This window comes from Salvia splendens, chromosome 8 (genome assembly GCF_004379255.2).
Source record: "Salvia splendens isolate huo1 chromosome 8, SspV2, whole genome shotgun sequence".
Lineage (NCBI taxonomy): Eukaryota > Viridiplantae > Streptophyta > Magnoliopsida > Lamiales > Lamiaceae > Salvia > Salvia splendens.
Genome location: NC_056039.1, coordinates 7,277,594 through 7,420,353, shown reverse-complemented (window position 1 = coordinate 7,420,353; position 142,760 = coordinate 7,277,594). Strand labels below are relative to the sequence as shown.

Below are 142,760 nucleotides of genomic sequence, written 5' to 3'. Positions count from 1 at the left end.
ATGTATGAGTATGACCCCATCTCGTTATTGCAACAACCAGTCACTCCAATTATTAGCCGATCAAAATCTCCATTTTATCCATGATTCTTCATTTTTGAAGTTTCGTGTTATAGAGAACGTATGCCTCATCAACTATTTACCAACAAGATTGATTAATAATGATTCCCCATATTTTCGACTCAAACACCTAATTATTTAATTAATGGATGAAGGAGATTCATCTTGCCTTGCCAACTAAATTAAGAAAGAATAAAATTCTAAGAAAAAGTTACACACTCTAATGCGTGTAATTAGAGTTTTAATCTGTTTAATTGAAAAAGGATTATATGAGAGAGTTAAAGGCCAGATAAAAACATATTGTTGAGAAATACAAAGTTTAAACACTTAAATAATTAACTAATGCACAATTAAAGTCCTACAATTAGTTGAACCGATGCTCGTACCCGTCAGTAACAACGAGTAGCATAACTCGTCTTTAGCTTTTGCATTATCTGAGCAAAACATAACTCGGTAATTCATCTTTAGCTTTTGCATAACTTCTCTTTAGCTTTTGGAGTCTACAATTGGTGTCGTTTTAAAATGTTATGTTTATAATGATTTCAAGATTAGATAAATAATAAAGTTTGTAAATATGGAACACCCCAAAAAAATACTATTATATAGTAGTGGAGGCATTTCTTTTTGGCACGAGATTTAAGAAAAAAATGTGTTAAGTGAGTTAAGTAAAAGAAGAATATAGTAGAGAATGAAAAAGATAGAGAGATAAAGAGAGAATAAAGTAAGTATGAAGAAATGTGTTAACTTTTACTAAAAAAATAAATTACTACATTACTATGGAACGTACCAAGATAATTAAATATGGAAAATAAAACTATAGTACAATATTTTTTAAACAAACCAAGTCATTTTCTTGACTTGATCGCAATGGGATTAGAAATGGAAATCAAACAATTTGAAAAAAAAAATCTAAAATTTACATCAGAAATAATTACTACAACAAACATGTCGAATAAACATGATAAAATCAAGCTCATGTTCCCAAGATATGTGGACACATGTACTTAAAGTGGGTTGGACTGGCCCAGACTCTTTATACATATATCTGGGTCTAGTCCAAATCCAGTTGATAAGTTAGCGTAAGTTGAGTTTATATTGTTTCTATATAAATTGATATAACTCAACAAAATTAAAATCACTTCTCTAGGTCAGTTGATAATGTTTATAAATGTGATTTTAATATTTTAAAGTGAAGAAAATCGAATGCCAAAAATGGTTGTAGTCTAACTTGAAAACCTATATTCGGCCATGCTAGAACAAGAAGCCCACCCCAATTTAAATATGCATCAAACAAGAATGCAAGAGTTTGATATTTATATGCATGCCTTGACTTAGACCAAGACCACTTTGAACAAATTTAAAAGAAAATTAGAAAAACTAATCTAAGCATGGGTACACTTCTGAATTCTCTTAGCCCATTGATAATTAGTAGTACTACTTATTTTCGTGAAAAGGGTCGGGCCATCCAGTTTCATACAGCCCACCAGATAATATTGGGCTACGTCGAAATAAATATTGGGCTGTGTCGAATACATATATATATATATATATATATATATATATATATATATATATATATATATATATTGTCAACCCAGTACTGAATAGTAGTAGTATAATATTTGGCTTAACAAGCACTCATAGAACTGCATCAACCAATATTAGTACAAATGAATGAACTAGTTAGGAATGAAATTATTTTAGAAATATGAAATGAACATCGGAATTGAATATAAATTTTTGGATCTTATGAATTTAAATTTAAATAAAATACAATAACTAATAAGATACAATATTTCTAATTTATTCATAGGTAAAAGAATCAAGTTTAAGTAATTGTTATAGTGGATCTTCTTTAATTAATGAATCAACGTTTCTCCAACCACAAAAGTCATCGAAAGAAGATAAAAATGAAGTTAAATTAGAGCAACAATATTATTTTTCTCGCTTTATCATTGTCCACAACATCATACATTTTGCCCTACCTAAAATATGTCTTTCTTCCTCACCACCCAAGTTCTAAAGGCCTAAAATATATATCTTTTTCGCCTTTTTACATTTATTTTTATTGTTTTTTTGGTTTTTGCTATTAAATTTTTATTTATTTTCATTCCCTTTTAATTAATGTAATTGATTTTTTTAAAAATTTGTATTGGTTTCAAATGGAGCAAAATATTAACTAATTAAAAAAGTAAAGTAAAAAATGCGACTCATAAATAATGATAAAACACGAAAAAATTAAAGACATGTTGTACACGATGTCCCACTCCTCATCTTGTAGTTGTAGTTTGTAGTTAAGGTGTATTTGATTTTTTTATCCTCCCATTATAGTTGAATTATTTATATGTTTTGAGAAAAATTAATATTTAATATCTACTTTATTCTTTCTTACATTTAATTATTTATGTTATTCTCTTCATTTATCTACTTTAACTATCTTTTTTATAATATTTATTTATTCTCTGTTTGATACATTAAATATCAGTAATATCTTAATTTACATGTCTAAAACCGAAACGAGAGATTTTGGAATATGAGTCTCAATTCGCTGACCTTTCGAAATTAGAGATTAAATTCATTAACATATCGGAATATAGGATCAACATATGCGAATTTTTCGAAATAAGGGTTTTTTACTTTTTTATATTCTTGTTTTCTTTTTTCTCATTATTTTCATCACAATATTTATTTATTGACCATATTACCCATCTGAAATTTACACTCAAATTCTCTTTTCATGTCTGCTACACTCAACCATTATTAGCTTGAAAAGATCCTTCACTCCCAGAAAGTGTGAAGCCAAAACCAAATTTATTAATCGATTATCAAACGCAGGCAATGGTAATGAACCAAAATCAAAACGAAAATAAGTACAATAACCAAACACAACAGATGATAAAATTCGTTTTAAGTGTGCATCTAGACAAATTAGATGCACTAATTACAATAAGTTGAAAAGGGGTAAACAATAATTATAATGAGACGGTGAAATTTTCAGAAAAAGTTATATGATTGGATTCTATTTCCCTAAGTCGAACACAACAATCATGCAAATAATGCTCCGACATCACTGGTTGGTCAATTGTGGACTTTTATTCCAAAATTTCCAACTATACACACAAGTTTTTGATAAATAATGTCATTTAATCACTATGCAAATCACAACTGATCGAATGAACACATCAATTGCAATTACGAAGACGGGAGTAAAATGAACTACGAGGAGATCAAGTAGGGTTTTCTCGTCGACATTAATGAAGTGTCTGAATAAGGCACTGAATTTCCGCATCACGCAAATGATTAAGCTTGTGATCAATTTTATTTTCAAATGTGTAAATTTGAGATGAGTAATTTGGTCAATTAATAAATGGTGGGATGGAAATAATTAGAAAAAAGAAGAGAAAAACATAAAAAAAAAAAACGAAAAACCCAACATGCATGCTCCAATCCCATATTCCAAAAGGTCAACAAATTTAATGCTAAATTTTGAAAAGTCAACCAAGTGAGATCCATATATTGAAATCTCTAAAAAGAAACAGCTTAATTAATTACAGTGGGATGAATGAAATAAAGGTAAAGATTGAGAGTGTCGTGGACGTTCCAAGAACATAAATCCTAGAAAAAGTGAAACGTGAAACAGGAGTGATTTTATCATTTGTTGTCATTGTCTAAGCTTAGCTGTTTCTCTTGCCATTTAGTAACACTCACGATTAAAGCAATCCCAACAACCATAATTTTAAAGGATTTTATGGGGATTTCAATATCAATGTGGTCCTAATTATGTGTTGAAATTTAGAACATTTTACTTATTACGACTACTAGTTTTTTGTTATCAAGAAACATACAACTGTGTGCGTTCTCTTTCCTTTTCTTTTTTTTTAATTTTTTTTTCATTTCACTAGATTCATATTGCACCCCAATCCCCAAAGCCCTTATAATTTTATATGGATTCCACGTCAAATAATATTTTAATCGAATATGATTAATGCATGATCGTAGTATAATTGGATCACAAATATGTGAATAATTACTAAAGTCTCGAGATTTGGTCTAAAATTATACTAGTATTAATTTTTCAAGAAAAAATGTATACGAATTTTTTTAATTATGTTTTGCAAATTAATTTGAAAAATTGTGGATTGGCTCAGTAAGCATATCAATAAAGCATTTAGAACCCACTAAAAATGTATTGAAATTAAAGAATTTACTACAACTATGATTTAGTGATATCTTAAGGCAAAAAGATAACAATGAAAAATGGGATTGTGATTTGTTAGCAACGAAAGGGGGCAAAATCATGTAGAAGAAACCATCAAGAATTAATCAAATCAGGGGCTGATGATTGTGAGATCCCATTATTTGGACTAATGTCCAATCAAACTTTATTTAATTTTCCATTTAAAATTTATTTATCATTTTTGTTTTTGGCATGAATCAAGATGGTGATATGTTCTCTTCTTTGGTGGACGGGGTTCGTTGCTTTTAGTTGTGGGGGTTCCTTGGTCCACCACTTCTTTATTACGCTGTTGTGAATTTTATAGCAGCCGCCCATTTATACAAACAAACAAACAAACAAACAAACAAACAAAATACATATATATCTATACGTCTTCATTTGTTGGTTTTAAGGTAGTGCGTTGAGGTTATTAATCCATCATGGGATACACTAATAACGAATAAGAAAGGCATGGTTGAATTCACATAAATCTTCTACAAATTCTCTTTCTATCTCTGTGAAAAACAGTTTATATATTCAGGAGAGATGATACCTTGACAGTTCTGAGAGTTGGGAAATTTTGTAATAAACAGACACAGTTACACAACATACGAATGAAACATAAGATATTCTACTTTTATGGCAAGCTTGGTCCCATACAAATTGGAACTACAATTTTTATAGATTCATCGTATATACTAAGGCCTACATATTACATAGTCAGATGTAGATCAAAAATAAAACATGCCTTTCTAAATTACTCCATATTTACTGACATACAAGTGGAAACCAAAGTAGGCTTACTAGTTACATAAAGGCAAAAAATACTAGTATAGATTTCTATAGTACACAAGATTATAACACCATGGATTTGCCTAATCCATGTTGCCCAATTAGCTTTCTCCCCCATCGATAAATCGCCACGGATTTCGACTAGTTTAATAGAGTGACGATCTCATGACTTTGGTTATCCACCAAAAAAGTGGGGAATGATGTAAACTAGACACCAATGTATTAACAATAGTAGTTAGGCTTAGGAGTGGAGAAAGGCCTTCATCTCCTCCATCAAGCAATGGAAATGGTCATTGTTTGGCAAGAAGTAGAATCCAATGGTGGCCTTTTCAAGATACAGCAATTTCACCTCATGCCCCGACTCCTCCAATCCTTTAACATACCCTAATTGCCAGTCTTGGACGAGATCGAGCCCGGCCACAACGACGAGGCTCTTCGGGAAGCTCAGCCCCTCGATGCTCCGGCTGCGCCCCCCGAACACGTTGCACGCCGGGTGATCCCGATCCTCCCCCTCGGGCAAATACGCCCGCCAATACCAATCCCGATCCTGAATCCGAACAAAGTACTTCCCATCCAATCGCATCTCCGACTCTGTCCGCTCTTGCCCCCCGAAGAGCGGGTGGAGGAGGATGTTCCCGAGCACCTCGACGCCCTCCTCGGCCGCGCGGACGGCCACATGGTGGGTGATGTTCCCGCCCGAGCTGTCCCCGGCTAGGTACACGTGGACCCTCGCGTCGTCGTCGCCGGCTCCGCTCCGGAGCCAGGACCGCGAGTGGACCCACTTGAGGGCCGCCCACCCATCGTCGTAAGCGCACGGGTAGCGGTGCTCGGGGGATCGGCGGTAGTTGACGGAGACCACGGCGGCGCCGCACGTCCGAACGAGGCGGCGGCAGAAGGTGTCGTAGATGGCGCTGTTGGCGGAGGAGTGGACGAAGCTGCCGCCGTGGAAGAAGACGATCACAGGCACGATCGCAGTGGTGCTCAGGGGCTTCTCGAGCTCGGCGATCCCCCAGGGGGCGTCGGTGTCGCCGGCGGCGAGGTAGACGCGGTTGATGAGGCTGGTGGCGCGATCGACGACGTCGAAGGAGTAGACGCCGTCGACGGGGACGGCGTTGGCGGGGACTTTCCGGTCGAGGAATTCGTTAAGGTCGCGATTGAATGTGCCGTCCGATCGCCGGAGCATGTTGTAGGCGAGCTTGAAATTGGAAATCAAGATCCATGTATTCAGGGGAACCACTCGCTGCAGCGGGAATTAAACGGTTTTTACTGTGAGATTGATTGATTGACAAACATAAATTCAAACAGAGCAAAGCTAATCACAATCATCAATTTGGGAAAAGGGCTAAAAGAAAAACTGGAAACAGAGGAGATTAAATTGGATGTACATAAAAAGAAACGACCACCCGAAAAAACCCAACACGCGAGCGTAAAATCGAGTTATGGGGGCTGCTAAATCGGTACAAATAAGCAAGAGAGAGAAAGCACAGCGGCCCAAAACCCTCAAAATCAAAGGTAAAAATCGAATCTTTACAACACAAATCAGAGCCCTCAAAAAATCAATTCTTCACCACAAACACAAACCCTTGTGATTAATCGCAGATTACAGGAACCCCATGTGAAATTACCTTTGATTCATTAGCATTTACTTCATTACTGCCCGCCATCAGAGGAATTACGCTCGCTGATGATCTCCTAAACAAATAATTTTATGATATTTTGACGACCTCGCTGCTATTTCTTCGCCCGAGCGTATACAGTTAGTTGGTGTTCCGCTGTAGTTGAAGACAGGTGTGAAGACAGAAAGAGAGATTGAGCAGCTCGGCCACCCAGAGAGAACTAGAAAAGATCCAGAACAGAAAACATAACAACAAGGAGAGAGAGACGAGCGTTATAAAGGGTAGCATTTACCAATTAAACAAATACATGTGGAGGATAAAGAAGAGAGGAAAATTGAAGGTAGCGTGCGAAATTACCATAATAGAGCAGTGAGAGGGTCAAAGGCAAAAGAACGACGGAGCCAAAGGAGGAGCCGAGAGAGACGACAAATTGGGGCGGCCGAAATAAACTGTGTAGGTGGGGCCCTTTTTTAAATATTTATTCCCAATTATGCTCATCATTTCTTTTTATTCTTCTTCTTATTATTAATAGTATATTAAGGTAAATTGTTTCTACAAAAGTTGTGAAATTAGGATCATATTTTAATTATCTAATTATGAAAAAATTATGTTTGGGTATATATAGGGAGTAATAGTATTACTTATACAGTATCATTTTCTTTTTAAATAGACACTTTTATTATTGGATAATTAAAAATAAATCTAAACTTTATGGAGCACTAGTTTTTATTTTCAAAGTTATGGGACAATCCGAATTCGATCAAATTTAATATTTTCAACAGTTTGTCATTATTACTAGTATTATAATGCTGAGTTTTCTAGTCGTAATTCGTAACCACTAAATTACCATACAAAACTATAGTTATGTAGTACTGGTATGTGAAAATAAGGGCGAAAATAAGAACGATTGCCTAATATTTGATTAAGAGAAATCATAGCTTAATTTTGCAGTTGCAATGAGTTCTTATTAGATTTGATTTGTAAAACATAATTCAATAATAGAAGGTCTGAAGATACAAATTTTATGCATTTGTCCACAAATTAATTTTTCAATACCTAGATTTTAGTAGTAAAATGCTGCAGTGTGATTTGTGAAAACTCTAAAGAGCCTCTATTCGTTGAGTGATTGTGATACTGGATTCATATTTATCATACGGAATATTTTTTTTATATATGCTTAAGATATTTATTTTTGTAAGATAAGTTAAGCTTTTTATTTTATTACATGATAAATTAGGGTCCTAACATTACAAATAAAAGATATTGTTATTCTTTTCAAATTAATGAATACAATTATCTGTTAATTATCTATTTGTCTTGTAAACAATTCTAACAATTGCCTCCATGTGCTCTACGGGTTTCTCGCGATTGAGAAAATTATCTCCTCGATCGTCAATCTTCAAACACCGATCACTCTATAAGTGTCATACTCTTATCAAATTATGCATTGTAGATTACTACTAGTACTATGTAAACTTTTTAACTAAAACATTATTTGTCTTTATGTTTCTTAATTTCGTCAGTGCTTTTGTTTGAATTGTGGCCTATACTTTTTTGAATAAAAACCAAGTCCTTTGTTTAAAGTTGTTATGTCAAAAATTCATCTTTAGTGTTAGAAAATATGACATAATTTTGATATAAGTCAAAGTGTAAAGATTAAATTTATTATCGTGAATCTAATTTCTGCACAATATCTAACACGACTATATAATTTAGCAAAAAAAGGTACATGATAATATATTAAAAAAATATTAGGAAGTACAGAAGTTAAATATGGTTTTAGGCAGAAAAAATAACAATAATAGTAGTACCTGTGACCTCACTTTCTATGAAATAATAGTGGCAAATTGTAGTAAAATATAATGTAAAATATAATGTAAAATATTAGTAAAGCTATCTTTGCCGCAAGAAAAAAGTTAATAAAAAGTAATTTAAAAAGGACTAATGCCAAACTAACTTTTGGCAAGTCCATGGTATTTTTGCACTTATTACGACAACTACATTTATCGCTTTTGTTTTTAGTGTGTTACTACTTGCACCCATTTTTGTTTCATTTTTGTATATTTTCTCAACTTCTTCTAGTTTTCTTAGCCATTTCAATAGAAAAGACAACTCAATAGAATAGAGTATCAATTTCGAAGACAAATTGTTTTCCACCATGTAATAGATTGCTATGACTAGTCAAAAGAATGTAATATTGTTCGTGAAGTTCAATAAAAATACATTTCCCCCATTGTCGATTATGAATTATGGATATAGAATTTTCTAATAAGTACTAGTAATTCATTAATAATTTAATTACTCCATATTTCCTTGTGTACCTATCTATTTGTCTAATTTGCAAAGTTGGTTTATAGTACATAGACGATGTCGAATGTTGATGTCTTAACGCCACATAATAGGCATTGTCTTTTCGTAGATTCTAAATATGGAAAATTAAAAAATAGTACTAAGAAATCTAAAAATAAAATCTCATGCCTCCTAATAAATAATAGTAATACAGTTGAAAAAGATGATAGAAATATAAACATGCCCTATTCTAGCCAAAGGTGAATTGTAAAAGGAAAGTATATAAATCCAAAACACCCTATTTTACCATAAAATGGTGCAATAATGCAAAATATACCGAATATTTGGAGAAATCTCTACACATAAAATGATGCTACATCCATCAACAAAAGGTAGGCTTAAAAGTGCGAGACGATTTTTAATATATTTGTTTAATATATTTGATTTAAATAGTGTGAGTGGTGAAAGAGTCTGGTCTTCATGTTAATGTTAATAGAAATCTATGGGTCTATCATAAAATCAATTGATGATATGGAATAGTCATTTCAGTTCTCTCTTTATATGACGTGGAATAGTTACATTTTCACTTTTTAGTTTCAATTGCCAACATTCTTCCTCTCAAACCTTCAAAGTAAACTTTAGAGTGATTGGACCTTTTTATCTATTAGACCACTTGCTTAAATTTAAGTCCAGATATACTACTGGGGTAGTCATTTTTTTCAGTTTTAGTTCAGATATACTATTTGATTGGTTGAATTTAGTCCATAGTCGGGGATCTACTCTTGATGCCATCTTGAATGGTATAGACATCATTAGGTTAAGGAATAATGCAATTTACGGTAATAGCTTGATGACTTTATTTAATGATGTGTCGCCATATATATAGGGCATTACAAAGCATGTATACATGGTAAGACTTCCTGCGTTGAACAAATTTAATTCTAGTATGTAATCAACCTATTATTGGACTCGACCAATCTAATACCTTTGCCTTTTCCAACAAATGTTATAAATGATTAATTTCTATGAATTTACCAATATAAAAAGAAAAAAAATATTTTATGAATGGTTGAAATATTATTTTTATCTTTGTTGCTAATACGAAGTATTATCTTTTTGAGAATGAGCCATGCTATCCCCCTAAACTCATAACGAAAAAATAAACTACAATGTCAAATTAATTGGAGACACTGATAACGAAATATCCAATCCTTCCGAATTTGCAATACTATATCTACACAAAAATAATAACTCTACAGTTCCTAATATCGTGACACCACCACATAACATTTTAATTCGTTATCGCGTGATAAATAAAATATCATTTCCATTTAGTTGGCCTAGCCTATATATTTCTAAGACGTGGTCTATCGTTTTCCATCTCAATTAAATCAATTGAATTTATACATATAGCATGTGGTTTTCAATGAATTTATGTCCTAAACCCTAAACTTATGTAGTGGTAAAAAGTATTGATATTGGATCTTCGTATTTATTTTCAATCTACAGGTGGAAAACCAATTAATATTGTAGACTTCTCTAACATGTATGATAAGGCTCCTGCACTCCTATGGTCTAGGAAATTTAAGGTGTCGGAGTAGATTCACTTAAACCATGACCAAAAATAAAATTTGGTCTCTTGTCGTACCAAATTTAAAAATTGATATATTATGAAATTCATGATATTATTTTTTCCTTTACATGCTAATAACCCTGAATAAAAATATTAGACTAGCTAACTTATATATTTTCCATGTACATTATTTAGGAAAGTAAAACTAATGATGGCCTAATTTTGAATCCAAACGCTCCAAATTGTCACATGGTAACCACGAGGAATTTCCCCGAATAACTCCAAAAGGTAAAAGAAAAAGATGTTTTGGAAGTAGCCAAAAGGGCCTGTGCATTCACACAGAAAAATACGTATAATTTAAAAAAAATACGTAAATAAAAGCGAAATTTCCACCCCTCGGACGCACATCGTTTTGCCACGTGGCAGCAAGGCGGAGCTCCTCGTCTGTACTGACCATTATGCCCTTCCCTATCGCCCGCGACACGTCTTTTGTCGCGTAGCGCCAAACGCGTGACGGCATGTTTTTTGTCAGAACCCCGGACGTGGGGCCCACGGCCTTTATTTTCGCTCCTCTCTCGCCGCCCCCATTCACACCCCCCAGCTTCTATTTTCTTTACTCATTTGTTTTTTTTCTTTTTCATTGTTTTTTCCTGAGAGGTGCTTTGAATTTTGTCGTGCTCTCCGATCGGATTGGATTGGATTGGATTGTTAAAAATGAAAATTGAAAAAAAAAACAAAAAAAAAAAAAAAACGACTGACACGTGCTGGACGCACGTGGGTCCCGTGTGAGGGGGGAAGGGACGGCGGGGCCCGCTTTCGTATTTTTAGGGGATTATACGGAGTTAAGTAGTGTTTGTAGGCCAGAGCCCCTCATAGTTCGAAACGTGGCTTCCTTTTTTGTAATTTAGACATTTTGCAGGGAAGTCCAAGATTTCTGCTTAGATCGCCTCAATCCTTGATAACCCTAAATTAAGTCCTAAATTGCACCCATCTATATAAAGCTAGTTCACTTATTGCATAAATTGTTAAAAAAACTCGACACAAATTTTGAATTCTTTCAATTCGTGACAATCATCTTCTACATGCAATAAAATATTTTTTATAAATCATACCATATTCAATTATATTTATATATGGTTCTTACAAATTTAATTTAAGCTCCTGCATGTTTTTGTGATTTTTTAGATGTCCTTTCCATCTTGTTTATTAGTAATTATTTAGATTTTCCTTTATGATCCGTGAGAGTTTTTCCACTTTAAATATTGAGTCACATTATTTTTCGCATTTATGGTTTGAAATCATACTTTATTTTATCGATCACAGACGCAACTTTATTCCTAACTCTTAACATGGTCTCAATTATGAATTATCAAACTTAAGATTTGAACTTTGAAAAATATATTAATGTTGATTGATTACAACCGCATAGAGATACAGAGAAAATAGACACTAAATAAAAGTGTTAAAACCAAAGTTGTAATTAATACCAATAAAGTAGTAAATATTTAAAAAGATGCGTTATGTAAAGTCAAGTCTTAGTGGGAATCGAAAAAGAAAGAAGAAAAATAAAATAAAATAAGAAATGAGATATAGATGTTGTAATAAAAAAGGGCATAGTTGAATATAGTAATCCTAAGATTCTATTCCTTTAGACGTGCTGTCTTTTGGGATAATGCCTTCCAAGTCCACGACTCCACGCAGCTATGTTTTCCACCTTTCTATCCCAAACATAGGTGATATCATCATATTTCTTATTTACAAAAAATAAAAAAATAAAAATAATGTTTGTGCCCAAAATGCATTCAAATTCAATGGTTGAGCCAACTCACTTAACACACACCTAACAGCAACATTAATTTGGGCACTTTGAATTATTCTAGACAAGTGTCCAATAAAGATTGGCGACTTGTTAAGACAGCTAAGTTCACTTCCGCTTGATTTCGTATAATTATAATTTTAGGTTATTTAGTCAGCGACAAGACACATTTGAAATTATTAATTTTGCTATTTTAGTTGATCGAAATAAAATCACTGGATTGTCGGATTAAAATGCCAAAATTACAGTATTTTGTTCGAGACATTTCGAATTGTGTATGAAGGGGAGTGCCAAAAAATGCGACAAGCTTGATTATAGTAGAGTATATATGAAATGTGTATGAAGGGGAGTGCCAAAAAAAGAGAGAAATGTAATTAGTGTAAATTACAATAATAGTTGTAATTAAGAAAGTGGAGGGACAGTGGTCGGAAATTTGTAGTGATTGGTTGTCGTATATGGAGGTGTGGTGGCTAAGCATGTGCCACACACACTCACACACCAAACGTTTAGCCGTGATAGCTCCACCTCTCCCCACTCCTTCTCTTTTACCTCCACGACACTTGTCATTATGTTATTTGTCGTAAATTCCTATTTTCTCCACTCCATAAAATAGTATTGTTAAATATTTTATCTAAGTTCAAATAAAAAACGGATTTTATTTTGAAATATTAAAACCCAACTCCTCTCGTAATTAAAAATTTTAAAGTAATAAGATTGAGTAATTTGGCATGGACATAAATTAAAATATAATTAGTGTGATGGATAATTGAAATTTGTTAGAGAGTTAATAAATGAGAGGTGGGGGCTCACAAAGAATTTGGCCTCTAGTGTGTTAGGTCAACAACTGGGAACAGCGTTTTGGCTTGTTCTGCAATTTGGGGTCAATTTCACCTACTGCCAATAAAGCCTCTCTTATTTAAGCATATGTTCATTTTTAGATCAAATCATTCTCTTCTCACTATTTCCCTTTTCTCTTTTACCAATTAATCCTCTTCTACCATTTTTCTTGCTCACTACATAAACCTTTGTTTCTCTACATTAATTTACTTATGCTGCTGGTGTACATTTATTCTACACTCATACAAAAAAAATCTTATTTTATAACCATGGACCAAATAGTACTACTGTAATATACTTATAAAAAAGTACAATTATAATATAAAAACATTACTTCATGTGAAATAATCTGATTATCTGTACATTACTCTCTATCTTTATTTCGTGTGTCTGAAATGATCCAATGAATCCACTAAATTCAGTGTACCAAAATACTAGTACAAAGCAATCTAAAACTCTTCAATCACTCAAATTTAATCGTTGCTATTTTCAAAGTTTGACCTACAACACTTCTTGCGTAAGTTAAAATTTTAAAATTGATATCTATGCCAACTGACAAATTCGTTAATAATTGGTCACTTTTATATCAAGGATTAGTTTACTTATATCAATATGTCAAGAATAATTTACACAAAACAGAAAACTAATTGATGTCTTAATTATAACACTGAACTATATATGAAAAGAATTAACACACCAATTAGTAAAACAAATACAATAACAATTTGACTTTGTGCAATGTGTATGCCAAGAAATCGGCCAAAACGTGAACAAGGGTATTCTATATGTACGAGAATTTCTTTTATTGTAACTGAGTAATGTACGGCTGATAAAATGTTGGCAAAAATCATGAAAGTGAACCTTTTACAGATTCATGGAAATGCTAATGTAATGATATACTACTACTTCAAATGAACCACAAGAACAAAGTTACGCTTTATTTCAAGCATTAGATTATCAAAGAAAACATCACACTCTATTTTTGTACTTTCAGTTTTAAAGTTAGACCCCAAATGTATGTATACATATATAGGGTGGTGATCTGCTAATATCAAAACTTGATCTAAAAACTAAGCATCAAGCTAGATTATTCAAGTGTAGGTATGTAGGATGTTCATATTTCTTCAAAAAATGACATATAATTAGTATTTTTTAACTGATATTGATATTAAATACTACAGTAAAGTATTTGTATGTTTTGAATTCGAAAAATTATGTCATTAGTGTAAAATATGATAAAGTTATTACTAAAATATGTTAAAGTTTTAACTGATGTTAAAGAGAATTGATATTTTTTTTGTAAACTAATACTATGTCCCAATACGATGACATTGTTCCTAAAACATGTTTAATGTTTTATTGCTATTGATATTACATAGGTCTGATATGTTTTTTACTGTAAACTGATACTCCATTTGAATAATGTCAATTTCATTTTTCAGGTGTAAAAAGGCAATGACATTTTGACAATATTACCCATTTGAATAAAATTAAGAGAAAAATGAAAATGCTCAGCAGCATGTGATACAAGCAAAATCCACTTGAACTTCATATCTTATAGTATATGCAATTGTTCTTAATTCTTGTTTTAGATATGGTTCTCATTTGATTATACTCATATACATACCATATTTATAACAAATTATAAATGGATTTGTCATCACATTCTAATAATTAACTTATTTAATCTCCATCAAATTATAAAGTTAACATATTGTGTAAAACTATTCTATATTTTACAAACTTTTTCCCCTCATAGTATATTTTAAAATTCTTATCAGATGGAACATATTATAGCAGACAAAGGATATAGTATAATACTATTATAGTTGCATCCAAATATGGAAATTTTTAAGCAAATTACATATAGTAATAAAAAGATATTTTTATTTTAGCCAAACTTAATATTTTAAAATTGTGAAGCTTAGTTTTAACATACTAATATGAAGCACTATTTTAAATGTAATGAATACCCGTAGTAAAAGTTTCAACCAAAATAGGTACTGTATATTTTTAAATTAAATTATGCACAGGAAGCAAGATTAATTTTCAACTGTTCATACACAAGGTAACATATATAATTAATTAATTAATTAATTATACTATTATAATTAATTAATTAATTAATTAATTATATGAGTCAAGGATATACACGTAATTTGGCCAATAAATAATTCCAACCGTCCCTTTATTCAACTCTGGTATCGATATGCACATGGCTTGAAATGTTAAGACTACTTTATTACACTAAACTAAACACCATTACAACATGATGCACCCTTTAGTAATTACTATGAGTTAAGTCGCATCGAGATTAACTTGAAAATTCTAGATTGTTGCAACTTGCAAGATCTGAGTGGCAATATGGTATTTTAGGTGTTATTTATTTATTTTGCCTTGCTTTTAACTCTATATAATTCCGTCGCAATTGGCTTGTTTTTTGTGGTATTATTATAGTAATAAATGATTAAATGGTGGCCATAAAATGAGGTCATCACTACGCACATAATTGTTTGAAAAAAAATACTAGAAAAGTGTGTGAAGACAAAAACTTAGTCCAAGTGCATGAACAATGCTCAATTATGTTCTGTATAGTTTCATAGTTTGGTGTGTGGATTTTTGTTGCGTTGTGAATACAAAGAAAAGCAACAAAAGGGATAATCTCATGTCTTATTCTAACATTGCGTTTTACACATTTAGTCAGAGATTAATTAAAAACTACGTCTCACTGTCCTATTTTGTGTTTTTCTTGTTGCTTTATGTTTTTTTCCCTGCCGATTAATCCATAATCACACACGACCACGTTGTTACCACTTTCAAATTTATGTTCAGTCCACATTTAAATTTATTTAATGAAGTTTTTCTCTCTTTTTTTTTGTATATATTTTCTTAATATATATGGATGTGGGGATTTATGCAATGTACCAATATTAGCATAAAGTGTTGCTTTCTTCCTCCAATAGTCATCTTTCACATTTCTAGAAGTAGATGTATTGTCATGTCTTTGATTTTTATATGACAAGCAAATGCTTGAACCTTTAGTTATTGAGCTACAATTCTAACAACTAAACAAAAGTAGGAGCAAAAGTCAAAAGCAACAAACTAACAACCAAAATCTATGAATTTTAGTATAAATTATTTCGAACAACAAAGACACTTATGCACAGTTGCACACTAAGACAAAGACTCAATAACCAAAAAAGTCCCACCAAAAAACTAAACATGCAATAGGAAAAACCGCAGACTTGTGATTTGTGTTCTTGATATCTTCAAGTTGAGGGTCCACCTAACTTCGTTCATATAAGATGTTTTTAGGGAAAAGGTGTTAATTACTACTTTCTTATTAGGTTTGGACATAAATTGAATAATTGCAGTATTTAGTTTAATAGTACGAATTATTATGATTTAAACGTTACACTTAGATTTTCGATATTTGGAACTATAATAATTAGGCTTAATTTTGGACTTATTAGATAAATAGATCTTAATTAGGCTGAATCTTATCCTATACTTAGTATTTTTTAAGATTGAGATTATAACTACTAATCAGAAGGTATTATTTAGAGGTAAGCCCAACTAATTTGTTTATAAGTATTTAATTCCGAAAGCACGTACTGTATAGTATGGGTTAAGAAAAGATTAAGCCCATGGTCTTATAATACAGCAACCAAATCGAGTAATTATTTATGAGTGAAAGTTATATTGAGATTTCAGTATCACGAGGTGCGCCATTGTGCTAATGGAGTATAACAGTTATGATAGGTAAAATCACAAATTTTGGTTGAAATTTGTATATTTTTACAAACTTAAAACTTGATTTAAAAAAATCATGAATTTATGCTGTGTAGCGAATTTTTTACTACTATTCAGAATTTCGGCAAATTTTTTGGAGAGAATTTTAAACTAAAGTAACGCACAAAATAACGTCGTTTACGTCCATTAAAAGCGACACAATACCATTTTGCTCAACTACATAATATGACATGTGATGGGGTACGAACTAAACCCTAATGGCAAGCCCAATAACAGTGACGGCCCATCAGCCCAGAGCCCAAGAAAGAGTATCTGTTCGGCACCAAAGAGTTCGGCACGACCAAAGAGTTCGGACTCAGCCTACAGCTCGGTAAAAGCCGACCAGTCAAGCTCTCCTCTCAGATCGGCAAGAGCTGATCGGTAAAGTCCAGCAGTTCGGTCTCAGCATTCGACCGAACTAGGAGTTAGTGGACTCATGAAAGGCCTCCACGACCTCCGCTATACCCACGATCTATTTAGTGGTACGAAGCAGTTATTGAGCAGTTATTGCTCACCCACGATCTTGTTAGTGGGGCTGCAAACCACGACCTTAGTTCAATGTATAAATAGAACTTAGATCAGATAGAAAGGGGTTAAGCTCTCTAGAGATAAAATACCATATAGCAAGTCTGTGTTGTAAGCTGTAATCCCAGATCAAGCAATACAATCTTGCCCTCCCTTCTTCCCGTGGATGTAGATTTACTTCAGTAAATCGAACCACGTAAATTCTTTGTGTCGTAGTTTTCATTCTCTACCAGCATTTACTAACATCAGAAATTCGCGGATCCATCACTGGCGCCGTCTGTGGGAACCAGAGAACAAAATTTGTGATAAAGCGAATTTTTGATCCATTTTTTCCACCCAAAAAATGCATACCAGATCGCAGAGTACCCGTATTCCTGCCCGTGAGAACCAGGAGGAAGCCAATCCATCCCATAGGTCTGGAAAGCAGCCTAGGGATAAATCCACCACCAGTTCTCATGGCGAAGGAACAAGCCGCTCCAAAAATCGTCCCACTGAGTCTTCCCAGCAGCCCGATTTGAATGAGGCTGTCAAGCAGTTTTTGGCGGCGAAGCAGGAGGAATTCTTAACCTTCCTGCGAAAAAGCCAAAAGCAGCCGGAGACGAAGACGACGGATTCTCCTTCTCCCTCCGCACAAGAAAGTCACTACCGCAGTAGTGTCGCATCTCCCAGGAGAAAGAATCCCCGTCCCCAACATGTTCCAGTTCCTCCTCGGTACCGGAATCACAGGAGAACTCAATCTCCTCCATACCGACGAGATATCGGATTCGCCGTGTACGGAGCACTGAAGACTCCGTTCTCGGACGACATCACCCGAACTCCCCTACCACAGAACTACCGAACTCCGTCGATGACTTACGACGGGCTCGTGGACCCTCACGATTTCTTGGGGCGCTATCAAAATAACATGGCGAACCAGGGTCTCAACGAGGTCCACATGTGCAAGCTGTTTCCCGAGCTGCTCATCGGGAACGCGAGAAGGTGGTTCGATAGCCTCCCCCAGGGCAGCATCAGATCTTACCGAGATCTAATGGATGCCTTCCACAGGAGGTTCTTTCAGAAAGCGGAAGCCCGAATCACTTCGGCTCAGCTGCTTTCCATTCGTCAAGGTCGCGACGAAAAAATCAGCGACTTTATGACAAGATTCCACAAGGAATGCCTGCAAGTAGACGATCTCAACGATCTGCTTGTCATCTCGGCATTCCAAAATGGAATCCTGCCCGGAGCTCTCTACAGGAAGCTCGTTGAGTGCGGTCCGCAGACAGCTCAGGAAATGTGGGACATTGCGGACCAGTACTCCCGGGCCGATGAGGCAGACCGTCGCAAACGGTCGTTAGACAGCTCATCGTCCCGAGGAGACAGAAGGAAGCCCGATCATAGCGATCAGGGGCATCCTCGCCGGACTCCATTTGAAAGAATTCAAAGGGCTCCGGTGCAAGACAGATTGGGACCTCGTCTCAATCCCGAGAAGTCGCCCGCTCAGTTCGTACCGCTGAACAAGCCGAGAGCGGAAATTTTCGAACTGCACTCTGACCTATTCGAAAAGCCAAAGCGGATGACGAAATCAGCCGCGCGCCGACCACAGGATAGCTATTGCTCCTACCATCAAGACCACGGTCACGATACTGAGGAGTGCAGAAACTTGGCTGCAGGTATCGATGTTCTTGTGAGGGCAGGGACATTGAAAAAATACCAAAGCAAGCAGCCAAAGAAGAATAAAAAGCAGAGTGGTGCGAACTGCGCTCCTCAGGATCCGAAAAGGCAGCCGGATCCCGAAGACGATGACGAGCCGCAATATGATGGAGTAATCCAGACTATTGACGCGCTCCCTGCCGGGAAGACCAAGTCGTCCCTAAAGTCAGAACGCAGAGGCTCCAATCGAGAGGAGCCAACGCATAAAAGGCTGAAGCAGGACGAAGTGATTACGTTCTCGGCTGCTGATCCCGTCCCGGCCATCTCTCCTCACCAAGACGCCATTGTCATCCAAGCCGGAGTGGCAAACAAACTGATCCACAGGGTGTTTGTGGATACAGGAGCGTCGGTTAGCATTCTTTTTAAAGAGTGCTTCGACAAACTAGAAGTGGACCCAGCTCGGCTCAGTCCGGCTCCGCTTCCCCTGAAGAGCTTCACCCAGGAGGACACCCGCCCTGAAGGTATTATCAGCCTTCCGATCACGGTGGGGAAAGCGCCTACTAGCTCCAGTACGATGATTGAGTTTTTCGTGGTGAAAGCTCGGTCCCCGTACAACGTCATCCTGGGAAGAGACTGGCTCAACACAGTTCGGGCCGTTTGCTCCACCTATCACCTCACCATCAAGATCCCTACTAAAGGAGGGATAGCGGTCATCCGAGGTGACCAAAAGAGAGCAAAGGAATGTCTGCAAATTGCGCTTAGAAGTGCCGAGCAGTCAGATCGGCACCACCAAGCATAGCAATCACAGCAGCCGGAGTCAGAGGCGATGACCGAAGTCATACCGGAGCCGAACTCGATGACAGTTCAGCTGTACGAAGACGATCCATCCAGAACGGTTAAGATCGGCTTCGCGGGAACGCCCCTACTTCGGGAAAAAACCATCCAGCTCCTCAAGGAGTATAAAGACGTCTTTGCATGGTCTCCGTTGGACATGACCGGAGTGCCCCCCGAGGTAATCACTCATCGGTTAAATATTGATCCTTCAGTCCGGCCGATAAAACAGAAGCAAAGACTCTTTGCGGCAGAACGAAGTCAAGTCATCCATGACGAAGTCCGTCAATTATTGAAGGCGGATGTGTTATTCGAAGTGAAGTATCCTTCGTGGGTGGCCAATCCTGTCATGATCAAGAAAAAGGAAGGAGGATGGCGGATGTGCATAGATTTCACCGATCTAAATAAGCACTGTCCCAAAGATTGCTATCCCCTTCCGAACATAGATAAAAAAGTAGAAGCTTTGATAGGCTTTGAAATTTTTTGTTTTCTTGATCTGTACAAAGGATACCATCAAGTTTTAATGGATGAGATTGACGCTTAAAAAACGGCCTTCATTACTGATTTCGGCATTTTCGCTTATAAAAAGATGCCATTCGGTTTAAAGAATGCCGGAGCCACTTATCAAAGGATGGTAGACAAGCTTTTTCGGCACCTGATTGGAAAGGAGGTCGAAGTGTATGTTGACGATATAGTCGTCAAAAGCAAAAGCACTTCGGAGTACGAGCACAACCTCAAGTCCACTCTCGACGTGCTCAAGAAAGCCAACCTCAAACTTAATCCCCAAAAGTGTACCTTTTTGGTAGATTCGGGAAAGTTTCTGGGTTGTTGGGTTTCAAAGGACGGACTCAAGGCAAACCCCTCAAAAGTTCAAGTCGTTCAGAACATGGCAATGCCGAAGTCCATACATGACGTGCAAAGGCTAACCGGATGTCTAGCCGCACTGAATCGATTCCTTTCCCAAGCAGCCGAAAAGCAACTGCCGTTCTTCAAGGTGTTGAAAAAGGCACCAAAGTTCGAGTGGGGAGCCGAGCAGAAAAAGGCCTTTGACGAACTCAAAAGTTATCTAGCCGAGCTTCCTATTCTCTCTGCTCCAACCGAAGCCGAAGTAATATTCTTATACTTAGCGGCATCGGATCAAACCATCAGCGCGGTGCTTGTACGAGAAGAAGGCCTAAAGCAGCTTCCCATCTACTTTACAAGCCGAGCATTAAGAGGTCCAGAAACAAGGTATCAACCTCTGGAAAAAATTGCTCTGGCATTAGTAAATGCAGCAAGGAGACTGCGGCCATACTTCTATGCTCACAAGGTATGCGTCTTAACTGATCTGCCACTTCGGCAAGTGTTGACCAAACCAGAAGCATCAGGCAGAATCGCCAAGTGGGCTATAGAGTTGGGAGAGCACACAATTGAATATCTACCTCGGAAAGCCATCAAGGGACAAGCCTTGGCAGATTTTCTTGCAGAAGCAAAGTTCGATCAAGCAATTCCTGTTATTGCCGAACAGAAGAATTCTGCCAATGCCGAACTAGCACAGCCCTTGGAATCCGAAATAGAGCCGCCGGACTGCTGGAGCGGATTCGTAGATGGAGCTTCAAACAAGATGGGAAGTGGAGCTGGTATTTTACTTGTCGCTCCCGACGGACACGAGGTAACCTACTCACTTCGGTTCCTATTCCCCACTACTAATAATGAAGCCGAGTACGAAGCCCTCCTGGCCGGACTCCAGTTAGCGCAAAGTCTGCTCGTCAAATCTCTCAAAGTCCATTGTGATTCACAAGTCATAGTAAATCACATGTTGGGTACAAGTGAAGCTCGTGACGAGAGAATGAAGAAGTATTTGGACAAAGCGCAAAGCATCAGCCGAAGTTTCTCCTATTTTCGGATAATCCGCATTCCCAGAGCGGAAAATAGCCGAGCAGATACCTTAAGTAAGTTGGCCTCAGATCCGAGCTCAAAGGCGGAAGAATTAATGCATCGAAGCATTGATGAAGCCGAGGTACATTCAGTATCTAGCTCGCCGAACTGGATGACGCCGATCTTGCAGTATCTGGATCAAGGACAATTGCCCGAGGATAAGAGAGAAGCTCGGAAGATCACGTGCCGAGCACTTCGGTACGAACTTCATGAAGGAGTCCTCTTTAGAAAGTCTTACCTCTAGCCGTTATTGCGGTGCGTAGGACCAGAAGAGACGGACTACATCCTCAGAGAAGTTCATGAAGGATCGTGCGGTAGCCACATCGGAGCCAGAGCTTTAGCTAAAAAAGTTCTGAGATGGGGATATTATTGGCCAACCATGGTACAAGAGGCAGTGCAGCTCGTCAAGAAGTGTACGAAGTGCCAAATTCATGCAAATGTCCCAAGGATGCCGCAGACCGATCTATACACTATGCAAAGCCCTTGGCCTTTCATGCAATGGGGCATAGACATAGTGGGACCACTTCCTCAAGCTCCTCGGCAAATGAAATTCCTTATCGTTGCCGTGGACTACTTCACGAAGTGGGTGGAGGCTGAACCATTAGCTACGATAACGAGCTCAAAGGCATTGGACTTCGTCTGGAAGAACATAGTGTGCCGATTTGGCATACCCCACATCCTCATCTCGGATAATGGGACTCAGTTCACCGACAAGACGTTCAAGAATTGGTGCCAAGAGCTGAACATTCAACAGCGGTTCACTTCGGTCTCCCATCCCCAAGCAAACGGACAAACGGAAGTAACGAACCGGATTCTGGTGAAAGGGTTAAAAGCTCGGTTAGAACAAGCCAAAGGACAATGGGTAGAAAATCTCCCTCAAGTCCTATGGTCCTACCGAACTACGCCCAAAACCTCCAACGGTGAAACTCCGTATAGTCTGGTGTACGGCACTGAAGCCGTAATTCCGGTGGAGATCGGCGTACCCAGTCCCCGAACTCTAAATTTCTCCTCAGAAATGAATGACGACGGACTGAGAGCAGAACTAGATCTCGCCGAAGAAAGAAGAGAATTGGCGTGCATAAAAGCAGCCAAGTATAAGGAGCAAGTAGCCCGGTATTATAACCAAAGGGTGAAAAAGCTTCAATTTCAAGTGGGAGATCTCGTCTTGAGAAACAACGAAGTAAGCCGAGCAGAAAAGCTGGGCAAACTCGAGCCCACATGGGAGGGTCCGTATCGGGTGTCAGAAGTCCTCGGCAAAGGGTCTTATAAATTGACTCACATGTCAGGAGAACAAGTACCCCGAACATGGCACGTCTCCAACCTCAAGAAGTTCCACTTGTAAGAGACAAGGTCCGGTCAGTCTGTCTTGTGTCTAGTTCGGTCATAGGGGTACATGTTTTTATTTGTTTGTTTTTTACTTGTACCTTTTACTTGTCGTTTTATAAAAGGTTTAAAGTTTTTTTTTCATCTTTTTTCTCTATGTGTTTTGTCTCTATGTGCTTGTCGTCTCTTACAAATGGTACCAAGGTATATCGTTCTTTAAAGACTGATCCCCTTTTTAGATCGATTATTAAAGACTATTGTGAGTCCAAGCTTCCAAGGAGGATACAAGACCACAATTCAGCTTAACAAGCAGTCCGTCTGAAACGAACTGCAATAAGCCAACGATTGTGAGTCCAAGCTTCCAAGGAGGATACAAGACCGCAATTCAGCTTAACAAGCACTTCGTCTGAAACGAACTGCAATAAGCCAACGATTGTGAGTCCAAGCTTCTCAGGAAGATACAAGACCACAATTCGGCTGAAGAAATAAGCACTTCGTCTGAAACGGACTGCAATAAGGGAAAGTCCGATCCACGCGATAAACCTCGCCGAATTAGGACGACCAAGTTCGGTCAAAGAAGTTTACCTCATAAGACCGGGGACGACCATGTCTAGTCAAAGAGGTTTACTGCATAAGACCACTTCGGTTAACTGGGAAAGTCCGATCCACGCGATAAAACTCGCCGAATTAGGACAAGGGAAAGTTCGATCCCGGCGACAAAAATCGCCAAATTAGAACACAAACCAAGTCCGGTCAAAGATGTTTATTTCATCAGACCAAAGACGAGTCCGGTCAAAGATGTTTATTTCATCAGACCAAAGACGAGTCCGGTCAAAGATGTTTATTTCATCAGACCAAAGACGAGTTCGGTCAAAGATGTTTATTTCATCAGACCAAAGACGAGTCCGGTCAAAGATGTTTATTTCATCAGACCAAAGACGAGTCCGGTCAAAGATGTTTATTTCATCAGACCAAAGACGAGTCCGGTCAAAGAAGTTTACTTCATAAGACCAAGGACAAGTACGATGAAATTTTTTCGCTAAGCTGTAAATACAGTGTTAGAAGCGAAAACAAAATTTCATTTTTCAAATCTTGTTCGGCATACAACTCCGCTACCCTACAAAATGGCGTTACGCTATTACAAAGGACTATTCTACTGTCCAGGGTTGCTGAAGTTAAGCCACCTATCTGCAAAATCCTCTGGAAGCCGAGTTCGGTTGTTCCGAGCAGATGAAGAATAAGCAGGTCGACGAGATGCTATCCTCGACCCAACGCCTCTTCCCCGAGCCCGAGAAGTCCTAACACCTCGGCGATGAAGAGTCTCTGCAATAAGCATCTGCTGATCTTGCTCGCTCATAGTCACAACTCCTCGGCGAATTTCAGTCCGTCCCTGTCTTGACGATTCCGGTTGCTCCTGAGCCCGTTCTCGTCTTGACGTTTCCGGCTGTTCCGGAGTTCGTTGTTGACTGGGAGTAGGATTTTGAACAAGGGAACCAGAGGTTTGATCTGGAGTGCGAGCATCTGTTGGCACGATATGCCGAAGGAATCTTTCTATGGAGGGGCGCCGAGAAAGAACAATGTTGTACCGAGAAGCCCAGCGCCGCAATGATTTCATAACTTGTTGGCAAGCCGAGCTCTCCAGCGCATTGTTCCTCCGGAGTACATGATATTCCTCCCACAGTTCGTCAACTCGACTCTGAACATCTGATATGGTCACTCCCCCGCGCACACGGATGTAATCCTCGTACGCAGTCCTCTCAGCAATGGTCGTATTCAGCTCGGCCTCCAGATCCTTCTTATCGGACTCTAAGTCCTTATTATCGGCCTCCAGCTTCACTAAACGAGCCAGAAGCTCGTCATTCTTCGTCTGATCGGCTACAGCTCTTTTCTCAGCTTCGTCTAAAGCCGAAGAGTACAGCCGTTTCCAGTGAAGTATCTCCATCTCCTTGAGTACAAAGCAGCTATATTAGTTCGGCAGCTGTACCGAGCAGATAGTAAAGTACAACAGGAATAAAGGCGAGTACGAAAAGCTATACGAAGACAAGTGTGGAGAATTTTTCATTCACAAGGAAAATTTTTACACTAGGAGGGCTTCAAGGCCATTTTACAAGGAAGAAACTAGACTAAGAGAAGGGAGACGAAATCATACTCCGCCAGCTTCGTCTCCGGCTCCTTGGTCTGGTTCAGCTTCTTTCTCCTGAGCTACCTCAGCCTCGGCCTCGCATCCTGCCGGCCTCGCCTCCGCCTCCTGATCGGCTTCCTTCTCCGGATGCCCGGCCCGCTCGACTTCGGCCTCCAGCTCCAGCGGCTCGGCCTCACCCTCTCCGTTGTAAGTCGAAGCGGGTGAAACGGGTCCCACGGAGGCAAAGATAGCCTCCAGGTTCTCGTCCCGATCAGCTCGACAACTCCGGACTCGGTCTGCAGAAAGCAGGACCGAGGATGAAGCGAGCTCCTCAAGGAGCGGCAGATTCTGAAGCCGAGCTGCTATCTCTCGGCTGTACAGAGGCAGCACGACGTCGGCCCCCTGCTCGCCCTTATCGGCAATTAGCCTTACCAGACTACCGACAAAGGCCGAGAACTGGCTGCTCAAAAAGAGTTTCTCCGTGTAAACACGGAGAGCCTCCCCTTGGGCAACCACGGCAGCAGCATCCCTCCGTTTCGTCTGCTCCCGCTGGATGACGAGCTGGTTTTTGGCAAACTGAGCTTCATCCTGGGCCGAAATCCTAGCAGCTCTGGCCTTCTCAAAGTTAGCCTCAGCCTGTTCGGCCCGATGACAAGCAGCCGCCAACTTCCTCTGCATCTCAGCATAGTCATTGGACGCTTTGGAGAGTTCGACGGCGACAAGCTTGGAGAGCATATCGTTCCTCTGAAAATGAATAAAGAAAAAAGTCAACAAAGGGGCCACAAAAAATACAAGAAAAAAGCAAGGCCAGAAAATCAAGAAGAGAATTCACCTCGGCGAAGTCCGTGGGCCATAAAAACGGCTCACAGATATGTTCCGAAGGAGGCGCCAAGACCACGTCTTTCTCTGGCGCTCTCGGGGGCTTCTGGGCCTTCCCCTTCCCCTTTGCCGAAGTCGACTCCGGCTTCTTCGGATCCGAAGAGGTTTTTTGCCTTTTCGGAGTCCTCTCGGCATCAGACGCCGAGCTGGTGGTTTTCGGCCTCTCCGGCTCCTTGGACTCCGAAGATTTGCGGCTAGCCTTGTTCAGCATGTACACTGCCAAAAAGCAAGAAAGCAAGGTTAGTTTTCTTCGTTAAAGCAGTAGAGCATAAAGATAAAGAGAAATCCTCACCCTCGGCCTCTTCGTCCGAAGACGAGATGTCGAACACGACGTCGCCCTTGACGAGCTCAGACTCCGTGTATTGTTTCCTAACTATGGGAATCTTGTTGAGCTCGCCATCGAGCTCGTCCAACGGTTCAGGCCGAGGATGACGGATAACGGACTTCAGCCCTCTCCAGGGAAAACTAGGAGCCGCGGTCCTATCATAATAGAAGAAGCGGTTTTGCCACTTCGGCCACTTCGTTTTACAAAAGGCCCTAAAGGGCTGTACGGGGATCAAGTAAAACCAAGACCCCTTCCTCTTAAATTGAAAGAATTTAAGGATCGCCTTCAAAGACAAATCCCTTCCTAACCTACGGAGTTCGGCAGCGAAGGCCGACAAGTGCCTCCAAGAGTTCGGAGTCACCTGGCCTAAAGGAAGCTGAAAAAAATCTAGTAAATCTATAAAGGCAGAAGGGAGGGGGAAACGAAGCCCGCATTCTAAGCAGGCCTCGTACACGGTGGCGTAACCCTCCGGCGGGGAGTCAGCTCTATGATCACCGTCAGGTACCACCGCCCTCCCCCCAGGAAAAAAGTATTTTTCAGGTAGGGATATCACAGTATCCTTACTCAAAATACTATGGAAATACTCTACAGTCTTCTCCCCGGACTCTTTCCGGCTAGAAGACCCCTTGCCCCCTTTCCTACCGCTACCCGACTCCGAAGAAGAAATAGAAGCCATTTTTCTTACTTTTTGAAGGTGAAGAAAGTCTGAAGAAGCTCTTGAAAGCGGAAGAAAATTTCTCGAGAAAGAGAGAGTATAGAAGACGCAACAGCAAAAGTGTTCAAATGAGGAAGAAAGAGCATATTTATCAGATTCGGGAAAGATTTCGAAATCGTTGCGCCGTTTCGAATCCCACCTTTTCAGGATTCAACGGCCGGATTTTACTGTCGCATTTAATGCGGGCACGCGCAAGGCACGTCCCCTGACATCAGCCTCCCCCTTGCCTTTATCCAGAATGCCGAAGTGACTCACTTCGCCGAAGTGATTCACTTCGCCCTTCGGGGGGGTAGTGATGGGGTACGAACTAAACCCTAATGGCAAGCCCAATAACAGTGACGGCCCATCAGCCCAGAGCCCAAGAAAGAGTATCTGTTCGGCACCAAAGAGTTCGGCACGACCAAAGAGTTCGGACTCAGCCTACAGCTCGGTAAAAGCCGACCAGTCAAGCTCTCCTCTCAGATCGGCAAGAGCTGATCGGTAAAGTCCAGCAGTTCGGTCTCAGCATTCGACCGAACTAGGAGTTAGTGGACTCATGAAAGGCCTCCACGACCTCCGCTATACCCACGATCTATTTAGTGGTACGAAGCAGTTATTGAGCAGTTATTGCTCACCCACGATCTTGTTAGTGGGGCTGCAAACCACGACCTTAGTTCAATGTATAAATAGAACTTAGATCAGATAGAAAGGGGTTAAGCTCTCTAGAGATAAAATACCATATAGCAAGTCTGTGTTGTAAGCTGTAATCCCAGATCAAGCAATACAATCTTGCCCTCCCTTCTTCCCGTGGACGTAGATTTACTTCAGTAAATCGAACCACGTAAATTCTTTGTGTCGTAGTTTTCATTCTCTACCAGCATTTACTAACATCAGAAATTCGCGGATCCATCACCATGCCACATCAAATTTACTGTAGAAAAAATTCAACTCTAAGGAAAATTTGATTTTTTAGAGTTGGTTTTCTCCTACTAGTTTTTTACGGCATAGTGTGATAATGGCTTTGTTAGCTTTTGGGACTTCGGGTGTTCTTTAGCTGCTTGTTGTTACCAGTGAGGGAGTTTTGTTAGTTTGGATAGTTAGTGTACTTTGCTTTGTTGTTTTGTATCTTATGGCTTCAGCTTTACCTCATAAAATAATAATAATATTACCAAATTCCGACTATGATTTATGGTTTTAGAGGCCATTACCCCTAATTATAACGTAATATCCTTTTTATTTACTTTTAAAATTTGTTGTATCCTTCTTTGTATAGAATTTACAAACAGGTAATCCCTCCGTCACAACTAAGTTGAGTCATTTTATTTTATTTAACATATAAATAAAATATTCAATGACTCTTACTTTATCTCATCATTTACTTTATTTTCTTTATCTCTCCTACTTTTTAACACAAATTTTTAATTTTTGCATCTAAATTTTTTAACTCAACTTAGTTGAGACGGAGAGAGTAACACATTCTTCTTTTAAAGTATGCCTAAATATCATGATAGTATATCTTATAAATTGTTTTAATACTATCGGAAATGATTAAATGTATGACTAGACTGAAAATTATTAGACTAAGAAAAGAGAGATAAAGGTCTAATGGATAAAACGTAGTAGTATTGTTTTTCAACTGAAATTTCTGTAGCAGTGGATGAAAAGTTAGTATATGTCAGAACTTTATTAAATTTATCTAATTTTTCACATTATTTAATATTTTTTTTTAGGAATCCGCCATTTATATTGTGACAACACAACATATCTTTCGATTTCGTTTGACGTTATAAATGTTGTTTCTGATGAAACGTAACACAATACACTGAGCCAACCGCATTGTTTATTGCATGCTTGATTTTAAATTATTGAAATCAAGCCTACATGACACGTATGCATGAATAAAAGAGACATGTATTATTGGCGGCCAAAAGAAAAAAAGATTTTTTCTAAATTATTTTTCTATAGATAAAGAACAAGAAAATTGTGTAAGATTGCAATATCGAAGTGATGACAGTGACTGAAGGAGGATTTCCACAATGAATTGCGAAATGACGAAAGATTGGAAAATGGTTTCTGGTTTTCGGTTATTGCTATAATTGAATCGAATTTTCGGAATTTGGTTCAACTCAATTATAGAAATTTTGGATCATTGATTGCTCTAACGGAAGAAGCAAGATAATTTATTTTTGTTTGTTAGTAAATGTGAGAAAAATATTAATTTTCATAATGGAATAATAGTTTTCTTTACTATTCAAATTGGGAGTGGGTTTTAATAATCGGCTGAAATTTTGAAATTCAAACAGTGAACTTGTTGTCTCGAAGAATATTATTTTTTCCTTAATTAGTAAGCAGAGTTACACTCACATAATTCGGCCCAATGGATTCATAATTCCTAATTTGTTTTAATTGCTTTGATTGGTAGCTAGCAATTAATAACATACACTCACATAATTCGGCCCAATGGAGTAGTTAGACATAACTAATTAAACTAATAAGTAGCCGGGAAATTGGTCTCTAAAACCATAAACTTTGCCTAAAATTTGGTATTTCCTATTAACTTTAAAATTAGTACTATATAATATCATAAATTTTGCACTTTATTTGGTATTCCCAACGGCATATCTATTACTATATTTGACTAACTTACGAGACTTTTTTTATCATACTTGACACAATTAAATCAACGTGGTTTTCAACGTGACTTTTTATTCTACATGTTATGAACTTAAAAAGTAGTTTAAAATATCATAAAAGGTATCACGGTTGCCTACGTAAAATAAAATTTTGATGACAAATATCTTATTTGAGTGAGTTTGGGAAATACCAAACAAAATGTAAAGTTTGTGATATTATAGACCAATTTTAAAGTTCATGGGAAATACCAAAATTTTGGCAAAGTTCATGGTTTTAGAGACCAATATCCCTAAGTAGCCAGTTTAGTTTAAACAGAATAATTGTTATTGGTAGATTCACATGTAAGCAAGCAAAAGGAGAAGAGTCCTAACTCCTAACCATGCTTATTAATGGGATTAAGGAATTATACCTTTGAAGACTCAACGATGGCTCGCTCCTTCGAACTTCTATCATATTACAAGCTTAACACTCGAATATTGTGCATTTGTGTGGATAAGGAAAGATGTAGAAAAAGCTTGCAAAGATGAATATTGAACAGAAAAATGCAGATTTTTTCAAAAAATTCAAAGCAAATTTTCAAGTGAAAATGATCATTCTTTTATACTGTGAAAACCAAGGCATATTTGTAATCCTCGTGGTGGAGGAAATTGAATCATTTTAAATGCAATATTATGTCTCCATAATTGTTCAATGTGTCTGCATGCTGATTTGGAGATGTTGATTTGAAGCTTGTAGGAATCTAACCAATGTGAGGGAGGGGTTGTTGAAGATACTAAACCCAAATATATTTGTTAGCTTGTCCTTCGGATTTTCAAATCCACAGTTTTATGGTTGAATTATGGTCAAGATCGTCCAATCCTCTCCCCTTTGAGCCTATACATAGGGTAGATTCTGGAGTATTAGGCACTTTCTCTTGAACTCTCTAGTGTCATTGTGCATATAATTTTTGTATATACATAAATTTGTTTTGCTCGAATCTCGGAAATTCATCAAATTCACTGATACTCCCTACGTTCGCCATTAAGAGTCCCATTTTTTTGCGGCACGACTTTTAAGAAATGTTAAGAAAAATGGATGAAAAAATTAGTGGAATAAGGGTCACATTTGTATATATTAGTTTTAAATGAAATGTGGGTGAAATGAGTTAGTAGAAGGCAGCGGCGGATGGAGACCCCACCGCCGTCCCTGGAAAATAGCCAGAAAAATCCTCTTATTGGTTCCCGACCCCACGGTGATCGGAATTCTGCCCTTGATTTCGTGAATCTGTGTCTGGAATTCTGCCATTGACTGTAAATTTGTAATACGAGTATGAGAAGGGGATAATTGGGGAAGAAGACTACAGTTGGGCTTGGGCCTTGTGTTCTACTTAATATAATTAGACTTTCGTTAAAAATAGGGGAAGAGGAGCATTTATCAAAAGAGATCAAATAAATTACGACTCTTGAATATCTTATAAATATAATGCTATGCGACGCCCTAAAAAGGAGTACATACAGTATGAGATTATATTTTATGTGAGCATTATTTATAATAATTTCTTATAAATTTCAGATTAAAGTAAAATTTTTGAAATTTTGTTCCACTGTTTTATTTTGTGAAATTGGAATTTTAAAAACTGAACACAACAATATATCAAATTATATTTGGTAATATTTTTTCCATGATTTTAATTAATATGATCATTATTTTTATTTTTTTATTATTTGATTTGAATTACCTTTCCATTTAGATTGATGGATAAACTTTCTTGAAAAGACGTCAAATTATTGTTAGTTGTTCTAGGTAATGTTGAACAAGAATTGCGACTAGAAGATCGTGAGATAGTTGACAATAATTCAAACAAGATTGAAATGATGAAAAAGAAAGTAATTGTTATCTCAAATTACGAAAGTTTATTGATGTAAATATTCTGAATTGTTCATAAGAGCCAAATATTGCGTTTAACCTAAGATAAATATATTTCATTTATAATATATTTTATTAAAAAAACATATTTCATTTATAATGTATTTATATTTAAAAAAATTTATTTAAATATTATATTTATTATCTCGTTCGACCCCATGATTTTTTATTCCAGGATCCGCCATTGGTGGAAGGTGGGACCCTATTACCATTTATGATAAAGTGAATCGGGACTTCTATTCACGGACGGAATAAAATGAAAAAACGTAACTCTTATTAGCGGACGGAGGGAGTATCTTGAAATGCTTTTACATGCTAGAGGAGAATAGTTTTATTCCACTTTTATTAAAGTACTACCTACATGTACGCAGCTTGGGTTTCATCCTATGCTTTTAACATTTTATAATACGTATGAAATTGATATTCTTTGTTATCATCTTCAATTTTGTATATTAATTTTTTTCTATCAACCAAACCACATGTTTCTTGGGGGAAAAGAAAGAAAATATGAAAAGGAAAAAGAAAAGAAATAAGAAAGATCTAGAGTGTAGGAGAAATCTGATAGATTGAGTGGAAATCTTGCATGCTATCAAACTAAATAGTTTTCTAGCTTTTGTAATTAACTGATGTAAATGTCGTTTAAATTTTAAATTGTGGACTTGTGTTGAAACTGATAATGATTGCTAATGCCGACAACTTCAGAAACCAAAATTGACTTTTTACTAAGCGCAAGTCAACAGCAGCTGGAGAAAAATCATAGCAGAATTTACTTGTGGATTACACCAGCAGCAAAACTATTCTCCATGCTATACCATCAAGCCGCAGCAGCAATTCACAATAGATACGGATTCTACATTTGCTTGCCTGCAAATTCTCAACTTGACGAGCAAAGGGAACCTTAACATCGAGCCCGAGCTCGAGCCTGTGTGAATCACCGAGGTGGCAACCGCAAGAGTTTGTCTGAATCCCACAGAACTCTCATCACACCAAGCCTTTTCCCAGCCTCATAAAACTTGTTACCCGTGGCTTCCACTGGATGCGGAAGGTCAGCAAATGCCTCAATTGATAGTTCCGTGATGTCAACTACGCACATACCAGATTGCTCCAAATCCTCCCCGCACCATTTCCCACGTACTTGAAAAACCTTGCCCATCCCAATCTCCTCTGCTTTGTCTCCTACAAGCATCACGTGTTCCCCGGACTCAAAGTAGAGAAAGAGTTTGTTTATATCCCACAAGACTCGCATCAAACCAAATCTTTTCTCAGCCTGAGAAAATGTGTTGCTGTGCCCTCCACCGGGTGTAGAACATTGGAAAATATATCGACAGAGAGGTTCTTGATGTCCACAACACACGTGCCAGATTGGTCCAAGTCATTCCCACACCAATGTCCACCAACTTGAAACACTGCACCCTTCCCAACCTCCTCCCTTCTCTCGTCCACAAGCATTACATATTGTCCTGGTTCAAAGGACGGGCTTGGTGTTGCAATATCCCTAGGTGCAGCATGTGATGTGCCCACGTCTTCGTCAGCATTAGCTGACACTGCAACGTCTGTAACCTCATCACCATTGCTCCCACTTGCAGAAAATGAGACACGGGCATCATCCATAGAGCTCCGTGGTGAGCCAAGATGCCCAGAGCCACCTAGTCTGTCAGCAGTGTCTCCATCATATGATACACGGATATCTTTGGCTGCACGTGCCAGCTTAGCTTTACGGTTATTAAGCCTGAAGATTTAACACACTATATAATTATTATCGTAATTTATAGCATCCAATTATTAAATGAAAATGAACTTGTGCACACAATTTACGTGTACATGCAAACCCAATTTATGGCAGGTAAGAATGTCAAACATTTAACCAGAAATAATATTAATAAAACATGAAAAACTCACAGAACAGAGTATGAGCGCCTACCAATTTGAGTCTTGAAGTAGTAACCTCAGCTCCCTGAGAAAGATATATTAATAATGAACTTAATAGAGAATAAAACCCATAGATGCATTGTAAATATTTTTTTAGACAAATGATATGATGAGTATATCACAATATAAAACACTATTCACTCACATGGATACTCAATTTATCAGCCCACAACCGTAGAGCTGTTGCATTACAGTGCATATCAGGGTCATCTATAAGTGCAGATTCAATAAGAGCTATCTGTTTATCATTCATTATAGTTCTCTTGCGTTTCCTTTGCTGCTTCTCTTCAGAATGTAGAGGATCAGTCTTTTCTTCTTCAGCAGTTTCATCAAAGCTACTTCCCTTGATATGATCAACATCCATGCGATCAATGTGGGTCTTTCCTCGAGTAGGGCTGGAATCCGACCCACTACTATCAAAAGCTGGACCATCTTTCTCATTTTCTCGCGAATTTATAGAGGGCCCATTGGATTTTTCCTGCTCCATCATCCCAGAGTTCTTCCTATCAAAAAATTGCTCTCCTCTCCTGTTGGCATCAAACTGAACCACTTCTTGGAAACCAAAATCCAGTGTACCCTCTCCCATGTTGACAACATTATTGCCATGACCTGAACTCATTTCTCGGTGCAAGGGTGAAGAACGCACCACTGCATGTTTCTCATCCTAGACCAAACAAGAAAATAAAAAATTCCAGAAAGAAGTTACAATAGTTGCAAGAGAACTAGAAATCCTGATCTAGCTGGACCATGTGCTAGAAATTATGTAAATGTCCAAAAATGAAAATAAGAAGTATATATGATCATTTTGTACCAACATCCCTCAGTATTCAGCTTTAGGTAAACTATTGCAGGAAACAACTAGTTTACAAGCAAAATAAAAAACCAAATGACCAAAATGATATGAAAAATGGTTAGTGATAAAAATATATACTGCTAAGGTAAGATCATTTCTATTAAGACCCCAAAAACAGATGCACTTAACATTTTATGGAAAAAGATGAATGATATCCGTAGGTTAAGCCAGAGAGGTTTTACATGGACTAAATGATCTTCAGATGCAGCACGAACGATCCGGGACTCAAACTGACTTATAAATAACCTACCAAAAAAATGCAACTATGAGAAGCAGCAAAGTGACCATCTGCCAGAATGTTTCATTATCTAAATAGCAAACTAAGAAAGATAGGACATGAACAAATAACTAATGCCCGATTTCAGCTTGGAAGGAAGGCATATATTTAAATTACCTCAGCAGTTGTACATCATCTTCATTCAAAAATCCTGGAACCAAAGACTCTGCATGACTTAACAGTGAACCTACATGCAATAGAGTATTAGAATATAGGCATGTACTTGATTAACCAAGGGAAGAGTTAGAAGCAGGCATACATAAGTTCTTGCTAACTGTGGACACTTTGTCAGCTTCTGAAGTAGAGAAGAATCCATCTGACAGTTTCTGATAGTCCTTCTGTATGAACTGAATGAACTTGTTGAGAAACAGATCCTTCTCATCTGGGGTTGAAATAAATGTTATTAGTCAAATAATATCTAGCAGCATACCCTGATTGAAACCGGAAATTATTAAATTATTTACCCTGGCATACATCAGGAACAAAACAATGAAGGTTTGCAACCACTTTAATCAAAGACGTTCTCTGATGAGCATAAGATGAACGAGGTACACTGCAAGGGGTAAATTCAAATAGAATGTGTCGATATACATTGACAACTTAGGGTATTTCAGACCATGCAATAGTTGTAACTGACTAATATGGTGAAATAAGAATTATTGAGGTGATGTAGATAATACATACTCTAATTGTGCATCCTCTTCACAAACTAGAAGGTCAGACGAGCACCAGCCAGATACAAACTCCCCGTGAGGGAGTAGAAAGATTGCTGCTAAAGCTTCCCTCTAAAGCAACACATTTGTAGGGTCAGGAAAAAAAAGAAAAATACGCAATTTCCTTGAGAAAAGATTATAACAATTGATAAATTATAAGAATTGCTCTATAAGATTTTAAAATTAGTTGAACTGATGGAAAGCTTACAAAGTTTATCATGATGAATGACCGAAAATTTGAATCATCTGAAAAGACATCTGCCAAGCGCATTGCATTAAGTTCCAGTTGCCCCTTCGGGTAGCTTGCCTCAGAGGGAGCATTTAACTGTCTTAAATCTATACCAAACATTTTTTTCAGCAAAGCAAGAACCTATACAAAACAAATGCCCATGATACCACCAAGTAAGGCAAAATGACAAATTGACAACTGCATATGTATAGAAGGAAAAATCTTCCCAAAGTGCAGATATTACAATGCTTATTTTACAGTAAATACTACTATAAACTTTGTTATAGATTCATATGCGACTGGGCAATACTACAAACTAGGATTACAATAGACAGTTAAAAAGAAAAAGTTTGAAATATGTTGTATTTGGGTTTTCTCGATGTGCAAAATTTCTGCAGCACATTTTAAGATTTTTTCAGTTTCATTTTCAGAGTACAAAACTAGCTGTTTTTCATTGTAGTAGCAATAGATCTAAAGGGTCTGGGAAATCTTTTTCTATTATGAATGCAATGAAACATGTATCTCTCTGAGAGTTATGACAGAAACTGCATGATGCTTTGATTCTAGAAACCAATACCTCGAGTCCAACAGACTTTGCCATATCCTGAGTTGCTGTGTTGCTGGCCACCTCATCAAGGTAGGATACACTTTCAGCTTCACAAAGGTGCAAAAGCTGCAGTGCAAAAAAATCACATTTACTTAAAAGAAATAAGGGCCTGTTCACACAGCCATACCAAGCACAAGCACAAGCACATAAAAATTTTAAGGTGTGCTAACTTTACCAGCAATTGTAATATTCAAAGACATATATCCACTTATCTTAATGGGAAAGTGCACTCACAATAGATAAAGCTTTAGATTTTAGGCGGGAAATAGCAGCCATGTAGGAGGAAATATTTTCCGAGCCCGATAACTTTAAGTTCATGACGGCCTGAACCAGAATAAGAACGCCACCATTGCCGCACAACTCCTGAATTAATAAACCGGTCACAGGTAAGAAAACAAATAATAAAGAAACAAAAGGGGAAAAGGAAAAGGAGAAAGTAATTAGGAAAGAAGAAAGAATTCAGAAGTGTGAGATTTTAGTAATCGAGTGAGATAAAGTTCTAAGTGCTATTAATAGAACTTGTAAATACTACTTAATACACAGTACTAATCTAGCTAAGTTAACAAGAAATAATTTGACTTCCCAACAATGTAAAATCATTTGGTTCCACTGATACTAGTAACAATTACTCCATCAGTCCCCCAATAGTATAGCACAGCTACTATGTTTGTGTCCCCCAAAAGTAATCGCTTTCCATTTTGGTTCATGAACCCACATTTATCAAAAAACCAAAATTTTTTTCTACTTAATGGGACCCTCAGTAATAACCTTTATCCACTCAAACCACATCGACCAACCATTTTCTTAAAATCCATGCAAGCCAAATGTGCTTACTATTTGGAGACAAGGGAGTACATTCCTTCGTAGCTAACAGCAACTTTTTCACCCAAGCTCAAATGTAACAAACAAATCCTAGGACATACAGGACACCAACATTCATCATATAAAGCCGCAGTCAGATAAGCATATCAAGCTGATTATGGAATCTCTTACTATCTCACTTGGAAATAAATAAAAGAAGTCCTAGGTGAGTGAATTGAGATGTATAAAAAATAGAAATTCCAGCTAAAGTTTCCTGGAGTAGCAAGCATGTATTCACCACATTTGACGTTATAAAGAAATGCCAATGCTTTCAGGCAGTGAAAACTCTAATCAGATGAAAGGATAGAATCTAGAAAAACCTTGTTCTTAACAACACATTCCCGGAACAACTTTTGCTGACACAGGGACTGTACAAATTGAAGAGAAGAATTGCACTGCTGGCAGAGGTGATTCAAGGTCTCTTCAGCAGTAGGGGAAGCACTTCCAGATGAATCGTCCTGTTGAGCAGACAGTTTGATCTGCAGAAACTTGACATCTACACAAACAGCAGCATATGCGGCCTCTGTGAATATGTCCACCTGCCACCAACTCCACTTACTCAGCCACAACACAATTTGATAACACTTTTGAAATAACAGCAATCAAGAAGATGAAGTAGGAATATTTATAACATTAAACATGTAATTTAATGTTCTCAGTTTTCACCAAATGCTGAATTGCTACCTTGTAATATGCAGTCAATGCTTGAGCAACCTCTTGGTACTGTGGAGAAACAATGACTGTCAACAATTTTAGACTGCAAGCTACCAGAGCCGAATGAAGAAGAACCATGTCACTGGGAATGGCGTGAGATTCCTGGATACGAAGTAGTAAGTACATATCTACAAACAACAAAGGAAAGATCTAAAAATTGCAAGGAAATGAATATTGACCTGTCTGTATGCACCAAGTAGAACTAGCAGATAAAATACCAGGTCAATCAGTTGTTCTGATATCTTCACATCATCAAGCAATATCTGAAGAAAACATATGATGATATATGAATAAAGGGGCATACAGAGAATGTATACGTATAAAACCACATCATAACACACGTAATAAGTACATTGCCAGAAGTTGAGAATGACAATAATTTCCAAGTACAAAAAACAGGGAAGATAATTAAGAAAGAGCTAGGATCAATGTGAACATAAGGTGCTGTGAATCATAGTAGTTATTAAAGGTTAAAGAGTAAAGACCAAAAGGGCACTGGAGAGGTGGAACTAAATACCTATAAAGCATTAAGTAGCTCATATCATAGAAATGATTGATGAGTTTATGAGCTTAAGAAGTTGTGGTTTATGCAAAATCATTAGCAACTGCAATGACCTAAAACTAGAGGAAATTAAGCAGAAAGGTGGTCAGGATAACTAGAAATAACTTGCTAAAATACTTTTAAACTTCCATCTATTACAATAGTTTCCTGACTGCAAATCTCATAATATTGGGAGTTAAAAATGCGAAGCAACCAAAAGCAAAAAAGAGGAAAGCCAAAACAAACAGACTGTGCATGATGCTGTGGAAAAAAACACTCTAAGAGAATACAAGTCACTAGTAAAGCAACCAAGTCAAATAAAGATTTTCTTTCCATCAGTTAATGTTTGTCACCTTGCATCAATCAGCACAAAAATACAATTATAAGTGTAATACAGGGCTTTTGAAAATTAACAAAACGTTAGACCAGTGCCATGTGCTTGATATGATGATAGATAAATACAGTTTGACTTCTGATAACCTGTTCAATTTTGGGCACCCGAGAGGCAAGATCACACATGGAATGCAAGAGAAGAATTCCATACAGCAAATATTTGAATGTGGATTTGTCCCTTTCCCAAGCCATAATCACTGCAATTAGGTGAAGAGGAAGATTCCTTGCCAATTTTTCCAAGTCAACCTGCAATATACATGTGATTCCAACATGTGTATTCCAAAGTTTAAATAGCAATAACAATATAGCTATTTATTTCTTCCTAATAACCTGTATGCACGATCCATCTTCGACAATGTGCCTAACCACATTGTTCCCAGAATCTCTGATTAGCTTACCAAGCTGTTGAGGACTAAGCTCATGCAGTCCCTTGACCGCAGCTATTAAATCCAGTGCCTTTATTAAAAACAGAACAAAGTCATTAAGAACCTTATGGTTTCCAAACGTATAGTCTAACTAATTCAATGGCCTAAAAGGTAGAGTAAAGGAATTTTTTGGTTGGTTATAAAATGTAGTTGATTGGTTATATACTTTCCACATAATTACTAAGTCCAGAGAATTTTTTGGTCCCAATCCAATCCTTTTTTTTTGCAATACATACTCCACCACTTTATTATGAAGATGTTGTGTGTAAAATCACCCCCGAGGAATCCAAGCAAAACACCTTAAAAAGATTCTTCGTTAAAGTATTAACAAAGTTACAAAATATTATTCAATTCAAAGTAAACAGGAGTTAAATTAACTCTCTAGTGCTCTTGCATAAGGCCTAATTCCTTAATTAATCATTGAGTTTCATTTAATAACTATTGCAAAAAAGCTAAAGGATCGAACTGAGTCTCTTTTACTCAACTTACCACCTCAGGCCGGCCTCGAAATAAAGTGCTCGCAAGCTCAGTGCTGGTAGACGCTTCGTTTGATGCCCTCATTCTTCAGGATCTATAACCACATAGTTAATTTAGGGGAAATAAGACAATTAACAACTCCTTCAAAATAAAACACATTTCAAGATTGTAAACACGCAGCAGCATATCAGAGCATATATTTCCACTTCAAGGACAACTATGCATGACTGCCAGGCCCGTCCCTTGGCCCGTGCGGCCTGTGCGACCGCACAGGGTCCCCAATTTTCAGGGGCCTCTGAAATATTTCAGCCCATATACATGTATTCCTATTTTTTCAGCCCAACAAAGCTATTTCTCTTGTATAGCAACGCCCAGGCCTTTTTCTAGCACCGTGACTCCAATTCTGATCAGTTTCTTTTCCCGATCGTAGACCTGGGAGCCGCCTGTTCGTGTTCGGTGTTCCTCATCGACAAACGCCGCAACAGGGACCAGCTCACCAGAGCCATCGTTGATCGCTTCTGCAGCGCCTGCCATCGTCGGCCATTGCGATTGGGAGCAACGCAAACGCATCAATTTGTCTTTTTTTCTATAGTATATTTCTTTAAAATGCATTGTCTTTTTTTCTTTAATTATCATATAGCTTTAAAATGCATTGTCTTTTTTTCTATAGTGGTAGACCTCATTTTAGATTTTTGCACAGGGCCTCTGATTTTGTCGGGACGGCCCTGATGACTGCTCTATGCAAAACAAGCGCGACTGCAGGCAAGTTCTCGTTATGTACGAAGCGAAACCGGCAGAATTGACATAAGGATTTTCTGATAAAGAAGAGACAAAATTTAAACCCTAAATACACAACATACCTCAAAATTTGAAAGAGATAGCAGCCGAAGTTACTATTTCGAGTAACGAATTGCATATAGCAGAAAAATGGAGCGAATTTAAGTAAGATAAATAGTCTTTGTGCGTAAACCTTATTCAATTTTCTTTCGTTTTCATGAAATTTTGGTTTAAAATGTTAATTTAGTGTGCAGTGCACCAAGGGTTGGCACACGATGCTACTGTGCACCGTTGTGGCGTACGATAATTAGCGTTGGTTTAGGTCATCCACAATAGGAATAACCCAGCAATAGTCCAGCCATAGCCTAGCCACTGCCACATCATCAGCACTAAAAATCCTCCTGTCACATCATAAATAGCCCAGCCATAGCCTAGCCACATCATAAATAGCTCAGCCACATCAATAGCCACATCACTAATAACAATTATATAAAATGACATAATTAACAATCACACAATATACGGAATTTAATTTACGAGACATATACGGGAAAAGTTTAATAATACTATTAAAATTTAAAAAAGTACAATAATTTTCGCGCGTATGAAAATGACGAGCAAAGCGCGTATATATAGTGTTTCGAAAAAAAAAATTAATTTTCGCGCTAGGCGGTGCGCTGGGCGATCCGGGCGCTGCAATAGCGCCGAACGGACCGCCCAGCGCCACATAACCGCCCAGCGCTGCGCGGTTTCTCTCTCCACTCAGCCGCTGGGCGGCTGCAATAGACCGCCCAGCGCCGGCGCTCGGCTGGGCGGTCACTGGGCGCCTATTGTGGATGGTCGGAAGCACCTATTGCTGTGAACGAGCGCGCCTCAGCCACACGCCTCAATCCTGGCGCGTACGATACATGCATCCTTGGGTTCAAAAAAAATAGTCCCACTGTGTATATTATTCGATTTTTAAAATAAAATAATAATAAAAATATAATTTAAGATTGAACTGTGAGATTATTTTAGTTATAGGGGATTAACTATGATTAATTATTTCATTAATAAATAATCTCAGATTGAGTTGTTGGATTGAATCTTATGAACCAAACACACTACATATACAATATTGCAAACTGAACACCTCAGAATTTTAATGAAAATTTGACATAGTAAAGAAGGAGAAAAGTAAGTAAAGTAAATAAAGAGGGAAATAATTTGGATAAAATATAAGAAAGACTTTCTATTTTAGAAATGAGATTATTTTTTATGGATATCTCAAAGTTCCAAAATCAAACTATTTTTGCGAACGAAGGCGGTACCTATTTCGGTGATGCTGTTCCGATTGTAGTTTTTCTTACGTCTACAAACAATTGTCATCGTTTGTGGCTGCCTGTTTCACATTCATCATCTATTTTCACATAATTTTTTTATCATTTCAAATTCACACATCTTTCCTCATATTCATCACCTTTAAAAAATATTATTCAATAACTTCAAAATTAATTTGATCCATGCAGGTCAGATTTGGATTCGGGTTGAGAATATATAAATCTAAATGTCGAGTCAATATTGGACAATGACAATCCATTCAAATAAATTTTTCAGAGAGAGTATATTGTTATTGAACAACATCATATCTATACTAATCAATTCAATCGTAGAAATTATTAAAAGGCGAAATCGTAAAAGATTACAAAACAGATGCCATACATAAAAATAAGTATACTCTAAAGCGCGATCTCACTCGGTTGAAAATGCAAAAACAAACTAAATTATTTAGTAAATGCATTTTAAATATGAGAATTAAGAGAAATAAACCATATGTGTGTGTGACATTTGTTCAAAGTATAATCATGACAATTGAGTCCACCATTAATCAAACCATAAATAGATAATGTGATACAATTAATCAAACTATATATTAATATTGTGAGTAAAAATAATGATGGTTTATTGCTTCAGAAGAATTTATCTGTATAAGACTATAAACATATGTTGAATAATGGCATCTATAAAACCAGTATGTACAGAAAAGAACGAATAATAAATAAAAGCACTTGTGAAAAAAATACTCTTATTTTGAATAATATTACTCCATTCCACGAGAGTATGAGTATGTACTCTATCCTTTTTAGTCCATTATACAAGAATGTACATATTTTAATTTTAGAAACTCGTTTCATCTATCCTTTTTAGTCCATTATACAAGAGTGTACACATTCTAATTTTGGAAACTCATTTTTCTTATGAGATGTGACTCATTCTTTGCTAACAATGCTTTATTTACTTTTTCTTTATATCTTACTCTTGTTTTATCTATTATGGATTATAATTCATGCTCAACTAAAAATGCGTATTCAGAGTAATGTTTTTATAACACGGTATCCATAATGTTACTTCAGTTTTTGTTACTTTATTAGTGCCAAAACGAGAATTTAATTTGTTTTGAATATGTATTTAACAACAAAAAAAAGTGTGCACTCAAATAGCCGAATACAAAACAAGAAAGACAATTAATTGCAATTGATCAAAATGAAAACTGAGTAGATAGGTAAACAAATAATGTTCGACTAGGATTTCAGAAAACAGAACTAGCAAAAATAAATAAAAGCCTTCTTGATACGATAAAATGATTCCCACTTGCATTCAATTGATTTGCTTGGTATAATAAAATGAATGAAAGAACGAAATGAAAATGCAATAAATTGTCATATCATTCATACCTTCATTTCATTTCATTCCATCCTTATTCCATTTCATCATGCCAAGAAAGACAAAAAAGAATGATCGGCAAACTTAAATATGAGGTAGTAAAAAGATCAAACAGCAGCAAAGCATCCTAACAGTATCATACGAAGATAGAACATGACTTTCTTGTAGCAAATTTGTACACCTGCGGAATCATCTTTTGGAATCTATGAACGAAAGTGGGACCAACAAAAATACACATAAAAACAGTAGCTTCATAACTTAACATGACACGACGCTGTATCATATGAAAGGTTCCCACTGTTGGTATCCAGAAATTGCGATGTTTTCCTAACTGGATGCCCCTACATCAAGAAAATGTAACTTTATAGCAGTGAAATGAAACATAAAAGGCCTTCTTATTCTAGTCCTCAAGCGGCAGAGGCATGAAACAAAGTCATTTGTACCTGAAGTTTTAGGGGTCGCCAAGTCCTCTGCTGCAAGGTTACTGTCTACTGTTCTGGTTTGGCTCTTAGAAACCCTTAATGATCTTAGCTTGGATGATGCTCTAAGTGAATGTATCAGTAGTTCATCATCTTCTTCCTTGTCTTCAGCGCCTACATCCTGATCAGACCCACTAATCGGATCTTCATCTTCACTTGAAATTTGATCATCAAAAAGTCTTTTTCCTTGTAGAGTCTGCTGCTTGCGTGGACGACCACGTCGCCTCACAGTTGTGCCTTCGTTTCCATCTGCAACTTTATTCACATCAGGTTTTGGTAATTAGTGAAGTATACCCCAAGGTTAAATACTACAAAATTCTGATACCATTATATTAGTAGTTAGTAAAACTAAAGGTTGAGAGCAAGAAGTTGTATCAGACGTTATGCTTTTAAGCCAAAAGAATCTGTGACTTGACTTGCATATATGTTATCAAACTAGAGCATTCCACAGAATTTTAATGACAGACCAAAATCTAAAGCAGTACCTTTGGCCGCTTCATTTTTCAGATATTTCTCACGAAGGATGTCTAGAAATGTGTGATAAGCACGCCAACCACTTGGATCTTCATCTGTCTTCACATTTTCAGTTCTTCTCTCAACTCCTTTCATACTAGTCAGAAAACATGTAAATGTGTTAATTTATTTGTCGATACATTTTGCAGCTGTCTCAATTTAGCAATAGAAACATGCTATCAGAAAAGAATCAGACCATTCGACTCAGAGGATAAAATACAGATTCTAATGTATATAAATGGATTAAATAATCTACAACAACATATAAATGCATTTATAAACTGATACTTTCAACAAAAAGAAAAACATAATTTATTAATAAGTGCTCTTATGTGATTAGTCTCTTTTGTGCCTTTTTAATGTCAGCAAAATTGGAAGTACAAGCTCTTACATGTCAAGTATGTCAGACGGAGGAAGTTTGGACACAAAAGGCAGCATTGCACCATCGAGAAATGACAGCTGCTTTGGTGCTTCTGAAAATGCAAAATTGATTCCTTCTCTGACAATATTCAAAATTTCTGCTTTATACTTGTTTCGAGCAGCACCAACATACGGCCCAGACAGACGAGCAGCAAGACTTTTACACTCCTGGAATTGCTTGCTTGATGTTTCATCATCACCAGAGGAAATCGCCGCCAGATACCTCTGGTATGCCTAGTCAAACCATAAAAAATATTGTAACAAAACTTTAATTACAGAAATTTGATCCTCAGTGCTCTTTCTTTATTGATATTATCACACAACTTAAAGAGGATCCCCTAGAGGGCCATCTAAACAACCACTACTCTAATCCAAACAACTAGCCACAAATTTACAAAATAAAATAACACAGAACCTTAACTTGGAGACTGTGCAATATCTGCATTATTGTCACATCCTTAGATAATACTAGGAAATGAAGACATTGAAGCTTTGAAAAAAATAAAGACCATAAATAGTAGTAAGTGGGTAATTTGTAGCCTTACCTTTTTCAAGGCTTCTAGAAGAATATTTGAGATGTCTCCCTTTTTCTTTAAGACAGTAATTAGATGCTTAACTATCTCAGTGACACTAGCACCATACTTCCCCAGATGAGAGATGACCTCTGGGGCAAGATGTTCCTGCATTCAGAGCACAATAGGTATATCATCATGCACATACAAGTCGTGACACTTTTATACTTTAAAATAGCTTTAATATTCCTCCGTCCATGAAAAATAGGAGAGAGGAAGAGAAAAAGTGGTGAGAAAGTTTCCATAAATAGAAATTGGACTAATTTTGGTGGATGGGCCAAAATGGGAAAATGAGAATATTTTTCGTGGAGGGGGGAGTATAAGCAAAAAATATAGCCAGTGCCCAGTACATAAGAACCAGAATATGGATTGACATAAAGAAATTATATCAATATATAGAAAGAAAACAAAAGGTTGAGATACCTTAGCAACTGTATCAGTAGCCACTAATTTGGCCAGAGCAAACATGACTGTGTCTGCATTAGTCTCCTCAGTATATTCTCGGTTTTCTTCATCTTCTTCATCTTCTGCATCATCTGCAGCGAAACAGATTAAAATCAAAAGACCAAAAAAGAAAAAAATAATAATAGTACATTACATCACATATTATAAGAGAAAACAAACATGCTCCCGCCAAACTGTTTGACAAGTGCTTTAGGGATGAATTCATTGGTCAAACTACATCAAAAGCAAGCAGGAAGGCAGGACCAGCAATCTATATGATTTTCCGAAACCAAAAGAAATACCAAAATCTTATAAAGGACAGATTCAGAAAGGTGGGACTTCACCACAGCCATCAGGGTAAACCAAATCACTTAGTTGGAATGCTTTGAAACTTATGATCACATGCATAAATATTCACGCAGCTGAAAAACAAGTTACTGAATAAATACATCTATGAAACTGTACCAGTTAGAAGAGATACAGGTGACTACCTGAAACATCAAGCAGTTGCTCGCACATCCTCCAATACTTTTCAATAACTGTCACATCTGGAGTGTACCCTAATATTTCCAGCTTTGTCATAGAAAATTTAGCCCTTTTAAACAAACACCAGGTATCTGCCAGAATACCACAGACCTACAAAAAGTATATGGCAGTGTCAAACAAAATTATTCTAAAATTCTTTAAAACACCAAAAAAAAAAAGTAAGGGGCAAAGAAGGCAGGGAAATATGTTTAGAAATCGTAGGATAGAGAGTGCTGACCCAATATGCCAGCTGAGTTTTGGACCTACTATCACTATGAAGTTGAAAAGAGTTACTTAAAAAGTAATCAAGTTCCTCCAACAAGGCATCACGCTTCCCTATTAGAGAAGATAAAGATGTCTCTGAAACTGTTTCACTTGATAGAATGGAGTGCAGGCACCAAGAGACATGAACAAACATATTCAGAAACAAGAAAGAAACAACCTGTATAACAAAACATGATGTCAAGAAGCATGATAGAAGAAAATGATCATGAAATGAAGACATTTAATTTGCAGACCTCATCATCTATGTTCCTGAAACTCTTAAGAATATGCACGAGGTCTTGATACAAGCTGTCTAGAGGAACTTTGTGCATTAACTGGAGTTCATGCAACCTTTTCAGATTTACAAGCAAGGAGTATTCATCCCCACCATTCTGCACATAAGAAGCAAGTCAATCCCCAGATCAACATGCAAATACAGAAAATATTAGCCCACCATAACATCTTTCATAGCCGATTTTAATTTGGCAACCAAGTCATCTTCAAGATCCTTGATCTGATTTTGAGCAAAGTCTTGCAATTCCCCTTGACTCTCAGAGGAACAGAACTTAATTGCCTTCACACATGCTCTCAAATTATCTTTCTCCCCGTGCTTGAAAAAGGCCTCTCTTATAAGTTTAAGAACAGCCCTGAAGTTCTGCAAAAGACAGAACACACATATGTCGCATCACTGTTGTGTTAAGAGTAGCATGCCTTGTAAACCTACACAGATTAAACTGTGTAGAAAAGCAATGTAAGTATTCACCTGTTCCTGTCTCTTAAGAGAATAAAGCTCAAGATTCATGTGGGGAATAATTCCTACTAAAGGAGCTATTTTGTCCTTGTCAGGCATAAATTTGCGCAAGAGCTGGGGATAGGTCTTCATCATGGCAACTGTTATGTCGCGCTTACTGTTTTCAAACATTTCCTGGTAATCGTAAAGCAAAAACAGGCAATTTATTATTTTATAATTTAGTGATAATACATTGTACGGGATAATATGTTGATAACTGTGATTGAGGAAATCCAATAAACCGCTGCAGTGTATTAAGAAAAAAAATAGAATTGGAACTCTAATAGAATATTTGACAGATAATGAGAAAACTGTTATTGTTTAACCTTCTGAGCTTTGGTATGATGTGGGTTTCTATTGTCAGTAGTAGGAACAATCCTCTCTCCAACTGCTTTCCTAACTGATGAGAAGAAGAGCCTAATCAAATTTGTAGCATCTACATCATCAAGCTCGGCTGATGGATTATCTGCCAGAAGCATACGAATGATGCACTTCCAATCCTGCAAAGATGTTCACTCCTTCATGAGGCAGCCAATTTATCAACACATACCAGTATGAACGCAAATCCATCTGATTCCATTGAACTTATTTAAACAACTTTATTCCAGCCACAGAATTTGGAACAGCCGGAAGATGATTCGGATAGGGGCCATAAGGCAATACTAGAGCAGGCATACTTCCAGGAACGAAAGAACGTGAAAAGAAAAAAGCAGAACAAGCCAAAAGAGGTAATGCAAGAAGTGAGGACATCAACAATGAGATAGTACAAAATATAATATCATTACCTTAAGAACCTAGAAAGAATCACTAAACTCACTTTATTTTGATGATTCACAAATCTATTGTGCTTCTAAACCCTAGGTGAACTAATAATGTAGTTGACATTAGCCGGAGCCTCATTCTTTTGATTCCTTATTTCTTTGTCAGCGAAGTAACAGAATGAGGAAGGGAAGAGAAATATACATTCCAGCAAGCCAAAGTAACATCATAGAAACCATAATATATAGTACTATCATTTTTATGTTTCTAACTACGCTCTCTTAATGTTTTAATTGAATTTATAACACGCATACACATGCTATCATTAGCAGTGACGTACTTTCATGGCCCCCATGTAATCCCATATATCATCAATGACATATGAACTCAGAATGGGATCAGCTGAGAATTCTTTGAGTATCTTCAGCATTCTATTAATGTGGACCTCTGGAGAATCACTGTCACTGCCTGAAAGAAACAAAATAGGTTATCAGGTAAATCAAAGAATTATAATATATATGCAGCTGGAAATGGTACCTGTTGAGTGAGATTGTGAATTGTTAAATTTCTGAGCAATCAAATGATCATGTACTAGTGCTCCAATGGCGCGTCGGACTTCAGGTGGGTCATCAATTAATAAGTCGTAGAAAGAACCTAGTTCTTCATCAGGCACAAGTTCATGTCTGCAATATATCCCAACACCCCTAATCAGGAAAAGTTTTATGTATGATGGCCATGCATTATGTCTACTTACTGGGGAAGCTCCCCCTGCTCAACCCCACCCCCACCCCCCCAAAAAAAAGAAAAAGAAAAAGAAAAGATAAACACACACACACACAAACACATATATATACATATAATCGCAAATTACTGTACCTTAACAACTGTTTTACGAGGCCTATTGCACATACTGAAACAGAAATGTCAATATCATCAGCCAGCTCAAGCATCCTTCTGTAGAATCTCTGAGTGAAAAGATTCAGAGATGGCACATTGGCATCCACCTCATAAAGATTTTGCAATGCTAGTACAGAAATCTTTCTAACACCAGAACTCTTCAAACCAGATGGAAGATAAGAAAATTTTCAGCATTTGGAAGAAAATAAAGCCTCGGACACTCAACAATGATTTAACAAAATGTAACTTACTTTGTCATTCAATGTCCATCCAAGATACTTTAAATATAAATCCTGCAAGAAAAGTGAGGGATATGATAGTACCCACACGCCAAGTGACTCGATGCACGACATTCGAATATCTGGATCAATGTCTCGGTAACGATGCACGAATAACCTTTACAAAAAAATATTCAAGATGAACTGACAGCAATGAAAGGATATAAGTCCCTTAGAGGGCGTGAAAACTAAGGAACAAAATATTACCACAGTTAATGAACAAAACTTCAGCATATAGATAACATACCCAGTAAAGATTTTCCTCATCATCTCTTCCAACATAGTTATCTTCTCATGTGTCATTGATAACCTTTTAGTGAGCGACTCCACTCGAGGTCCTTCAATATTCTTCTTCTTTTCAGCATCTAACTGTCTCTGAGTGGTTTCCCTCTGCGGACCAAGGATTTTAGCTACATTGATAAAGGATGTGACAAGTTGAAGTCCCATCAAAGATGCAATCTGACGATAACTTCTAGGAGGAGTACTGCCAAAGAAACCACAAGCTTAATAAAGCCACTTCGTTCTGTTTAGTATTCATGCTAACTTGATTTCATGTACTTACCATGACAACGCAATGATGTAGTCCAAACATCTGTCAAATAATGATTGATCAAACAGTGGTCCATTCTGACATTCACTGACCAAATTGTCCCAGAAATATACAAGATTTTCTTTGAAATTCTTGAAGCCCCTTTTGGAACTCTGATAATCCTCAACTTCCCCCTAAGTCATAATTGTGAAGAAATTTTTTTAGTTTCAATAATTTTTATTGATTGCATTGTCCACAGAGGGCTCGTCTGTGGTGACCAAAAAATATCCTCATGCTAAAAACCAAAATATTCTAAAAACGTGTATATTTACTTTTAAGAACCAAACAAATGTGTTACATTAACAAGACACATATATAATTCATCTGATTCGGTAGAAGCAAAAGATACCCTTTTCGCCATGTTAACGAGAGCAACAACCACATCGTCAACATCAGTCTCTTCAATATTCTCTTCTAGAATACTATGTTTTGCTCCACAAGCCTGCATGAGACAGTGCACTTAAGTAGTAGAGCAAAGTGATGAAATCTGGTCACAGAAAGAGTGATTGGGGCACAGCATATAATAAACCTCAAACAGCATAGTTAAGAGTTCAGCCATTGCGGACTTTTGGTTCCTCTCATAATGTTCAACCCATCTTTTAACTACCTCTGGAATCTCCTTCCCATCACCTTTGATAACATCTGAAGAATAAGAAGCTGCATTTGTCATACACATAATATAATAAATGCAATAAGATAAAAGGTAGAAAATAGCTCAGTCCCTTCCTCTCCAGACTGTCTATACTAGATGGTATGTGAACTAAAGTTTGCAAAATTAGCGTGAAACATACAGCACGCGTAATTTCATTCTTCAGGCAACCCAATCCAGCCAAAACCAGTTAACCCCAAGCGGGAAATACAGAGCACATGACAATAAAAAGATGATTAGCTGAGCATACGATAAAGTAAACTCGGTCTACGAATATCAAATCTTGATATTATCTCAGCCACAACTTATACTGGAGCTGCAATAGGAGAAAAAAGTGACATATTCGCTTGAAATTAAGATATGAAGTGCCATAATTAAATATTTTATGCACAAGATCCAACACTCGAACCCCTTGGAAGAGGTCCTACAATTTAGTTCAGTGGTTAAAATTTTGAATAGATATTTACACAACCCAATCCCAAACACCTTAGTGGTTTAAATATCTCTAAATGACTATGAGGAAAGTGGCGGTACCGGTCAAGCTGAGGTCAGCTTTACGACTGGCTGCAGCTGAAGTTGAAGCACCTTCATTAGGTCTATTTCTCTTAGGTTTCGGGCGAGGTTGTTGAAATTCATCAGAAGATTCTTCCCTCTCATCCTCCAATTCGTCTTCAATTCTGTCTGTGCGAGTGAAATCGGCTTGCCTGACCTCAGCCCTAGTCCTTTTCTACTCGAACACAAACATCAGCAATTACGCATTAGTCAAAATCAAGTCAAAATTAGGGTTCATAACGACATCAAGGAACCATCAAATCTGCAAATTATAGTTTAATCAACTAACCGAACGACGAGTAGCCGTATCCGGCGCAACTGGCTCCTCTTCCATGAACAACTGCAAATCTGTAAAGCTAATTTACAGACAATCAAATGTCACGGATTTGGGTATGCCAGAGTAGAGAGAGAGCGGGCGACAGAGAGAGAGAGAGGGAAGGGGGTGGAAGGAGAAAGAGAGAGACGGGGGGATGCGCTTCGATTAGCCAACGAAATCTTCCCGCCAGTTGAAAGTAGTGCCGGAACTTGGAAGTGAGGACAAGTGGAGAGGGAAACCAGAGTTATTTAGGCCATCCACAATAGGAATAGCCCCCAATAGCCCAGCCATAGCCCAGCCACTGCCACATCATCAGCACTAAAAATCCTCCTGCCACATCATCAAAACAAGCAAATAGCCCAGCAATAGCCCAGTCATAGCCCAGCCACATACTATCCACATCATTATTAACAAATATATACAAAATGAAATAATTAAAAATCACACAATATACAAAATGAAATAATTAAAAACGAAAAAATTCACTAATATTAATAAAATATAAAAAGTACATTAATTAAAAAAAATTACATAATTAAAAAAAACTAATGGCGGTCAATCCTCCGTGCCCATAACTCTTCAATTAAATCCTTTTGGAGTCGAATATGAGCCGCCGTTTGGCGCATGTCGGCGTGTGCTTGTAAGAGGCCGGCTTCATCGTGAGGTACCCCACTCTGTACGTTGGGGGCGGCCACGCCGTGGCTTGGACCGGCTTCATTATCGTCGTTGACCCAATTGGTCAGTTCGCCACCTTCATCTTCGACAATCATGTTGTGCATGATAATACATGCGTACATGATATCAGCAATGCATTGGACATCCCACAAACGCGTTGAACCCTTAATTGCCGCCCATCGAGACTGGAGCACACCAAATGCGCGCTCCACGTCCTTGCGCGCCGACTCCTGCCGTGCCGCAAAGTAGGCCTTCTTCGCATCTCCTGGGCATCGGGTCGTCTTCACAAAGACGGGCCACCTAGGGTATATCCCATCCGCCAAGTAGTAGCCCATATCATGTTGGTTGCCGTTGGCGACAAAACTGATGGCCGGACCGACGCCCTGACACTGCTCGTTGAAAAGTGGCGACGAGTTGAGGACGTTGAGGTCGTTGTTCGAACCAGCTATCCCAAAATACGCGTGCCAAATCCAAAGCCGGTAATCAGCTACGGCCTCCAGGATCATCGTGGGATTCTTTCCCTTGTAGCAGGACGTGTAGAACCCCTTCCAGGCTGCGGGACAGTTCTTCCAGTCCCAATGCATACAATCTATGCTGCCTAACATACCCGGGAACCCATGCTGACTCCCGTGCATCCGCAACAGATCTTGGCAGTCTTCGGGGGTAGGCTTTCGCAGATACTGATCACCGAATACTTCTATCTCTCCCAGACAGAAATTCTTCAGACATTGCAAGGCAGTCGTCTCACTGATGTGGAGATACTCGTCCCACATGTCTGCCGCGCCTCCGTAGGCCAACTGCCGGATTGCCGCAGTGCACTTTTGAATAGGTGTGTGGCCGGGTCTGCCAGACGCATCGTGTCTGAAGCGGAAATACAGATATCGAGACTCCAAAGCGTTGACAATACGCATAAACAGGTTCCTGGTCATCCTAAAACGACGCCTGAAAAGGTTGGCGTTGAACCGAGGCTCCTGTGCGAAGTAGTCTTCGTATAGGCGCTGATGTGCAGCTACGTGATCCCGATCAATCACACTGCGGCGGTGGACCACTGGGGGAGGTCGAGGTATCGCCGGCTGCAAGGCCCTTTCCATCCATTGGTTTATCGCGTTGGTCGTATAGGCGTCCAACGCCTCGGCCATTCGAAGTTCGTACTCCTCAGCATCCCCTCCGCTACCACCACTACTACCACCAGCATTACTCATTTTGCGTTGTTGATCTTGAACAGAAATTAAGATAGAGAGAGTACTCGTTAAAACAAGTCGTGCGAATGAAAATGACGAACAAAGCGCGTATATATAGTGTTTCGAAAAAAAAAATATTTTTTCGCGCTAGGCGGTGCGCTGGGCGATCCGGGCGCTGCAATAGCGCCGAACGGACCTCCCAGCCGACCGCCTAGCGCCACATAACCGCCCAGCGCTGCGCGGTTTCTCTCTCCACTCAGCCGCTGGGCGGCTGCAATAGACCGCCCAGCGAACCGCCCAGCGCCGGCGCTCGGCTGGGCGGTCGCTGGGCGCCTATTGTGGATGGTCTTACGGCACTGTGAAACTGGGGAATTTTATTTTATATATTTATCCATTAATTCTATTATCTGAGAAAATGATTATTATTCAAATTTTCTCTTATTTATTTGTTTGTATTTTTTTTTTGTTTAACCACAGGTGTACCGAATCCGCCTTTTGGCGGAATACGCCTAATCTAGTTCGATCGGGCTTGTGGATTAAGGCTGAATACATAACATATTGTAGTCTATAAGCCGAAGTATGGCAAATTTTTGTCGGAGTTATTTCATAAAAAATTGCTAAGTTAAGGAAGAAAGGGGGAACAAGCACACTTGAAGAGCGAAACACAATGCAGAGTTGTATGTTGGGTTTGGGAAGATTGAATCACTCTCGAAAATGAATCTCTTGATTCTCTCCCAAGTGGGTGGACTGTAGATGCAATGATTTACTTCGCAAGTGAGGTATCTGGTTCAAGTCTAGGGATGTCCGAGCTGCGCTAGGGAAAAATATAGAAGAAGTGTGACTACTTCATGCATGCTCTTAGGCCTTAGCTCGACAGCCACTCGAGATTCATAGAAATTGTATTGCGATAAATTGTAAATTAATGAGTTATTGTATAATTAATTTTTTGTCAATCCATTGCATAAAATTTTATAGACAAACACAAATAAACTACATTCAAATATTAAATTTATGCTCTTGTATTTTCAACAAAGATCTTGGTTGATAATATGAAGTTTGCGGTAAAATTTAGCCAATCAAAATTATGACTTAGTGTATAGATTACTAACATTGCTTACTGTGAGAAAATACATTAAAAGAAACTGTGACAAAGCGGAGTTTCACTAATAGACTCAAATTTTTATATCATAACAATGATCATATGAAAATTTGTGTATGTGAGAATCATACTGTATTTTAACATCACATGAATTACGACCTACTGCCAGACATAAAAACACAAAATTGTTATTTTTGGTTGTTGAGGCAACCAGAGTGGATTTTGGTTTCAATTAATACATCAACTTTTATATGTATTTTATTTTATTACTTATAAAGAGGGTGCTTGTATTTCATTATTGACTTCAATGCTAAAATTAAGTTATGTAACGATAAAAATGCAATTAAAAAGTAAGGATTAACAAATGGTCAACTTCATTGTTAAATATCTGCGCTCAAACAACTCCAGTAGAAAAATAAAATATTTGTCTGCGCTGAACAAGTAATTATAATATTAATGCGCTTCCAAAAAAAGGATGAATCAAAACAACCTATCAAATACTCCTATAAATTCAAACAAACACTGAAATGGATTCAATTATTACATTATAATAATGCTGGTGAAATAGCATGCTTAAGGTGTGCTAAAAATGTGAGCTCTAATTTTATATCACTATTATATACTCCATTATATTGGACAACGCATAATGCATTGTGGATTAACTTTAAAGTTTAATCACTTTAAACAAATAAAACAATTTATTTGTTAGATTAGAGAGACTGGAGGTCCTATTTGGGATATACAAATGTGTACAGAGTACCAGGCCCTTTCACGTTTATATGAGGTCTTGTTTAGTGATGGCATTTGTTATACAAAAATTTACGATTAAATTTTTTTTATACCTGAATATATTGGTCTGGATTTCATTTAACAAAAATAATTAAGTACTACTTCTAAGGGTGAACAACAGTGAAACGAGTAGAATCAAATTTCTTACTTACTTTTCTTATTTGATAGAAAATCAACCTCACAAAATTCTATAATCAGATTACTTCTAACTCATCCATGGTCAGTGTTTACTTGAGAAGGATTTAATATTCAAGTAAAAAAAGATAGGAATGCAGAGTTGAGAAAGGAAATCAATTTACTTCATCACTAAATAAAAAAATGATTAGAACACTTGTCATAAAATGAAAAATATAAAAAGAGGATTAAAAACTTCATCGCAATCCACCTCCTCAAAAGTCAAAACAAAGGGAGCTAGTATAACAAATTGACGACTCTATCATTGTTTTTTCCCAAGAACTAGAGAAGGAAGTGTCATACATGCACTCATGGGTGGGTGCAAGCGCTACTATTCTAGTTCATGGTTTCTCTTGGCTATATGGATTGCGCTTGGTTATGTAAGACTCCAAGAAATCTCACACACCATATATAACTTTACAAATAGAAAACAACAATTGTAACTGAAATAACTGGACAAATAAGGCAACCAGCCCACCATACTTGAAAGGACAAACTAATATACCAAATCTTTCATATAGTCGTTTGTGCGATTAATAGAAATGTCACTTAAAGACAATCCTGATAGAAGCAGTGAGACAATAACAAGCACTGCCGACTTATCAATTTCAGAAAGTTACAATGCTACATGATGTTGCATGCAAAAAGAAATTACAAAATGGTAAATCATAAATGGTGACCAATCCATGAAAGATTATAAGTTTACCTGAATAGCAAGGCATGCTTTGATAATTTAATATAGCTCAGCAAGACATGCTCTCTGATAAATTAGTTCAGTACTTCAGCTCTTGCCCTGAATAGCAAACTGGTCAATTATAAGGGCAAAACGAAACTAGTCCATTAAACATGCAGCAAGTTTCATTACATACAGTCACATAAAATATTGGGTGGTTGTCAATATCAGGGGCTGGATGTGCTGTTACTGGATACAGATACATACATGGGCACATGATGGACATAATACACAAATTGTGATGAAATCATGAAAATATATTCACTTGATCCTATAAATAAAACATACTACCTGGCAATCTGCAAACAGATACGCATATTTCAGTCATGCATCCATAAATAATGGAAGAGATTAAAGTCTCATTACTGAGCTTCATTACAGGACGAGACAAGGCACCACCTGAGGAACTTTTGAGCTCCTGCAGTCAAACAAAAAAACTTGGATGCTCAATATTAAACTAGTGCCTGCAAGCAAAGAGGAAATACATGTGATTTATCAAGCAAGCAGTGCACATACACATTAAACATGGACAACAGATGGATCAGTCAAACCAATCACAACACCCGATGCAAATGATGACATACAGATGGAATAAAACTTCATGTAAGTTTTCAGTACACCTGGTGGATATTCAGGCAAGCGACTGGCGCCTGCTTTTTTTAGAACCTATTGAAAATCTAAAGACTTTTAGAGGCGATAGCCCACTATCACGGAGGCTGGGAGAGAACAGTTTCAAACTTCGGTATATTTGAGAAATGTGAAAAGTTAATCTAAAAGGATCAAATATTGAAGGAAAGAATGGCTTTGTGAAAGAAATGATCAAATCTTTTCATGGTATTCACAGAAATTGTACAAAAAAAATAATTCTTGGAACAATTAATAAACTAAAAATGTAATGTCTAATTGTTATTCATGTTACAGACTAAAGTACAGTGGCACAAATAAATGAAGAATTACAAGTGTCTTGAACTTCAATCCAGAAGGATGGACAGTATTGCATGCAACTGTTGAATCGTCTCACATCCACCCCCAGTCGCTCAAATTGCATCCTTTTTGGAGAAATTCTGTGACCATCAAGCTTGAGAGATTTGCTCTCATCCATAACTTACCTTTTTAGTAAGGCTTGTTTTGCTTATTATCTCTCTTAAGTTGAACTTTCAATTTCTTACCACCTAACTGAAAGCCATTCATCATGTTAATGGCATTCTGTGCTGCAACTGGAGAGTCGTAACTAACGAATCCTGGAGAGAAAAGCCGATAAAATGGTAAATACACGTGTGATTGAATCAGCTCAGTAATAGCTCAGGAGTAATCTTACCAAAACATTTGCTAACCCCTGTTGCTTTGTCGACAAAAACTTTGGCACTCAATACCCTACCAAAACGCTGAAAGGCGCTCGCAAGCTCATCATCACCAAATTCTTGAGGAATGTGGTAAATAAACAAATTAGCTCCAGGTGGACCTGCTTTCAAAGAGAATTGCTCACACCTTTAGTATTACACACATAAACACACAAATTGATAGGCTAACAATTTCAACAACCTTCATTCTGCCCGCCTGAGCTAGTGCTGACACTTGAAGATGCTGCAGATTGACTATTTGCAGTAGATGGTGATAGAGAACTAGATGGACCACCAAGTGGGCGGTTACTAATCATTCCTCCATGATAAGTTAAGGGATACTGAACCCCATGTACAGCGGGATAAGCAGATCCCACATAATTAGGTGATACGGAGAAATTTCTTGGAGCCATTCCCGATGAAAGATCAGGTGTTACTCCGCGAATAGCATTTCCTTGGTTTAATGGTGGGATAAGATTGTGGTACGCATGCTGATTCTGCATTGGCGGCAGGCGATAGTGCATGAGACCATAAGTTCCAGGAGTCTACAAAAGCGAGCAGAATCTAATATAAATTTGCCTTCAGCATCAACTAGCAATACCAATGGAAATACTCCAATTAAATATATAATTTCAGTATGTAAACCTTAAGGCATATTGTATATAATATCCAAATTCTTTTTCAATTGTAAACTTAACAAACCTGATAACCATATCCATTGTATGGAGACATATAACCCATTGGTAAAGCACCATATAAATGTTGCCTGGAGTCTGAATTTGACACATTAGATGCCAATGATAGAGCTTTCTGAGCCCTCCTTGCCTGTCTTTCCTTTTCTGTATCGGCCCACTTAACCACCAATGGAACAGTTGAACCCTATACAGACACTAACACCATTAGGACTTGTTCAAGTTTTATGTTATACCCAGATATGGGTTCAATTCTGCCCCAATTCTAGTGTTCAGGTTCCATGTCTCTAATGTGGAGAGCCTTAGTTAGAATTCTAGGCCCGCACAGTTCCTCTATGATATGTGCTTAAATCAATTCTTAGTCAATTGGTGGTAAATGGAGCTGCATTAAAGTCCACACCAAGAAATGAAAATGAATTGACAATTTTATCCCTCCCAAATTTGTTTCTCCCTAAAATCAGACGTCTCAGTGTGGATATTTTGGTCACAATGATTTTTAGACCCCTATAAACATATTATATAAAATACAAAATTGATTACTTCAATAGCTATATTTGCAACATTGAACACCTTGATATGGATGGCATATATGTGGACCCTACACGCCCAAAACCCATCCAGATTTATTTGTTACTTTTTCATAGCAAAGAACTTGAACAAGCCCTTAATACCAAACAACTCAGTCGATCTAAGTCATAAGGATTACTTGAAATTAACACATTTTGCAAAATAACATATAGATATTTGGAGTTCACGATGGCATAACTACAAATATTTGTAGTTCATGAAGGTATATACAAACTTTCCTTTTTCCATTAGATATATTTGATGTAAATATCAGCAATGGTTTTTGAAAATAACCTATGCACTGGTCTCTCCAAACTTACGAATAAATCATCTTCATATATGTTTTCTTTGGAAGTATAAATGGCATTGCCTCAAGTGTAAGTTTAGATTTCCACTGAGTAACATAATCTAATAGACAAACACATGTGACAGGAGCTGAAAGCAAGAAGAACATGCATACAACTAAGATCCTGCAGTACTCAAATGTCTATCAAGAAAAAGGCCTGTTGAAATAGATGTGCAACCTTAAAGATAAGAGAAGAAACACATAGAGTAGTTTAATGGATAACTTTCACGCACTAAGCAAGCACGTTAGTGCAGAGAGTAACGGCCAAATTGGCCCACACCTCAATCTTATGCTTTCCATTGAGGGCCTCAATAGCTGCGAGCGCTTGCTCTTTTGTCTCAAACTTTAGAAAAGCACAACCTAGAGCAACAAGAATGTTTGACAGAATTTAATCAGATCCAAGAAATTCTATGTACAAGTATAAAGTTATGCAAAAACAGGATAAAAACAAGCAGAAGGCAAAGAAAACTGAAGGCCTTACCTTTGCTGGTTTGCTGATAACCTCTAAGAAGTTGCAAGTCTTTTATGGTCCCATAATTTGAAAATAGTGCAGAGACTTCAGCATCAGAAACATTTTTCGGAAGCATGCCGATAAAGAGTTTATGCTCTGACATTTTGCCAAAAAACAAAGTGAAGTCAATTATGCAAATAGAAAAAGCAAGATAAGGAGAAAAAGAGAAGACACATAGGACTAACTAAAGGAAGATAGCTATTGGATAATTGGCAAGACCCGTCATAAGAAAAACATATAATACGATATTGAAATTTATATTACACCTAGCCTTTCCAACTCTCCATCAGCGTACTTCACTTGCAATGGACTAGATGCCTGAAATGGACACAGACAACATGTGGCTTTTATATAAGAAATCAAACAAAAAATATCACGTGGCAACAAATATGAAGTAAAGGTCTTGCATGAAACAAATGGTTGATTTACACAAGGTTAGACATGCCTATCCAGTTTTACACAAGGTTAGGCATGCCTATCCAGTACCTATTCTAATTTTTAATATTTGGGATATGAAGTTATAGTTGACAGCAAAGTTTTTTTTTATTTGAATATAGAATCTACTATAAAGGGAGCAAAGCTTAGGAAGTTATTATATACTACCAAATTTGAATAACTTACAAAATAAAATAACTTCCAAAAGAGACCTTAACGGTTATTAATTATCATATTGAGTAATTCTTTTGAAATGCAATGCCACCCACTGCCTGTATAATATTAGCAAATAACTCAAGAGATGATGGTTAACTTAATGGATTTATTTTCTTTTTCAGCTTCGGCAATGCATGAGGGATAAAGTTGTAAAACCATTTGAGCCAATTTGCGACCTACATTTACCATTCAATATTCCTGCCAAATATTCTCTTCAACATCATGTCGTATCTGCCTGCTTCCATAAGTGAGCGTACAATTTTGGTTGAACATAGACATTAAAACAGAGGGAGGCAACATCTTTTTCACTAATTTACCAAGACATGCAAACTCGCTGAAACTATATGTAAAAAGTGAACAGGTACAGCCGCACAAAATACCTCATATGGCTTATATCAGAGTAAGAGATAGGAAAAGAAAGGGGAGCCAACAAAATTAAGGCTATGAAATACAAAGGTTGCATTCTATGCATCTTTTTGCTTCTGAGTTGAAGTCGAGAGAAATTAGATTAGAGCAAATTAGCATTAATGACTACATGTGAAACTCAAAATAGAATCCCAAGCTTCTTGACGAACTGGGTAGTTAACATGTTGCGTGCACAAACTCACATAAGGATTTCTGTGACAAATCCTGAAATTTCTACCGATTCTCTTCCCTAACATCATCATGAGCACAAACAGTCCAATTGAGAAAATGTATATTCACGAGTAGAAGTTAATTTAAACAGTGACTGCAAGTCGTATGACTTTAATGAAATCTGGCAGTATAATTAATGTATGCATAATCAGATAATTAAATTGTAATCCCTTCATTATGCCAAGAGCCATTCTCATTCCATTATTCCATGTGTATCAGAATTAATGATATAAGCATGATCAATTTTCTGATTGAACAATTTTAAGCTCCTTTCAACTCTGGGTGCAAAAAAACAACTCATGCCGCAGAAGGCGTTCCTAAAATCATATTTCCTTCTGCTTAATCACTTCCCCACTATGAAATCGAGTACCGGAATAAAACATTACGCAATTTAAATGACAAACAAGGTAGGCAGTAGACAATAACACTAACCCCAGGAAGCGTCTTCTTATTATGGCACTCGCTAATCGCCTTGTCCGCTTCCTCTCTCGACGGACATATCACAAAACAACATCCTGCCACAAATTAGGGGATTCAACACCACGAATCACCCAAAAATCAAAAACCAAACAAAACGGAAAAATACCTAAATCACACATTGCGATCCATCACACAACAATTCGTACAAAATCATGCAATGAGAAGTCAACAGAAAAAAAAACCTCGAGAAGCGCGCGTGGCCTTGTCCTTAATAATGTTGACTTCGTCTACCAAGGCGAACTCCTGGAACATTGCGAGCAGCTGCGATTCCGTCATGTGCTTCGGCACTTGACCTACGAACAACTTCACGCTCTCCTCCTCCGCCATTATTACACCGCGCCGGGAAGACTTTCTCTCTCTCTCAATTGACTCCCTCTCTCTCCTCAACAGCACGAAAAACTTCTCCTCGACGAAACTACTCAATGATGATCCAAGTGCATACTTTTTTTTTTTCTTCTTGCTCTGCGCCGAGTCTTCGCTCGTGAAAAAATTAAAAAAAAAACAAATAAAAAATGTAGGGAATTGTCTAGATTGCAAAGTTGGGATCTTCTCCATGGATTTTACATATTATTAAGTGAATGGAGCGGTATTGCCCTCAGTGTTGAGTGTTAATTACGGGGTAATGCCACTCGCTTCGGTTTCTAGCGGTTGAAGGGGGTGGGTTGTAAATTGAAATGGAGATCTAGTATAATGACAGAAATGCCCCTCAATGTATGTTTGTTTGGTGGCCCACTCGGAAGATTAGGATTTGGATTTAGTTAGGTGAGTCAGAATTTGATATTCCTACCGCCAGATTGGTTTAATTTCCAGACATCATATATCATTGTGAAATTGACAGTAAAAAATTTCGACTAATTATAGTTGAATTAAATTCATAGTCGTTCTATGGTTAAATACGTAAAATATTAATAGTAAGTGTAGTTATAATTTACACATTTTTTCTTTATAATTTACACTATATTTCTATATTGCTATATGTACTTCATATGTCCTATTGAATGTGAAACATTTGATTTTCAGTAACAAATTTTATATAATTTATTTTGTGGGTTAAATAGAAAAAAGTGTAAAGATGATAGTATTATTTATGTTTTAAAGACCATGTTATTTTTAGTAGAACAATAAAAAAACATACTAGTATCCCTCTGTCCCGTAATAGGAGTTATATTTGGTTATGACATGGATTTTAAGAAATTCAAAGAAAAGTTGATTGAATAAAGTAATGGAATATGTGTCTCACTTATATATACTAGTTTTATAATAAAATATGAGTGAAATAAGTTGTTGGAATGTAAAGTCTACTTAACATTTACGGTAAAAATGAAATAAGACTCTTATTGTGGGACTGAGCAAAATGACAAAATCAGAACTCTTATTATGAGACGGATGAAGTATTATTTATGAGACAAATAGTAGCAACTTTTAGTAGGAATAGCATAAGAAGGAAATTATGTCATTTATGGGCAAGTGTCGTGTGTTAAACAACCTATCTATGTCCTTTTTTGGGGCATCTTCTTTTATTCTATTTGGAAGATGTAACCCGTCTAAGTAAAATCGTTTTAGGAATGATTTGAGATTTATGCAGATACAATACTGAATATAGTGCGTGTTATCCTACTTCTTCCGTTTTATAGTAATAGAGTCATTTTGTCATTTTGGTACGTTCCATAGTAATAGAGTCATTTTTTTAATAAAAGTCAACACATTTCTCCATACCTACTTTACTCTCTCTTACTTTATTATCTCTTCATTTCATTACCTTCTTCATTTTCCACTTTATTCTCCTTTTACTTAACCCACCTAACATAATTTTTCTTAACTTTCGTGCCGAAAATAAATGTCTTCATTAGTATGGAACGGAGGAAGTATTTTTTAACGATAAATTAAATTTTCTAGAAAAAGTGATAAGAAATTATTTATAAATTGGATGAATATGGAGAGAAGTTATTGAATATGCATTTAAGTCTAATAAGTTTAAATCTACTCGCTTTAGCAATCTCTAAAATTTCTACTATATTCATACTCTGAGCTTGAATGTTACGAGAATGATAATCTTTGAATCCAACGCTTCTTTCGAATTGTATGTACTTTATTTCTTATTTAACTTTTTCGTATTCTTCAATATTAAATTGATTTTGAAATAAAATGTTACTCCGTATACTATATTGGATAAAATATGGGGTCAACCGATCCTAGGTCGATAAGTTAATGGATGAGTTAAAAAGGTTACAATTAAGTGAAAGAAGTGACGTGTAAGTCTATTTTTATGTTCAAACTATATCTTGAACACCATCATTTTGGCGTCGCGATCAAATAAAATTCAGCCAATTAGGATGAAATGAATAAAGAAGGTTCAACATTATTTTTGTGAGTTGCTTAAAAGTTACTCAATTCATTTCTTCATAATTGAGGCAAAACTTTTCGATACGGAGTTTAATAAATGAATATTGAATATATTAAATAAATAGATAAAAAAGTAAGAGAGGGAAAAAATAAAGAGAATAAAGTAGAACGTGAATAAAGTAGAAATAATAAAGTAAGATAGAGTAAAGTAAGAAAGAGAAAAAAGTTACTATATAGGAAAATGACTCAATTATAAATGAACTTTTCAAAATGGAAAAATGACTCAGCTATGGAAAAACAGAGAGAGTAAAAAATGAGAATGCAGTCATTTCAATAGGGTGACATTGCAATCTTGGAATATGACATTGTGTCAAAATCAATTAATCATGTCCTATACATAAAAACACCCCTACTTTAAACGCCAACACCTTGACTAAACATCAGCTGCTGGTTGTTTGATTATGTAAAATATAACAAGAACTTTAGATGTTAAAAATTATCTTGGTCAAATTTTAGCATTGAATAAAGTAACCTTTATCCGAGATATTTTAAATTGAACAATAATAGTACGGAGTACTAAGATATGAATTGTGGATCTAGATAACCTCTTTGAATACTTGTAACTTGTAAGATTAAAAAAAAAAACAACCCAATTATTTAAATTTTAAATCCGAGACATCTCACTTAAATAAATGTATCGTTGGATCGTGATATGTATTGTTGAATGTTGACCAATAAATTAGGTAAAAATAGGGGAATAGGATAAGCATAAATAGGACAAAAGTAGCGTGGAAAAGGATAGAAAGAGATAGTGGCAAAACAGTAAATAGACGACGAAAGAGAGGGCGAATATAAATGTTGCCAACTGTCCCGCCAAGTCTCCACCAATAAAGAAAATAACAAAATGCAGCAATTTCCAGGCCATCCGACATTATATTGTCTCTATTCTTACTTGGCAATATTTAACGTTAAATTCCACTTTATCAACTGTCCACTTCCATTTTTTTTCACACACAAATCAACCAACTTATGCAATTTGTTTTTAAATTTCGAGACCGATGTTTTAGAGTGTCCACAATAGTGGCCCTTGAACGCCACCAAAGTTGGCTCGGCCATGAAATGTGGCTATCCAAAATCCCCCGCAATGGTAAATAAACAAAAACAACAAGGACCACGAAATGTGGCCCTCTCCAAAAAAAAATTAATTTGTTTACTTTTTTAATTATATTTTTCAATTTAACTATAATAAATTTAATTAGCCTAATAATTTGGAAAATAAACATAATTTAATAAAAAAAAGTGAGTTAAAGACAAATTTTCACCGTATTATAGATAGAGGAAAATTATACAACGAAATTTTTTAAACAACACTACACAAAAAAAAACACTACACGAAATTTTTTTAAAAATTTTGATAGATAGGATTTATAAAATAATTTATGAAAATTAAAAAGAAAAAAAATCAAAATTTCGCGTCCCAGCCGCCGTTTCGTGGCTCCCTGCAGTGGTGGGCCGCGGCTCACATGGCTCAGCCGCGTGAAGGCCGCGGCTCTCTCGTGGCTCTCGGCCCTCAGCCACGACTCGTAGCTCTCTGCAGTGGGGGCCGCAGCTCCCCCACTGTGGACACTCTTAATATCTCATATTTTTGTTTGCTGATTAATACTACTATCGACTTCTTTCATATAAAAACAGAACCTAAGTGGAAGTACTACAATTTAATGTAGAGACAGTTCAACTTGAAGTGTAAAAATGTTGATGTTCAGGTGAGAGGAGAAACAAACACCATTTTATTATTTTTACCTCGAAAAATAGTCATTTTCACCATCGTTACAATGAATACAACAACACGCCTAAAAATGGCCCCACAATCAGATAATACCCCATAATACAGACTGTCCCCCTAACTACAAGTAGCACCAATCAAGGAAAGATTTATAACATTTTATAAATCAATATACCAATTCCAAACACAGGTTGGGCTGACTTATACCTCAAAAATGTATATCCATCTTCAGTTATTGAATCATGTGTAAATCCAGGAACGAGTTAGAGCGCATTGAGTCCTGCAAGTCCGCGCAGCTGCTCGCAGACTATGAAGGTAATGGTTGTTTGCGGACCCAGTCTTGCAAACATTGAGAAGCCCCTAGTTGATTTCCGATGACGGATGGTTAGTTAGGTAATCAACCAGTTCAAGAGTAATGCTTGTGAAATTAACAACGAGCGGTGCTCACCCTTTGTAAAGACCACGAGGACCTTCAGTTTGCAGAACCTGGAACCGTACACAAAAATGGATATCGGATGAGTATAATGGCTTTAAAAACAACCCCTTTACTTTTGTGTTGCTGGTCCAGTAGATACAATAATACGATCACATGCAAGCATTAACAATTTCTTTGACAAGAAATGCAACTTGTTCCAAATCATAAACACAGCTTTCTTATCAGACTTCTCATTATGCATCTAGCAGCAGGTTCAAACAAAAAGCATTTAGAATAGGTGCTCAAAGCTGAATGATTATAGAGTGGCAATTGCTTAAAGAACAGGGTAACCCTAAATGTACTCAATTTTAGGCTAAATGAGAAGTGTTAATATAGTATATGATTTCTATCCCACATCGGTTATGTAACATAGCCTAGCTTAGTTACTTGTATATATATGTGGCCTATGTTTACTAATGAAAAATACACTACTACTTTCTCCATTATGTCTCTATATTTTACTGTTCTACATGGTATCAAAGCGGGTTCGAATTCGTAGCTAGTTTTGTAAAAAAAAAAAAAAAAAAAACGAAAATTAGGGTTTCGAAAATTAGGGTTTTTTTTCTGCCTCCGCTGCTCCGGCTCCTGGCTCCTGCTCCGCTGCTCTGCAACTGTTATCTGCCTGCAACCTTATCTGGCTACTGTTCTACTCCTACTCCGTTGCTCTGCGCTATCATCTGCCTGCGCTGCTGTCCGCTACTTCTTTTTTATTGACTTGCACTCTTGCCTACTGCTCTGCATCGGATTTACTCTCGTTTTATCATGTCTGATTTTAGACCTCCAATTGGAACCACCATTAAGCTGAATGGTTCCAACTATATGCTCTGGTCTCGTGCTTTTCTCCTATTTTTGGGATCACAGAAGAAGAAAAGCCATGTTCAAACTGCCCCGCCTGCTACTACAGATGCCAACTACGACACTTGGTGCGCCGATGACTGCTCCGTCATGACTTGGCTTCTCAATAGCCTAGAATCAGCCATCAGTCAAAATATCATGTGCTTGGATAGTGCCAAAGCCATGTGGGATGCTCTACGGGAGATGTTCTTCAATGACAAAAACGTTTCTCGGGTATTTGAATTATATGAGAAACTTTTCTCTCATACTCAGGATACTCAGTCAGTCAATGATTACTTCTCTACCTTGAAAGGCCTTGCTGATGAGATCTTAGTTTATCATCCTCTTTCCTGTGATGCCACAACAAGAGCAAAACAATGGGAGGAATTCATGGTAGCAAAATTTTTGTCAGGTCTTAATGCTGATCTCCAGCCACTTCGAGATAGCTTAATGGCTAGTGATGACATTCCAACGTTGTCTAATGCGTTGTCTCGCGTTCTTCGTGTCTCCACCGGGCGTACGGAATCCACCTCGTTTGATAATTCAGCTATGTCTGCTCGCGGTCGAGGTTCGTATGGTGGACGTGGCCGTGGACAGGGACGTGGCCGAGGTCGAGGACGAGGGTTTCATGATCGACTATGTGATCATTGTGGTCGTTCGAATCATGAGTCTGATAAGTGTTGGAAGAAGTTTGGCAAACCAGATTGGGCTAATAACATTGAGTTTGCTGCGCCAAGTTCTTCATCTACTACTACTGATACCTCTACCTCTGTAGCTGCGTTTGCTGTGTCTCCTGGTAAGTCTTGGATGTTGGATTCAGGTGTCTCTACCCATATTACTGGTACAAAATCCCTTTTGACATCTTTTTCTCCATCTTCTCTCCCATCTGTTCGTCTTGCTGATGGCAACTATTCTCCTGTAACTGGCACTGGTGTTGTCAAACCCACTACTCATATTACCCTTGATAATGTTTTGTTTGCCCCAAATTTTCCAGTCAGCTTAATATCTATTGGTCAGCTAACAAAAACTCACAATTGTTCTGTCACTTTTTATCCTTCATATTGTATCTTTCAGGACCTGCAGACGAAGAGGACGATTGGTGGAGGACATGAGCGTGGCGGTCTGTACTACTTGGATAATGTTTCACCTGTCTCTCCTAGTGCTCTCTCTGCTGCTGTGTCTCCATATCAGTGGCATTGTCGTCTTGGTCATCCGTCTTCTGCTAGTCTTCGTAGTTTAGTTCCAGTTGCATCTGTTGATTTTAATTGTGAATCACGTGAGTTGGGCAAACACCATCGCACTTCCTTTCCTTCTCGAGTCGAGACTCGTAGCTCTTCTATTTTTGATTTAGTTCATTGTGATGTTTGGGGTCCGAGTAGAATTGAGTCCAGAGGGGGTTTCAAGTATTTTCTAATTCTTGTTGATGATTATTCCCGTATGTCATGGTTGTATTTGCTTAAACACAGAAGTGAAGTCCCTACTGTTCTAAAATCTTTTTATCATGAAATAAAGACCCAATATTCTGTTGATCTGCGTGTTCTTCGTACTGATAATGCTCTTGAGTTCACACAACAGTTTATCTCATTTTTTTGTGAATCTCATGGTATAATTCATCAAACCTCTTGCTCTCACACTTCTCAACAAAATGGGGTAGCTGAGCGTAAGCATCGTCATGTTTTAGATGTTGCGCGTACTCTTATGTCCCACATGCATGTGCCTAAGTATCTATGGTCTGATGTTGTTCTTACTGCATGCTTCCTTATTAACAGGATGCCATCTAGTGTGTTGCATGGGGATATTCCTTTTTTGTGTCTTCATCCTGATAACCTCTTTATCATATTCCTCCACGCATTTTTGGATGTACTTGTTTTGTTCATGATCTGACTCCTGGGTTGGATAAGTTGTCTCCTCGCTCTATTAAGTGTGTTTTTCTTGGTTATTCTAGAACCAAAAAGGGATACCGATGCTTTGACCCTCTTACCAAACGTCATTATATCTCTGCACACGTTACTTTCTTTGAGTTTCAGCCTTATTTTACTCATTCTCAAACTAAACCAACCAGCCAGTTATATCATACTCCTTTACCTGCCCAAACTTTTGTTTCTCCTATGTCTTCTGCTCATCCTGCTCCTCTTTTACAGGTCTATACACGACGTCGTCGACCTGCAACAGCCCCTGAAGCCCCTGAAACAGTACCAACAGTCTCATGTCCACTTCCACAGTCATCTTCGCCTCCAGCTTCTGAAGATCCACCTCCTTCTGATGAGTTACCCATAGCCATTCGCAAAGGTAAACGTACTTGTACCACCAAACACCCCGTATCTAATCATGTTTCCTTTACTCGCTTGAGTGCTCCTTTTCGTGCCTTTGCTCTTTGCCTTTTGTCTACAGTGATTCCAACTTCTTACCAAGAGGCACTCAAACACCCTTTATGGCGAGCCGCTATGGATGAGGAGATGCGAGCTCTCTTGAGTCGTGGTACTTGGGTTCTGGTCCATGCCCCTGATTCGGTGGATATTGTGTCTTGTCGTTGGGTGTTTACCATAAAATTTCTGGCTAATGGCAGTATTAATCGTTACAAAGCTCGGCTTGTGGCCAAAGGATACACTCAAACTTATGGTATTGATTACTTTGAGACGTTCTCGCCCACTGCTCGTATGAATTCAATCCGAATTCTGTTCTCTTTGGCTATTAATCTTTCGTGGCACATGTATCAACTTGATGTGAAGAATGCTTTCTTGTATGGTGATTTGACTCCGACGGTCTTTATGGAGCAACCTCCGAGATATGTTGCTCAGGGGGAGGATGCTACTAAAGTTTGTTGTCTCAAAAAGGCAATTTATGGCCTTAAACAAAGTCCCAAGGCGTGGTTCGATAAGTTCAGCAGTGTCCTTGGAACTATTGGTTTTAAGTAATGCAAGTCTGATCATTCGGTTTTTGTGCGACGTCAAGCATCGGGTATTGTTATTCTCATTGTATATTGTCACGCCCGCATTTTCTAAGGATAGAAAACACGGTTGATCGCGACTAGGGGAGGATTAAAGAAGCGGGGAAGAAAGGGGAAAACGACACAACTCGACCATAGCTCGAAATAAATGAGAATAGCTCGAAACAAATGGGAATATCTCAACAATCAACAACTCGAAACAAATATTATCTTAACAATACTTGGCAAAAGAAACAATATTCAGCGGAAGCATCTCGAGAGTAGAATAATGCTATGTATGAAGACACAACATATTCCGAACATTTGATAGACATTCTTCACTTTTATGCTCAACAGCCACCGTGCTCGTCACCGCTCAACCTGCACATAGGGAAAATACCTGCAGGGCTGAGTACTTGATGTACTCAGTGAACAAATGCCAAAACAATTTTATAACAGTTGTGTATATCATGCCACCATTGAGTGACCTCGGGGTTTTAACTTGAAAAGGCCCGAGACACTAAAAATATTTCAAACACAAACTTTCAACTCATCCTCAAATCCTTTTTCCTCATCATTTCAAACCAACCATTTCTCCTTGATTATTTAAGAAACTGCCATATCTGTTCTTTAGGGTGCCGTGTAAGGGGGCCACTTTCCACGAGCACGAAAACCGGCCAACCCATTCGATGACTCACGGTTCTCATCGTGTACACTAGTCCGAGTAGGGACGCACCCTTACTAAGACCCGAATTCGATTAAACTCATAGTAGGGACTCACTCCCCACTAAATAATCATCAACATCAACATCAACATCAACATCAACATCAACATCAACATCAACATCAACATCAATCTCATCAACATCAACCTCGTCAACATCAACAACATACTGTGAAACGAGATTGTGGCCGCAAACTCGATCACTAGACCGGCCGACCCAAAAGACGGCTCACGATCCCCATTGGTGTACACTAGCCTGAGTAGGGACTCACTCCCTAGTCAGACCCGAATTCGATTTCAATAGGTCTAGTAGGGACAATTCCCTTGCTAAACAAACAGATAAGCATTTCTCAAAACAAAAACATGGCATGATATTCCCTTTGCTAACTTTATTTTCCTAAAAACGTATTTGAAACATAAATCATTTTTCTGCATAGATCGAGCATCATCACACATCACATCAACAAGTCGAGCAATTCACAACCACTCAAAAAGCTATACAGCGCAATACATGACAATCACTTTCACTCTGAGCACATAAATCACATAATCATGTAATAATCGCAATCAAAGGCATTTCGTCACATAAAATGATGCTCAAACCAATATATCAAATCGAAAGCTCTTAAAAATACTTTAGTTCGAAAGCCCACAAAATACTTAGTTAGAAAGCCCACAAAATACTTAGTCCCACAAAATACTTAGTTAGAAAGCCCACAAAATACTTTAGTTCGAAAGCCCACAAAATACTTAGTTAGAAAGCCCACAAAATACTTAGTTAGAAAGCCCACCTCGAGTGCTTAATCCGAAAACACTTTCTTTCCCTTGCGATCACGATTCACTTGCGATGTTTCACCTTTAAAAATTTACATAGCACATATATCAACATATTTTCCAATCACATAAATCACATCATAACATACATCTTTGCATATCCTATCACTTCATCACATATATAATTTCATTTGAAAACTGGCAGCACTGCGCAACGATTTTATAAAAATCATTTAAAAATCATCCGACTTCCGTTGGGGCTAAAACTTTACCACAATACAGAAGACTCATCAAAGGACTTCCAGTTAAAATTTCATGTCCAAAAACCCCTTTTAGGTCAGTCAAAACAACCACGTAACCTACTGGTCGAGAAAACATTTTCGGCAGAGTTGCGCAGTTAACTTCAAAAATTCACCAAAAATTCATCTTTAATCCAAAAGGGTTGAAATTTACACACAACATAGAAGACATCATGAAGTTTACTCAGGAAAAAGAATTGGTCAAATCGGAGTTCATTTGGTCGGTCAAAAACGTGTCGGAACTTACTGTTCGGAATTCGTCGAGCAGACGAGCGGTGCCATCGCTGTTCGGCCCGTTGCTGCACGTTGTTGCTGTTGTTGGCTGCTGCACAGAGCCGGGAGACGCTGCTGTACGAACGTTGCTGCTCCGCCGTCGCTCCCTTTCCTCTTTCGACCACCATCACTCATCTCTCTATCAATTCGTTTTGTTCCATCACTGTAAACTCTGCAACTCCCGGTCCAGATCGGTCGTCGTCGGCTACTGCCCGTTGGTCAGCCTGTTCGCCGCCGACGTCGCCGCTGCTGACTCCGATTCGTCACCCGTGTCCACCACAGACGCTCGGCGCTGCTGCGTCGTCGCTGCTGTGCAGTCGAAGGTCTCGCAGCGTCGCCGTCATTCGCAATTAGCCACTGCATTGTCTGTTTGCTGTTCGGACAGCCATCGTTCCTCACCGATTCAACCTCGAAACGACACGGCAGCCCCTGAAACATCTCCGAACAGCCCCGAACCAACTCCGAACCGCCCCGAAAGATAAGTTCTCCTTCAAAAAAAATATGTTCTTTCGTTTCAGTTTTCAAAACGCAGCAAGGGGGCCACTGTTCGTCGCCACTGCTGGATCGTTGCCGCTGAACTGACGTTGCTGCGTTCGATTGAACCGGAGCCCTCACGCTTCTAACGTCGCCATTTCTCTTCCTCATCGCCGCTGCCTCACTCTTCTCTCTTTTTTTTTTTGCCAAATGAAAGTAGTGAGTGGTGCTAGAGGGCTTGGGGAGGGTGTAGGTAATGATGAGGAAGTGGGGAGTGGAAGAAAACCGTCGATCATGGGGGGATGAAGAAAACCGTCGGTCATGGGAAGAAAGAAGAAGAAAGAACGAAAGAAGAAGAAAAAAACTTGGGCTTCAAAGTGTGGTTTCCAAATAAAATGAATTGGCTTGGAAACTTAAAGTTCTTTGATGAAATTGGGCCCAACATGTAAATTGTAGAGTTTGGCTAAGTTGGTTAAAGAATAAGAAAATTTGGATGACCCAACACTCTTAAAATTAATAGCCCAAAGCCAAATTGTAAAATTATTCTCTCGACAAAAGAAACAAGGTCGAAAAAATTTTCAAGTGTACAAACGACGGTCCTTTCAAGAACACAATAAAAAGAGTAGAAAAAGTCGGGGTGTTACATATATGTTGATGATATACTCATATCTGGAAGTGATGTTCGTGGAATTGAGGAAACTAAGAAATATTTGCAGCAACATTTTGTTATCAAGGATCTGGGCCGTCCTAAGTATTTCTTGGGAATTGAAATTGCACACGGAAATTCTGGAGTGTCTCTATCTCAGCAAAAGTATGCTACAGATCTATTGAAAGAAACTGGACTACTTGGAGCAAAGCCCGTTGATACTCCTATGGAGGTTGATCCAAGTGTTTGGGATGACAGTGGAGAAGTCTTGGAGGATAAAGCTAAGTATAGACGTCTAGTTGGAAAACTTATCTACTTGACAGTAACAAGGCCGGATATTTCCTTTGCTGTTGGCTTAGTCAGTCGTTTTCTGGATAAGCCTAAGCAAGTTCACTGGGATGCCGCTATTCGAATTCTTCAATATGTCAAGAAATCTCCCGGCAACGGATTGTTATTCAAAAAGAATGGGCATCTAAAAATTGAAGGATATTCTGATGCTGATTATGCTGGTTCTAAGTCTGATAGAAAGTCTACTTCTGGATATTGCACCTACTTGGGAGGAAACCTTGTAACTTGGCGAAGCAAGAAACAACATACTGTTGCGAGATCGTCTGCCGAGGCCGAGTATAGAGCTATGGCTCATACTGCTACTGAGATGATCGGAGTCAAGAATCTACTTGGAGAATTGGGATTCACTTTCAATGAACCTTTACCTATGCATTGTGATAACCAAGCTGCAATCTATATTGCAAACAATCCGGTTTTTCATGAGAGGACTAAACATATTGAAGTTGATTGTCATTTCATTTGAGAGTGTGTTTTGAATCGGACAATTACTACTCCTTTCACTTCATCGTCTAACCAGATTGCTGATATCTTCACAAAACCGTTGCCTGTGAAGCGTTTCTCAGAACTTTGTACCAAGCTGGACTTGATCAATATATATGATCCAGCTTGAGGGGGAGTGTTAATATAGTATATGATTTCTATCCCACATCGGTTATGTAACATAGCCTAGCTTAGTTACTTGTATATATATGTGGCCTATGTTTACTAATGAAAAATACACTACTACTTTCTCCATTATGTCTCTATATTTTACTGTTCTACAAGAAGCAAGGAATAAGCCAACAACCTGGTAGGCACAGTGGATGCCATTTTTATAGCTTCCAGCACTTTGAGATTGTCGTTGCAGCATAAGTCTTGTTTTAACCATATCAATCGGTGCAGTCATGATGGTGCTCACAGTGCCAGCTATAGAACTTGCACTATATAAAATTGACAAGTTATAGAATTAGAATTTCGAAACAGAAAAAATATTTATACTCATACAACACATGATTAACCTTGTTGTTTTAGAATTGAAGAATATGCGACTCCCTTAACTTAAATAAATCACAGCCAAATCACTAGGTTTTTTCTACCTCAATATCAATTGACTTTTTTCTACATTTAGGTATGACTAACCAACAACTAACCCTGCAACTTAAAGTATTTCATCAAGCTTTTCAGCTCCAAGCTAAATCAACTTATTCATGCTTTATTGTTATTTTATTCTACACCGCTACATATTTCATTGATGCAAAATTGTGATACCTTGCTTATTTCAGGCGGAAATTTGCAATCTTCATGGAAAGAGATTTGATTGCAAATCATGTAAGCAAGAAATGAAAAAACACAAAGAAATTATCCTTATTCGTTACATAAGGTGGACAGTTAAATATGGATAGCAGGGAACCATTTTCCTTGTAGGTTCTAGCAGTTTCTTAAGCATTTCAAACTTATATAGTCCTCTCCCCATGTGTACTAGTATCAATATGTATGTGTCAATCAGTCTGGAGTAGCAATGACTTACTAGATAGAATGGAATATATTTTCAGCATATCTCATACTTCTATTTAGATCATATGTTAGTTCAAGACCATCCACTGCCTAACCCAGCTAAGGAAGCTTCCAAGTTCCACAGTAGAGTAAAAGAAGCACAAACTATTAAAATGTACAAAGGGAAGACAAGTTACGTGAGATGCAGATAAAATCCTTCCTGAAGAGAAGTCCATTTCATCAACATCTGAAAAGCGGGATGACAAAATTAAAATGTGAGAGATTGCCTCTAAGCAAGAGAATAAACTAAAACAGTGAAAGATTAGTATTATCATGACAAAGGGTGGTTCACCTGCTTGGATTGATCATACGTTGCCAGCTGTGATGCAGTCAATGCAGCAGCTCTAGTCATTGCAGGACCAAGCCCCTTCCATAGGGCTGCCATGCCTTCTTCTGAAGCAATTTTTTGCAGTTCCTGGATTGGCCCGCGAGAGTTTGTTCCTCTCATCTGCAACCGTACCTAAGAACAAAGAGAGTTAGCTGGAATTTTCTAGAGGGAGTTGGAGGTCCATTACGCCCAATACCTTCAACACTTCCACTGGATTGGTAAGTGCTGTTGCAACAGCGCCAGAGAATGCTCCAGATGCAATCTTCATCAAGACATTGTGGGACTCAAAAGCCAATTCACGCACATATTTTGAATATAAGCCTAAACGGAGACCTCCATAAAGAACTGACCTCATTAAAGCAGGTGTCAATCCCAGATACAAAGCCCTGAGGCCTTCACTTTTGACTACTTGCATAGAAATTTGTCCCTACACCAAACCATGAAAGAGTCCTCAAATCCTCCATCAATACTGGTATAACTAACTAAGAAACTTCTATTAAAAAGAAAATCAAGTATTGATGCGCACCATGCCAGTCAACAGACCTCTTTGGCCGACTAATTGCATTTGCAGCCTGACCTTGAGAACATCTGTAGTCCAACATACAACATACCTAAATCACTTATTCCCCAAAAGATAAAAATAAAACAAACAAAAAAGAGGAAAACAACTCAGACTTGACCAGCTAATTGACGGCCAATCAAATCTCGATTTAGGACCAATCTACAGTTCTATATACAAGAGCCATCAATTGGCTTTGGCATTTCATGAATTTGATTATTGAAGCATCTGCCTTAAATCGAAGGAAATGACATCCATATCAAAGTTGCAGTGACTGCTTGAATGCCGTGAGTAAAGAACCAGATTAACGACCTACTCATCAAAAGCACCTGAGTTACACTTGTCACAAATCCAAGTTGAAAGCTTTTGCAAACACTCTCCTAAGCTAGGAGACATCAAACCGAATGTAAACCAATTCTCAACAATTCTTCTCTTTATGTGAAAAATAACAGGAGACAAAGATTTAGCATTAAGAAGAAGAAAAGAGAAAGAAATAACCTAAAGGAGGGGTTGGGTAGTTACGGTTGCAGAAGCAACAGACATGCCAGTGATGGAGTACGTACTAAACAAGCCCAATAGCAGTGACGGCCCATCAACCCAAAGCCCAAGGAAGAGTATCAGTTCGGCATTACCAAAGAGTTCGGCCCTAGCCTACAACTCGGTAAAAGCCGACCAATCAGTTCGGCATTACCAAAGAGTTCGGTCCCAGCCTACAGCTCGGTAAAAGCCGACCAATCAAGCTCTACTCTCAGATCGGCAAAAGCTGCTCGGCAATAGTTCAGCAGTTCGGTCTCAGTATTCGACCGAACTGGAAGATAGTCAACTCATGCAGGATAGTGGACCAAGTACAGAGATAGTGGACTCATGCAGGATCTCATGCAAGATAGTGGACCCATGCAGGATCTCCATGACCTCCACGACATCCACAACCATCATTAGTGGTGATGCAAGCCACGATCTTAGTTCAATGTATAAATAGAACTTAGATCAGATAGAAAAGGGTTAAGTTCTAAAGAAGTTCTCTAGAGATAAAATATCAAATAGCAAGTCTGTATTGTAAGCTGTAGAAAACAGATCAAGCAATACAACTCTGCCCTCTTTTATTCCCGTGGACGTAGATTTACCTCAGTAAATCGAACCACGTAAATCTCTGTGTCGTGATCTGCATTTTCCTGCATTCATCACCATCAAAAATTCGCCAAACCATCACTGGCGCCGTCTGTGGGAAACAGAGAACCAAATTTGTGATAAAGCGAGTTTTTGATCCTCTTCTACCAAAAAAAAATGCATACCAGATCACATACTACCCGTAATACCGTTCGTGAAAACCATGAGGAAGCTAGTCCAGCCCGCAGGTCCGGAAAACAGCCTCGGGAGACATCTACTTCCAGTTTTCACGATGAAGGAACAAGCCGCTCAAAAGGTCCACACACCGAGTCTTCCCAGCAGCCTGATTTGAATGAGGCTGTCAAGCTGTTCTTGGCTGAGAAGCAGGATGAGTTCTTAGCCTTCCTGCAAAAGAGCCAACAGCCGAAGACGAAAACGGTGGATTCTCCTTCCTCATCCAGACATGAAAGTCACTACCGCAGTAGTGCCGTGTCTTCCAGGAAGAAGAATCCTCAACCCCGACATGTTCCTGTTCCTCCTCGGTACCGGAATCACAGGAGATCTCCATCTCCTCCATACCGAAGAGATGTCGGGTTCGCCATGTACGGAGCATTGAAGACTCCGTTCTCGGACGATATCACCTGAACTCCCTTGCCACAGAACTACCGAACTCCGTCGATGACTTATGACGGGTTAGTGGATCCTCATGATTTCTTGGGACGCTATCAGTATAACATGGTGAACCAGGGTCTCAACGAGGTCCATATGTGCAAGCTGTTTCCCGAGCTGCTTATCGGGAACGCAAGAAGGTGGTTCGATAGCCTCCCCCAAGGCAGCATTAGATCTTACCGAGATCTAATGGATGCTTTCCACAGGAGGTTCTTTCAGAAAGCGGAAGCCCGAATCACTTCGGCTCAGCTGCTTTCTATACGTCAAGGTCGCGACGAAAAGATCAGCGACTTTATGACGAGGTTCCACAAGGAATGCCTACAAGTAGATTATCTCAATGATCTACTTGTCATTTCGGCATTCCAAAATGGAATCCTGCCCGGAGCTCTCTACAGAAAGCTCGTGGAATGCAGTCCGCAAACAGCTCAAGAGATGTGGGACATTGCGGACCAGTTTTCTCGTGCCGATGAGGCAGACCGTCGAAAACGGTCTTTAGACAGCTCATCTAGAGAAGACAAAAAGAAGCCCGATCATAGCGATCAGAGGCTTCCTCGCCGAACTCCCTCCCCACTAAAGGAGGGATAGAGGTCATCCGAGGTGATCAAAAAAAAAAGCGAGTGTTTGCAGATTGCGCTTAAAAGTGCCGAGCAAATCAGCTCGGCACCATCAAGCATAGCAATCACAGCAGCCGGAGTCAGAGGCAGGCGAAATGACCGAAGTCACACCGGAGCCGAACTCGATGGTGTACGGCACTGAAGCCGTGATTCCGGTTGAGATCGGCGTACCCAGTCCCCGAACTCTAAATTTCTCCTCAGAAATGAATGATGACGGACTGAGAGCCGAACTAGATCTGGCCGAAGAAAGAAGAGAATTGGCCTGCATAAAAGCAGCCAAGTACAAGGAGCAAGTAGCCCGGTATTATAACCAAAGGGTGAAAAAGCTGCAATTTCAAGTGGGAGATCTCGTCTTGAGAAACAACGAAGTAAGCCGAGCAGAAAAGCTGGGCGAACTCGAACCCACATGGGAAGGTCCATATCGGGTGCCAGAAGTCCTCGGCAAAGGGTCTTATAAATTGACTCACATGTCAGGAGAACAAGCACCCCGAACATGGTACGTTTCCAACCTCAAGAAGTTCCATTTGTAAGAGACAGTCCGGTCAGTCAGTCTTGTGTCTAGTTCGGTCCTAGGGGTATGTGCTTGCTTTGTTTTTTACTTGTGTTTCATGTTTGTCTATGTGCGTTTTTGTCTCTATGTGCTTTTTATTTGTCTAGGTGTGTTTTGTCTATGTGCGTGTCGTCTCTTACAAATGTTGCTGAGGTATCTTGTTCTTCGAAGGCTGATCCCCTTTTTAGAACATATATAAGCCTACGATTGTGAGTCCAAGCTTCTAAAGAGGATACAAGACCACAATTCGGCTTAAGAAACAAGCAGTTCGTCTGAAACGAACTGCAACAATAAGCCAACGATTGTGAGTCCAAGCTTCTGAAGAAGATACAAGACCACAATTCGGCTTAAAAAACAAGCAGTTCGTCTGAAACGAACTGCAACAAATGGATAGTCCGATCCACGCGATAAAACTCGCCAAATTAGGACAAGGGAAAGTCCGATCCAAGCGATAAAACTCGCCAAATTAAGACACAAGCTTAGTCCGGTCAAAGATGTTTATTTCATCAGACCAAAGACGAGTCCGGTCAAAGAAGTTTATTTCATAAGACCAAGGACCAAGTCCGGTCAAAGAAGTTTACTTCATAAGACCGAGGACAAGTACGATGAAATTTTTTCGCTAAGCTGTAAATACACAGTGTTAGAAGCGAAAACAAAATTTCATTTTTCAAATCTTGTTCGGCACACAACTCCGCTACCCTACGAGATGGCGTTACGCTATTACAAAGGACTATTCTACTGTCCAGGGTTGCTAAAGTTGAGCCATCTATTCACAAAATCCTCGTGAAGCTGAGTTCGGGCGTTCCGGGCAGCTGCAGAATAAGCAGGTCGACGAGATGCTCTAATCGACCTGCCACCTCTTCTCTGAGCCCGGGAAGCCCTAGCACCTCGGCGGCGAAGAGTCTCTTCACGAAGCATTTGCCGATCTTGCTCACTCATAACCACAGCTCCTCTACGAACTTCAGTCCGTCCTCGACTTGACGTCTCTGGTTGTCCCTGAGTTCGTTGCTGACTTGGAGTAGGGTTTTGAGCAAGTGAATCAGAGGTTTGAGCTGGAGTACTAGCATCTGTTGGCGGGAAATGCCTGAGGAATCTCTCAATTGAGGGACGCCGGGAAAGAACTATGTCGTACCGAGAAGCCCAGCGCCGCAATGATTTCACGACTTGTTGGCAAGCCGAGCTCTCCAGCGCATTGTTCCTCCGGAGTACATGATATTCCTCCCACAGTTCGTCAACTCGTTCCTGAACTTCAGAGATGGTCATTCCCCCACGCCTGCAGATGAAATCCTCATACGCAGTCCTCTCAGCGACGGCAGTGTTCAGCTCGGCCTCCAGATCCTTCTTTTCGGACTCTAAGTCCTTATTATCGGCCTCCAGCTTCATTGAACGAGCCAAGAGTTCGTCATTCTTCATCTGGTCAGCTATAGCTCTTTTCTCAGCTTCGTCTAAAGCCGAAGAGTACAGCCGCTTCCAGTGAAGTACCTCCAGCTCCTTGAGAGTTAAGAATACAAAGCAGCTACGTCAGTTCGGCATTTCAGCTTACCGAGCAGGTAGTAAACCACAACAGGAGTAAGAGAGTACGAAAAGCTATACGAAGACACAAGGGTAGACAGAAGAATTTTTTCATACATAAGGAAAAATTTTTTACACAAGGAGGGCTTCAAGGCCATCTTACAAGAAGGAAGAAACTAAACTAGGAGAAGGGAGACGAAATCATACTCCGCCAGCTTCGTCTCCGGCTCCTCGGTGAGGTTCAGCTTCCTTCTCCTTGTCTGCCTCAGCTTCAGCCTCGGCCTCCTTGCTCCCCCCAGCCTGCTCGGCGCCCCCATAGCCGATCTGCTGCGCCTCCTGCTCGGCCTGCTCATCACCGACCAGCTGCTCAAGCTGCTCGGTCTCACCCTCTCCGTGGAAAATTGGAGCGGGTGAAACTGACCCTATGGAGGCAAAGATAGCCTCCATATTCTCATCGCGGTCAGCTCGGCAACTACGAACTTGGTCCGCAGAAAGCAGGACCGAGGACGAAGCAAGCTCCTCAAGCACCGGCAGACTCTGGAGCCGAGCTGCTATCTCCCGGCCGTACAGCGGCAGGACGACTTCAGGCCCCTGCTCGGCTTTATCGGTCATCAGTTTCAGCAGATCACCGACAAAGGCTGAAAATTGGTTGCTCAGAAAGAGTTTCTCCGCGAAAGCACGGAGAGCCTCTCCTTGGGCAACCACGGCGGCAGCATCCCTCCGTTTCGTCTGCTCTCGCTGGATGACGAGCTGGTTTTTGGCAAACTGAGCTTCATCCTGGGCCGAGATCCTAGCAGCTCTGGCCTTCTCAAAGTTGGCCTCAGCCTGTTCGGCCCGATGACAAGCAGCCGCCAACTTCCTCTGCATCTCAGCATAGTCATTGGACGCTTTGGAGAGTTCGACGGCGACGAGCTTGGAGAGCATATCGTTCCTCTGAAAATGGATAAAGAAAAAAGTCAACAGAGGGCACCAAAAATACAGGAAAGAAGCAAAGCCAAAGAATCAAGAAGACAATTCACCTCGGCGAAGTCCGTGGGCCATGCAAAAGGCTCACAGACATTTTCCGAAGGGGGCCCCATGACGATGTCTCTCTCCGACGCTCTTGGGGGCTTCTGGGCCTTCCCCTTCCCCTTTGCCGAAGTCGACTCCGGTTTCTTCGGATCCGAAGAGGTTTTTTGTCTCTTCGGAGTCCTCTCGGCATCAGACGCCGAGCTGGTGGTTTTCGGCCTCTCCGGCTCCTTGGACTCCGAAGATTTGCGGCTCAGCTTATTCAATATGTTCACTACCGAAAAACAAGGAAACAAGGTTAGTTTTCGCCGCTAAAGCAGTAAGGCATAAAAAAGAAATCCTCACCCTCAGTCTCTTCGTCCGAAGACGAGATATTGAACACGAGGTCGCCCTTGACGAGCTCAGTTTCCGAGTATTGTTTCCTAATCATAGGAATCTTATTGAGCTCGCCCTCGAGCTCGGCCAACGGTTCTAACCGAGGATGGGGAATCACGGACTTCGGCCCTCTCCAAGGAAAGCCCGGAGCCGAAGTCCTATTATAAAAAAAGAAACGGTTTTGCCATTTCGGCCACTTGGTTTTGCAGAAGGCCCTAAAAGGCTGTAAGGGGATCAAGTAAAACCAAGATCCCTTCCTTTTAAACTGGAAAAAATTAAGGATTGCCCGCAGAGACAGATCCTTATCTAGCCTACGGAGTTCGGCAGCAAAAGCCGACAAGTGCCTCCAAGAATTCGGAGTCACCTGACCTAAAGGGAGTTGAAAAAAATCAAGAAGCTCTACAAAAGGTGGGGGAAGAGGGAAACGAAGCCCGCATTCTAAGCAGGCTTCGTAAACGGTGGCATAACCCTCCGGCGGGTCGTTAGCCCTATGATCATCGTCGGGAACCACCGCCTTCCCCCCGGGAAGAAGATATTTTTCGTGTAGAGATATCACGGTGTCCTTACTCAAGACGCTGTGAAAGTATTCTACAGTCTTCTCCCCGAACTCTTTCCGGCTAGAAGACCCCTTGCCCCCTTTCCTACCGCTACCTAACTCAGAAGAAGAAGAAGAAGACATGGTTCTTACTCTTTGCAAAATCTGAAGAAATTCTGAAGAAATTCTTGAAAGCGGAAGGAAATTTTTACGCAAAAGAGACAGAGTGCAGAAGAAGCAATAGCAAAAGTATTCAAAGGATGAAGAAAGGGCGTATTTATCAGATTCGGAGAAGATTTCAAAATCATCGCACCGTTTCGAATCCCACCTTTTTAGGATTCAACGGCCGGATTTTACTGTCGCATTTAATGCAGTCACGCGCAAGGCACGTCCCCTGACGTCAGCCTCCCCCGTACCTTTATCAAGAATGCCGAAGTGACTCGCTTCGCCGAAGTGATTCACTTCGTTTTTCGGGGGGGGGGTAGTGATGGAGTACGTACTAAACAAGCCCAATAGCAGTGACGGCCCATCAACCCAAAGCCCAAGGAAGAGTATCAGTTCGGCATTACCAAAGAGTTCGGCCCTAGCCTACAACTCGGTAAAAGCCGACCAATCAGTTCGGCATTACCAAAGAGTTCGGTCCCAGCCTACAGCTCGGTAAAAGCCGACCAATCAAGCTCTACTCTCAGATCGGCAAAAGCTGCTCGGCAATAGTTCAGCAGTTCGGTCTCAGTATTCGACCGAACTGGAAGATAGTCAACTCATGCAGGATAGTGGACCAAGTACAGAGATAGTGGACTCATGCAGGATCTCATGCAAGATAGTGGACCCATGCAGGATCTCCATGACCTCCACGACATCCACAACCATCATTAGTGGTGATGCAAGCCACGATCTTAGTTCAATGTATAAATAGAACTTAGATTAGATAGAAAAGGGTTAAGTTCTAAAGAAGTTCTCTAGAGATAAAATATCAAATAGCAAGTCTGTATTGTAAGCTGTAGAAAACAGATCAAGCAATACAACTCTGCCCTCTTTTATTCCCGTGGACGTAGATTTACCTCAGTAAATCGAACCACGTAAATCTCTGTGTCGTGATCTGCATTTTCCTGCATTCATCACCATCAAAAATTCGCCAAACCATCACATGCCAATGGTGCCGAAATGATAAAGCACATCGGATGAGGATACTCCCCATTTTGCTTTCATTGATCCTACATACATCACATATAATATAATCTACACTTCAGAAATTAACTCAGCGACCAAAGCAAATAAATAAAACCATCATTATATCTTCGATATAATCAACAGAAACAAGCCGATAAATAACGTGGGCCAACATTATGAACCATTTGCATAAAACAATTAACAATAGGAATTGCAACTTCTCTTTCAATCAAATTTTCGAAAAATATTAACGCAGATTTACCAGGGGATGACGACGAGTTCGACATTGCCAATTTGGAGAGATTCAATCTTTTGCAGACGATATTATTGAAGTTGCCTCGAGTCCCGTTGACGGGCCAAGTTTTACTGTCGGAAAATTTTAATATAAGTACATAATATATCTCACGTTTTCGCAACGAGTTCAATACTTATATAGAGTATATCTTAGTAACAAATTTACTAATTTCGAAAAATCCCAATATTTTCCAAAATTCAATATATTTAGATGGTAAAAAAATGATGTGACAAACCAAAATACATGTGAGTATGTTTTGGAGATGTGTTACGGACGTTCTCCGTAACGAGGCCGGATGGCTAACTTCTCGGAGAGATAAGGTGATCAAACCTTCGACGTGCTCGAAGGAAAGCTCACGAATTGCTGATTTTCGGACGTTCTCCGATGAGCAGCAAAAAAAGGAACGAAAATTATACTTGATACTCAAGCCAAGTTGGGCGAAATACTGCTTTCATTAATTCATTGAATGATTAGAATGATAACAAGCTCTGCTATTTATAATACTAGAATACTACTACCTAACTTATTGAACAAGAAAACAAAGATATGGAAAAGATATGGTGAAATAAAAGATAACTAAATAGAATAATATCTTAAGGATATTCCCTAATAATATGTAGAGGATGATCGTATCAACTCCCCCACGGTTGAAATCCACCTTGTCCTCAAGGTGGGAACCACGAAGCAAAAAAGAGAGTTAAAAGAAGAAGCATTGGTGATTTATCTCCTCCCGGATCAAATGTGCCTGGTCGCTGGAGTTGAGCAAATGCGGATCCGTTTCCTACCTCCTCCTTTATCTCTAACTCCCATTGTGTGGGATTAAGAAGATCACCACTTTTGACATCATCAAACACCACGTCAAATGTAAATTTCCTCCAATCAACGACATCTGTCATCTCCAATTCCTGATGTGGTGGAACAATAAAATCACCAATCTTCTCATCATATACCCCGACGAGCACTTGCCGAGGCATATTGTCGGTTTTGACGTTCACGATCTTTTCCAGGGACTCGTCGTTTGGAACATCAAGATTAGCGCCCCCGTTGTGAGCGGGGTTGTTGGAAACATCTTCAACTAGATTTTCGTCATCAATATTCTCCTCAAATACGCAATTCAACTGGACGAGAAGGGCGGCTTGCTCCAATCTATAAATACGCAATTTCTCGTTGTAATCACTTACGGCAGCTGGTTGGGCCGGGCAAGGCGAACGAACCTTGAGACTGGAAATATTGGGAAGACCATGTTGCTTCCCTGAATCAATAAACTTGCTGGACTGTTGAGGCCGGTGCGTGGAGCCAGATCGTGGCGGGGCGACAGTAGGCAACGGCTCCGTGCGGTTATCCAACGATCGGTTGCACCGTGGTGGCTGGTATGTAGGCTGCGTGTACAGCACTTCCGGCGGGTGGTAAGTCGGCTGCCATTGCTGATATCCTGCGTGGAAGGTCCCCTGGCGGAGACTGTCGGGTGGGTCCCAACACGAGGGCTGATGGAGCTGCTCGGCGTGGCCGTATTGAGGCTGCTGGTGTCGCCACGAATAGTGTTCAGAACTCTGGCTTTGACGGTTGTTTCCACGATCGTGCCAGCCCCCTTGATCCCAATTGTTATCAATGATTCGAGGTTGGGGTTGGTCATGAAAGCGCCCCTGATACCTCCTGTTAGGAATTTGTGGAGGATCTTGTCCATCCGAGAACAGGAGCGACGGTGGTTCTCGCCATGATTGTCTTGCGCGGCAATGTTGGTCTCCATCGTTGGCCGTGAAATCATGTAGCCAATAAGGCGGCTCCCATGTACCTGCTCGGTGGATCTTCCCGCCCCTGTACCTGTCCGGCGGGTAGGGCGGCCGACTGTGGGCCAGATAGTTGTGGTGGGTTCGCTGCGCGTACGGTGGTGCTGGAGTCAGAAGTGGGGGTGGCCGGTCGTTCGCGTTCATACGCGACTCCAATTTGTCCACCCGTCGATCCATACTGTCGAGGCGTGCATTTAATTTATCAAACCCTAATGTGATTGGGTCGACCGAAGCCTTCCCCGATTGGTCGGGACGACGCGGCGGGCCTATATGCAGCGCCGGCGTTGCTTCCCTCGTCGGCCGTTCCGACGTAGACGGGCCATGGTATGTTGACGTCATGAGTACGGGATGAAAGCACCAGTTGTTACGGACGTTCTCCGTAACGAGGCCGGATGGCTAACTTCTCGGAGAGATAAGGTGATCAAACCTTCGACGTGCTCGAAGGAAAGCTCACGAATTGCTGATTTTCGGACGTTCTCCGATGAGCAGCAAAAAAAGGAACGAAAATTATACTTGATACTCAAGCCAAGTTGGGCGAAATACTGCTTTCATTAATTCATTGAATGATTAGAATGATAACAAGCTCTGCTATTTATAATACTAGAATACTAATACCTAACTTATTGAACAAGAAAACAAAGATATGGAAAAGATATGGTGAAATAAAAGATAACTAAATAGAATAATATCTTAAGGATATTCCCTAATAATATGTAGAGGATGATCGTATCAAGATGTCTGAACTCTGAAATAGGAGTGCATAATATTTCAAACACACAAGAAACGTTATGTATGAATTTAGGGATGTCATAACATAGTTCAAGCACTGATTTTTTTTTAATTCTTAGAACACAAATGTGAATTTTTTAAAAGACTTGATATTTTTTTTGTAATTACAAATTTGTTGTTGATGTTGTCCCAATAAGTCATAGTATTTGTTATTTTCTCATGAACTTTGAACTTGACATATAATATCATGACCATAAATAGTTGTTGAATTTTTTTCACCGACGACAAAATTCAACTACATTAAAAATGAGATGGATAACCATATATGACTTGTAGAGACTTTGCAATCATATCACTATCATTTTTTTAGTGATAATCATCTCTTATAGTATGATGTAATAACAAATGAAATGTAGTTGGATTTAATCGCTAGTGAGAAAAATTCAACAACTATTTAAGTTTGTGATATTATATGTCAAATTTAAAGTTTGTGGAGAAAATAAACTTGAAATATTTTGTGATGTTAAACTATCAATACCCTTTTGTATATAACCGGATTTTCGACTTTATCCACTTTGTGCATTTTTTACAATTTATAGCCCAACTTTGATTTATTTTTAATACAGCTTAAACTTTGAAAATAAATTCAACTATGCCAGCTTAAAAAACACATCACCGAAAAGTATGACTGAGGTCGAGATAAATGAGTAAGATTCTTTACTTTTCACAAACAAAATCCGACGTATTTTTCACATTCTCAAATAAATTTTCTCACTTTCAATGCTAAATTGTTTTTAATTGGTTACAATTGTAAACTTATTTAAATTTGAGGCTGTAAACTGAAAAAAAAACAAGTCCAAGTTACAAAAAAAATAAAATGAAGATTATAAAAAGAAAATTGCTGAAGCTGCTGCTATACAAAAAAGAACTTATTTCTGCTATTCAAAGGTCGTGAGAAATCCAAGATTTTGTGACGAAATGAGAAGTTGGTGATGGAAGACCAAACATGCTCTTACATTCCGTTGATCTAACTAGGCTGATTTATAACGATCTAAATTGAATGGCAGTTTGCTAGTTATTAAACGTGATTTAAACTTTAGAATAACATTGCGAATAATTTAGTTTAGTTTTGAGACTGCAATTTAAATTTATGTATGGGATTATTAAAGAAGAATGTGGATAGAAAATACATGTAACAACACGTTTAAAAGTCATATGAAGATTTATTATAGAGTATCAGTATATGATGACAAAACCATGGAGGCGAGGCGAGGCGAGGCGATGCTGCATCTGAGAGAGATTGATCTTCAGTTGTTCAACACAACTAGCAGGAAATTCAGGCGTGGTTTATAGTGCCTTGAGTCCGACGAGTTCTCGTAGCTGCTCGCACAGGATGAAGGTGATTGTTGTTTGGGGGCCAACTCTCGTGAACAACGCAAACGCCCTAGTTCAAATAACAACCTCAAAATTTGTTAAAGATTTAATTTCGGTATATATAAATGTAAATGTAACTCACCCCTTGTAGAAACCTCGAGGACCTTCTTTCATTAGAAGCTGAAACGCCAGACAAAAATGATCATCCATAAATACTAGCTAGTACTACAATGAAGCAATTAATAAAAAGAAGAGGTAAGAACCTGGTAAGCACAATCAAGTCCATTTTTATAGTTTCCAACAAGTTTGGACTGTCGTTGAAGCATAAGTCTCGTCTTGACCACATCGATGGGTGCAGTTGCAATAGTGCTGGCAGCTCCAGCCACGGTGCTTGCACTGTGCAAAGGGACATCTTAACAACTATAAACAGAACATTTCAAGGTTGCATAAGTTAGGCAAGGCGAATTACATGAGATGCAGATAAAATCCATCGTGGAGCGAAGTCCATCTCATCACGAGCTGCGATATATAGGGAGGGGTGGAAGAATGTTAGAGAGCATCAAAGCATGAGAATGAAATTAGTAAATAGGGCAGGCTGAAACTGGAGTGCACCCTCTTGGTTTCATCATATGTAGCAAGCTGTGAGGAGGTGAAGACAGCAGCTCGGGTCATTTCAGGGCCGGCCCCTTTCCAGAAGCCGGTCAAGCCCTCATCTGCAGCCATCTTACGCAGCTCCTGCAACGGCCCTTTAGTCGTCAATCTCCCCATCTGCATCCGCACCTAACATTACCCAAAACAAAACACAGGATTGAGTTGAAGATGGATCCATCCATCATAGTAACTACACTCACTACCTTCAACACTTCCACAGGATTGGTGACTGCTGTTGCAAGAGCACCAGAGAAGGCTCCAACCAATACCTTGGTCAAGATATTGGGGGATCCCAGAGCCATCTCAGACAGACGCAGCGATGGTTCGTATAAGCCTAGACGGAGACCTCCATAAAAAACTGATCTCACTAGCCCAGGCGTCAATCCCATGTACAAGGCTCTTAGTCCTTCTGTTTTCACCACGTTTATACCAAGTTGTCTCTACAAACAACAACATGGATCATCATCTAACACTCCAACAATATGTTAGCTAACCAAGAAAAAGGAGATACACACCATGCCGATCAACGGTCCTCTTTGCCCAACCATTTGCATTTGCAGCCTAACCTTTAGAAGATCTACTCTCCATCATAAGCCAAAATCACATAAGTACTTCCAATTATCATAGCTGAAAAATGTTGTTCTCCTACCTAAAGGATGAGTGACGCTGGAAGCAGCAGCTACAGCAGCTCCACTGGTGCCGAAGTGATAAAAGGCATGGGATGGAGAGGCTACCCATGTTGCTTTGTCTGATCATACAAACAAGAATAGTTAAGATGAAGCAGAGAAAAACTATATGCTTGATCAACTGAGGTTTAGTTACCAGAGGAGGTGTCAGCCACCGGCAATTTGAGAGCGTTTGCCATCGGCAACTCTCTCTCTCCCTCTCCCTCTCACACACAGCTACCACAAGTTGGTGAAGAATGGCAGTTGCAGCAATCTTTATTATGGAAAACGTTTTCAATTATTAAATGCATTTAATTATGCAGTTATATGTAGGTCCATCCCATAATTATGGAATACTGGTATGAGATTTTAGAGTATGCAATTCAACTTGCATACGCAACGCAATATTCCAAAAGCGCCCCTCAGATGGTTTGTTTATGTAGTACTAACAAATAACTAGTGTGTTTCTTTATTGACATGATTCTTGGGATCAATAATGTTGGGAAAGGAATCATTGTAATAATCCAATAATTAAATGAAACTGTGCTCGTCGCAAATCACACATACTTTTAAAATCAATCATGCTGACTCGGTTACGACACTTCTGAGTTGTGACTAACGTAAAATAAAAGCTTATTCCAACCACCATGTTGCAATAATAAATACTCCCTCTGTCCCGGACTACTTGCACATTTCCTTTTCGGTACGGAAATTAAGGAATGAGTGTATAGCAAAGTCAACAATTGCGGCTGTAGGTGATAATTTTTACTAAAAATGGAAAGAGTGCAAATAACTTGGGACGCCCAGAAAGAAAATAAGTGCAAGTAATCCGGGACGGAGGGAGTATTTGAATAGCGACACCATTGGTACAGATCGCGAGGAACTTATAATAGGATGCAATTATTTGTAAAAAAAAGAAGAAGATATTTTTAGATTAGCCGATGTGACGCCTATTAAATTCAAACATATTCATTTCAATTATTTGCTCCAGCTCAGTGCTTTTACATTTGCTTTCAATTTGAATTCCAAATAACCCGTGTTTAACTGTTTATGCAAATATGCAATGTATAAATAAACATAAATTTAGTTTAGACACAGACATACGTCAGACAAAAATAGATATGAATTTATTTCAGTCAAGAAACGCCTACACTTCCAATAGCTCCGCCCCTTTTTTGTCCACAGTCCCAGTTTATTTATCCGTGCCCAAAAAAAAAATGTGCGCAGCTATAAGGTGGACACTTCAAATAGCCCCAAAATTTTTAGCCACTTTTCATTTTATTTTATTTTCATTTATTTTAAATTAATTATAATTAAAATTATCAGAATGTAAATAATTAGAAAACGAGGTAATTGTGAACGAATATTCGTTGTATTAGAAACGGTAAAATTATACAACGAACATTTAATCTATAGAAAATCACACATGTTCTTCACTCTGCGCCCCCTCCCCTACGTGCCCATACCTCTTCACGCTGGCCCCCTAGGTGATAGGGTATACATAAATTATATAATTGCTTAATTTGATATAGATTGTATCGAAAATTATTAATTTCATATAGATGAGTATTTATTCCAATTAATATATAGTTTGGGTAACCAAAATTATTTCCCTTTCTCCTCTCCCATTTCTCCTCCCCAAATCTCCACTCAAATCCCTAATTCTCTTCTCCCTCACAAATTCCGGCGACAGCAACACCGCCTCCATTTCCTCTTCAACGCTCCGCTACAACCACCACCTGTCGGATTCTCCTACTTCTTTTCCGTGCCACCTCTTCGCCGTTCCACCACCACCCGCCGTCGCTCCTCCTCCATCACACAATCTCCACGCCGCTGCCTCCTCCGCCATCTCTCCTCCCTCAAATCAACCTTTGTCCGCCCCCTACCGCCGCGCTATAGGCTGGCGCGCCTATCGGCGCGGCACATCTCCCTCGGCGCGTCCTCGCACTCTTCTCGCCGGAGGGCCTTCCGCCCCAAATATTGTGTCCGCCTCGGGGCGGACGCTACCCGCACTATAGTTAGAGCATCCACTATGGTTGAGGCGCGGCTATAGCTCCCGCCGGGGCGATCTCAGGGCGGTTATAGTGGAGGTGACATCCGCCCCCGGGGCGGACGAGGAGTGTGGGCGCGGTAGGCGGCGGACGGGCACGGGGCGACTCCGGGGCAGACGCGGCGGGGCTCCTATAGTGACGCGGTGTCCGGCGCGGCTATAGCCACCGATTTTTTTTATTCAATTTAATTCACCTATAAATACACCCCATTCCATTCATTATTCGGGTCCAATTACCTCGTTTTCTAATTATTTACATTGCGATGATTTTAATTATACTCGAGTGAAACTAAAATGAAAATTGATTATAAAATTTGGGGGCTATTGGAAGTGTCCACCATAGTGGGGGAAACAAAATTTTAGGGCTATGGACAAAAAAACTGGGGCGGGGCTATTGGGATGTCTGCCTTATAGTGGACACCCCACTATAAGAGCGTCCACTATAAGGTGGACGCGGCTATAGCCGCGAGCGGGGCGGTAGGCGCGGCGATTATAGTGGAGGGGGTGTCCGCCGCGAGGGTGGACGCAGCGGGTGGGGGGAGGGCGGCGGACGAGGCTTCGCCGCGAGTGGGGCGAGGACGCGGCGTGTAGTGTATAGGCGCGGCTATAGCCGCGGCTATTATAGTGGCGGAAATCCGCCGCGGCTATAGCCGCATTGTTTAAATTTTTTTTTTTTCGTTTTTCATATCTATAAATACCACTCTCCCTCCCCCCCCCACTCTCATTTTCACAACATCCATATACCCACTTTCTACAAAAACACTCTCTACAAAATGCACCGAGGAGACGACGAATCACCCGACATTGAGGAATCGGGATATGACAGCAATCCATCTCAGCCGTCGGCCCATCATTCGCCGGCATCGAGTTTTGGCGGATATGCTTCTCAGCCGTCGGGATTTGGCGGATATGAGGTTCCGTCACAGTCTTGGAGTTGGAATCAATCTCCACCACCGTGGGCATCGAGTCCACCCCTTGCTCCATCTCAGTCGTGGAGATCCTCACCAACGCCGCCCGCTTTACATCGGAATCTGAGTCGTTCCGCTTTTAGAGATTACCGACCCAACCTAGACGCGCTTCACCTGGCGCGGCCGGGTTCCCCTTTTCAAGCCAGCCAATCTCCGATCACCGAAGCAGATCAAGACGCATTTGATACTATGCTGGGTCTGCTCAGTACCGGCATCCCAGATACGCCGATAGCACGGGTGGAAACACCCGTTCCGACCCGAGGAGGTAGCGGCAGCCGGGGATCTGGTGGCGGTAGGGGCAGAGGCCCTAGGGGCGGAGGCGGCAATCGTGGCACCGGCAACGTCGGTGGACACTCGGGCAGCTCCCCCGGCATTGCGAGTAGCGAGGGCAGTGGCGCCGGCGGTAGCGGTGATCAGCCCGAGGGGTCCAGCCGCGGCAAGCCATACAGCAAAGACGAGAGCATTGCCGTGGCGAAGGCGTGGGATGCTATCACTTCGGACCCCGTGGTGGGTACCGATCAGGAGTCGGGGAGCTTTTGGAGGCGCGTCATGATGGCATACGAGGAATTGAAGCCCGACGGCGCCGAGAAGCGCGACCCAGAACAGATCCAAAAAAAGTTCGGTAGGATACTGCGGGCTACCAAGCTGTTCGCGTCCATATACGAGAACAACCTTCGCCACGCCGAGAGTGGCAGAAGCGCAGAAGATGTGAAGACCCTGTCGGAGGGCCAATACAGCAAGACGGGCCAGCCGAAGTTCACCTTGTGGGAGGAGTATCTTGTCCTCGCGGATTGTCCGAAATTCAGGTCGATCGTGGCGAACGAGGTGGAAACAGCCGGTGGCCCGAAGCGCACATGGCACAACCTTGCCGGGGAATACAGCAGTGGGAGCGGCTCGCACGAGCTCGAGCAGTCTGACGAGCAAGTCGAAGAGCCAGCCGCGACTCACATTAGACGACGACGGCCCATGGGACAACATGCCTCTATCCGCAGAGCCAGAGGAGGTAGAAGTGCTTCCCGCCAAACGGCGGCTGCGTCCGGATCGCGCATCCCCCAGTCCGCCCCAGTCCCACAGCCCACGGTGCAACCCCACGAGGTATTGGCCAATAGCATAGAGTAACGTTGATGCAACAACTGCAAGACGTATGCAGGTCATACGCAGGGGAAACTGACCCGTACGTCAGGAACGTCTACAAGAGGCTCATCAATCGGCTTGAGAGTCGACTGGGGTTGGTTGATAATGCGCCTGGGGATACCGCGGCCGGCAGCAGCGAGAGAGGAGGAGGAGGAGAAGAAGAAGAAGAGGAAGACGAGGAAGCCGACTCCGACACCAAGTAGACCGACACCGAGTAGACGGTGCCGGAGTTTTGTAGTTGTATTTTATTTTCATTATTCGTTGTATAATTTTACCGGTTTGCAATACAACGAATATTCGGCCTAATTACCTCGTATTCTAGTTATTTACACTGCGATTATTTAAATTACACTTGATTGAAACTAAAAAATATTTAAAAATGAAAATTGATTATAAAATTTTGGGGCTATTGGAGTTGTCCACTATAGTGGCGGAAATAGAATTTTAGGGCTGTGGACAACAAAATTGGGGCTATGGAAAAAAACTGGGGCGGGGCTAATTAGGGCCGAATATTCGTTGTATTGCAAACCGGTAAAATTATACAACGAATAATTAAAATAAAACACAACTACTAAACTCCGCCACCGTCTACTCGGTGTCGGAGTCGGCTTCCTCGTCTTCCTCTTCTTCTTCTCCTCCTCCTCTCTCGCTGCTACCGGCCGCGGTATCCCCAGGCGCATTATCAACCAACCCCAGTCGACTCTCAATCCGAGTGATGAGCCTCTTGTAGACGTTCCTGATGTACGGGTCAGTTTCCCCTGCGTATGACATGCATACGTCTTGCAGTTGTTGCATCAACTGCACGTCTATGGTATTGGCCAATACCTCGTGGGGTTGCACCGTGGGCTGTGGGATGGGGGCGGGCTGGTGGATGCGCGATCCGGACGCGCCGGCCGATAGGCGGGAGGCACTTCTACCCCCTCTGGCGCTGCGGATAGAGGCCTGTTGTCCCATGGACCGTCGTCGCCTAGTGTGAGTATCGGCTGGCTCTTCGACTTGTTCGTCGGACTGCTCGAACTCTTGCGAGCCGCTTCCACTGCTGTAGTCGCCGGCAAGGTTGTGCCTTGTGCGCTTTGGCCCAGGAGCTGTTCCCACCTCGTGTGCCACGATCGACCTGAATTTCGGACAATCCGCGAGGACAAGATACTCTTCCCACAAGGTGAACTTCGGCCAGCCCTCCGTGTGGTATTGGCCCTCAGACAGGTTCTTAACATCTGCTGCGCTGCGGCCACTCTCAGTGTGGCGAAGGTTGTTCTCGTATATGGACGCGAACCGCTTGGTCGCATGGAGAATCCTACCCCACTTTTTCCGGAGCTGTTCTGGGTCGCGCCTCTCGGCGCCGTCGGGTTTGAACTCCTCGTATGCAAACATGACGCGCCTCCAAAAGCTCCCCTCGGCTTGATCTGTGCCCACCACGGCAATGCTCTCGTGTTTGGTGTATGGCTTGCCCCAGTTGGACCAAGAACCAGAGCCACCGCTACCGCCAGTGCCACTGCCCTCGCCACTCGGAATGCCGGCCCCACTGCCCGTGCGCCCACCGACGTGGCCGGTTGCCACGACTGCAGCCTCCGCCCCTACCGCCTCCGCCCCGACTGCCGCTACCTCCTCCGGTCGAAACAGGCGTTTCCACCCGTGCTGCCGGCGTATCTGGGATGCCAGAACTGAGCAGACCCATCATAGTATCAAATGCGTCTTGATCTGCTTCGGTGAACGGAGAATGGCTGGCTTGGAAAGGGGAACCCGGACGCGGCTGGTGAAGCGCGTTTAGGTTGGGTCTGTAATCTCCAAATGCGGAACGACTCAGATTCCGCTGTAAAGGTGGCGGAGTTGGAGAAGACCTCCACGACTGAGATGGAGGAAGGGGTGGACTCGATGCCCACAGTGGGGGAGATTGATTCCAACTCCAATGCTGGGACGGAGGCGCATATCCGTCAAAGCTCGACGGCTGAGAAGCATATCCGCCAAAACCCGATGGCTGCGAAGGATAGGCCGAGGGGTTTGATGGATTGCTGCCATATCCCGATTCCTGAGAGTCGGTGCATTTTTTAGAGAGTGGTTGTGTAAATAGTGAGTGGATGGATTTTGTGAAAATGGTGAAAAATAGGTGGTGGGGAGTGGTATTTATAGAGGAAAAAATTTTTTTAAATCGCCACAGCATGCGCCGCGGCGGATGTCCTCACTATAGTCGTCGCGCCTATAGGCGCGGCTATGTCCCCCCCGCCGCGTCCTCACCCCGCACCCGGCGATCGCCCGTCCGCCCACCCTCTCCATGTCCGCCGGGTCCGCCCCCGGGGCGGACAACCTCGCCACTATAGCCCGCCCGCCCTCCGCCCCAACCCGCGGCTATAGCCGCGGGCACCCCATAGTGGACACTCTTAGGCGGGGCGACTGCGGCATGGGGGAGGCCGGCGCGACGCCCCTATAGTGGATGCCCTAATCATTGTCTAATTCTAAAACTAGAACAATATATCTGTACATGCAAAAAATAACTAGTGAGGTGAAAACTGGTGACCTCAACACCATGGCATGCATATATGTTTATGCACAATATCAAGTGATCAGAATATGTCAATATATATGCTTAAACAACACAGGATTTGACTGTCAATGAAGGAAAGATAGCTAATAACGTGCAACAAAGTTGCAGCAGATCATCCATGCTTCGCCGATGAATTCCAGAAGACATTGATACTTGCAGCAAAAGACTTGTGAAAGCATAACAAGTATCCAAGAGAGCAAAGTAATTTTATCTGCGCTGTGATAGAGAAGGTCCTGCAAAGGAATAGCGGTGGGAGACTGGTGCAGACATTAGATCAGCTTCATGGTGGAGACTGACTCCCCGACTGTACTCTGATGGTTTGCAAGAAGCATTCAGTGAATATGACCTTTGGTTGAATACTGATTGTTCTTGAAAATTATGGGGTAAAGCTCTATGCCCATCATGGAATGTCCTGGGTGGATGGCTTAGCATTTGGTTAGTGTGGTTTAGATCACCGAAATAACGCTCCCTACCAACCGGGGGATATGGTTCTGCTGGAACTGCTGTTGCCATCGGCATAGACAGATATCGCTTTACCAATGAGGTGGTGGCCTCATCATACGGGTCACATGAATTATTGCGAGGCTCTGTCATCATGGGAGATGCTGCATTTGGCATTACAGGGGGCTGGGGTACCCGGAGGCCATGTATGCGGTACTCCTTTTCACTAAGGTAGAGAGAATCAGGTTGATTGACTTCTCTTTGCTGCACAGCTGAATCTACTATACTCGTGGAACCAGAGTTCCTAAGTAGATGATTTAGTTCAAGATCAAGCTTTTTAGTCCCTGGCAAATTGCTGATATCATCGGCTGCGGCTGCTGGCAGGTGATGCCTGCCTTGTCGAAGCCCGTTACTTCTGTATTCTTGTTCAGAAAGAAAAAGCGGATCTCGTACTGGAACTGGGCTATGAATTACATGGTTGCCGGATAATTCTTTCTCATGATGCAAAGGGGTAGACTTTCCTTGTATATCAGAGTTGCTACACTTAATCAAATGTCTTTGCCTCTGGTAATCCTCATTAAATGAAGTTGCTGGTGAATTTGAGTAAAAAGGTGGCTCTTGGACCATGGATTTTCCATTTGGATGCAGCAAGGGGGCGGGATTGAACGCGCCTATCAGATTTTTCACCTGCAGAGAAAGACGGAAGAAGTTAGTGTTCCAAAGTCTTTTTGAAAATAATGAATCTCAGTAATACATTCGGGATAACAATCTATTAATCGTACTTGCTTTACTGTCAACTCTGTTTGGAACTTGCGTTTCTTTTCATCATAGCTGTCTCTGATTGCTTTCTTGAACACACTCTCAGGTAGTGGAAGGCATGCTTTGTGAACAATGAAACGGACCTGCAGAAGAAAAAACACAATAAATCAGATAACACAATGAGGGTGGAAAAAGGTAAATCTATAAGAGCACGGCCGACCTGAGCTGGGAAAGCCCCATTAAAAGCTTCTGGCTCAAGTTTCATTCCACCAGCAGATGATGCTTCAAAGACCCCATACATGAGCTTGAGATCATAATCATAAAGGAAAAACTTAATACCAGGCTTGATGCTCATAACGACCTCTTTCCTGTGTGCTGGCACACCCATTATTTGGTATCTGAAACAATCTGGTTTGGTTTTGGAGTTGCACATAAAAATCAATCCACCTAGTTCTTTCTCAGCTTCATCATCAATTTCTTTGATAAGGTCTTTTTCTCTGTCATGGCAACGTGAATTTAGCTTTTCATTAGTAAACGAATGGGAATGACCTTTTCTTCTTTCATTTTTTTCATCTCCCTTCCTCTTATTGTCTCCTGAGGTTTCGACTTCTGCGGAAGGCTCTGCTTCCTTCCTATGGTGACGTAAATTTTTCTCTTCATCAGTAACCGGATGGGAATTACGTTTTTCTTCAAATTTGTCAATTCTCTTACTCTTATTGTTTCCCGGGGATTTTACTGTAGCAGCAGGCTTGGCTTCTTTGCCTTGTTTAGAACTCTCAAGAGATTTGCTTCCAAATTCAGGGTTAAGCCTGTCAAGCTTAAGCCATGTACAAGGTTTCCTCACTTTAGGAGTTGGAACAGGTTCTTTTGCAGCATCGCTTTTTTCATCTTCAACTATTTTCTTGTTTGATACTACCTCTTCTGGAGTAGTTTCAGAATCAATAATAGCTTTTCTCAGTCTTTTCAGAGGTCTCTTGCTAGTAACATCATCTTCTTTAGTAGGTTTAGTGGCTGCATCAGCTCTTCTCTTACTTTTCCTCACCATGTTTGTACAGGCTAACACACCTCCACGTCAAATGCGAAACTGCAAAAGAAATAGTATGTATATAATTGTTTTTTGTCGATTGAAGACGAAAAAAAGAATCGTACTGCATACTAAAAGAATATTCAACCAGTGCAAAACATTCTCATTATGCGACTAAACACTGCATTACAATACTCAAAGCAAATTTGAGGTATAAATTTCAATGAGATTGTGTTTCCAGTTTTCCAGAGCGGCAGCATTACTATAAACAAAAACTAGCAACGTAGATATCTCGATTTTCAAATAACCTAGGAAGGCATGAGTTTCACAATCGTTCAAGAGTTATATCTCCTCCAGATCAACAGATATCCACTTCCCTTGCATTAGTTTTACATCCAACTTCAAAATATGGATTCAACCAAAATTCATATATATGTCTGCGGAGTCACATCCACCCAGTACAAACCTCACACTCTATCCAGTTCAAAATCAACGGAAACAACGAACTGCATCAACCTTTTCTAGAAATATGAACGCATTACAGCTAAACCCTAAATCATCAAAATATTTTTCAATCGCTTGATCACCTCTAGACAAAAATAAAGGAGACAACGTAGGTACTTTTAATTACGGAGTTGGTTTCTCAATCAACAATATCAACATCGAATAGCCAAAATCATCAAACTAAATATCATGAAAAATAGCCGCAATCCAGACAAATATATTACCTGGTTTGTACTTAATATTTTTAATCAATTGTACACACTCCAATCCTAAGTAGCTCAAATACTCAAGAAAAAGGATAATTCACCAAAATTAACGATGAATATAAGAACCTACCGTGAAAGTTTGAGGATTTTGCCGCCGAATCGGTGTCTCGAATGAGGGCAGAGAGAGAGAGAGAGAGAGAGAGAGAGAGAGAGTTAAATCAGTACAAAATTTTACGACTTATAATAGAATTCGGGCTGTTTTGTGTGGGCTCGGCCAACTAGATTGCACCTGAAAGGCCCGAATGCAAAGTAAACAATTTCTTCAAATGGAAATAAAAGTGGTTCGCTTTTTCTAAGAGGGCATTACAAATAACAATATTTACTTAAGGGCATGTTTGATAACATGAGTAGGAAAGTCTAAGAAAAGAAACAAAATGAGAAAATAAACCAAAATATTGAGAAAATAAACCAAATTATTGAGAAAGTGGGTTTCTCGGTTTTGCTTTGATACAAAATAAGATGCGTTTTTTTAGTGCTTAGAAATGGCCAGAAACACCACATACTCCCTTGTGCAGACATTATTGCCCTCCATCTTTACCACTTTTCTCCAACATACCACTCTAACCCTAGAATACATAATTTCCAGCAGCAGCAGCTCGAAGACTCAGGTATGCTTCAATGAAATTCCCTCAAAGTTTGATTTTATCCCAAGTTATTAACAATATCTTGCTTGAAATCAAGATATTTGAGTTTTAATGAGGATACCCATCGAGAACCAATGATTTTTTGTTCTAAGAATGTGTCTTTCCTTAGTACTTAGCAGATTTGCTCACTATGGGAGAATCTGGCAATTGGAACACGTCTCAAATGGTTGAAGGTGAGTTATTTTGCCTTACCAAATCTTGTGTTGTTAGTTATAGAATACCCTACCCACATTCATATGCTTTTGTCGGAATAGATTCCCAAATTGGGGAAAGGGTTGGTCGCAGGCCGAAGACAGATCGGACTCGACGCAGCTGGTCTACTCGTGAGGAAGAGGCCTTGATGTTAGCACTAAAAGACCTTGTTGTAAACAAGTGGAAATCAGATAACGGCTTTCGTGGTGGGTATCTAGCTCAGATTGAGGAAATCATCAAGTGTGAATGCCCGAACAGCGACATTAAGGCAACCCCCCATATCAGCTCCAAGCTCCAGCAATGGAAAAAAAAACTACTCCTCTCTGGTTAACATGCTCAATCGAAGCGGCGTTGGCTTCAATTACAAGGGCGATCACAAGAATGATTGTGATAACGACCAATGAGAGCAAATTGTTAGGGTGTGCTTCTTACTATTATTGACTTTTACTTATGTTTACACCTGTTTTTTGTAAGAGCGACTGTGTTTGATTTGTGATGGGTGTTTAATGGTGTTGTAGCTAGATAACAATGCACGCTACATGCGTTTCAAGTCGTGGCCTCTGTTTGATGAATGGAAAGAGATTTTTGGTAAGGATCGTGCAACGGGATCTTCTGGTCGGGATTTGCAGGAGCTTTACCATGGTGTGCGCTCACATCTCAACGTGGGTAATGGGAGTCAGGAGGCTGAGTTTGAAGCTAGTGCTGATGGCCATTCTAGAACTAATACGGATAACACCACGAACTCACAAGGAATACCAGTTAATACCATGGGCTCAGGAGAAATACCAGATCAGAGTACGGGAGACAGTGACACCGGAACTCAGCTTCCCGCACAGTCAAACGGTGACACTGGAAAAAAATGTCCAAAGAAAACAGGTAACAAGCGCAAACTCGTTGATAGGGCTAATGCTTTGCTTGAATTGCTTGCTAAAGGGCAGGATGAAACCAACGCTAGGCTTGATAAGTTGGCTAGTAGGATTGGGTTTGAGTTCGATGCTAGCAAGGCAAGAAAGAAAGTGTTTGGCATGCTAGGTAATATTCAAGGCATTACTCTTGGGCAACAAATCGACGCCGCTGAATTCATCCTCAGCAAAGTCGAACATTTGGACTTGTTCATTAGCCTTCCTGAAGCTTTTCACCACACTTATGTCCTTCGTGCATTGGAGAAGATCCACCGTTAATTCGTGTGGTTATTTGCTTTATATTTTGACTTAGCTATTTTGTAGGAGATGATATCTAATCCTCCTTATGTGCATAGAACTATAATCGCACTTATTATATTTTGTCTAGTTTCTACTGATGCTCAAATGTATGAGCTTAAAACATTGGGCGTTGGCCTTGGTTTGTATTTGACGACTGTTGTGATGACTCTATGTGTGGAATCTATGGAACCTCGTAAATATGTTGCGTATTATGACTATAATTTTCTGTCAAATTACTTATAATTCCATGTTTATTGTACTGTCATGGGCTTCTTCCCTTTTAATGGTGCTACTGATTGCTGCATATAAATGAGTTTTTGTTGTTGGCATCTGATTTTCTTGTCCACTGTATAATCAGACAAAAAAAATCCAAGGGAGCTAATAAAAAATACTTTTTTTGATAGAGAATGAATGACAAAAGGTAATTATTATTGAAGTTTTTAGATGAGGACAATAAGTGTTTTATAGGAGTTATTTTTCAAATGGCCTTCAACCAGATGAGATTCATGAAGAATCGACTGAAGCTGTATGATGTGTAAAATGATACTTTTGTTTAATAATGATAGTTTTAGATTTTTTTATGATAAAATGATACTTTTGCATCATAAAATGATACTTTGAGGGGATAAAATGATAGTTTCAAATGATAAAATGATATGTTTGTTTCATAATGATAGTTTTAGATTTTTGGATGATAAAATGATACTTTTGCATCATAAAATGATACTTTGAGGGGACAAAATGATAGTTTCAAATGGATAAAATGATACTTTTGTTTAATAATGATAGTTTTAGATTTTTTATGATAAAATGATACTTTTGCATTATAAAATGATACTTTGATGGGATAAAATGATAGTTTCAAATGATAAAATGATACTTTTGCATCATAAAATGATACTTTGAGGGGATAAAATGATAGTTTCAAATGGATAAAATGATACTTTTGTTTAATAATGATAGTTTTAGATTTTTGGATGATAAAATGATACTTTTGCATCATAAAATGATAGTTCGTGGGGACAAAATGATACTTTCAAATGGATAAAATGATACTTTTGTTTAATAATGATAGTTTTAGATTTTTTTATGATAAAATGATACTTTTGCATCATAAAATGATACTTTGAGGGGATAAAATGATAGTTTCAAATGATAAAATGATATGTTTGTTTCATAATGATAGTTTTAGATTTTTGGATGATAAAATGATACTTTTGCATCATAAAATGATACTTTGACGGGATAAAATGATAGTTTCAAATGGATAAAATGATACTTTTGTTTAATAGTGATAGTTTTAGATTTTTTTTATGATAAAATGATACTTTTGCATCATAAAATGATACTTTGAGGGGATAAAATGATAGTTTCAAATGAGAAAATGATACTTTTGTTTAATAATGATAGTCTTAGATTTTTTTATGATAAAATGATACTTTTGCATCATAAAATGATACTTTGAGGGGATAAAATGATAGTTTCAAATGGATAAAATGATACTTTTGTTTAATAATGATAGTTTTAGATTTTTTTATGATAAAATGATACTTTTGCATTATAAAATGATACTTTGAGGGGATAAAATGATAGTTTCAAATGATAAAATGATACTTTTGCATCATAAAATGATACTTTGAGGGGATAAAATGATAGTTTCAAATGGATAAAATGATACTTTTGTTTAATAATGATAGTTTTAGGTTTTTGGATGATAAAATGATACTTTTACATCATAAAATGATAGTTTTAGGGGACAAAATGATAGTTTCAAATGGAGAAAATGATACCTTTATATGATAAAATGATTGTTTGAGTTCTTTGGTTGGATAAAATGATACTTTTGCATCATAAAATGATAGTTTGAGTGGACAAAATGATAGTTTCAAATGATAAAATGATACTCCATCTCCAAAAAAATAGTCTTATTTTAAAACTGGAAACTTTTACTCATATTATATTTTTTATTTTTTTAATTACCTCCTCACTTGAATAGTTCTCATGGTTTATAATAAATAAATAAGCCTTTAATTCAAGTATGTTCACTTTCACGTGAAGCTGAAGGAGGCTATGACAATTCAGAAGATTCACCTCACAAGATCATAATAGAGTCAAATCAGTTTTTCTAACCACACATAAAGGCAAATAAAAAGTTAAGACATAAATTACAAACTAATATAACAGATATATAGTCAAGAGAGATCCAAATAGAGGTCAATAGTGTATGCCCCAACATCAAAGATGTGAATAGTTTGGCAGCAACACAGTGGAATGCCTACAAGCCTACAACAATTTACCAATAATTACACCAAGAAGTACAAGAACCATGCTCATAAAAACTACAACAACACATGTCTCAAATTCTGATAAAGTGAGTGCTCGGGTGGGAACGGCTGATATTGCTTCAGATGTGGGCTTCTCACTCGTTGTTGATGCTTGACGCATAAAAACTTGATCTTCGGAAGTTGAAGAGTAATTTTGGTATTCATCGCACCATATGAAAGATTGAAAATGCTTCCCGTTAACTGGACATTTGTAGTAAAACCGACCAGGATTATTGGCAAACTTTCCTCCACAGCGAACAATCATCTTTCCATTCCCACAATGACATTGTGGTGCGGACTCATGGTCGACTATATCATGGCCCTTCATTCTGAGAACAAAGAAGCACAATAAAATGTTAACATCGTTATTTGTTCACATAACCAATCTTAGACAAAATGCAGATAGTATGCGAGTACACAGTATGACTTAAAATGTTCAAAAATCAAGACGCACGATACTCACACGCATCCACATGTCAGCTGTCATTTGATCCCGTTTGTTATTCCAATCGATTGTAGGATCAATAAATTCTACATACTCAGTATCATCTTGCTCAGCAAACATTTCATTGTCCACCATGTTAGTGTCAACTAACTGTTCAATAGGATCCACTGCCATCTCCCCCCTTATGTAATTATGTAGAAGAAAACAAGCCATTATCAACATAATTTGTGTTTCGATTGGATAGTAAGATGCACTACGTAGAATACTCCAACGCATCTTAAGAACAGCGAAAGCCAGTTCAATAATGTTCCTTGCACTCGTATGTCGCATATTGAACATTTCACGAGGATTCTTGGGCCTCTCAGTGTCCGGACCCCATTTCTGCAGATGATATCGAACTCCTTTGTAGGGTGTCAAAAAACCTTCACTATTTGCATACCTGTTGTCACACAAATAATAATTACCTACAGGTACATCATAATCCATTGTTGTTATGATTTACGCTGATGGAATTTAGAGCTTAACATTATACAAAAGACTATTAGCCTAGACGACAGACACATAGATTACCTTTGGGGACTTTAATACCAAATGGACGAGAAATTGCATCGCGTAGGATACGTGCATCACCTGCGGATCCCTCCCAACCCGGTAAAACATATACAAAACACATGTCCCTCGTGCACGCTGCCAAGGTATTTGTGGCTATTTGCCCTTTCCTAGTTCGATATCTTGGCTTATCAGCCAATGGAACTCGGACGTTAATATATGTCCCATCTAACGCACCTAAGCAACCCTACAAGTTAACACATATATATTTATCAATAAACACTACATACCAAGTTTCCACGAAAAATCTATATAATCCGATTCATGTGAGTAAATCTTAGACAATTTACCTTAAACCACTTCCACCTAGGGTCAACACTGTTGTCAGGTACCAAAGTTGGCTTAGCTATAAACATTTTATGCACCAGTATGATGGCTCGGAGGACAACATGGACATAGTATGAAACTGTTTGACCAGACCTTAAAAAATCAAAACTAACCACCCGGTTCTTTTTGTGATGTGATAAAACACATAAAAATAAAGCCACTTGTTCCTCTACTTTAACAAATGATCCATCTACCAACCCAGCTCCTTCTCTAAGAAGAATACATAGTCTCCCGAAACAATTTCGGTCCATGCGTAGATTATTTATGCAGTCCCTATCACTAACACCTGTCAATCTAGTAAGACGATTGACCTAGGTAGGTATGCGGGTCAGACGGCGAAATAAACGCTGTGCCTGGTTCTTTTTAATCCACTTAGAACCATTAGTCAGTTTCAAGAATTCACGGATAATGATCACGGTCCGTGTGTTGTGCTTTTGTAGTATGTCTTCAATAAGCAAGACGATTTCTTCGTCGGACAATGAACTTTCACTCATAATTATAAAGCAACACAACACTTGGAAATGCCTGCCAATTAAATTACCCAAACTCAATTCATGCCAAAAAACCCAAGTACTGCTAAAATAAATCTCTGCCAATTAACAAACCAAAACCAGAAAGAATAAGAAAATACAAAACATAATGGTTTGACCATTTTATAATGAATGTCGTGCCTGGACGGACTGTATTTGGAGAAATCACAAATTGAAGTCATGAAATTAGGGTTTACATGCAGTGGCTATAATTTCACCAATGGACCGAAATAGAGTTCTTCAACGAAGAAGAATCCTTCGATTGTGTGTAATTCTTCCAAATAGGGCTGCACAAAACAAGAGGCCAATTTTAATGAGATAAATTCGCGTAAAAAAAAGAAATTGATTTGTTACAATCGTGTGGTGTTCGAAAATCTGAGAGAAAACAGGAAGAGAAGATGGATTGACGGGAAGAGAAAATCGTGTGGTGTTCGAAAAGAAATCGTGTGATGTTTGCTGTGAATCTGCCCAAATGAGAAAGAGAGAAAGAAGATGGAAGAAAGAGTTTGAGCGTGAGCATCAAAGTCAAGGAGGGCTAATTTTGGAAGGCAATTTTATTTCTTGATGGAGTGGAAAATAAACTACGGTTGAAAGGGAGATAAGTTTCCAGAGATAAGTTGGTATACACTCTTGGGCCCTTGTCGGGCCGACGTATTTTGCGGGCTTTCTTACAAAAGTTGAAAGTGTATCAAAGCATGGAAAAAACAAGTAAATGGGCTTGTTTCTTTGATTTTCTGGGCTATCAAACATGCCCTAAATTGTGTAATTCAAAACGATTTTGCGTCCTTGTTTTCAGAAAATGTCATTTAAAGAAATTTACCAAATTCTGTTAGGGTGCGTTCGGAAACATGGAATTGGAGCTATAGAATTGGAATTGAAGGCTCCAACTCCATTTCCATTGTTTGGTATCACAAAAATATATATAATTGGAATTGAATTATAATTTCAAAATTTACAATTTCATGATTTGAATTCCATATCAAAAGTAGAAAATTTGAATTATAAATAGTCAAAATTAGATAGCTTCACTACCCACTACACACATTTCACACACACACACACACTTCACTCGTTTCACACAACACACACTACATGCAATTCACACACTACACACACTACACACACTACACAAATTTCACTCACTACACAAATTTCACACACTTCACAAATTACATACATTTCACACACTACACACATTTCACACACGGCACAAATTTCACACACTACACACATTTCACACACTACACAAATTTCACACATTTCCCGCATTACACAAATTTCACACACTACACAAATTTCACACATTACGCATCACACACGTTTCACACACTACACACTTTCACACACTACACACATTTCAAACATTAAATACACTACACATTTCACACACTACACACATTTCACACGCTACACAAACTAAACAAATTTCACACGCTACAGACATTTCACACTACACAAATTTCACAAATTTCACACATTTCACACTATACACACACTACACAAAATACACACGCTACATACACTATACCCAAAATACACACGCTACATACACTATACCCAAAATACACATACTACACACATTACACACAAAATACACACACGACACAAATTTTACACAAAAATACATACACTACGCACACTATACCCAAAACACACACTATTCACAAAACAAAATTTCAAATTTCGTTCATTTTAAACTTTTGGAAAATTTCCTTTTTTTGATTCAGATTGGGAAAAAAAATCTAAAACTGAAAAAAAAAATCAAAAATCGGATGCTTGAAATGTGTAAAATATGTGTAAAGTGTGATAGTGTGTGAAATTTGTGTAGTGTGTGTAATGCGGGAAATGTGTGAAATTTGTGTAGTGTGAAATTTGTGTAGTGCGTGAAGTGTGTGAAATGTGTGAAATTTGTGTAGTGTGTGAAATGTGTGTTTTGTGTGTGAAATGTATGTAGTGTGTGTAGTGCGTGAAATATGTGTAGTGCGGGAAATGTGTGAAATTTGTGAAGTGTGTGAAATGTGTGAAATTTATGTAGTGTGTGAAATGTGTGTAGTGTGTGTATTTTGTGTGTATAGTATGTGTATTTTGTGTGAAGTGTGTGTGAGTGTGTATTTTATGTATAGTGTGTGTACAGAGTGTGTGCACAAATTATTCAAATTCAATTTCATATTAATTATTTCACTTCACCAAACAAATGATTTGGAATTGAATTAGAATTCAGTTTCTTTCAATTCAATTCCATAGAATTCTAATTCCAATTCAATTCCAATTCCAATTCCGTGTACCAAACAGAGCCTTAGTCTAACTTTTTCTTAGATATTCTTTTCCTAAATGTAAGATTCTCGTATAATTAAGTACTGTACTATTTTATACGAAGCATAGTTTTTATTACTTTATACAACTATATTAAGATTAATTTTAATATTAAAATTACTATTCATACCTAATTATAATAATAGTAATAATATTAAAAAATTACTATAACTATTGTTTTAACATTAATAGTTTATTATTAATTATTTCTTTTATTATGTTATTAATTAAAATTTTAAGATAATTTTAATGTGATTATTTAAATTATGAATTATTATGAAAACAATACAAATTATTATTCATTTTTTTGCTATAAACTAATAACTAGTAATTAAGAAAGTCTTAATGTAATTTTAATAAATATTCGTATAATTATAATTGTTATTATGGTATCAATTAATAACTTATTAATTTTTAATGAAATTATTATAATTATATTCTTGATAGTAACTTATTTAGTAAATCTTAATATAATTTTAAAATTATAGATTACATTATTAATATATTAATTCAAAAATTCTTACTTCAATTATTACATCAACTAATTAATTCAATTATTATATCTATTGCTTAATTTTATTTAATTGTTCCATATAAGTTCAAAATCCAAAAAAATTCTTAATATTTATAAGATACGTAATTTATAAGAATTATATTCCTTATAGTCATATTCTGAAAAATCATAATCCCAACAACATTACTTTCATAATAAACAAACGAGTCTTAGATGTATTTATCTGTAAATACAACTTTTGTCATGTTCTGATTTTACACACTAACTTTAAATTCAGCCACCGATTTAGGAACTTAAAAAACTTTTGTTTTACCACTATATTAGAAGTGGTGAAATTGAACGTGTCCAAATTTTTTTTTGACGATTTGACTCCTAATTTTATCTACAATATTTTTGCGGATAACATGGCGTCTGCAAAATGTACATCTCCAAATAATTTTGTCTAAGTTATCCTACTTCGGTGGGAAAAGTGTAATAATAATGTACAATAAATTGTCAAGCGAAAAAAATTATATATAGTACTCATGTACAATAATTTTCTCTAAATTATCCTACTTCGGAGTAGTATAAATTAATTTGTATTTCATATATGTTGGGATACAATTATTAACTCATGTACATATCACTGATATAAACTTGTAATCATTTTAGAAGTTCAAATTGAAGCCAATTAATACATTAATTGATAATGTAGTAGGCGTGATATCCTTGATTAAATATTTGAAAAATGATAATAAAATAAAGCAGTAGAACATGTGGGTGGACCATATCAGGTCGTTGTAATGCAGGAAATAAGGCCCCTCGCCAAAAAATATATTTCTATTTTAATAAAAAAATTGGTATCGTTTTGAGATTTTGGCCTCTGTACAGAAATAAGTCAATAACCATCAACAATTGATCAGTGTATAAATTGAATGTTATTCTACTTAGTAAACACTGGGAAAATGCAGATCACCTCATAAAACATAACTAAATATCACTCCGTATAAACTAAAAAGAAAAAGGGAAATCCTAAAATTTTGAGAAAAAAAATTCTTAATTAATAATTCAGTCAGTTAATTTTTTTTTAATAATCACAAAATTGAACACTGAAAACTAGCCATTAATAAGCATGAAAAGAGGTACACATCAGATCCTCCTGTGGATTCAGGCATATGAGTTGGGATATATTGCCATTTACATATTACTATAATACATGATCACCATTTGCCCTTAATGATTACAGAGATCAATGGCCATTCTCCTTCCGATCTTTGAAAAGTCTATATCTGTACAAAGAAAGGAGTATGTGAAAACCAAAAATCAACACAACAACATGGAAACTTATAGATGCATTGAATCATGATAGTTGAAGTCAGTGCATGTCTTGATAAAACAAAATGAGTATCAAATTCTTGGACATATTACTGTATTAACTTTACTGACCTCTCATATTGCAGTTCCTGGGTTACAATACCATTCAGCAAAAGCTCTGAGTCATAGATGGAAGCTCCTGCATTTCGAAATTTGAAGATCAATGTTATGTGATTGCTGTAGCATCCAGGAACAAGTACATCAATCAAAAGGTAAATAAGCCAAAATGGTAAAAAGAGACTTAGCCAGGATTGGTACCTTTGTGGAGATATTGTAAGCAAATTGTATAATCTTCTACAGAGGAGAGGATTAATACATCATTGTGAATCAGCTGATCCTTTTTGGCTTTCAGTATTCTTTGGACCACCTGAGGAACATTAATAAAACTGTGATTTTAGATTTGAGTCACCAGAAACGATAGAAATATTCTGCCTGGTCCACTCTAACCCATAATTTTAGGTTGTGTAGTTCATGACCTAAATATAATTCGTTTGATTTTAGAATGCCCCATCTTATGGGATGTAACATAGCAACTTGACGAATTTTGTAGTGACAGCCCTTACCTCTCCCTGAACTGCCTTGACCAAGCTGTTTATAACATCTAGACCAGGTTTCACATTTGGGGTGATCAAGACTCTGCGGCCCTGTAAATCAATGGAAGAAAATTCATAAAGCACACATTTTCACTGTAATGCTTCTTTCAAAATGTAATTGATGCATCACCTTCAAAAGTGGTTGCTTACTGGCACGCATGAGTGTAACAGGCATGTTGAAACCAAATTCTTTCTCCTTTTTCTCATCTCTGAGGATGTAACTCTTTTCGTCAACATTATAGCCAGCTTGTTCGCAGCTCTCAAGCCATAAATGTGTCACCACATGTTTGCCAAGACTAATGGCTTCCAACATATTCCTTGTCCGTACAAATCTATCAGCTACAAAATGTGTTGCATCAGAGGAACATGATGCGATTGAAAATCCCAATCGTGTTACAATCTGTATTAATGAATATATTAGTAAATATGGAACTCATAACAACAACAATACCAGGTTATATAAACAATTGACTGTTGATTGTGTAGTAGAAAGTACCCTTTTCTGCTGCTTAAGTTTGCTTGTGTCCAAGTTCTGGCTGAACAAAACACAAACTTTCTCTGTAGCTCTTCTTCTTCTTGAATCTTTTGGCAGAAAATCAGGCATTGAATCAGGGTAACCCAATCTCGTAAGCTCTTTCATTAGGGGAGATCTTGAAAGAGGGCTCAATGATAATCGTTTTCTTTTGGCTGATTGCCCCTTTGACAATAAGTCTACTTTCATGTGAACTAAGGCATCATTTGCAGTTTCATTATGCTTTACTGGTTTATTGGAATCAGATTCAACAGGAATCTTTACTTCTCTCCCTGGAACTGCACTATCAGTAACAGGTGAACTTACATCAATAGCCAACTTTATAGAACTTCCTGCATGTTCCCTCCCTAATGACACTTTCTGCCGCCTCTTCTGGACTATAAGCTTTGCCACCCTGCCTACTGTTTCCTCTACAGCTAGCTTTTTCAGATTAATATCAGATGAGGAAAATGCAAAACTTTGGTTTCTTAAGCTAACTGTATGGTGCGGTGTGAACACACGTGTTCTTTTCCCCTTTGGATAGACCCATGGGTTTGACCATGAGAGAGTTGTATTAGCCACATCCGGATAAGAGTTTTCTTTGTCTTTTGCAGTGCCTGTAACCACTTCAAGAGATGAACCAGAATTTGACTTCAGGCAGGTCCGACTTACATCTCTTTTTTGTGAACCTTTGCGAAAGCTACTGCTTATCTTTTTTCCTTTCGCAGGGGGGTCATACTTGATAGCATCAGCAGTCTCATTTGGACGCCTGCTACATGCACGATTAAGTTTCTGAAACTCTTTAAAGCTACATTTTTCAGCAATTCCATATTCCTCTTGCTGCAGAGTGATTCTCGAAGGTGCTGCAGTTTTTCCATTTATTGTCATTTTTGTACTGTCATTGAAGAGCTCCTCAGCCATCAATTTCTTGGTCGTCAAACTTTTGCGTACCCGAGGTCGAGAAACAGTTTTCAGCTGGTTCTTATCTCGTTTTGCAGCCACCCTACATGAAGTTCTGTCGCGGAAAAAAGAATTTTTCATAGTTTTTGAGCGTTTCTCTTTGCATATCCAATCTACAAAAGCCACTTTGACACTGGCCCCATTTGATTTACTCTCATTATTTAACACATTAGAAGAGTTCAAAAGTGGGTTGTTCGAACCTTGATGAGTGACACAAGCATCAACCCTTGGAGGACTTGCATGTACTAATTCTTGCATAGCTTCAGCAGCCATTTGAGTGTCCAGACCAATGCATAACTCATCTGGTGTAAGCCTTAATTGATCCACATTCTCCGCATTCTGCCTTGATATTTCAGCATCAAGCTGCTCATCCAACTCCATGGAATCAGGTGCAATGAACATTCCAGGATTTGATCCTACTTTTTCTGACTCGTGGGAGCTCAACCAAACTGTATCTAAATTATTTGGAATTGACATATTTTCAGGCAACTTCTCTCCTGACTGAAGATTGGAGATCTCATTTTGCAACTTAACATTGGTAGAATCTTGATTAACAGTTATGGAACCGGGTTTGTCGCCTATATATTCAAAGGCTGAATCCTCACCCAGTCTTGGTGAGGCGTACTCAGTCTCATCAATATGCTTATCAGCCCAGTCAAAAGTTGCTAACTTGCTAGCAGTTGATTCAAGAGTTAGTCTCCTAGCCAAGCTTTGAGCACCTTTTACTCTCAAACAAGGAGGTGATTTAATCATGTCTGTCTTTCTACTTGGGATGTGTTTCTGTGAGCCCAAATCACAAACTGAAAGGTAGTTTTCTACAAACCGCAGGGCCTTATCTCGTGACTCTGAAACTTGTGAAGATGCATTCAACTCCGCGCGCTTACTGTCATAATTTGTATCCTTCCCCACATCCATGTACTTGGACTCTTTTGGGGACAACGTTACCTTGAGTAATTTTTCCTCTGTATTTACTGGTTTCATTGGAACTAGCTTTTGCTCTGATGAACTGGCGAAGACCCTCTCCACAGCCACATGATGTTCTTGAAATCTATAATCATTACCGGGACCAATCCTCTCAGCAGCAGTTTCTTCATCACTCCTTCCACTTATATCTGAATCAAGACGACCTAACACATGCTTCTTAACCTTGTTAAGCCTCCGGAAATAATCTGGGGCAAAGAGAGAACCAAAGTTAAATCAAAGAACCAACATAAGAGAATGCTGCAAATTCGAATTGAATTGTCAACTACACTTCCAAGCAGAGCTTGAGACACATAAAAACACAACATTTGTTAGAGAATATTTTTTCCAATGCAAGAATCTCCAAGTAAAACATGTAAAGCCTTCTTTAGTGCAACAATTAATTGCTGAGTTCCTTCCTGAACATGCTGTAGCTTCAAATCATCACCTCATTTCTAATATCTAGGTGAACAGCATTTTACCTGCTGGAGCCTGCTGTCGTCTCAGCAGTACTATACCACCACCCCTGCCAGAAAGCCTTCCAGTTGCACCACAGCACTCATTCGCTGAACTTCCAGCCTCATATCGATTCTCCCCTTCATCATCACTATCAAGCACTATGCCTTTCTCAAAGGAATCATTCATCTGAACACCCAATTGTTGAGCTGATTCACATCCATCCGAAACCTGAGTGTTCATATCAATACTCTGCAGCCCGTATTCTCTAATGGGGCTGTCGAGGGCGACTGTGTCCTCCAACGGGAGAGTATTCTCGTACAATGACATTCCACCATAAAACTTATCCTTTTCCTATTTTCAAACACACAGAGTTAGCAACACCTTCCGTTGATGTCATGGACAACGAAAAATTTACTGAATCGTGTGCACAAAATAAATTTCAACATTTCAACAATACTTTTTAAAAATATAATCATTCTTAATCTGGATTTTAGATTATGCCGTTATTGTCATCGTTGCCAAGATGAGTATCCGTCACCGTACTAGAAATAATGAAAGAATAAAATGTACAGTTACAGAAAAAAAAAAGAAAAAAAGAGCAAGGAGTAAATGCTCAAACAAACGGGAAATCGGAGCGCAGTGAAGGCTGAAAAAAGGAATTGCACTAGTAATCATCGCATGAAAAATTAAAAAGAAACATTTAAAAATCGACAAGGACATTAATGGTTCACCTCAAAGATTTGGAATGGATAGCAGCGATGATTCAGTGGAACGTGTGTGGGTTTAGAGTAGTTAGGGTTAGAGTGAGGAGCAGAGAGTGGCAAATGAGCAGTCGAGGAAAGTTTGAAGTGATGGAATTAGAAATGCCAAAAAACCGGGGAAGATGATTGTGCTTTAGAGTGTGCACTGCAAGTTTTGGGGGGAAAGCGGTAACAATCCCTTCTTTAAAGGAAACATATATTTATTAAACTTACAATAGGACCTAAAGGGCATTTGGTCTAGTGGTATGATTCTCGCTTAGGGTGCGAGAGGTCCCGAGTTCAATTCTCGGAATGCCCCTTAAATTTTAATTTTGCTTTCCAATTTTTATATAATACTACTTTTTTGTGTATACTACTGATAAGAGATGAAATAACACCATAAGGTCAAGTTATAGATTAACAAAGGTGGTAAACATTGCAGTGTGAAAAAAAAAGTGGAGTGCTTTCCAATTTAGATATAATACTACTTTTTTGTGTATAATGATAAGAGATTCAAACATTAAATAACACCATAAGGTCAAGTTATAGATTAACAAAGGTGGTAAACATTGTAGTGTGAAAAAAGTGGAGAAAATTGAGGGGCATTCCCAGAATCAAACTCGGGGACCTCTCGCACCAAAGGTGAGAATCATACCACTAGACCAAATGACCACTTATAGAATATTATAAACCCAATATGATGATATAATAATTTATGTGGAGAGTTAGAACAAATCAAGACTATTGTAATCGAAATTTTAGTACTCCAAATCTTAACTTACTAAGCTAAGAAAAGTGTACTAACATCTCTACATTTGCTAAGTTTTCTAAAATTCAAATAAGACTCGAACAGACACATAAGCAAATATGACACAAGTAAGGAAAGATTTTGAGTTATGGATTTTTCCTATGATATGATGTAGCCGATGCAATGGAGTGAACATATCTACTTTGCAGTTGTCACTGAGTATGAGGACTAACTACTTGAATGCCATTCCCATTTTTTATTGTTTATGATGCAAAGTTTGTTGATGGCATCATTAAAGAATGTGACCAGACCAACTCTGATGAAAGAAATAGACATTTGATTCTAACCACTCTTTTTCTTTTCATTTGTTGGTTCAGTATCTCTACTTATTTAGTTTGTTATAAGCGAATTGTAAATGAGTGATTATGCAAATGGTACATATCTTTGATGTCAGCCAAATTTAGGAAGTGGAAATACAATCAGAATGCAAGAATTGCTCCAACTTATTTACATAAATCTCTTGTTGTTGAATGTAGTAGCCGTCAAAAATGCTCTAGCACAACCTTGCGCATAAATTCCTCTGGTGCTGAAAATTGAAATCATCCAAAACAAACAACCAACACGGTAGTATAGATACTTAATTCATCATATGAAAAAGCAGCAAAGCAGTGCCCAAAACAGAGATGTTTACCTAATCCATGAGTGAAGAGTTTGAACTGACCAAGAGCTTGTCTGATGAACATCTCCACCCCACTCACTACTATGGCTCCAACCTCAGCCGCCTCTTGCAATAACCGAGTGTTTCGTGGAGTGTAAACCGCATCAAAAACTAGCTCGTACGATGCCAGGGAAGGCTATAAGTCACACCCACACATATATATTGCATCAAACTACATATAATATATGTGAAAAGAATTGAGTTTTCAAAACCTTGGAAATGGAAGTTTGGTCTTCATTTGGCTCCATCCCAATAGCAGAAGAGTTAGCAAGAATCATCCCCTTTTCAGGCCGGAATCCGTCGTAGGGCTTAGCTTCCCCAGAAACAGCTTCAGCAAGAGCCTTTGCTCTTTCTTCACGTCCAAAGAAAAAGATGTCAAGCACTCATACATTATAAGCATAAACAAGAAACCATGCTGTCATACCAAAATTGCGGTTGAAGATGACGACGCGTGCCCCTCTGCTCCTAGCTCCAAACACCATAGCTCTCCCGGCTCCACCAGCTCCAATCAAGACAAACAGCTTCCCAGAGATAGGTGACACATTTGGCGGACGTCCATTAACGCTGCTACCTCTGTACGCATCTTCAATGGCGGTTATAGAGGCCTCGCAGTCCGTGTTGTAGCCTATGAGCAGCCCATCCGAGGGCCTCCGGATGATAGTATTGACCGCGCCTATCAACTTAAAAGATTAAAAAGAAAAAAAGTAATTAGAATCAAATGCCACTACTCACAGACACTTCCCAAAAGGCCTCATACTAATGAAATTGATATACTGCTTCCAACTTGTACCAGAGCTAGTGGATCGACTTCATGGCAGCAGGCGAGGGCGGTCTCCTTGTGAGGCAAGCCGACGCTGAAGCCAGCAAAGTCGTTGCAGGAGTAAACACGGAAGAATTCGCTAAGGTCGTCGACCAAGAGGGGGACTTAGATGCCGTTGAAGCCGGTGTGTCTGAAACCAGGGTTGTGGAGGAGGGGGACCTTTGCTATGGCCAACTGGATTTGACACAACGCCAAATATTTTGGTGTGGGAGTTTACGCAGTCTAGTTTGTAAATCTGTCTAATGCTAGCTAGAGGCGGCAGTCCGGGCTCGGTTTTGCCGTTGACGATGAATGCGCCGTATTTGGGGCCGAGGAGTTGGCTGATGAGCCCTCTCTCTCCCACGGCCCGAGCGATCAGAGGCACTTGACAGTGTGTGAGCATGCGAAAAATGGGAGCAACGTGGGTGGTGTAATCGACGTCGATCACGAGTTTGATGATGTCTGTGTTGAAAAGTAAAATGCGGAAAATAAAAGACTATTGCGGAAAGTAAAAAACGGAAGAACTGTAAAGACTACATTGTATTATGCTTGAATTTTTTCTCTTCATGGTTACACAACTATATATAGACTCTAATTCTAGCTAAACATGGAAAATATATTCTAATTATACTAATATCCTTTTTATTTGATTTTCCATAATCTTCATTGATTTCCTTCTTTATTCTTGCCATATCTTCATCCATTGCCTTCTTGTTCTCCAATTAATTAATTTCCTTATTCCAACACTCCCCCTCAAGTTGAGTGTTGACTTTTTCGGCACTTAACTTGCACGATCTTTAGTTTGATATATAGTTTATACTCGTATTTAAGAGTTATTCAATTCCCATTGATAGTTTATGCTCGTATCATAGAGCTTCTTCAATTCATCATTGATAGTGTATACTCGTATCAAAGAGTTATTGAAAGTTTAAACTCGTTCAAGGAGTTCTTCAATTTTTTCTTCAATGAAAGTTTAGGCTCTTATCAAGGAGCTCTTCAATTTTTGTTGACGGTTTTAACCCGTGTCAAGGACCTCATTCGACAATTTTGACTCGTGTCAAGGAGCTTGTCTAAACAGTTTTTACTCATATTTAGGAGCTATCTTAGATAGTTTTTGCTCGTATCTAGGAGTCATCTTAGATAGTTTTAACTCATATCAAGGAGTCAACTTAGATAGTTTTAGCTCGTATCTAGGAGCCATCTTAGATAGTTTTTGCTCATATCAAGGAGCCATCAGACAGTTTTAGCTCGTATCTAGGAGCTAATTCTAACAGTTTTGACTCTTGTCGAGTAGCTAATTCTGACAGTTTTGACTCTTGTCGAGGAGCTAGTTCTGACAGTTTTGACTCATGTCGAGGAGCTAAATCAGACAGTTTTGACTCTTGTCGAGGAGCTAATCTAGACAGTTTTTGCTCTTGTCTATGAGTCCATTATTTTCATTTCTTTTCTTTCTTGAGCCTAATAACCACATGGCCCAAATTTACTTCTCTAAAAATGAAGACGTAAAACCATCAGTCTCCTTTATGTTTCTTCATGGGTTTTTTCCCCCGGTGACATACTCTCAAACCATGCCACCTCCACCGAGTTATTGCCGAACTCCATGGTGAGAATACTTCTCTGACAATACTTTTGGTCATCCATCCAAAGTCTGCTCTCTCCCGACGGTGAGAATTCTCCCGTTACTCCTTCAATCCGATTTTTTATTGTTCAACAGTCGACGCTTCGCGGCCATTGTGTGGCGGCGACATTAGCTCTCTCCCCCTCGTTGCGCAGACGTTGGCGTCGTCTTCGTCATTGGCAATTATCTCATTAAATCGTTTGGCAGTGGCTGATATCTCCCCCTCGGCCAAACACTTCATCCATTATAACATGAGTTCGCAGCCTCTCAAGGGTGCCACCTCTTCGGAAGTAGCTTCTCCTCTATTGGTCGGCTTCTGCTCGTTTCTCCTTCACAAACCGTGAACTCCTTATCTTGACTACTGTTATTTTCTCTTCGGCTGCAGTCAGCCTTCTTCTCCGGGGATGGCGACTCCTCCTTCTGATGAGCCGCCTCCTTCTGGTTTCTTGGTACTGTGGGTGGAACTCTCCGGCAGTGGTATAATCTTTAAGTTATCATAATAGTAATAATTTCGGTACGATGTGGATAAACACTATGGAATCTTGACATTAAAACTTAAGTTATCCAATCTACTTATGGAAACAAGAGTTATAGCATATTCAGGCACATAAAGACAATCTTTAAGATCTATATGGCATCCGATGTCTAAGATCAATTAAGTTATTCAATCTACTTATGGAAACAAGAGTTATAGCATATTCAGGCACATAGAGACAATCTTTAAGATCTATATGACATCCGATGTCTAAGATCAATCTGTAAGTCTCAATGCCTCTGTTCAATGCGTTCATCATGTTTTCCATGAACAAATACGGTTCAACTCTTTTTATAGATTGGATCAAACTGAAATCATGTTTAATGTAAGACATATGAGTTGTAGAACCAAAAAACTAACCATCGAGTATTATTAGGCATTTCTATAAAGTTCAATTTAAAGTAAACAAACTGTTATGTTTAACTTGCTTATCGAACCAAGCCTTCCTTTTAGGACAATCTTTCCTGAAGTGTTCTATTTTCTTATGAAAGAAACACTTCTTTCCCTTATGGATTCGCTTTTTTCGGACCTTAGGGAAAAGATTTATCCTTCCATTTGTCCTATCTACTTAGTTTTCCTTAACTGGTGCCAACACCTCCAAAACCTATGAGATTCGCAGCTTGATAATTTATCTTCTTTAATCTCCCTTCCTTTTAAACAAACATAGCCTTTAAAGTCCCATTTATCTTTAATGGTGTTATAATTCACTCGGGGCTTGCTAAATTCAACATGTAGGGAGTTTATGATAAATTAGGCCGAGAATTGCTCATGAACCTCCATTCTCAAGGTAGTTAACTTTACTGTCAAGTTAGACATGTTTGTCACATGGTCGTAATTGGTTGAGACCAGTCAAACTTCTTTGTAGTAAGCTCATGCATTATGCTTCCTACAATTGACTTATCAGCCAAAACCGATTGTGAACACTCTTTAATTTTCTCAATGATCCCTTGCATTTCTGTCTTGGGCAAAGATGACTTTAAATTTTCTGCCATCGTCATTCTCATAAGGCTCAACCTGTTTGATCGCTCCCAAATCTTATTTTAGACTTTCAGTTACGGAGTTCTCATTCATAATGGTTGAGATTCCTCTTCTGTTAGTATGGCATGGTCGAATATCTTTACACCCAGCGTAAGCCGAATCTGTTAGGTGCAATCTCCATAATTTTGCCCATTAATTTAATGACAGAGTTAGCACATGCACACAAATTTTGTAAAGATACAACATTTATTCATGCTTTTCTATTTGTGCTTGAGTTCTTTAACACATATTCATGAACAGTAATAAAACTTCAAATAACATGCATTCAAGTAACCTTTGGGTAATACTTAAGCACACGTACTTTCAGCGATGCTAAATATATACTTTAATAATTAATCAAAATTAAACGTATATCAAATAAGCATGTTGCCTTTGGGTGTTCATACTAAATGCCACATGAATAAATGATTAATCCACTTTGTATTTATTAACTATATAGAATAATCCACCTTTGGGTGATCTCCCGGTATATAGACAATAAAATAATTGATCAATCAACCTTTTATGTCATTTATAGCATCTCTATAATCATGATCAATTAATTGGCATTCATCAATTTCAATAAATAAATGCAATATAACAAGACCACTTTGGTGATAAACAAGTTATATTTTATTTAATTAGTGAAATTTTTAATGGGTAGAATATCCTAATATTGTTTTAATATTTCATAAAAACAATTACCCAACACACAAGCGAAAGCATATTAACCAAAATAGAAAAATCCAAAACCATTCAAATTTCGATTTTGAAATCACATAAATGGTGAATTAACCAAATCTAGATTGACTCTAATACCAACTGTTAGTCATATCTCAATGCTTTAATGACTTCGATAATGAAATCTATGTCTAGATTCGAATTAATTCAACCATAGCATTTATACTATAAAGTGGAGATAAAATCACCAACCTCCATCCATGCTTTCTTCATTTGATGTAGAGGTTGAATCCACCATTTGATGTTTGTCCTCACGTTGACCGGATTCTCCATGATTGATGTTATCCCCTCTTTGACCTCAAGCCTTTACCGATTCTTTTAATGGAGAAAGAATCAAGACCGAAAATATATATGTGAATACGCAATACAAGTATTCTTGCGTACGGTGTATTCCTTTTCTATATGTATGCAAAATCAACACAACTTTAGTGCATGTATTTTACCATCATGCATGTGTTTTCATATATCATAAAAATGAAGACCGTGTCTGTATATATAGACATCACCACGGCATTCCTCAAAAGGACGTGTCTCTTTAATTTGCTAAACAAATGAATAGACACATCTTTTCAATTATGGAAGTTAATAAAAAAATTAATCACTTCCTTAATCCTAATTTACTGGCACTTAACCAACTTTATTTGCACCATATAATCCGAATTCACGTCACACGTATCAATACACATGTACAATCATTACTTTATTATACATATATACACATATAATAAAACCTTTCGTACATATACATATATATATTATAATGAACCATTCATATATACTTGTATATAATTATGATATATAATATCATAATACACTTATTTTAGAGGTAAGAGAGGAGGGTTAGCAATACATCCGATTCTAATTCTTTAATCAAAACCGATCCATCACGGTATCGTCTTTAATATTAGAATCCTTATCATTTAATATAAACTTGATCCTTATAATTAAACCGATAAACACATAGGTAAGAGAGGTAAGAGAGGAGGGTTAGCAATACATCCGATTCTAATTCTTTAATCAAAACCGATCCATCACGGTATCGTCTTTAATATTAGAATCCTTATCATTTAATATAAACTTGATCATTATAATTAAACCGATAAACACATAGGTCATATAAGAATATAATGTTCTTATATTCTCCCACTTGACCTTTGTGTTGACTTAATGGTTCAATTCCCATAATGCGCGTTTTTATATCAAGTCCATAAATACTTTCATACCATATAAAATTAGAACTATTCGTAGTCTGGACCAAACCTTCCCAAATTCATTTAATTTCCATCTTTTTTTAAAATAAAAAAAATGAAGTCATGCAAACATACAAACAGGGGCGGACGCAGAAAAAATTGACTGTAAGGGCTGGACTTCACCATATATTTTTTCACGGTCAAACATAATATATATATATAGGGTTGTGATCAATTGAGATTTTTTAGCCTAATTGAGAATTGAGATGCATTATAAGCCACTCATTTTTATTAAATGAGTGGTCCAGAATTTGCCACATGGAAAATATTTTTACATTAATTAATTGTGAAAGGGCATATTTGTAATTTCATCATATATTTTATTTAATAAATATTTTTTTATTTTTTTTTCGATTTTTTATTTTTTTATTTATTTAATTTTTTTTTTTTTTTTTGTCAACTACATATACAATTCATGTCAACTACGCACATGTAATGTCAACTACATATACAATTCATGTCAACTACACACATATAATGTCAACTACATATACAATTCATGTCAACTACACATATATAATGTCAATTATAAGCTGTTGACATTTGATGTGCAGAGCTATTGACATTTGATGTGCAGACTACACATCGTAGTTGACATAATGTCTCAGTAGTTGACATCGCGCGAAAATTTAAAAAAAAATTAAAAAAAATTAAAAAAATTAAAAAAATTAAATTTTTTTTAATTGTTGACATTTTAATACGAGTTGTTGACATTTGATATTCTGGCTATTGAAATGAAATGACGATAATACCCCTTAGTTGACATAATCTACTTGCAGTTGACATTTCAAAATGAGTGGCTGAAAATGCATCTCAATTCTCAATTAAGCTAAAAAATCTCAACCTAACAAGACCCTATATATATATATAATTATACAATATAAAAACCGCAAAAATTCTAAAATGCATATATATTTAATACGAAGTAGTCCAAAATATATCTAATAAAAACAACATGTCATAGTTGCGGTTTTACGTCTAAAGCGATGGCAACTGAATTCTACGTGTTCTCATCGATTGAAAACGTTGCAAGATTTTTTCATTATCAATCGTTGAAAACAGGTCCTTCTCAATGTACACAATCAAACTATCATTCATCCACTCATCTCCCATCCGATTTCGCAAGTCAGTCTTGATGGTCTTCATTGCAGAAAATGCTCTCTCAACAGAAGTAGTAGCAACAGGTAAAACCAATGCCAACTCAATAATCCGATAAACCAACGGAAAAACCAAATGTTTACCACTTTTGACCATTTCTGTAGCAACGTCTCCTAAGTTGCTTAAGGCAGCAAATTGAGGATCACATCGTACATTAGCAATAAAATTACTAAGTTGAAGTGGAAGCCGTGAACAATCAATTGCAGAGAAGTCCTCGTGATATAAAGTAGCAAGACGGATTACTTGATCATCATTGAATCGAGAGAAAGAATTTCTTGGATCAAGACATGATATGCATCCTAGCAACTCGGTGCTACCTTCAGAAAATCGATTATCCATCTCTTGTATAGTTAAATCAACCACCTTGACATTGCAATCACAATAATATAAATTATGATAAATATATATATACATATATATATAGAAGACATGAATAGGAATAATATAGTACCTGATAAAAAATCTCTACACGATAATGATGCAAATTTGTGATCAACTCTGCTCCATACTTCTTATAACCACGGCGTGGTATAATTTCATCCATATCAACTTGTGAAATATTATGCAATTCACAAAACTTTGTTGCTTGATCATGTATGTCTTCGTATCCATTCTCTCTAAAACTTTGCAACTGATGTTTCACACTTTGGATCAATGACATGGCTTGAATAATACTCCCTTCGTCCCGCACTACTTGCACTTATTTCATTTCTGGGCGTCCCAAGTTATTTGCACTCTTTTCATTTTTAGTAACAATTTATACCTACAGCCGTAATTGTTGACTTTGTCTATCACTCATTCCTTAATCTCTGTGCCCAAAGGGAAAGGTGCGAGTAGTGTGAGACGGAGGGAGTATTTTGATCTTTCTTTTGCAAGGCAATGGATAATTCATTGGTTATTCCCAATAAATGTTTCATCAAATGCAAAGTGAAAACAAACTCATAGTTATCCATGCGTTCAATCAATCCTTCAGTGGTACTTCTGTTATCACGGAGAGTAGCATTGTCACGTACAACTTCCAACACTTTCTCAACCGAAGACCACATAGAGCATAGACGAAGCAATGTAAAGTAATGTGAGCCCCAACGAGTATCTCCAGGCCTTACCAAACTAGTTTCTTGATTTTTACCTCTTCCACTTATGACTTCTCCATCATTAAGTTGTTCAATTAATTTTGTCATGTTGCAACTGCCTAAGTTGGTCTTTTCTCTTACAAGATGCCCCGACCATATTCACAATCATGGAGACATAGTCACATAGCTAAAAACATCCTTCACAACTCTAATACCCTTGGCAACCGCAACAATAATTAGTTGGAGTTGATGAGAGAAACAATGAATATACATGGCATATGGATTTTCTTGCAATATTAAGGATTTCAATCCATTAAACTCACCCCTCATATTAGAAGCTCCATCATATCCTTGCCCTCTCACTTTAGATAGAGATAAATTATGCTTCACCAATAAATCATCAATAGCACATTTCAAAGTATGAGAGGAAGTGTCAGTTACATGCACGATTCCAATAAATTGCTCAATCACATATCCTTCGTTATTCACATATCTTAAAACAACTCCCATCTGCTCCTTCATTGAAACGTCTCGAGCCTCATCAACCAAAAGAGTGAAAACTTTATCTCCAATATCATTAACTATGGCAAGTGTAACCTCTGAAGCACAAGCGTTTGCTAATTCCTTTTGAATTCGTGGTGAATTCATTTGATTGTTAGCAGGAGCATTTGCAAACAAAGTTTTGGATACATCATCGTTAAGTCCACTAAACCATAGAAGCAACTCAATAAAATTACCTCGATTTGAAGAACTACTTGACTCATCATGTCCACGAAAAGATAATCCTTGCTTTAAGAGAAACCGAGTCACATTCAATGAGACTGTCAACCGAATGCGATATGCAACTTCCATCTCACGGGTATTTGACCGTAATATACTTTCCACACTGTTCCTTTGATCTTGAAAAGCTTCGAACTGAATTCTAGCATTATTATGACAACTATTCACGCCTCCAACATGATAATTGAATCTTTCTAATGCATTTTTCCAGTTGCTACAACCTGTCTTTGTAAAAGCATCATCTGATTGTCGACCCCCTTTATCTGATTTCTTGAAAAGGTAGCACAAAAAGCAAAAAGTTGCATCCTTTGATACATTATACTCTAACCATGTATACCTTTTAAACCAAATATCTTGAAAACTTCTTTCTTGATTACCATATTTCTTTTTTTCATACTTATGTCCAATTGGTTGACAAGGGCCCATATTCAAGTACTCTCTTCATACTCTATCTCGAATTGAAACATCGAACTCTTCAATTGGCTTGCGTTTTCCTGGATCACCAACAATATCGTTCAAGTTCACCCCAACTTCTCTTCGGGGCTGATTTTCCATTGCTTCAACATGGGTTCACTTGGAGAAGAAAATTCATCCCGACGCTTTTTTTTAAAGAAGCATTCCATCCTCTACGGTCAATCTAAGCAATAACGAGAGAAGTACAATATTAGTTTATATACATAACACCATAAGATATAAAGATGCTATCAACAGTCACTAATATAAACCGTATTCTATACGACAATCACAAATATTAGCTTGCAACTAACCATGGTTATAACTTTTTTAGCTTGCAACTATTCTATCAAAATTTTACAAAAACAAGAAATATAATACTCCCTCCGTCCCGGACTACTTTCACTTATTTCCTTTCTGAGCGTCCCAAGTTATTTGCACTATTTCCATTTTTAGTAAAAATTTTCACCTACAGCCGTAATATTTGACTTTGCTATACACTCATTCCTTAATCTTCGTGCCGAAAATGAAACGTGCGAGTAGTGTGGGACGGAGGGAGTATAAAATTAACAACTTTAATAAACTCCTTACCTCACAATTTGTGAAGAATTTGAATATTAATTTCTCTAAAGTTTGAAAGACTTGAACCCCAATTTCACAAAATGTTGTTATTTCTGTATCGCCGCCTCTGTAACCTTCAAAATGAAACCCTTCTGTTCTTTTTATTTTTTAAAATTTTAAAAACGTGTGGGGTGTTGGCCAATTAAAATGTAAACTCATTTTACTATAATTTAATAATAAAAACGTGTTCAAGTTTAAAAAGTAACCACACTTTTTGAGTACATCTTTTTTATAAGTTACGACCTGTCAAAGCATTTAAAGTGGGTCCATGTGACTTTTACTTTTATAGTATTAATTTATATATAAAAATCCTCTTCTTCCTTATGCTTCTCCACGCCATTGTTATATTTCCTCCATAGATTTTAACTTTTCCTTTCTTTAATTTTCAGCTCCATACAGTTATGCATCCAAAATAATTTGTTCTTCAATAGCACTATTTTGGTAAGGGCTTAACATAATTTTTTAAAATTTTAAAAATTTTGAAAGTAGAAAATAAAAAACAAAAAAAAAATTGGGTAAGGGCTCTCCAGCCCTACCCTCTTTGTACGTGTGTCCGCCCCTGTATACAAACAATATTCTGTTTATTGAGATGGATGTTTTGTCTTAATTGTGTGGATATTAATGGAGGGTGTTTAAATGTGTTTTATTTTGATTTAAGGTGGTTGTTGTTCTTTAATTGGTATTTAATCGTGATTGCGTACCTTATGTGATAGGGTAGTCATAAAATGCAAATTCATATATTGTACAAACTTCAAACTATGATCTGGATCGTTAAAAAATATCAGCAGATGACAAAATAGTAGCAACAAAAAATGTCAACACAATATCAACACAACATCAACCATTGATACTGTGTTGACATTTCTGTTGCTACTATTTTATTATCTGTTGACATTTTTTAATGGTTCAGATCATAGTTTGGAGTTGGTACAATATTTAGAGTTTGCATTTGATCACATTCCTTATGTGCTATGTCCTAAGTCTTCCGATGGATGTTAATTCCTTTATATTTTGGTTCCTATTTTTAGTCTTTATTCACGTATTTGATTATCTAAAACATATACTTCCTCCGTCTGCGAATAGGAGTCCGTTTTTCCATTATAGTCCGTTCGCAAATAGGAGTTCCGGTTCACTTTTATCACAAATGGTAATAAGTCTCACCTTCCACTAACTCATCTCACTCACATTTCATTTAAAACTAATATATACAAGTGAGACTCATATTTCACTAACTTTTTTCCACTCACTTTTCTTAACATATCTTAAAACTCGTGTCACTAAAAAATGGGACTCTTAATAACGGACGGAGGGAGTAATATCTTATTGTTAGAATATTATGACACGTATCGATTATGATAAAATGTATTGAACCTGCAAAACAAAGAAAATAAATAAGTACTACTATTCTTTTTCTAAGAGGGAAGAGGGCGATGGTTTCTAAAGGAAGACTTAAATAAATATTAGTACTATATTTTTTCATTTTTACTTTTTTACCAAATATGCACACATACTTATATGAGTTATATGATATGCGGAGATGAAAAATCTATCATTCTCAAAAAGTACTTATATGAGTTATATGATATGTGGAGATAAAAAAACTCTATATTTCTCAAAAAGTACTTATATGAGTTGTATGATATGTGGAGATAAAAAATCTGTCATTCTCAAATCAAGTTTTTACAATCAATGAAATAAATATTAAAATTAGATAAAGTAATAGGCATCAATATTACGGGGAGTATTTATTAATTCCAAGCAAATTATCATCATTTACAACACTTTATGAATATGCTAAATTAATTTAACAAATAAAGGTAAATTTCAATTAATTTCTTTGTTATGTAGTACTAGTATATTTACTTATTCACACCAGGATTGTGTACAAAAAGAATTTTATTGTTAATAGTATTAGTTATTAATAATAGTTAAATTATACTAGTACTAGTATATGATATAAGGTGAAATGCATAATAATATATGCAATATTGATTTTATACTACAAGTATTTATTATGATATTTACTACTCCAAATACCTTGTTCGTTATTTATTTAGGTGGAAATGTACCAAAATACCATTCATGGCTCGGAAGTATCTTAGTAAAAAAAAGTTTAAAAATATGCAAAAGTATTTGAAATGGGTGAAATGCAAATGATTGTTTTCCAAATGATCCATACAACAAAGTTCATGGACCATTTGTAGAATTAAAATGCGGAAAATATACTAATAAACAAAAGGAATAAATTGTATTGGATTGCATTCTTCCTTTATTAATATAGCTCTAATTGTAGGCTTGATTATTTTGTTGGAGGATCTGGTTCTTCTCTTCATTCCAATGATATAGATAAGTTTAAAGGTTGTTTGTTTCAAAAATCAAAATGATCAAATCTGGGATTTGATGTGGTGGGCTATCTTTTGGGCATCAATAGCAGCTCCATATAATCCCATACGGGCCAGCCCAGCACAATAAAGCCCATTTGTACCCTTCCAGTTGTTTGGATAAGCGATCTTTGCAAGTCCATCCTCATTCAATAAATAATCTTCCTGCACATTTAAACAAATACAATTTGTGAATTAATGAAATGGAATACAAGAGGGTTATTCTGAATAATAGTAAACCTGTAGCCACTTGGTTGATCTGTTGAAGCCTGTGCAAAAGATGAGCACATCGTATGAACATTCCTCTTCATTCTCAAATATCACACACTTCCCCTTTATACCACTAATCGCAGGCAACACCTGCATTAACCATAACCATTAGCATTAATCATAAATGTTACTACTAGAATCATGAATCGGCTAACAAACCTTAATCTCCCCAGATTTAATCTTATCCACAACACCAGCATCAATAACAGGGTATTTCCCAATTTCATCCTTGAGAGCATAGGGCCCCTTTTTAGGCCTCTGAATTCCATATTTGGATAAGTCTCCAAACACAATCCTGCTCATCATCGTTGCAAATATGTCAGCCCATTTCACTGATGTATACGTTATCAGAGCAATTGCCATAGCAGATATTCTCCTTGACACTACGTGAACCTACACGGACCCACAAATTCAACATCTACCATAAGTACTCTTATTAAACTAATTATCTTCAACATAAATTACTATCAGAAGAGTTTTACCGGGCTCCGGACGACAATGGAGGTTGTTGCGCCACCGTCAGCAAGATCAACCGCGATCTCCATACCGGAATTCCCACTTCCGACGACCAACACCTTTTTCCCTCCGAACCTGCCGCCGTTCTTATATTCGGTGGAATGCAGAACCTCCCCAGTGAAGCTCCCCAGCCCCTCCATCTCAGGAATGCTCGGATCGGTCGATATTCCGGTGGCCACGACCAGAAACCTGGAGCGATACTCCTCCACTTTTCCGGAATCGAGGTTTTTGGCCTCGATCTTCCACTCCCCATCGTCGTACGCGGCTGCCTCGACTGACCTACGGTAGACGGGGCGGATGTGGAAGCGGGTGACGTAGTCGTTAAGGTAGTCGAGGAAGAGGCGGCGAGGGACGTAGGTGGGGTAGTGGGAGGGCATGGGCATGAGGGGGAGGGTGCATAGTTGCTTCGGGAGATGCAGGTGGACGCGGTCGTAGGTGTGTTTTTGCCATAGAGAGGCGTAGCAGTCTTCTCTCTCGAGAAGGATGTATGGGATGGAGAGGCTGTGGAGGTACGCCGCCGTCGCCATGCCGGAGGGGCCGGCGCCCACGATGGTCACTGTTGCCTTCTCCATTTATGGGTTTATGTATTTTTGTTGTTTGGAGTGAGTGAGATATGTGTGTAGTTTTCCACCTTTTATAGGCGAAGAGAAAATGAGTTGGGACGTTTTGGTGATTAGTAGGAGTAATAGGTTAGTGGATTCCCACTAATTATAAAGTGTAGTTATTATTTTATTCGTTTTTATCTTCATTTAATTGGGATAATTTTATAGTGACGGAATCTAATTACTCACGTATTATATCAAAAATTGAAAATTGATAGTGTTGCATATAAATGATGATATTCTGACGATGGGAAATGATGTTTTAATGATATCAAGCGAATTGAAAATGATATTGTGTTTTAAGTGATTTTGATGGAACGATGTTTTTTAAGAAAATAATACCCCTTCGTCCCAACTCAAGTGAATTTTTTTTGCCTTTATTTTATTAACATGATAATAAATAATTAAAGTAGAGAGAAAGGTAAATAAAAAAGAGAATAATATAAAAGAAAGCTCCATCTACATTGTTCTATCTTTTACTTTATTTTCTCTATATTTTAATTATTTATTAACATTTTTCTCAGACATGTACCGAAAAGCAGTCAATCACTTGAAATGAGAAGGAGGGAGTATTAGTCTTTAATAATAACGATATTGAATTTTGCTTTTGATAGAATGATATCTATACATATATAAAAGTTGAGTTTTGGGACATTTTGAATAGCTATTTTATGTAAAGAATGTAAATGCAATTAAGAAAAATTATTAAATGGCCTTTCATTTTTAACCCATTTAATTTCCGTAACTGTCACTATTTTTAGGCATTTCTTTTGAATAGCTATTTTATGTAAAGGATGTAAATGCAATTAAGAAAAAATATTAAATGGCATTTCATTTTTAACCCATTTAATTTTCGTAACTGTCACTATTTTTAGGCATTTCTTAAAATTATTTTGGCTAAACAATATGGTGCGGGAGTTTTAAAATAAATTCAGCCTAACATTTGTAACTGGCATAATTATTTTAAGTATAAATTTGTGAATGTTATACGCAATATAGTTTCTTCATATGTTTGACTTATTATCATATTTATATTTATTTATTATCATTATAAGCAATGTATAAATGGTTACACTAATTAAGGAGTAATATAATAAGTGCTGTGTAATTTAATCATAATAAACGCCGCTGAACGGTTACAATTAATAATATTATAAATATATAATAAATAGGTATTGGAATTAGTTGTTACTGTTACACTGATCAGATGAGTTGTATAGTATAGTATAGTAGTAGTATAATTTATTATTAATTAATGGAATAAAGTCAAACATTGTTTAGTCCACAAATTCGTATATTACATATTTAATGGAATTAGCGTTACACTAATTTGTAACCACCGCATCATTAGAAACGTACTAAAAATGATTGAAAAAGATTCTTTATATATTTTGACTATAAATATGTGCCATATATAAGCTTATTACTCACTTCCTCATTGACTTCTCAAGTAGAATTTGTAATTTGTAATATGCAACCTGCATAACTTCATCAATCATCAAAGTTCTATGTGTTTTTGTTTGAAAAGACCAATCTTGAAGACAAGTCAAACGTGTCAGCTTAGAATGCATTTTTCATGACCGCATAATAGGTGTTTTGTCATTTCATATAGCTTTGTTTTCCAATATAATAGTGTATTTCATTGCTTTTATATGATTATGGTGGATCTTGCTATAAAGCAGGATATTGAGAAGTTGCAATATTGTCGGGATATTTCTAGAGTATGTAGGAGAAACGACGAAACTTAAAATGTTTTTAGTAGAATATTTTATGCTTGATTGAATTTGTTGTTCATACCTATTTTAATTTGAGTTAGGTATCATCAGATATTTATACTGATTTCGAGATATTTGTTAGGATCCAATTTTAGATTATTGGTGATGCTCCATGTATATTTTTTTGGATATTATTAAATTAATAGTTAATAAATTCAAATGTGTTATAAAGTTAATTATTACTCCCTCCATTTAATAAAAATATACATCTTTTGATTGCACATGAGGTTTTAATCTACAAGTGGTAAAGTAAGATAGATTAAGAGGAAAAATAAATAAAGTATTATTAATGGAGAATGAGTCTCATCTTATTAAGAGAAGATTTTTCAAAATTAAAAAGTGTATATTTCTTGTGAGACGGAAGGGGTAGTGCATTTAAAATTACATTTATTGCAAATGAATTCAATATGACAATTATTTAGTGTTATTTTCAGATATATTGATCATTTGGTAAATAATTCACTAATTTAACTAATGTTACATTTTTGTTACAATTTTTCATTCATCAATAATTTAGCATAAGTGGTTTGAACTTTTTGACATCTTAAATATGTGTATACAATTGTACATTTAAATTGGTTTATGTATTTATGATTTTAAATTCTCAAATAATGTAATTATATCTGATTTTAAGTAATTAATTCAAAATGTGAATTCACTGTGATAAAATTAACTGTGATGAGTAAAAAATGGTAATAACAATTAAATATGTGTATTTTTTGGACATTTTCAAAATTCATAATAAAATAATAATCTATACATATATAAAAGAGGAGTTTTGGCGTTATTTACAAAACTGCCATTTTAATTTAAAAAATATAAATTTATTAGAAATAGTTTTTGTTAATAAATTTGTCTATCTTCATTGGCAGTTTCAGAAAATGATCATAATCTTAATTAAGCTAACGTTACATTATTTAAAAGGTCAATTTAATCAATCGACATTATTTGAAAGGTCTAAACAATTACTACTATTGATTTAAGTTTTAATAGTGGACATACTAAAAGTCAGTCTAGGAAGAATACCAAATGATATAAAGATCTTCTATAAATACCTTCTGAAAAATTCGTTACCGGCTAAATGATATTAAGTTACAATGGAAGTCAATTACTTATTATTGTATTTCATTCCACCTTTGTATATTTATGGAAATACCATTTTAGTTAAAAATTAATACGATTAAAGATACAATGACTGATTAAATGTAAAACGTATGATAAGGAGAATTCTAATTGTAACTAATAACGTATTTCTTTAATAAATGGAAGACAATGACCATTGGAATTAAATTTAATTCAATAAAACCGAATAATATGAGTAGTGGTTGACCTTCTACTTACATTTGGTTCATATTCAAAAAAATTCCATTGAGACCGGTTAAAAATTTCTATGTCATTTTATTACTACTTTAATTTATAATAAATTAAATTGGAATCACTAAGAGTCAACATAGAAGAATATAAAAGGAATTAGAATGCCAAAAGCTACTAAATTTTCTATAAATACCAATTATGTTAATTAAAATTGTAATGACCGTGGTGGAAAAAAAGTGCGGTGATTCTCATGTGTTGCCGCCACAGACGTACTATCGTCGTCATGAACTGAAGGTTTCACAGACAAGTACATATTATTATGCATATTTCAATATGCATAATAATATTTTTTTTATTTTATGATAATTAGGCGAAGCGGAAGTGAGAAAGTTTATGAAAATTAATACTAATACATATCTCCATATAATTGAGATGAAGGTAATGGTTTAGATCCAGGGTTCAATGTTTAGCGTTTAGGGTTTATGATTAATGGTTTAGGGTTCAAGTGTATCGAGCCATTCTAATTGATCTCAAATCTAGAAGCTAATAGGGTTTAGGGTTTAGTATTTATGGTTTAGAGTTCAAAGTTTAGTGTTTATGGTTTAGGATTCAAATGTGTCGATCGAGCCACTCTTATTGATCCAAAACTCTCTTTTATATATGTATAGATCTGCACAAAAATTTTAAAAATAAACAGAATGTCATCATGTTTTTTAATTAAATTTGCACTTTCTTGATATAAGCATATAATCAGATTTATAGCCAAGATTCAGGTAAAAAACCTCTATTATCAGTAAGGATTATCAAGTAGGCCGACCCAATGTAAGATATCGAATACATATCTAAAACCCCCAAAATAGAATAAGTGATCAACAAAGTAAAATTGATCTGGGACGGAGGGTGAATTTTATTGATATATGACTCATTTGTTGGTCATGATGAGTATATTTTAAAGTTAAGGGTTTAGGATTTAGGTTTCAAGGTTTGGGTTTTTAGTGTATAGGGTCACTATATTGCAATGAAATGAAGCTCGACTAGGAAATGTCTCACCAGTGCAATCTTAAATTATTGCAACGTAAACTTGCTCCTACAGTTATAACTCAACGATTAATTCATATTTTCACAGAATTAAAAAGTGATTTAATTTTTAGTCTGATATTGAAATGTCAAGACAGTTTATTAAAATGTCAACACAAATATGTGTTAAAATTTTAATGTGATCGTATTGACATTTTAAAGAAAAGTTAGTATTTAGACGCACTCTTGTGCCCATGTGCGGTTAATGTGATTGAAAAAGTATAATCCAAAGTAAGAGGATGTCGAATATTCTTTTGTTTATCATTTCACAAAATTTATTTCGCATAATGAAATAAATATGAAGAAATTAAAATGACTCGTGCATCGCACGGGCGTGATACTAGTTTCTAAATAAAACAAAACTTATGCACAACGAAAAATTATAGTATTGAATTTTTGCTTTATGCAACTTTTAATGCGCCGAGTTCATAAAAAATATTTGGAACACTTGTTATTTTTTATGCTACCCTTGTTTGCGTTGTTCGCCAATTTATCTTATCTTTTTTTTCCTCTCAATGCAAATCAAATAGTTAGTTATAATTTTTTTAAAAAAATCTGAAATACAGCTCAATTATTTCATATTTCTCGGTCATCATGTTGAGTATCGATATTTGTTAATTCTTGAAATATTCTTGTATGATTGTTAATTAATCGTAAAATGACCTGAAAGCAGATTTTAAGAAATAAAAAATCACTTCAATAAAAATAGAACTACAGTTACAAGTACAAGAAAAGCAATTATTTCAATCCATACTACTATTAAAAATAAATGTTTTTTGTTTTTATTATGAGATTGATGATGCTATAGATGAACATTTAATAGAAAAGAAAAGTTCATTATTATCCAAATGTTCAAATTTTTTAGATACTCTTCAACTTTGTTCACATGTTTCTTCTGTAGCTTTCTTTACAGATAGATGAAGTCGTAACTAACTTTGTTTTCTAATTATCCAGTGCCAAATAAAATTTGTTTTATTTAATATATATATATATATATATATATATATATATATAGTAAATAAACTTATGTAAACTTCCATCCCGAATTTTTGATAAAACATATTCTCTCTCTTCTCTCATTGCTCTCATAAAATAAAAAATTAATTTTAGACCTTCTTTAGGAACACTTTTTGGTTTCCAAAATATTAGTTTATACAGATTTTATATAACTCAAATTTTGTAGAAAATATTAAATAATACAATAAATTTATATAGTTCAAATTTGATAAAAATAAAACTAAAGTTTTGTATAAACAATATTACCTCTATTCATAAAAAAATATGATACGAGTTTTAATGCGCAATTGATAATGTAAGAGAGATGAAGATAAAAGATGGTGGAAGTAGTGTTAGTGGACTATGTATTCCACATTTAGAATGATGTGTATGGTTAGTACTCTTATTTGTTTAAAACTTTCCATATTAAAATTTGTCTAATTTTGGTGGACGGTCAAAAATAGTAAAATTAGTCTATTTTTATGGACGAAGGTAGTACGCTTTTATTTATTAAAAATATTCAGATGTGTAAAATTATAAAAATAATAAAATAAAACAAATCAATCAAATTTATACTTCCTTCGTTCACAAAAAATAGGCTCATGGAAAGATAGCACAAGTTTCAATGAGAAATTGGTAAAATAAGAGAGTGAGAAAAATTAGGTAAAGTAAGAGAGAGAGAGGGGGAGAAGAAAAAGTGGGATGAGCATATTTTTTGCGGGCATCTAAAAATAAAAAAAATTATATATTATTTTCCATCGCCAGATGGAGTATATTTTCCAAAAACTAATAAAATGCAAAAAAAATTGATATGTTTAAAAAATTGGTAAAATAAAAAAGATATAGAGAAAACAAGTAGTAAATGTAATGCTAGTGGAAAATAAAACTCACCCCATTAGAGAGAAAAAACTTACAAAAAACAGATAGAAACTAATTTTGATGGAAGACATAAAATGATAGTAAAATATAACTATTTTTCGTGGACGGATGTAATATGTCATAAAACTGTGTTGTTTTACATTACTTAGTGTTGCTTTAACTCACACCCTAAATAGAATAACATAATTTTGTCCAAAACAGCATTGTTTTGTTGTCACAACATATTTAATTTTGTTATACTTCACTCGTCCAACCATAAGCGATTTGTAATTCTTTTTAGGGATGTCCCATCTAAATTGATTCATATTTAGCAAAAAAAACAATACATTTCTCTATTCTACTTTATACTCTCTTTACTTATCTCTCTAAACATTGTTTTCTTAAATCTTGTGTTAAAATAATGTCTCAGGTCGTATAAAGTATTACTCCCTCCGTATTCAAAATATAGAAACATTTGAAACGACACGGATTTTAATGCACAATTGGTAAAGGAAGTGAGAAAAATTGATAAAGTAAGAGGGAGAAAAATAAAAATGAGTAAAGTAAGAGAGATGAAGAGAAAATGTAGAGTTAGTGAATTGTGGGGTTCATATCCTAAAATAGAAAGATTCTAAAGTTTTTATTTTTAAGGAACAACTCAAAATGGAAATAGTTGCTATTTTTAAAAAACGGAGGGAGTATTTGCTTTAGATCATTGTGGAAAAATTCAGTAGTTATACTTTTATATTTAAATTTTAAAATTTATAGGGCAGGCCATAATTTAAATATGTAATTTAATTGATAATTTTCTCAATTACAGAGATTAAAATTTTCATTTACAATATATCCTACATTAGTAGTCATTTAACAAAAAAAAATTGAGCTATTAATAGTAGTCCAAGAGTACTATCTCATTTTCTGACTTTTGGCAAGTTGTTTAGGAATTCGACCTCAGATGTGGAAGCGCGAGGCATAGTTGTTTAGGTATTCAAGCAAGCAGCAGCGCGGAATGTAGGTGGGGAAATGAGCGGGAGGCTTGGTAAAATTAAAATGGACAAATCACAAACATTTATAAAAATAAATGAGTTGAAGTTGCAACTTCCTAAGAAGCAAATTCAAATTGCCTGAATATAATTGAGGATTTGTGCTTTTATAGTTCCTTATTATATTTTAGTTGATCATTTTCCCTTAATATATTTTTATTTTTAATTATTTTCTAATTGCCTGTACATAGTTTAATCCTTTGTTCATATCATTTGAAAAATAAAAATGCTCTTCAAAGTATTTCTTCTTGTAGTTTTATTTAGAGCATCCACTATAGGTGCGGCGCGCCGGCCGCCGCGGCTAACTATAGCGGGAGAAGCGTCCGCCCCGGTGCAGACACTTTTTTTGGGGCGGAAGGGCGATCGGCGACTAGGCGCCGAGGGCGCGCCGGCCTATAGCGCGGCGGTAGGGGGCGGACAATTTTTTTTATTATTATTTTTTAAAAAAATTATTTAATTTACTATAAATACACCCAATTTCCCTCATTATTTTCACACAATTCCAACTCTTTATTTATACTTTTGCTCACTAAAATTTGTGGATTCCATTGGTATTAAAATGGACGATTTGTGGAATGACGCGTGGAATTCTCTGATTCAAGAGGTGCAGAGGGAAGCCGACGAGGAGGATTGATAAACTCGTGGTTTAGCAAGTATTTTGGATGTTTAACGTGAACATTTCAGTGTTTTTGTAGCATACTACTTGAGTTTACATCCATTATCCACTACATAAGTGTTTTGACGAGTTTGTCGAGTGTTTGGAGCTAAAACAGGTGAAAATGACTTAAAAACGAGCTTGAAGGAAGAATCGCCTGACCGGGCGCGCTTCAATGCGCGACTTTCGTATAATAGCCATAACTCTCTCATCCGGACTCCGATGGGGGCGTGCAAGATACTCACGCGAAGCCCTTTCGAAGACGAAGACAATGCTTTTAGAGGATTCCAGAGAAAATGCCGGACCGGGCGATTTTTAAGGGGAAAACGCCCGACCGGGCCTTTTGGTCGCGAACTCCAGAAAGTTCGCCCGACCGGGCGTTTTGGCGACTTAAAATCGCCCGGTCGGGCGATGTGTTCTGCGAGATTGAAATTGCTATTATTTCCGCCCCGGGTATAAAATGAGACCTAGGTTTTCGACCTCAACATATCATACACGCCCCATAGCAGCTTTGGAAGGTTTGGAGAGTGGAATTGAGAGGAAAGGCGTCCCGATCCTCAACAAGATTGAAGACGAAGACGAATTTCCGTTCAATCCACCCTTGGGAGTATTTTCATTGGTTTTCATGTTTTATTCAATGACTATGATTCTTATGTTTTTGAGTTGAATATGAGTAGCTAAATCATTTGTAGAGTTTTGGTGATGACTACAATGAACACTTGTGATTAATTCAATAGCTTTTGATTACCTTTGCTCTTGTGATTATTTTGCTTCATTCTTGTGCCTTTCAATTCAATTGCCTAGCTAACAATTGGATATATTGACCTAGTTTTGAGTAATCGAGAGATACCTAATTAGGATTGATAAAAGAATGAACAACACCTAGATAATTTGCATTCGAGAGAAGGAATTCTAGAGTGAGGGCTTGAATCTTTTGTGTATAGGAGTTAATTGTGAAGTATTAGAAGGAGACTTCAATATTAATAGTTAATCAACGGGTTGAGTGCACTCGAGAGGGGGCTTAGCCTAGAATAGCGATTGTCCTACTAATCCTAGAGACTTCAACGGGTAATCAAAGTTGTTGAGTTGTTTACATTGTGGGTATTGTAGTCGGATCCAAAGCTCCACCTCGTTCTCTTATTTGGAACTTTATCTTTTGTATTTTGTTTTACATTGTTTATGTTTAATAGTTAAATATCAAAACCAAACATTTGCTTTGTCTAAATAGTAGTTGAAATCGGTTTGTGGTACTTGAGTTTACACAATTTGTCTCTGTGGGATACGATACTCTTGCTTACTTTGTGCTACACTAGCCCCGTACACTTGCGTGAATTTCTTGTGTTAAAATAAGTTGAGTCAAGTTTTTGGCGCCGTTGCCGGGGATAATTTGTGTTAATTTAGCTCAATATCGTGGTAAAGATGGAGATTACTAGTTTAGACTTTATTGCTTTAATTTTGATTTTATTTTTGAGCTCTCACGTTGGGTTTTCTTGTTTCAGGTTGTATGCACACACGCTCTAGGGGTCTACCTTTAGAGCCTATCGATCTTGAGATCGAAGCATCCAACAGAAGGAGAAACGCTTTGAGAAGGCTAAATCAAAGGATCCGAGTCTCTTCTCCGGTCCAGAGACGATCACCTTCACCGGTTCAAGAATCACCGTCACCTACTCCGTCACCAGTTTACTCCCCTATTCAGTTTGAGCCACATTCTCCTATTCCTATGGAGAACGGAGACGGGAATGATGTTCCACCACCTCCTCCAACGAATGCTCAGCTTCAACAACAACTCGAAGACTTGCAGAAGCGGTTAGATCAAAGGCAGAATGTGATACCTGTCCAAAATATGTATGCCTATCATGGGGTGGCAAACCCACCCGTTGGCAACAATGTTCATGCCAACACATTTGAACTTAGGAGATGATTAATTCAGATGGCTGAAAACAATGCTTTTAGAGGCCGACCCACCGAGGATCCTAACAAGCATCTCACTAAATTCATCCAGATCTGCAACACGACGAAGATAAATGGAGTCACAGATGAACAGCTCAGATTAAGGGTGTTCCCTTTTTCTCTGGAGAATGATGCCAAGGATTGGCTGGATAGTATGGAGCCCAACTACATTCGCACGTGGGAGGCCATGGTTGAGAAGTTCTTAGAAAAATACTACCCACCGAGTGAGGCATTGAAGAGGCAGTCAGAAATCATTTCGTTTGAGATGACTCCCCAAGAGAGTATCCGAGGAGCTTGGGAAAGATTCAAGGGGCTGATGAAGAGGTGCCCCAATCATGGGCTGAATCCGACGCATCAAGTCCTAGCATTCTATAAGGGGTGTCTGCCTGAAGCAAAGCGCGAACTGAACTTGAGCGTAGGGGGGTCATTGCTAAAGAAGGGAGAAGCAGAGGCCATGGAGGTGATTGAGAGAGTGACCTCTAATGATGAAGGCTGGAACAACGAGATGAGCAACATACACAGAGTAGCCTCTGCCGCAGAGAGCAGCCATATGGACAGCATGTATAAACAAATGGAGCTCCTCCACAAGAAGATAGATCTCATGGGGATGGGACCGGCTATACAGGAGCAGAAAGAGGGTGTAGAGGATGTTAGCTACATACACCAAGGGGGCAATAGATACTATAACAACTCCCGCCCCAATCAAGGGGGTGGAGGTTACAATCATTTTGGGAATATGGCGCATCCTAACCTATCATATGGGAACCCCAACAATGCCCTTCAACCACCACCGGGGTTCACAGTTTCTCAAGGAATGATCACTGAGCCGCATAACAAAAGTTCAGAGGACATATTGAATGCATTCATGATTCAGTCACACAAGAACATGGAGCATACTAATCAAAGGCTAGAGAAAGTTGAGAATAATATGCATGGCATGGCAGGACATATGAAGAGCCTGGAGACGCAGATGAGTCAGATTGCCCAAGCCGTGGGACAATTACATCAATCGGGGCAATTCCCAAGCACTATAGTTCCAAATCCAAAAGACTGCAAGGCAATCTACTTAAGGAGTGGGACAAGCTATGAGAGTCCTCCTATGCCCGAGGTGGAAGCTAAAGAAGTACCCGAAGAGAAAGAAGAAGAGGAGATTAAGATGGAAGCACCTCTTATGCAGTCTGAGGTTCAACCCGAGACAATTGCTCCTCCCACGCCACAAAAGGTTAAAATTCCTTTTCCTCAAGTGGTGCAAAAGAAGAAGTTGGATGAGAAGCTTGTTAAGTTCCTTGAGATCTTCAAGAGAGTGCACCTCAATATTCCTCTTATTGAGGCTCTCCAACAAATGCCCGGCTACCTCAAGTTTTTGAAAGAGATTGTGTCCAAGAAGAAGAGGTTGGTTGATTATGAAACCGTAAACTTGACCGAGAATTGTAGTGCAATCATCCAAGAAAAGATGCCGGCAAAGATGAATGATCCGGGGAGCTTTAACATTTCTTGTGTGATCGGGAATGATAGGCAAACTAAGGCCTTGTGTGACTTAGGGGCAAGCATAAATCTCATGCCTTTAAGCTTCTTCCGAAAGTTGAAATTTGGTGTCTTGAAGCCAACTACATTTACCCTTCAAATGGCGGATAAATCCGAATGGACTCCTTGAGAATGTATTAGTAAGGGTGAATGATTTTATCTTCCCCGTGGATTTTGTTGTTTTGGACATGAAGGAGGATCCAAATGTCTCTCTCATCCTTGGAAGACCATTCCTAGCAACTGGAAAAGCTCTAATTGACGTCACTAAGGGAGAACTCACCCTTAGGCATGGAAACAAGACGGTCATTCTCTCCTTGTTGGACAAGATGAAACGTCATGAAGTGGAAGAGTCCAAGAGAGTGGAAGAGGAGCCCTTAAAAGTTGAAGAGTGCAAGATGATACAAGCGGCACATGTGAGGGCTAGGGATGATGAGATTGAGAATCCTTTGGAGGAAATATTTATGCCTGAATGGATGTTTGAAGATGAACATGGATTGGGGGTTAAAAAGATGAAGGTTGCCAAAGTGGAAATTGGAATACCTAAAGAAGGTGTTGTTGGGGCCGATGTGAAGCCCACTTGGTGGAAGAAGCGTCTACACAAGCTCTACTTGGCCGCTAAAGCGAAGAAGGGCCCCGATGACATTATCCGAGTGAGATTAGATCATTAAGTGAAAGCTTGAAGACCGTCGGGCAAACGACGTTAAACAGTTGCGCTATGGGGGAGGCAACCCCTAGTAGGTAAATTTTTTATTTTTGTGTGTTTTGGTGTGTTTTTGTGTTTTCTTTGTGTTTTGAGTGGAACAGGGAAATAGGCTTCGATGGGTGAAAAACGACATCAATGCCCGTGGCCAGTGGCGCCTCTTCCTCGGCAGTGAAGGTACATGAGAGATCCACTATCTTTCAAACTTATCCCAGCTTTGCTTGGAATAAGTTTGGGGGGGTGTCTAGTGGATTCCTTCTTTTACCTCTCTCTCTCTCTTTATTTGATGGTACCGTAATTGATATGATGATTAGTGAAGTTTTCCTTGTGTGTGCTTTGTTAGTTTGTGTTGTTTCTTTTTGTATACTCCCTTGGGTGAAATTGAATGGGAAGTTGGAGACGTTTGGAGATGAATTAAGTAGGTTTGTTGGATGAATTGCCTATGATGAGAACTTGCGTAAAATGTTTGTGAAAACTTGTTGATTTAGCTAAGTAACTCGTATTTCCTGCTTGTGATTTGCCTAGAGTGAATTGCTCGTTGCTTTGTCATTTGCCGAAAAATACCATGTGAGAATTGAGCCAATATCTTTTTCCAAAAATGTGTGATTTTTCATCAACTATGTTATATGTTTCTAGAACTTGCTCGCGGTCTTCTTGAGTCTACATAGTGATTATAGGAATAGGAGAGGACGTTAGGCCATCCTTCTTAGCTACTTTTGATATCCAAATTTATGACCTTATTCATAATATTTTTCCCTAGCTAGCCACTTTGAGCCTTTAAAGCCTTTTTCTTTGGAAGCTAAATAAAAGGGAATATCCATACACTCTTGGTGAATTTTAGTTTATATTTTGTGAAAAGAGTTGGAGAGATAAGGTAGAAAGAAAAGTAGCGCGTTTACTTGTGAAAAGTGCATAGACCTCATTGTTTGAATGAAAGAATTGGTTGTGCATAAGAAAAAAAGGGAAATGATGTACAAAAAAAAAGAAAAAGATCTTGAAAAGAAAAAAAAATTAAAGGAATTGGGAAGTGAGAAGAAATCTTGACAAAGTCTAGAATTTACTGAGATTCGAATGGTTGGTGGGGTACTAAATTTGATGTAGTGAAATTGATCACTTTTGCTATAATTGGGTTTAGTCACTTTTTAGCCAAATATTTCCTCACCTTACCAAAGAGCCTTACATTACAACCTCTAGTAAAGACCTTTCGGATCCTAAATCTGTAGTCACAACACAGTAGAGGAGAGTCTAGACTTCGAGCAAGCTTAAGGTAAGCTATACATTTTTGATTGATTTGAGAGGTCTATTTTATACACATACACTTTGAGAGTGAGAGAAAGAAGAAAATTTTTTTATCACACTATATACTTCCGGTGAGGGCAAATTGACAAAGTGAAATACGTGCTAGTAGCTTGAAGCAATGTTCATTTTGGTGTACTAGTTTGCGAAGTTATTGATACATGATGATTCTGTTTTCTTTTATTGAGGCAGTGATGACAATCCAACATGCTTACACGAGTTCACATTCTATGTTTTAAACTTTTTATTTGAGGACAAATAAGTGTTTAAGTTTGGGGGAGTTGCTAAACTCGTGGTTTAGCAAGTATTTTGGATGTTTAACGTGAACATTTCAGTGTTTTTGTAGAATACTACTTGAGTTTACATCCATTATCCACTACATAAGTGTTTTGACGAATTTATCGAGTGTTTGGAGCTAAAACAGGTGAAAATGACTTGAAAACGAGCTTGAAGGAAGAATCACCTGACCGGGCGCGCTTCAATGCGCGACTTTCGTATAATAGCCATAACTCTCTCATCCGGACTCCGATGGGGGTGTGCAAGATACTCACGCGAAGCCCTTTCGAAGACGAAGACAATGCTTTTAGAGGATTCCAGAGAAAACGCCTGACCGGGCGATCTTTAAGGGGAAACGCCCGACCGGGCGTTTTGGTCGTGAACTCCAGAAAGTAGGTGTTGTTCATTCTTTTATCAATCCTAATTAGGTATCTCTCGATTACTCAAAACTAGGTCAATATATCCAATTGTTAGCTAGGCAATTGAATTGAAAGGCACAAGAATGAAGCAAAATAATCACAAGAGCATAGGTAATCAAAAGCTATTGAATTAATCACAAGTGTTCATTGTAGTCCTCACCAAAACTCTACAAATGATTTAGCTACTCATATTCAACTCAAAAACATAAGAATAAACCATAGTCATTGAATAAAACATGAAAACCAATGAAAATACTCCCAAGGGTGGACTGAACGGAAATTCGTCTTCGTCTTCAATCTTGTTGAGGATCGGGACGCCTTTCCTCTCAATTCCACTCTCCAAACCTTCAAAAGCTGCTATGGGGCGTGTATGATATGTTGAGGTCGAAAACCTAGGTCTCCTTTTATACCCGGGCGGAAATAATAGCAATTTCAATCTCGCAGAACACATCGCCCGACCGGGCGGCGCGGGTGGCGGAATTGGCGGAGGTCGCGCTCCCTCCTACGATTACTCATCGTCGGACCATCCAACGAGACCATAGCAGAGCGCACCAGCGGCTAATGGCAGACTACTTTGTGGATAACCCCCGTTACCCACCCGAGACTTTCCGTCGGCGTTTCAGAATGTCGCAACGACTCTTCACCCATATAGCGACGAATTTGGCTGAGCGGTACAGGTTCTTC

General features: G+C 38.2%; 12 protein-coding genes, 1 non-coding gene and 1 pseudogene across 22 annotated transcripts; 3 read left to right on the top strand and 11 right to left on the bottom strand.

The window, feature by feature from the left end:
- Positions 1-4,888: 4,888 nt before the first annotated feature.
- LOC121744973 (gibberellin receptor GID1B-like) lies at positions 4,889-6,977 on the bottom strand. The gene is made up of 2 exons (XM_042138691.1): positions 6,691-6,977; positions 4,889-6,305 (listed from the first exon to the last, which is right to left on the bottom strand). The coding sequence occupies exons 1-2, from the start codon at positions 6,727-6,729 to the stop codon at positions 5,307-5,309; spliced, it is 1,038 nt and encodes a 345-aa protein (XP_041994625.1). The 5' UTR covers positions 6,730-6,977; the 3' UTR covers positions 4,889-5,306.
- Positions 6,978-32,469: 25,492 nt separating this feature from the next.
- On the bottom strand, positions 32,470-40,805 carry LOC121742928 (nodulin homeobox-like). 2 transcript variants are annotated; one of them, XM_042136064.1, is made up of 19 exons: positions 40,652-40,805; positions 39,804-39,885; positions 39,220-39,345; positions 38,977-39,135; positions 38,135-38,218; positions 37,926-38,057; positions 37,562-37,780; positions 36,615-36,743; positions 36,351-36,446; positions 35,753-35,914; positions 35,516-35,616; positions 35,296-35,384; positions 35,091-35,213; positions 34,949-35,018; positions 34,737-34,800; positions 33,847-34,365; positions 33,677-33,726; positions 33,259-33,501; positions 32,470-32,986 (listed from the first exon to the last, which is right to left on the bottom strand). In XM_042136064.1, exons 2-19 carry the CDS (start codon positions 39,873-39,875, stop codon positions 32,704-32,706), a joined length of 2,721 nt encoding a protein of 906 aa, XP_041991998.1. In that variant the 5' UTR covers positions 39,876-39,885; positions 40,652-40,805; the 3' UTR covers positions 32,470-32,703. The 2 variants fall into 2 exon arrangements, with proteins under 2 accessions (XP_041991998.1, XP_041991997.1); XM_042136063.1 differs by having other exon boundaries at positions 32,470-33,501; positions 33,694-33,726.
- A 2,550-nt stretch (positions 40,806-43,355) lies between these two features.
- On the bottom strand, positions 43,356-51,544 carry LOC121744852 (sister-chromatid cohesion protein 3-like). 2 transcript variants are annotated; one of them, XM_042138524.1, is made up of 22 exons: positions 51,292-51,544; positions 50,985-51,177; positions 50,331-50,443; positions 50,151-50,243; positions 49,775-49,935; positions 49,460-49,696; positions 49,186-49,330; positions 48,914-49,092; positions 48,575-48,720; positions 48,378-48,505; positions 47,605-47,778; positions 47,252-47,413; positions 46,943-47,143; positions 46,743-46,880; positions 46,463-46,666; positions 46,191-46,335; positions 45,679-45,791; positions 45,229-45,363; positions 44,655-44,917; positions 44,236-44,360; positions 43,715-44,005; positions 43,356-43,612 (listed from the first exon to the last, which is right to left on the bottom strand). In XM_042138524.1, exons 1-22 carry the CDS (start codon positions 51,334-51,336, stop codon positions 43,599-43,601), a joined length of 3,405 nt encoding a protein of 1,134 aa, XP_041994458.1. In that variant the 5' UTR covers positions 51,337-51,544; the 3' UTR covers positions 43,356-43,598. The 2 variants fall into 2 exon arrangements, with proteins under 2 accessions (XP_041994458.1, XP_041994459.1); XM_042138525.1 differs by having other exon boundaries at positions 43,715-43,999.
- A 5,228-nt stretch (positions 51,545-56,772) lies between these two features.
- On the bottom strand, positions 56,773-61,740 carry LOC121745023 (RNA-binding protein BRN1-like). Of its 2 annotated transcripts, none has more exons than XM_042138773.1 (9): positions 61,375-61,740; positions 61,145-61,227; positions 59,692-59,743; positions 59,396-59,521; positions 59,195-59,274; positions 58,012-58,188; positions 57,512-57,854; positions 57,288-57,431; positions 56,773-57,210 (listed from the first exon to the last, which is right to left on the bottom strand). In XM_042138773.1, the coding sequence occupies exons 1-9, from the start codon at positions 61,517-61,519 to the stop codon at positions 57,083-57,085; spliced, it is 1,278 nt and encodes a 425-aa protein (XP_041994707.1). In that variant the 5' UTR covers positions 61,520-61,740; the 3' UTR covers positions 56,773-57,082. The 2 variants fall into 2 exon arrangements, with proteins under 2 accessions (XP_041994707.1, XP_041994709.1); XM_042138775.1 differs by having other exon boundaries at positions 57,512-57,806.
- Positions 61,741-65,303: 3,563 nt separating this feature from the next.
- Positions 65,304-75,992, bottom strand: LOC121744790 (mitochondrial substrate carrier family protein ucpB-like). Of its 6 annotated transcripts, none has more exons than XM_042138429.1 (8): positions 75,841-75,992; positions 75,479-75,540; positions 75,149-75,379; positions 74,917-75,084; positions 74,762-74,811; positions 73,879-74,011; positions 65,767-65,804; positions 65,304-65,678 (listed from the first exon to the last, which is right to left on the bottom strand). In XM_042138429.1, the coding sequence occupies exons 1-8, from the start codon at positions 75,905-75,907 to the stop codon at positions 65,582-65,584; spliced, it is 846 nt and encodes a 281-aa protein (XP_041994363.1). In that variant the 5' UTR covers positions 75,908-75,992; the 3' UTR covers positions 65,304-65,581. The 6 variants fall into 6 exon arrangements, with proteins under 6 accessions (XP_041994363.1, XP_041994366.1, XP_041994367.1 ...); XM_042138432.1 differs by having other exon boundaries at positions 75,628-75,972; XM_042138433.1 differs by having other exon boundaries at positions 75,496-75,540; positions 75,628-75,972.
- Positions 65,812-68,156, top strand: LOC121744789. The gene is made up of 2 exons (XM_042138428.1): positions 65,812-67,423; positions 67,702-68,156. The coding sequence occupies exons 1-2, from the start codon at positions 66,556-66,558 to the stop codon at positions 67,737-67,739; spliced, it is 906 nt and encodes a 301-aa protein (XP_041994362.1). The 5' UTR covers positions 65,812-66,555; the 3' UTR covers positions 67,740-68,156.
- Positions 75,993-87,003: 11,011 nt separating the features above from the next.
- On the bottom strand, positions 87,004-88,869 carry LOC121745510 (mitochondrial substrate carrier family protein ucpB-like). Of its 2 annotated transcripts, none has more exons than XM_042139451.1 (9): positions 88,710-88,869; positions 88,537-88,635; positions 88,403-88,464; positions 88,091-88,327; positions 87,849-88,016; positions 87,706-87,755; positions 87,500-87,632; positions 87,379-87,416; positions 87,004-87,306 (listed from the first exon to the last, which is right to left on the bottom strand). In XM_042139451.1, exons 1-9 carry the CDS (start codon positions 88,750-88,752, stop codon positions 87,210-87,212), a joined length of 927 nt encoding a protein of 308 aa, XP_041995385.1. In that variant the 5' UTR covers positions 88,753-88,869; the 3' UTR covers positions 87,004-87,209. The 2 variants fall into 2 exon arrangements, with proteins under 2 accessions (XP_041995385.1, XP_041995386.1); XM_042139452.1 differs by having other exon boundaries at positions 88,157-88,327.
- Positions 88,870-95,194: 6,325 nt separating this feature from the next.
- Positions 95,195-98,396, bottom strand: LOC121744981. The gene is made up of 4 exons (XM_042138706.1): positions 98,308-98,396; positions 96,664-97,527; positions 96,467-96,586; positions 95,195-96,371 (listed from the first exon to the last, which is right to left on the bottom strand). Exons 2-4 carry the CDS (start codon positions 97,486-97,488, stop codon positions 95,451-95,453), a joined length of 1,866 nt encoding a protein of 621 aa, XP_041994640.1. The 5' UTR covers positions 97,489-97,527; positions 98,308-98,396; the 3' UTR covers positions 95,195-95,450.
- Positions 98,397-108,354: 9,958 nt separating this feature from the next.
- Positions 108,355-113,060, bottom strand: LOC121744021. Its single transcript, XM_042137454.1, has 8 exons — positions 112,905-113,060; positions 112,197-112,524; positions 109,780-111,923; positions 109,414-109,683; positions 109,254-109,334; positions 108,949-109,057; positions 108,763-108,829; positions 108,355-108,605 (listed from the first exon to the last, which is right to left on the bottom strand). The coding sequence occupies exons 2-8, from the start codon at positions 112,498-112,500 to the stop codon at positions 108,566-108,568; spliced, it is 3,015 nt and encodes a 1,004-aa protein (XP_041993388.1). The 5' UTR covers positions 112,501-112,524; positions 112,905-113,060; the 3' UTR covers positions 108,355-108,565.
- A 100-nt stretch (positions 113,061-113,160) lies between these two features.
- TRNAP-AGG lies at positions 113,161-113,232 on the top strand. Its single transcript has one exon. It is a non-coding gene; the product is annotated as a tRNA-Pro (tRNA).
- Positions 113,233-114,203: 971 nt separating this feature from the next.
- Positions 114,204-121,836, bottom strand: LOC121745678 (annotated as a pseudogene).
- An 899-nt stretch (positions 121,837-122,735) lies between these two features.
- Positions 122,736-123,905, bottom strand: LOC121745677 (zinc finger MYM-type protein 1-like). Its single transcript, XM_042139653.1, has 2 exons — positions 123,798-123,905; positions 122,736-123,620 (listed from the first exon to the last, which is right to left on the bottom strand). The coding sequence occupies exons 1-2, from the start codon at positions 123,903-123,905 to the stop codon at positions 122,736-122,738; spliced, it is 993 nt and encodes a 330-aa protein (XP_041995587.1).
- Positions 123,906-126,808: 2,903 nt separating this feature from the next.
- On the bottom strand, positions 126,809-128,163 carry LOC121745676 (probable indole-3-pyruvate monooxygenase YUCCA10). The gene is made up of 4 exons (XM_042139652.1): positions 127,558-128,163; positions 127,235-127,468; positions 127,046-127,165; positions 126,809-126,970 (listed from the first exon to the last, which is right to left on the bottom strand). The coding sequence occupies exons 1-4, from the start codon at positions 128,161-128,163 to the stop codon at positions 126,809-126,811; spliced, it is 1,122 nt and encodes a 373-aa protein (XP_041995586.1).
- Positions 128,164-137,841: 9,678 nt separating this feature from the next.
- LOC121745675 lies at positions 137,842-139,515 on the top strand. The gene has a single exon (XM_042139651.1). The coding sequence runs from the start codon at positions 137,842-137,844 to the stop codon at positions 139,513-139,515; it is 1,674 nt and encodes a 557-aa protein (XP_041995585.1).
- The last annotated feature ends 3,245 nt before the right edge of the window (positions 139,516-142,760 follow it).

Bases quoted from the DNA above. Each gene is read 5' to 3' on its own strand.
- LOC121745510 (XM_042139451.1), bottom strand. From the start codon at position 88,752: ATGGCAAACGCTCTCAAATTGCCGGTGGCTGACACCTCCTCTG. The intron at 88,465-88,536 runs GTAGGAGAACAA...GATGGAGAGTAG, and splicing joins CAGCGTCACTCATCCTTTAG to ATCTTCTAAAGGTTAGGCTG. The intron at 87,417-87,499 runs GTTCTTACCTCT...CTGGCGTTTCAG, and splicing joins GACTTGATTGTGCTTACCAG to CTTCTAATGAAAGAAGGTCC.
- LOC121745677 (XM_042139653.1), bottom strand. From the start codon at position 123,905: ATGGAAAATCAGCCCCGAAGAGAAGTTGGGGTGAACTTGAACGATATT. The intron at 123,621-123,797 runs GTATGAAGAGAG...TACCTTTTCAAG, and splicing joins ATGTTTCAATTCGAGATAGA to AAATCAGATAAAGGGGGTCG.
- LOC121744852 (XM_042138524.1), bottom strand. From the start codon at position 51,336: ATGGAAGAGGAGCCAGTTGCGCCGGATACGGCTACTCGTCGTTCG. The intron at 47,414-47,604 runs GTTAAACAATAA...TACGATTACCAG, and splicing joins ATCATACCAAAGCTCAGAAG to GAAATGTTTGAAAACAGTAA. The intron at 44,006-44,235 runs GTACTGCTTTAG...ATGTGAATAAAG, and splicing joins GAAAAATGAAGCGGCCAAAG to TTGCAGATGGAAACGAAGGC.
- LOC121744021 (XM_042137454.1), bottom strand. From the start codon at position 112,500: ATGTCATTGTACGAGAATACTCTCCCGTTGGAGGACACAGTCGCCCTC. The intron at 109,684-109,779 runs GTACTTTCTACT...TCATTAATACAG, and splicing joins AACTTAAGCAGCAGAAAAGG to ATTGTAACACGATTGGGATT. The intron at 109,058-109,253 runs GTAAGGGCTGTC...AATGTTCCTCAG, and splicing joins TCAAGGCAGTTCAGGGAGAG to GTGGTCCAAAGAATACTGAA.
- LOC121742928 (XM_042136064.1), bottom strand. From the start codon at position 39,875: ATGAGGGCATCAAACGAAGCGTCTACCAGCACTGAGCTTGCGAGCACT. The intron at 35,214-35,295 runs GTAAATAATTTA...TTTCAACCCCAG, and splicing joins TGTTCCTGATGTATGCCAGG to ATGAGAAGGATCTGTTTCTC. The intron at 34,366-34,736 runs GTAAAACCTCTC...TGTTTGGTCTAG, and splicing joins CTGAAGATCATTTAGTCCAT to GATGAGAAACATGCAGTGGT.
- LOC121744973 (XM_042138691.1), bottom strand. From the start codon at position 6,729: ATGGCGGGCAGTAATGAAGTAAATGCTAATGAATCAAAG. The intron at 6,306-6,690 runs GTAATTTCACAT...TTCCCGCTGCAG, and splicing joins TAAATGCTAATGAATCAAAG to CGAGTGGTTCCCCTGAATAC.
- LOC121745676 (XM_042139652.1), bottom strand. From the start codon at position 128,163: ATGGAGAAGGCAACAGTGACCATCGTGGGCGCCGGCCCCTCCGGCATG. The intron at 127,469-127,557 runs GTAAAACTCTTC...GGGTCCGTGTAG, and splicing joins CCATTGTCGTCCGGAGCCCG to GTTCACGTAGTGTCAAGGAG. The intron at 127,166-127,234 runs GTTTGTTAGCCG...TGGTTAATGCAG, and splicing joins TTAAATCTGGGGAGATTAAG to GTGTTGCCTGCGATTAGTGG.
- LOC121744789 (XM_042138428.1), top strand. From the start codon at position 66,556: ATGTCTGATTTTAGACCTCCAATTGGAACCACCATTAAGCTGAATGGT. The intron at 67,424-67,701 runs GTAAGTCTTGGA...TGTATCTTTCAG, and splicing joins TGCGTTTGCTGTGTCTCCTG to GACCTGCAGACGAAGAGGAC.
- LOC121744981 (XM_042138706.1), bottom strand. From the start codon at position 97,488: ATGGTGAGGAAAAGTAAGAGAAGAGCTGATGCAGCCACTAAACCTACT. The intron at 96,587-96,663 runs GTCGGCCGTGCT...TTTCTTCTGCAG, and splicing joins ATGGGGCTTTCCCAGCTCAG to GTCCGTTTCATTGTTCACAA. The intron at 96,372-96,466 runs GTACGATTAATA...CTTTCTCTGCAG, and splicing joins CAGAGTTGACAGTAAAGCAA to GTGAAAAATCTGATAGGCGC.
- LOC121744790 (XM_042138429.1), bottom strand. From the start codon at position 75,907: ATGTCTCCTAGCTTAGGAGAGTGTTTGCAAAAGCTTTCAACTTGGATT. The intron at 75,085-75,148 runs GTATTGGGCGTA...CTTTGTTCTTAG, and splicing joins ATCCAGTGGAAGTGTTGAAG to GTACGGTTGCAGATGAGAGG. The intron at 65,805-73,878 runs GTTGTTGGCTTA...GTACGGTTCCAG, and splicing joins GCATCCACTGTGCCTACCAG to GTTCTGCAAACTGAAGGTCC.
- LOC121745023 (XM_042138773.1), bottom strand. From the start codon at position 61,519: ATGGCGGAGGAGGAGAGCGTGAAGTTGTTCGTAGGTCAAGTGCCGAAG. The intron at 59,275-59,395 runs GTAAGGCCTTCA...TTGTTGCTCTAG, and splicing joins TTATCAGCAAACCAGCAAAG to GTTGTGCTTTTCTAAAGTTT. The intron at 58,189-59,194 runs GTGTGGGCCAAT...GTGTCTGTATAG, and splicing joins ATGGAAAGCATAAGATTGAG to GGTTCAACTGTTCCATTGGT.
- LOC121745675 (XM_042139651.1), top strand. From the start codon at position 137,842: ATGGCTGAAAACAATGCTTTTAGAGGCCGACCCACCGAGGATCCTAAC.